The sequence below is a fragment of the Haemaphysalis longicornis genome, unplaced genomic scaffold (assembly GCF_048455015.1).
Source record: "Haemaphysalis longicornis isolate Haplotype H1 unplaced genomic scaffold, Haemaphysalis longicornis Haplotype H1 scaffold_6, whole genome shotgun sequence".
NCBI lineage: Eukaryota > Metazoa > Arthropoda > Arachnida > Ixodida > Ixodidae > Haemaphysalis > Haemaphysalis longicornis.
In genome coordinates this window covers 69,393,153-69,501,047 of record NW_027526407.1, presented here as the reverse complement: position 1 = coordinate 69,501,047, position 107,895 = coordinate 69,393,153, and the positions used below count along the sequence as shown (strand labels likewise).

The 107,895-nt window shown below is 45.1% G+C and overlaps 4 protein-coding genes across 6 annotated transcripts; 2 read left to right on the top strand and 2 right to left on the bottom strand.

Moving 5' to 3' along the window:
* Window positions 1-210: 210 nt before the first annotated feature.
* On the bottom strand, window positions 211-9,914 carry LOC144142880 (uncharacterized). Of its 2 annotated transcripts, none has more exons than XM_077674704.1 (5): window positions 9,863-9,914; window positions 5,075-5,166; window positions 3,529-3,706; window positions 1,629-1,770; window positions 211-584 (listed from the first exon to the last, which is right to left on the bottom strand). In XM_077674704.1, the coding sequence occupies exons 2-5, from the start codon at window positions 5,157-5,159 to the stop codon at window positions 483-485; spliced, it is 507 nt and encodes a 168-aa protein (XP_077530830.1). In that variant the 5' UTR covers window positions 5,160-5,166; window positions 9,863-9,914; the 3' UTR covers window positions 211-482. The 2 variants fall into 2 exon arrangements, with proteins under 2 accessions (XP_077530830.1, XP_077530829.1); XM_077674703.1 differs by lacking the exon at window positions 9,863-9,914 and adding an exon at window positions 7,022-7,310.
* A 7,252-nt stretch (window positions 9,915-17,166) lies between these two features.
* Window positions 17,167-27,096, bottom strand: LOC144141628 (uncharacterized). Its single transcript, XM_077673170.1, has 5 exons — window positions 26,881-27,096; window positions 25,320-25,412; window positions 23,938-24,115; window positions 22,612-22,753; window positions 17,167-17,472 (listed from the first exon to the last, which is right to left on the bottom strand). The coding sequence occupies exons 2-5, from the start codon at window positions 25,402-25,404 to the stop codon at window positions 17,371-17,373; spliced, it is 507 nt and encodes a 168-aa protein (XP_077529296.1). The 5' UTR covers window positions 25,405-25,412; window positions 26,881-27,096; the 3' UTR covers window positions 17,167-17,370.
* Window positions 27,097-33,501: 6,405 nt separating this feature from the next.
* On the top strand, window positions 33,502-73,025 carry LOC144142879 (venom metalloproteinase antarease-like TpachMP_B). Of its 2 annotated transcripts, none has more exons than XM_077674702.1 (10): window positions 33,502-33,607; window positions 34,193-34,350; window positions 37,967-38,038; window positions 42,522-42,646; window positions 45,485-45,534; window positions 47,015-47,120; window positions 53,130-53,213; window positions 60,137-60,287; window positions 68,078-68,191; window positions 72,895-73,025. In XM_077674702.1, exons 1-10 carry the CDS (start codon window positions 33,550-33,552, stop codon window positions 72,919-72,921), a joined length of 945 nt encoding a protein of 314 aa, XP_077530828.1. In that variant the 5' UTR covers window positions 33,502-33,549; the 3' UTR covers window positions 72,922-73,025. The 2 variants fall into 2 exon arrangements, with proteins under 2 accessions (XP_077530828.1, XP_077530827.1); XM_077674701.1 differs by lacking the exons at window positions 68,078-68,191; window positions 72,895-73,025 and adding exons at window positions 64,343-64,386; window positions 66,377-66,644.
* Window positions 73,026-86,479: 13,454 nt separating this feature from the next.
* LOC144141627 (uncharacterized) lies at window positions 86,480-105,513 on the top strand. The gene is made up of 5 exons (XM_077673169.1): window positions 86,480-86,605; window positions 91,893-92,020; window positions 92,091-92,182; window positions 100,997-101,101; window positions 105,260-105,513. Exons 1-5 carry the CDS (start codon window positions 86,498-86,500, stop codon window positions 105,430-105,432), a joined length of 606 nt encoding a protein of 201 aa, XP_077529295.1. The 5' UTR covers window positions 86,480-86,497; the 3' UTR covers window positions 105,433-105,513.
* Window positions 105,514-107,895: the final 2,382 nt, after the last annotated feature.

Sequence of the window (107,895 nt, the reverse complement as noted above, 5' to 3'; positions counted from 1 at the left end):
TCCCTTACCTTGTGCTTGTGTGATGCCCATTACAACACTCATTACCGATACTTTTTGGTTATGATTCTTAGATCGTAGCACGTAATCAGAATTGCGTTGCCCAAGATTTCACTTCCGCAAAATTATGGGAAAATACACCCCAGGTATAGATGAATACAGGAGCATGGGCTGGTGACTGGAGTGGGATGAGTAATGAAAAGAGAATGAGAATAAAAGAAAATGAAACACCAGTTTATTTTTGCACATTATCTTAAGCCATTCACTGGGATAAAAAACTGCAGAATAGATAATTCCTCCTGGAAATCTGCTCTTAAAGGTTTAGTTTGTGTCCAGCTTTCTGGGATGTTTATTTTTCACCGGTGAAGCAAGCAGCATCGAACCAAAATGTCTCCGCTGCGTAAATTGCATTATAAGTTATTTTCGGACTGCTTAAAGATACACCCTTGAACTTGTGTATTCAAGTAACAATATTGCTTCCGGTGTTAAGCTGTCAATAGGCGACGTGCGCTGAAAGAAAAACTCTGGCAACTTTCTTGCGTTCCTTCTTCGTGCACCGTAATTGTATAGATGAAGGTCTTGTCAATCTGTAAAAAGACAGCAAACGAAACAGATTTGAGAAAATGTTTTCTGATGTAAGGCGTCGTAAAAACTAGCACGATAAAACTTGACTTAAAGGAAATGTGCAACACTTCCAACAAACGCATTCACTCTTCCTTTAAGCTAATAGTTATCAAGAGCATGAAGCGACACTCTGCGAAAGAACTGAGCTGCTTTCAAAGCATCGGTTTTACAAATCTCATTGCACTCTAAGGAATGGACATTGCACGCATCTCGAAGCCAACAGGCTTGACATTTCGTATGAACTCCTGAAATCCGCTGAGAACAGTTCCACCAGTATTTAAGAAGGGCCCAGAAGCGGAATTTGATGAATGCTTTTAAAGGTAAAGCCTTCCGAGGTGGCCAAAGACAGCCGGAAGCCGATTTGGTAGAGCGCCAAGATACTGCAGAACAAAGATTAAAATTGGATCCCTTTGAAATACATATTTGAGCAACATGTAAGTGGTACTTTAGAGATTTCATTGCAGGATTGCTCGGTGTCTGCGCTTCGCATTACAAAGACTCGTCATAATCCACTGCGACACTGCGGAGCTAGGCTCGTGCACCGTGTTAGGCTTGATTCGGGACACGCTGGCTATCAGCCGAAATCCTTTCCGAGAAGGTTCTTCTACGATATCAAGTACGGTACCCCTCATCATCTATTTTTATGTGGGAAGTCGAGATATCGGGAGCTAAGGGGAATACGTTTCTGTGTTAAAGTCGCCCGAGACCTGCTCCTACCTGAATATATATGCACATGCACATAGTTCTGCAAAAAAGTAAGGTTTTAAAGACCACGGGAAAAAGCATCAGGATGAGGAAAGTAGTGCTAATGGTGAAACAACAAGGCAGTGTGCGCATCGGCCAGGGGATTGGAAAGGGGCTGTTCTCTCCTCTATCCGATAGGTGTTCCAACGTGGGTCCCACCTTTGCTCAGGCTTTATATATCCCAAGTAGGCAGTAAGCTAGGAAATTTTGCCATTGCAGGTCACGTGGCAAAGAAGTATCGAGGTTAGACGGTGGCCACTCACCCTTGTGTGTCTTTCAAAATTAGGCGGCACTGGCAAATCGACGCTCATTTCGTAATCACCGGCCTCTATAGGGCAGGCACCATTCCACGCGCTGGACAGCTGTGTTTCAGTCGCCGTTTCCGGGTCGCAAAGGTTGTACGCGCTGAAACGCGGGCACAGAGCAGCTTTGATGAAACTGGTAAATGTGAAACATTTCATTTACGTAGGGCGGTTTACGTCGGTAATTCACCCTATTAAATCACCCTTGTAAATCAACTCATGTAAATCATGTATTTACATAGGGTGGTTTACTACTGCGAAGCAGACTAGCAGCCTCATCACTCAATACTACCCTTTGTAAGGAAAAAATTTGGGCTCCAGCCAATCACTATGCTGCTGCATGTGCTTTCTCTGTTTACTTGCCATCATGCGTAAGTTAAAGCAGAGTCCTTCAAAGCATTGAAGGGCTCTGGTAAAGTAAGCACCGGACTGCTGCAGTTTCTTATATCTCTAGAAAGCCTGTGCGCAAATAGCATTGAATGCTTCGTGGTGTGATGGTAAGTAAGATAGGAAATACTTTAAATTAGTCTCGACTGCAAACAGATTACGGAAATTATGTAGTACGGGCGCAGTATTGATATGCCCATTGAACGATTGGATCCGCGTGCGTTTAACGTGTCGAGTGCTGGCTGTGTGTACATTATGGACAGGTCTACAAAAGATGTTGACATTCGGTTTTCGTACAACAAGCCTACAAAAAGGGCAGGTGTCAGGGAAGGGAGCAGAGAAGTGGCGTGGTCACATCCGGGTAAGAGTTGGAAAAGTTTCCGGAGCGACACCAATAAGCCTACGGAGGAAGCGGTTGGCCCCATGCGGTATAGGAACACGTGTGGTGAGGCATGTCTTTTTTTATCAGCGGAAGAAGAAGAAGACAGAATATGCTTTGTTGGGGGAAACCCATCTTTTAAAGCTATTGTCGACTCTACAGCAAATTCTCCGGGCGAAGCTTGCTACCACTGCCAGCGGTCTGCCGAAATAGGATGGCCACCCATTTCTCCACTTTTTGAACCAACTCACTGCTGCCCTTTTCTCAATAAAAGTTTTCGACAACAAAAACAATAAAAACGTGTCGCCGTTGTTTCGAAATTGAGCACCAGTATACAGACACGCGAAGAACCGACGGGACTAGCGCTATTCCTGACTGTTCTTGGTGTTTGTTGCGCTGAATTTTAAAAAATCAAATTAACTCGTCCACAATCAAATATTAATATGTCAGTGCTGGCTTTTGTAGAATTGGCGTGCTGTGGTCTGTTCATCCATAAGTATTTTATCTTTGCGACAAGGCATACTTTACAGTGCACGCTTAGATTGTTCGCAGCAGTGCCGACATTGAAGCAAAGGCGAACGCAAAGACTTCACACTGGCATTCCATAGTTTTCATGTTAGCAGCTGACCAAAGTCGGTTCGCGCACTTGCAAACTATGTTCATTTTTAGAAAAAAGCAACTTCGCAGTGCAAGCTAAGTTTACTTGAACTCCTTATATTAACGTCTTTCTGCTTGCCCATCGGGAACTTAAATGACCCTGTTGATCCGTAGCATTACTTTCAACAACACTGCTGGCCTGGGTTATGTACTTGGGTTTTGCCTGAAAGGCACACAAGGTCCCCTTGGCCGTAAAATATGTTCACCCTTTCGAACAGCGCTAGTGGTTGGAGAAGTTATTTGCTCATATATACTCATGTACCTCGTTTTACGTAGAGGTTGTTACAGATAAGTCCTTTGGCAACGTTACGCTCACCGTGTTACGCTCTCAAACATGACGCTCATGGTATGTCGATTTCTCATGAAAATGCGGGTACAAACACAGGTTGTGTTAATTAGTTATTAGTTAGCCATATGATGATGATAATGACATCTTACCACGGATCTCCACTTCGTATGCAAAGATCGCTAGATGTCGGGGGGCTCGTGATCTTCACTTTCAGCCACGGGTGCTTGTCGAGAGTCTGACTTATCGTGGCAGTGAAGTTCGTGGAAAGTCTTTTTTTGGGTTTGTCGTACGTTATTGAGAGTTGCGAGATGGTGAACACGCTTGAGTCTGGGAAAAAGGAGAGGAAATCAAATTGGAGTTTGGGTACCGGTGCCACGTCGCCGATGATCTAAAGTCAATGGGAAACGAAATGGCTTTATTGCAAATGTTTAGGTATTGCACTCGTTAAGTTTGTATCGTGGTCGGAATTTCGTTTCTTATTATTAGCGCACTCATCGCCCAGAACTCCAGACGTAGGAGGCATTTGTTGGAGAAGCCAACCGTGCAGCCCTTAAGGGTTCAAGCTGCAGTCCGAATGTTCTTGATACATAAGAAACAAAACTGTGGGGGTCGTGAAATTATGAGACTAAACTGTTTGTAGAGAGATTTCTGATTGAGGTAGGCAAATGAAGTGCTGGAGTAGTTAGAGTGAAGGGGAGCTGTTTCTCATACTGCTACGCTTGTGCTCACCCAGACAACAAGAGAGGGGCTCAACGTCACGTAGGGAACAAGCCATTAAGCGTTCAGTAAGCAGGCAGCAGAACCACCATGGGTTCCAAAACACGGTGGTATGACATCAAAGCAACGCCAGGCTAGAAAGGCATACCATTAGTAGCAGATAGCTTTTTGCCTTGCTAAAGTCACCCTTCGGAGCAATACGTTTTTGAGAACTGAATAGGCTTGCCAATGCGTCCAATACGACAGGTCGCTGAATATTTCCGTATTCACAAAAAAATAAACATTCTGTTGAGGTATGTCGTGATATTGATTGACTGTAGGGTTTAACGCGTAGGCGGTTCACCGGCGATGAGGCGGGGTGTAGTAAAGCGATCCAGATTAATTTTGACCACTTGGGGATCTTTGACGTGTGCCGAAATCTCGAACACACGGTCGTTTTTACTTACCGCTTAAGTTATAAAAGCGGCAGCCGTGGTCGGGAATAGAACCGGCCTTCTTAGATTCGGCAGCACAACGCTAGCCGCTGAGGCACTGCTGCAGGTATATTTCATAATATTCAGTTGTAATAAATTTCGTGACTTTTTAATTACCTACTGCCTATAAAGGTGGCACGGGAAACCCAGCCATAACACCGTTGGATCCGTCATGAAGTGGCGGGCGGTGTTATCGGCATCGCTCTGCGCTTAGAAAGCGGTGTTCAGATCCTGCCTTTAGAAATTCGTCAATTTCTTTTCAAGACGGTTGGGAGTATGTCCACGCACCCTAAAATATGTGAGTGTAGGTAATGTTCCGTAAAGAGAATTCCACTGCTATTACCAATAGTTTTGTGGTTGTCTCGCCCTTTTTGTTTCCGTTCTGTGTAGTTTGTTGCAGCCTTTTTTCATAAGCGATGCCTGGTGGCCTTACGTTCAAAAAACCTTGAAGTTCTTGCCAATTCGAAACGGCCGCTGCTCTCAAAGTTTAAGACGATAATCTTACCAGAACATGATGTCACCTCAGGTTCAAGGGTCACCGCCCACGAAGCGGACACCAGAGCAAGTATGATATACCCCGTCACGGCCATCTTTCACCTTACAAAAGAACAAGAAGAGCTACATTCATTGCGGGAAGTTACAAGCCAGGAACTGTACGTCGCATGTACTCTTTTTGCACGCGCAAGTTGGATTTTACAATGGCTGCGCAGAACAAGATATGTGCATGGTTAACCGGATGCTTTTCAGGAAGCATGAATGTAGTGTCACTGGATTAGGGTACAGAGTATCGGCACTCTTTTCTCTTAATGTTCCGTGCCGCCGCCATGATCATTGGTCAGGTCGGATCCTGTGACATTTGTTTATATTGCGACGCAGCAATGTTCTACGCAGTAGTATGACCACATTACCAAAAGCAGCGATAAGCTCCAACATGAACCAATGGTCTTTCACAAAAATAAGAACGCCGCCTTTCTTGCCGCAAGGACTAGTAAAAAAACTTCGTTAAATTAAAGAATATTATAACGCAAAACGAACGAAAAAGCAGCGTTAGTCTCAGTGACAACAAACGCAACAGAAAATGAAAGGACGGAGAGGGCAAAATTGAAAATTTCTTCCTGTGTTTTTCAATACTTCGAATACTAGAATGAGCGATTCTAAATAAGGCTTCTTCGTCGGTGGAAAGAAGCTTGCGTGTTCGAAAGTTCAGCGCTCAAAGGATGTGTGATTGATTGCTGAGCTAACCTGACTAGGTCAAGCGTTTTCCGGATGCGAATGGTAGGTGCTTAATCGAATTCCCTGTCCAGCACTATGCTGTTTCCGGCCGACATAAACATGAAATTACTCTCCGTGTCGTTTCGCATGCCATTCGTAAGCAGCCCGGGCAGGAGATTGCGTGCATTCAGCCCCTTCTTTTACCAGGCCAGTGAGCACATAGCCAAAGGTCAGAAGCTACATCAGCAGTATCATAATCAAGATTTTGAGGCATACGAACTAGATCCGTCAAAGAATTGAGAAAGTTTTTGACTGAATGCTATAGAAGGCAGGGAACCTCAAAGTTGCTAGATACGGCATACGGCATACGGCAACGGCATACGGCATACGGCAAAGTTGCTAGATACGGCATACGAGCTAGATCCGTCAAAGAATTGAGAAAGTTTTTGACTGAATGCTATAGAAGGCAGGGAACCTCAAAGTTGCTAGATACGGCATACGGCATACGGCATACGGCAATGGCATACGGCATACGGCAAAGTTGCTAGATACGGCATACGAGCTAGATCCTTCAAAGAATTGGGAAAGTTTTTGACTGAATGCTATAGAAAGCAGGGAACCTCAAAGTTGCAAATGATAATCTATTGTGTGAGGCCATTGTGGTGAAAATTCATCGCCTCAGCCAATTCCTTGTGTCCTGTTAAATGAATTGAAAGCGAGCGAACCTTGGTTTGGAGCTAAAAAAAATTGAGCGTCATCATCGTTAACAGTTGAGACTAAGGTATCGTATTGTGCTGAGAGATGGTAGGAAAACCTCATAACTTTTGACACAGATTGTGCTATCGCTTAAAATTCATCCTTAACTGTACTTGAATCTGCTACTCTTAATCCGAGTTCCTGAATGGCAGTCTGAAAGTGGTCAAAGTTTTCATTGACTCTTGAAAACATTTCCACGAATGAGCCCTACCTCGGATCAGAAAGCGTCCTTTCTAGCCTCCCGCTTCAAATTTGCACTGCTTGCAAAGCCATGCCTCTCGCTTCATTAGAGACATCTCGGCGAAACTGGTTTCCGTAACTGAGTATTAGCTGTTAAACGAGTGAGTCCTTGCAACAAGTACCAAAGGTGAAATTTTTCTTTCTGCAGGTGACAACTTTGTACCAGCAGCCAATATAACAGACGTGGTGGTGCAGCTAGTGGCAGATCAAACAACGCAGTCTGAAGAAAGGTGGAAAAACTCACCCTCTAGCAAAAAGACAGAGTTGAGTGTGTGCAAAGGACTGCAGCGGACTGCGAAAGTTTCTGTAGGTTTTGTGTAGAAGTCAGTCGACCCGAGACGGCACTCCGGCGATCTGGGGTCGTGGCTATCGCAGGCTTGTCGAACACGTCAGCGGAGATAGTCCCAAAACCGCTTGCAGGGCGAGAAATATACGTCTCCACGCCCAGAAGTGTGTCTGAGAGCAGCAGACGATAGTGTCCGAGCCGCAGAGGATTGGTTCGATAGAGTCCTGGTGTTGATTTCAACGGTAACCTACCAGTAAGAGGGAAGCGTTGAGCGGAGGCAAGGTACTGCAACGGAAATTTATTTAAGAAAGGAATTATTGGAAATTTATGCACGCAAATGAGCCAAACATAGAGTGTTCGCACGAATAGCGTGAACCTGCATCCATGGTATTATGCCGTATTTAACGCTTTCACGTGGAGTGTGTAACTGTCCAGAAAAACAAAGGAAAATTGGTCGAGTATCACTAGATGAGTGCAAATACATTTTGGGGGGAATAGGTCAAGAAATACGCGTTTTATTTTTACTGCTTTTTAAAATAATTACCTTGACATTACGGCGCCTCATAAAATTTTAATTCGGTGGTGTTATACTTCAACTGTAAAGTTTCAAAATTCTCCGGACGATTTTGGATTCCACGTAATACTTTCAATTCTTAGCTTAGTACGGAACACAAGCCTTTCCATAAAAAAAGTTTCACTAACTATTTCTGTTTTCCCTGAATGAGTAAGTGCATCGATTTGCCTCCAGGAATTTTGTTATTATTTAGAACTGTATAACTATGTCGAAACTTACTTGCTCTCTAGGAAAAGCGACCACACACGAGTGTGAGCAATTTTTGCCCCGAAGAAAATATTTCACCGAGATCTAAGCTCAGGCAAGGTATGCCGCCTGTCTCAGTGAGGCAGGCAGTTGTTAAGGTATAGTAAGTGAAGTTTTCGTCTGTTTAAAAGGATGCGTTCAGCGGAATTTGTCAGAGACATTTATTTTACACGTCTTGACTTTACTATTTTTTTCAACAAAAGGTGAAATAAGCTTTAAAAATCGCACTTTGCTGTTCAAAATTTTTTTACGTTACAGATAGTAGGGCGGTGAAAGGCGTGGGTGTGGAATTCCCGATTTCACTTTTCTGCCATTTTCTGCGCTATCAGGCAGCTGTTGCAGGCTCCAGCTGCACACTAATATGTAGCATTTTTAGGCTGGGCAGCCGGGGCTGTGGGTGCTCGGAACGAATTTTCAGAAGCTGTTTTTTCTGCTGCAAAAAACCAACAGCAGCATCTATGTGCATTCCATAATATGGAGTCTTATAATAAAATATATATAGGCCAAACCCTTCGAAACTACTACCCATGGCGGGGCGCTTCATTTAGGTGAACAGTGCTGAGCACACAGGTAGGCACTGAAACATTTAAGGATAACACTGGCACATAAAAAATTACAGGGATCTTTTAAATAAATATTTATGCTTCATTGCTCTTTCGAAGGCAATGAATAACCCGGTTTTCATGAATGCGTTGAAGAAAGTTAGGATAAAAGCTGATGAAAAACAAAACATATACAAACACTTCATCGCCCTGTTCAATTAAGCCAAACACGAGAGAAAAAAAAAATGCGGAGAAAAAATAAGCTGTTTGGCGTTGTTGGCTCTAGGAACGCCAACAAGTCCATTTGACTTGGATTAAACCGTCTATTCAGGATGGAACAAAAAAATACAAAAAAGAAACTGTCGTGGCCTTCCGCTGATTGTATGAGCCGCGCTACTGACGTAAGCGACGCTATGTGACGCGATCCACTGCTGCTAGTGACTTTGCACATTCCGTGCTTACGAAAAATTCATAATAGGGTGTAATATTATAGCAAAATTATATGGAAAATTTTTTAATAGGGAAACTACGAGACTCCGCCTGGTAAACTGGGGACGTTCAACTTGACCACTCCGGACGTTACCACAAAATGTTGCGCCTGTGTAATACAAAACTTCCACTACTTCTGTTTTCAGTATTTTGCAGCAGCTTAGCATTTCTCCGTCCAGTAGGATCGGTGGTGAGCAGCAAAACATCTCTGATGCAGGAAAGCCACAGTACATAATCACCTGCTTTAATGCAAGGAGTATTACTAGGGTACCTGAGAAATATATAATTTTTGCGTCTCCACCGCTTGTGCACTTGTGTCTGAATCGCCATACTGAATGAGCAACGGAATGAGCTAGTGCTGAGTTTCCAAAGAGGAAGTCCCTTCTACCACGCCTTTTTGCTTGGACAATGCGAGCTTCGAGGTTCTGCCTCAATTCAAGCCGATATGCACCGGTAACTATATGGAGAAACGCTTGTTATTGCCTGTTTGAATAAAAAATGATGGTGTTACAAACCTGCCTTGACACGATGGACGTCGGCACGGGAGCGCGTGTTTTATTGGCTCCTTATAGCTTTGTTGGAGGCGGACTTCGTTCATAAGTTTACTGTGTGTCACATGACTGCCGTGTGGGCTGTTTCTTAGCTATCACGAGCTGCGTGAGAAATGCGTCCAAGGAGAAGGAACATTTTTCTTCCGGTGTAGCAAGTGTTTAGAAGGTAACGAATGAACATACGGAACATTTCAAACAATGGCTTATAGTCCTGGTCGCCATCGGGCTGCATGATTGTCCGTGCAGATGTAACAAAGTGTGCAAGTTGATGTAATGGTTGAAGTTGCACGTTTGTACATTCTTTACAAGTGGTGATAGCTTTGTTTCTGGATTTTAATGCTCGCGGTGAATTTTGAAACACCACTCAGTGCATAAAACTAAGAAAGCACAAGCTTACCGTGTCACGATGAGCAGACAGCGTTCAGCCTCACAAGCGGCTACGAAGCGTCCGAGTGGCTTTTGCTAACAACGGCCTTGCTCTAAATACTGCCAATGTGCTGCCCGCAGCCGCTTGTCAGACAGGAAACAGCTTTTTTTCTTATGTTCATTTCTAGATAAAACTGTCGTACTCAGTGTCGCAGTGTGGTTGCACAGTTCAGTTCCTCTGAGCCTACACGTGCTGCAATGAGGTCATACTGTTCTGTGTGTGCCTAAAAGGAAGAAAAAAAGCAATTCGAGAGTGAATAAATGGCTGTTCTTCCCAACGGCCGTGTTCTGAGTGCTGCAAATATGACATCCACAGCCGCTTGTCGGACAGGAAACAGGGTTTATTTTTATGTTGTTTGCCAAAGGGAGATACTGAGTGCAGCACTGCTGTCACAGAGGTCGCCTGTTCACTTCATCTAACTCAGGGCGGGCTCCAATTAGGTCATGCTGTTGTGTCTCTCGTTAAAAGCACGAAAAAAATCAATTTGTCATTGTACAATGTCGCTGCAGGAATCTATTGTAGTGGGCACAAAGATACGGTGCTTTTATTGCGGCCTATACACTGTATCTCGTTCTGCTTGCAGCATGAATTAACATTTTTTGGGGTTTTAAAAATTTGCACAAGGAATCATCCCTTGTCAAGCTGAGGAGGCCTGACTTTCACATGCGGATAATTTTTTGGGATGGTTACAAGCCTTGAGCAATCAAACGAAACATTCCTAACAATTTTGACGAGTAGAACGAGTGTAGATTTGATGCACGGTTTCTTGCGGTTACACCTCTATAATATGTTTCGCCATGTGTATACAAGAGCATTAGGTACAGGCTGGCATATGTCTGGTAAGAATAAAGTTGTTTAAACCGTGCAACGCGTTTTCTTTCGCGCCATTTCTTGGCACGTATGTGGAATATGTATAACACTGTTCTCCTTTACAAAAAGCGTGTTGTTCGTTGTTTACTTACTGCTTGCTTTTAGGTGTCTGTCAAAAATATAACAAGGAAGTCATTTCCACCTGGCTATTCCCAGTCAAGGGTTGAACAGCACTGTAGCAAACGAGAAACACAACAGCTGATAAACACGGGGCTTGGGTTCGTTACGTTTTGTTAGTCGAGTTAGTTTTTTTTTATTTATAGACTTAAGGGACAGGCCTTTCTTGAGATTGTAACGGGCGTGGCCACCAGTGAAATGGGCGCTCAATACGTCGGCAGGTGGTATTGGGGCAGGGAATATGGGTGCCTTTGAGACGCTCGGTTGCTCCAATGGTTTTCTGCCGGTGTCAGAATGCTGCGCTCTTTTTGATATTGACCTTACTGGGCCATTTTCACATGCATGCTGAGCATAAATGATTGATCCTTCGAGTTTATGTCTAGTTTGTCGTGCTTGCAAGCGGCAAACCTTCTATAATGGACTCAACTTTTGCCTTATGAACTAAACGGGCATCGATAAGGTTTATCATAAATTTTTACGCTTTTTCTCGATTCAAGTGACTCCTATGAAGACACGGATGTGAGATACATCGCAATAAATAAGCCAAACTCTAATGAAAAGAGAGGCCATCACTTTCTGAAAATAAATTTATTTTATTCCAGTTTCATTTCAGCTCTGGTCCGAACGGAAGCCTTTGTTACGATTGCTGCGGTCACTTCCATTTATCCTCGGATGATACGTACTGCCACGCACGGTATATCTGAGAAGAAATAAGACAATTGAGGGCAGAGAAATTCCAATCGCTGTCTCAGAACGATCTCGGCAAAAGTAGCAAGGACCAGTTCCAAAATGTCTTTGAGATTTCAAACGTTTTCGGGCAAAGTGCGTTTATGGCGAATACGTTTTCTGGCGTGAAACCCATGTGCAGTAACTGCGCAGCCTTTTCACCGATGTTGATTACACCGATGTTGATTAAAGTATTTGTGTACGCCATATGGCATTATGAGCTGACAGTAAGATACTTCTTAATGCGGTTTAAAGCGGCGAACGTCTTGCCACATCTCACCAGAAAAGTGCGAATTGATTGTTTTAAAGGCTACATTAGGGCATTGGGGTGGACAATAGTGTTGTAGTTAGGTGCTTGAGATTTTTTGACCGCTGGTGGTTCTTGACCTGCACCAAGATCGCCCAGACAGCCACGTTTTGTTTTCGCTTTCCAGCTTCAGAAATAGAGACTTTACGCCGTGAAATGCAACTCTTGTGCCTTCCTTCATAATATCTTTGCTAGTACGCTTCGCATGATTTCGCATTTTGAAACAATTCATTACTCACTATCTGAGCAGTGATAGAAAATGGTCTTATTTAACACGTGTGGGACAAACTGATGGGAAGCAAGCTGAGTGCCTCGTCTAAATGCTTGCCCTTCATTTGTTTTTACGGTGTTAACGTTACAATGCAGATGAAATAATTACCCCATCGCCTGTAATACATACGCTCTTTGCGGGGCCGATGCGTGTCTGCAATGCATTTTGAACGCGCACTGGATTGTTCCGAACTAGTTTTTTGTGCGTTGAAAGCGTTTGCGGGGACCACTAAGTGGGCTAAGAGTACTATTTAGATGGGTTAAAATACTTATTTATAGCAGGAATAATTCTTACGGCACCTTAAGTAACTAGATAAATTTTGCTTGGTGTTTGCTAAGGAAACATTTAGATTCCCAGTATATCTTGTACTATATTTCAGCAAAAGGACAACGTATGACTATATTACATTGCATGTGTCAACCCACGAAGCGTCCCTTTATTCTTTTCATGAAAGCTAAACAAGGTGTACACGAGTGTGTTCAAAATCAAGCTTCGCTATCATCGTTGCCTGTTTCGCTGGAAGTGACACAGGGCGGGCCCCACATTTGCGGTTGTGCTAATTCTAGACTGGCACCACGTGTCGCGAAGAGCTGCACGTTAGAGTTTCAGACGTCGCACAATCCATGAACCTACCTTTTCACCACAGGACATCCCATCAAAAATGCCAAACTGCTTTCATTATATTTCAGCGACAGTTTATTATACATTGTTATATATTTATTATATATTTCATTATATTTAGCAACATTTCAATTTGCGCTCGCTGCTCAAGTCAGAAGTCTGCATCAAACGCACATTTTGTCATTTTCTTGCAAACAGAAGCGTTCTCAAATACGCGGCATACAATACTGATGATAGTAAATTTCTAATTAGTGTGAATAGGTATGCTCATTAAGGGGAGGGTGCGGAAACAAGGTTTACGACTGCCCCGATCAGACGCTTCCTCAGGTGAAACCCAGGTGAAAATAGAATTATGGTAAAAGAGCAAAGCTACAGAGAGTGAGGTGTGATGGTATTAGGTGAATTCAGTCCGCCAATACAAGTCTGTCGCGTGGCCGTGATTGTGGCGTTAGCGCATAACTTGCAACATCAACCGGAACGGTTGTCCACAAAATTTTGTATTCGTGCATCCATTGAGCTAGAATCAAAATCCATCATTGTCAACAGCCCACTAGGTCCACTGGGGGAGGAAAACCTCACTATCGACCTCCAACCGCTCCTTCCCCACGCCGCTCGAGTCCATTGTTTGCCTCTGAAATTCCAAGTTTCATCCCTCCATTGAGTTAATGGCCTTCCCCTTCTTGTCCCATCTCCCGATATGCACTCCGTCACCCTGGTGTTCCACCGGTTGTCATTTTGCCTACGTGTCCACCTCGAGTGCGTTTCTTTCGATATCTTCTACGTTGTCCTCTACTCTAGTTTATTCTCCCACCGTTGAGGCTAGTTTCCTCTCCCCTAACGTTATTCCTATCATTTTTCTTTCCGTGGTTCGCTGAGCCGACCGAAGTTTGCTTTCAAGCTGTTTAGTAGGGCGCCAAGTTTCAGCTGCAATATCATCTCCGGAAGGACGGATTGGCTGTGTATTCTCGTTTTTCAGTGATAGAGGTAGCTTACTTTTCATTATTTGGAAGTGTGTGCCGAGTGCACCCCAGCGCATACCGGTTCTGTGCCGGATTTCTTTCACGTGTTTGAAGTCAGCACACATGACGTGACCGAGGTAGTTATGATCTTCTACTTGATCTAGCGTTTCGCTACATACGCTGAACATGTAGCATGTTTATTCATGATTAATTTACAGTTATGTTTTTATATTTAGGCCACCAATGGCTTTACTTTCCGAATTGAGTTCATCAAGCATTTTTTATACGTTCTGCAGGCTCTCTTTGCAAGACTGTCATCTTTGTTCTTCTCCAGAGGTAGGACTGACGGTTGTGGTGTATTGCGCTTTGGGGTTATTTTAGACTTTTATACTTCGACACTTATGCTGACCGACAGCCAGAATAGCGGACATACGTAGGAAGGAAGCGAGTTAATTCTTGGAAACAAAACAGTACTGGACACCCTCCCTCGCCCCTACATCTAGTATGTGAATGCACAGACAGCTACTACTGCTAAGCGGACGATGAATAAAGTTAGGAGATATGCAAGGTAGCGTTGTCCCATGTAGTTCTCCTTGAGTCGCATCGATTCAACAGCGGACTAGTAACTACGTTTAAGTTCGCTTTAAAGAAACAAACTGAACTTGCCACTCTGACATTGTCTTTATCCCTCGTCTCGGTCACCTAGTTTTACAACGGTAGAAGTTTTGAGCAAACCATCCAACTTATATTGCCTTACACGGGGTTGGAAAAGCGCAATGTTCGCAAATATATTACTTAACTAGCTGAAATAGCCACTGAATAATCGTCAGGTGGGCATTGTAGCAGCATAAATGTTTAACGCACACTGATAGGACCATGTTGCTGAATCCCCAGGACAAGCAAGTGATTACATTTATTCATAAGGTCATGGCGGCTTTCGTGACCCCCTACACCAGATGGAGCCACCAGTGTAGAACCTCTGTAAAGATCCCATTCGCGCCTACCTGAACTGACCCACTATCTAAAAGGGAAGTGCTTTAAATTTAAATTATCTTGTTTGTAGATTAAGTAGTTCCTAAATGGAGAACGACGGGATTTCAGTTGAATCGTTGCAGAGTTTGTTCAATTTGTCCCGTACGTTCCCTTGGAATGTTCTCACCAAATATTACATGGCCGTGTCTGCTCTCACGGCCGTGGTTTCAACTTAGCGAGAAAATTCAGCAACTGAGCTGCCATAAAACATCACTCTCAGAATAAAAAAACGTGGTTCCATCTTAACCTTCGTATAAACTGAAAATAGAAACCGCCCACCTGACATTTTGTGTATATTCTACCTCCTCGCATTGTATTTCTTGCGCATTGACTAAAACAAGCTCAACAGCCGTTATTCATCTCTGTCTTTTGGCATGCATTGCATTAGTACTGGTAAATGTCTTATCTAGAGCGTGTAACGCCGGTGATAAGCACGCACACATCTCAAAACAAGCAGTCCGACAACCGACGTCTCGCGGGGCGAGATCGCCGTGACCAGTTTCGGAACGGTGGCGCCGCGGTGGCCGTGCTGGGCACTAGGCACCCTCACTGCCCTCATGCCACTTTAAAGGCATTCCGCCGGCCGCACGTAAGTGGGCCTTTCTTTCAGCGGACGTGCCTTCTGTATCTGAGAAACAGTCGGGTTCGGTGATACAAAGTGCAGGTTGACGACCTCATATAACAGCAGAAGCCAGGGACAGAAAATTTCAGCCTAAGATGAGTTGATGAGCGCACAGTACAGCGAACTTAATGTGGTGACTAATGCTGTTAATGAAGTAGCCAGATCGCAACTTTATTGGCGTCACGTAGAGCTGTGCCAGCAAAGCCCGTCTTCACTTTCCGCAGCCGCGAACGGAAATTTTCTTGGGCAACAGAGATATTGTCCCCAGTGTCCACAAGCGCTTCTAAACTGATCCCTCCAATTGGAACAGATAACATGTTGCATGACTGATGAGGAGGACCTGTGGTATTTGCGGGTGACGTAGTTCTATCTCCCAGAGCTGCGGCGCTTAGTTTTCCGGGCGGTGCTCAGCGGTCTGCGAGGAGGGGTGAAGTTGCGACGGGAAGGCGATAGCGAACGTCGTCTCAACGGAGGTGGGCATTGCCGGGGTTCAACATAGCCAGGACGTGAAGTGGGCTGCCCTGATGACGTAGTGCTTGGTGTTCGGTAGTCTATTGTGTGATACTAGTATGACCACGTCCCCTTGCGGAGGAATAAGCTTGCCCCTCATCCTGCGGCCAACTTCGGCAGAAATGATATATATGACGTCTGATTCTGCCATAGAAACATATCGGACGTGAAGAGTGCCAAGGGGGAGTAGTAGGCGTTGGGTGGACCAGACACTTACACTGGAGTTAAGTGCGTGTGAGGACGCTCTGGAGGCAACGACGGGAGGGTCACGTGGGCAACAGGGGCAGCACCAACCTGCTGAGGGAGCTTCGAAACATCAGCATGCGCAGGTCCCACATTGTGGTCGTGTTTAGGTGATGTGGCGGGCGTGGCAAATGCGAGTTCTTGCATAATCATTTCCCGGAGGCTGGAAACGCCTGCCTTGCGCTGCGTATCAAGAAATATCGGCGACATTTGTCAATGAATTTCTTCGCGTATCTACGCCGGTATCGTGTGACGGGCTCGACAATTACAGTTGTGTCTGCTCTTTCGACAGGTGAGTGACTCACTCAAGGTGCAGAACCTGGTACTCTACCTTACAAAGGTGGCCAAGACGTGGTTTTTTAATCACGAGGAAGAAATCAGCCCCCAGGGGCAATTCACCACGCATGGGGTCTTGCAGGACACAATAACGGGGGCGTTTATTCGGCAAACGGCCTACCAGCCAAGAAGACCCTATCACGATGTTGATGATTGTTCATGGCTGGGCACGAAGATGGTGATAATGAGTTCTGGCTGGAAGGCGATGATGATAAGTGTGCATAGTGTATGAATTAGGAGTCACTATTAGCAGTAGGAAAGGCATCAATATGAATAGCCAGGCGATGGCACACCTACCATCCATAAATCCTTACCTATTCTTTTTTTCCATAATTCATAATATGTAGCAGATAAAAAGCATTGTGTTACCAAGAAATCGTATTTAGCTTCCGGAAAAGCATGAAGAAATCCACGCCAGCTGTAGCTGATTATGGGAGGCGAAGCTGGTGACGAGTGCGCTTAATAATGAAAATAAATAAAACACAAAATAAAAGGGAGCACTATATGTCTCCTGAACCAACTATCTTTAGCCGTTCACCCGGAAAGACGGCAGAAGGAATACATGTTAGCTGAATTCTGCCCATTGTGCACTCAAATACTGTCGTAGAGGTTCGTTTTGTGTCCAACTTTCCGGGATGTTTATTTTTCAGTTCAGTTCAGTTCAGTTCAGTTTCAGTTTATTATTCGTAACAAAGTATACAATGTGTGAAAAAATATTATACAGAAAGGTATTATACACTGGTGAAGCCAGGAGCATCATGCCCAAATATCACCGCTGGGTAAGTTGCGTTATCAGTTATACGCGGACTGCTTAAACATACACTCTTAAAACTTTGCATTCTAGCAACAGCATTGATTCCGGTGTTAAGGTGTCAACAGGCGACGTGCGCTGAAAGAAAAACTCTGGCAACTTTCTTGCGTTCCTTCTTCGTGCACCGTTATGGTATAGGTGAAGGTCTTGTCAATCTGTAAACAAATAACAGATGAAACAAAATTGAGGACTTTTTTCCTGTGCAAAACGTCGTAAAAAACTAGAACGATAACACTTGACCTAAAGGGTTTCTGCAAAACTTCTGATACAGGAATTGACTATTTCCTTAAGCTATAGTTATCAACACTACGGAGCGGAACTGCGTGATTTGCTTGTCGCAGCAGATCTGTCCGCCTTCCGTTTTCGTTTTGCTGTTGTGGCTGTTTTCTAAAGTGGCAATCAAGTGAATTTATAGTTGCAACTGAAAGAAAGACGGCCAATAGCCTCTACATTGCTGTAATGACGTATTTCGAACGCTTAAAGAACGGCAAGTCTCGGGAAAGAGAGAAAAATCAATACAGCTGGTTTCCAAGTTATTTGACAAACATAGAACCGTAATTTTTGGGTTAGACACATTGTGACCGCCAATTCGAGGTACTGAATGTGTTTGTTGACTACGTTCTGAAAGCATTTACAATTGAGAAAAAAAAGCTGATAAACGTGTTGCAAGGTTCCTTCACATCGCTCATGTTCGGGGCAACTGAATGGAACATGGAACAAAAATCTACCAAGGGAACGCAGATACGTTCGTTCAGTAGGTTGGATGCTGCGCAATTCCATCCTGTTGTAAATGAGTATAGTTCACGGAATACAGAGTGCGCGTAACATCATACCCGCTGTCGGAAGCCTGCCAACATGCGAGACTCACAGGCAGCGTGCCGTTTAGAAAAAAACTGAAAAATGTGTTGCATTGTCTCTTTACATCGGTCATGTTCGGGGCCAACTGAATAGAGCGGGGCCCTCAACAAAAACCTACCAAGGGACCGCAGATACGTTCATTCCGTGGGTTGAGTGCTCCGCAATTCCATCGTTTTGTACATGAGTATAGTTCGCAGAATACGGAGTGCGCCTAACGTCATACCCTCCGTCGGAAGCCTGTCAACATCCGGTACTCACGGGCAGCGTGCCCCCTCAGTTGGACTAGTCTGTGACGGCTGAAAAGGAGTCGATGTCGAAGGGCCGCTGAGCAGTGGGCCAACGCACCAATTAGAAACAACTCAGCTGCTTCCAAAGCATCGGTTTTACCAAGCTCGTTACACCTTTAGGGCGGACATAGCACCCATCTCGGATTCAGGGGGCTTGAAATTACGTATCAACTCCTGAAATCCATTAAAGCCTCCTGACGGGCTATTTGGTCTGACATAATGGAAATAAACTTCGCGCTATCGTCCTTGTAGCGCGAAGTTATTTTCCATCCTGAAATCCGCTCGGAAAGTTCCCAGTAGTATTTATGGAAGCCTCGGAGGTTAAATAGCCAACTTAATACTACGGCGCAACAAAACAAGCACCAAAAAATGAGGCACGCAGGACAAACGCTCGTCCTGTGCCTCATTTGTAGTCCTTGTTTTTGTTGTGATGTAGTATTAAGATGAATTACCAACTCGCCAATACTGCACTGTGCTTAAAAAGCCGAATTTTATAAATGCTCCTTAAGGTCAAGCTTTCCGAGGTAGCAAAAAACAGCAGGGAACCATTTAGTTAGAACGACAAAATATTGCAGAACAAAAAAAAAATATGCGGAATTATTGTGAAAAGCACTATTGAGCAACGTCGGAGCGGGCTTAAGGGATTTCATTGTGGCATAACTCGGCGTCTGCGCCTTCGCACCACAAAAACTCTTTTCTTACTTGACTGCGCCACTGCGGAGCTAGGCTCTTGGTACCGTATTAGACGTGATTGGGAACACATGAGCTGAACGCATGAACACATGGGAACACATGAAATACCCATCAGAAGGTGCTTCTGACATTTTATTACGGCACTCCTCACAATTGGTTTTTAGTTTTTATGTCTGAAGAGGAGACACCAAAGGTAAGGGGTATACGTTTCTGTGGAAGAATCCTTCCTTGACCTTCTCCCACTTGCGTTTATATATGCCTAAAATTATTAATAGAAAACAAATTCCTATATACAGGGTGTCCCAGCTATCATGCACCAAGATTTAAAAAAAAGAGAAATAGCGTAACTCCAAGAAAACCTAGTGCATAATGTTCGCAGTACTGTGAAGAAGCGGAGAGTATTTTTTTCGTTAATGAGACTTAATTAACTAATTGTAATTAATTATCTAACTCGAGAAATACTGTCCCAATCACTAAAGTGTCAACGAGGCACTTGTAGGTAACCACGAGGGGCATCTAACTGCGGTATTTACAGCGATGAACTAATTGCGTACACATTTATTCTGACTGATAAAGGAAACCCGCGAAATATGAAAAATACCGCGTGACGGCGCCTCCGCGCGCACCGTAAAGCAACGCCCTCAAACAGGCTGCCTCTGAGTTAGCCAGAATGAAATAGACAAAAGAAAGAAAGAAGAAATCGCAAGCGAGTTTGTTCCTTATCTGCACACGCGTCCCGCGAATTTTGCTGCTGCTGCTCCTTCCATGCATGCTATTATCAAGGTGATACGCTGTCTCTTCGGGCGGATAACACGCGAAGCAGTTGCTTTCAATCAGCTTTGTTTGGGGACGCTGCTTTACAATGCGCGCGTAAGCGTCGTCACGTGGTATTTTTCATATTTCGCGGGTTTTCTTTATCAGTCAGAATAAATGTGTACGCAATTAGTTCATCGCTGAAAATACCGCAGTTAGATGCCCCTCGTGGTTACCTACAAGTGCCTCATTGACACTTTAGTGATTAGGACAGTATTTCTCGAGTTAGATAATTAATTACAAATAATTAATTAAGTCTCATTAACGAAAAAAATACTCTCCGCTTCTTCACAGTACTGCGAACATTATGCACTAGATTTTCTTCGAGTTACGCCATCTCTCTTTTTTTAAATCTTGGTGCATGATAGCTGGGACACCCTGTATATATATATATATATATATATATATATATATATATATATATATATATATATATATATATATATATATATATATATCACGGGACGTGGCGGCCAATCCCCGTGGCGCCATGGCCCACCACCAAGGATGGTGACGACGAAGAAGAGCTGTGTGCGCCGCGCTGCCAGGCCGGGCTCTGTTTTGGCATTATGTAAATAGTTCTTTAACCATTATGTAAATACATCGCTTCATCGCTACATGGTCCGTGTCATCTGCCGCCACGTAACATTTGGTGGAGCGTGCGGGTTCGTCATCCCCATCCTGTCCCAGCATCGCATCGCATCGGTATGGACATTGCCGCCAGGGATATCGAAGCCGCGCCGGGCAGCCCCAGCCCAGCAGAGACCACCACACGACGATGTCCCCCGCCTCGTGTCACCAGCCCGAAAGACCCAAGTGACGACAAGCCGAGATGAGCCGTGCCCATACAAGCCGAAGATGGATTCCCCCGCCCTTCCGTCCGACGTGGCCTTAGGACCTTTGGCGCTTCGTCGCGGCTGAAGCCATTGCTGTTGCTGGGCCAGACATCCATCAATACCATCATCGTCATTCGTGGCGGCAAGCCATTCGCCTGCATTTCTCATCGCACACTCATCGGCATTCATTCGCCAACGGGCGTCGGCGTCGACCGGGCCGGTCGTCTTCGACCGGCGGGGTAATGTCACGGGACGTGGCGGCCAATCCCCGTGTCGCCATGGCCCACCACCAAGGATGGTGACGACGAAGAACAGCTGTGTGCGCCGCGCTGCCAGGCCGGGCTCCGTTTTGGCATTATGTAAATAGTTCTTTAACCATTATGTAAATACATCGCTTCATCGCTACATGGTCCGTGTCATCTGCCGCCACGTAACAATATATATATATATAATATTTTGAAAAGTAAGCAATTAAGCTTGCCAAGAGGACGGAAAAGATGACGAAAAGTAGTGTTAACGTTTTAACAACACATTTTACCCGTCGGCCAGGGGACTGGAAAAGGGGTTGTCCTGTCCCCTAGCCGATAGGTGTTATAACATGGGTCGCCCCTTTTGCTCATGCCATATATATGACAATGGTAGGCTGCCATTCATTATTTGAGAATGCCTGCCGAATGCACTTAAACTCATTTTTATCCTTCTAATTATCTCTGCCTCATGGCTGGGATCGGGGGTCACAACTTGGCCTAAGTAGACATATTCACTTAGCACTTCCACTGCCTCACCACCTATCTCAAACCCTTGAACTCTCCCGAGGTTATTGATCATTACTTTAGTTTTCTGCATATTAATTTTCAGGCCCACAGTTCTACTCTGTCCAGTGTGGTAAGCATAATTTGAAATTCATCCCCTGAGTTGCTTAGCAAGGCAACGTCATCAGGAAATCGGAGGTTACTGAGGTATTCTTCAATAACCCTCACTCACAGCTGTTCCCAATCCAATGTTCTACTAATAACATTGGAGACATTGTGTCTCCTTGTCTGTCGCCACACGTTATAGGTATTTTACGGCTGTCCTCATGGAGGACGATGGTAGCTGTGGACCCATCGTAGATATCATCTAGTATTCTTAGATAATGCTGAAGAAGACAGGGTATGACAGCTGCATCTTACTGGTACTCACCTACGGCGCAGAAACTTGGAGGCTCACTAAGAGGGTTTAACTTAAATTGAGGACGACTCAGCGGGCAATGGAGCGGAAGACGATAGGTGTAACATTAAAGGACAAGACGAGAGCGGAGTGGGTAACGGAACAAACGCGTGGTAATGACATATTAGTAGAATTAAGTAGAAATGGTTGCGGGCAGGGCATGTAATGCGAAGGCAGGATAACCTTTGATCATTATGGATAACAGAGTGGATCACTAGAGAAAGCAAGCGGGGCAGGGGGCGGCAGACAGTTAGATGAGCTGATGAGGTCAAGAATGGCAGTAAAGAACACACAGGACGAGGGAGACAAGGACCAGCGCTACTTACAACTCTGCGCTTTACGAAGTAACAATGGAATACCGACTACCCCGTATACCCATACGTTGTTGAGAAGAGATCAAGTTTGCGGGGATAAATTGGTCGCAGCACAGGAGCGGGATAATTGAAGAGTAATGGGAGAAGCCATTGCCCTACAGTGGGCGTAGATAGGCTGGTGGTGATGATGATGATTATATATGGCAAGCAGGGCGTAAGCTAAGAACTTTTGGCATTGCGACTCATGTGGCGAAAAATGTCAGGGTTAAACTGCAGGCACTCACCCTCGTGTATCTTTCAAAAGAAGGTGGCACTGGCAAGTCGACGCTAATTCGGTAATCACCGGCATCTATAGGGCAGGAACCACTCCAAGGGCTGGACAGCTGCGTTTCAGTCGCCGTTTCCGGGTTGCAAAGGTTGTACGCGCTGAAACGCGGCGGGCAAAGAGTAGCTTTGGAGAAATTGGGCAATGCAAAACACTTCATTTATATAGGGCACTTTGCGTCGGTAATGCACCCTATTTAAATCAATCACCCTTGTAAAGCAAGGTATGTAAATCATCCATTTACATAGGGTTACCCACATAGGTAAATTATCCCGGGTATATCACCCTTGTAAAGCAAGATATGCAAATCACCTATTTTCATACGATGATGGACTAATGTGAATAATCCTGGCAGCCTCGTAGCTCGTAACTACCCTTTGTAAGGAGAAAACCTGGGGCGCCAGACAATCTCTATGCTGCTGTGCTTCCTCCATTTACTTGCCATCAAGCGCAAGTTAAGGCAAGCATTGGGTTTTGTTGATCTTGGAGATCTACGAAGACCTGCAAGACAATAGTATTGAAATATACTTTTACAGACGATACTTTTTCTTGGGCTACCTCAGAGTGTCATACTAACACTAGCTGTCGCTGCTGCCGCCCACCATCATGGGCGCCTTGATAGCAGCTATAAACGTGCCTCTCGTACTTGGTTTGGCTTGCAAATGGCCTTTTTGTGGTCACTGGGGACAAAGGCAACACCACACCATGGGCATCATTTTCTTTTTTGTTAAGGTTCCAAGAAGCTTTTAAAAATACCAGACAATGAAGTTTCTTGTCACCTATACTTTTGTAATATCCTACAAATATTTAAGTAGCCTTTTAGGAAACAAAAACTTTATTCTCCCTTTCGAATGAAAGTACAGAGAAGTGCGAAAGTTTTCTCACTTGGAAACTGCGTCAGAAGCTTCGCTTAAACTGCGTACAACCTTCAAAGGTCCAAATCGCGAACGAAGAAGGAACCCATGCAAAGATTTATCGCGCACTAAGTTCGATCTAAATGTAAATGTGTACCGATACGTGGTTTACGAGATTAATGCGGACATTGCACTCTTTCTTCATGATTGATGCGTGTATTGTCTCATCTAAAGATGTTCCTTTTTCGCGATCTTCAAGTAACCGTTTTGAAACAATGGCAGCCCGGTTTCACGCATGCGCCGTGTGTCCAGAGAGCTTATCGGAGCTTTTCAGTCAACAAACCGGTCTACGGGGAAATGCATAAGTTTTTGACAGAACGCCATTGGTCTCACGAAGAAAGCTTTAGCTTTAAGCTTAAATCATATCTTACCAGGGGTCTCCACTTTGTATGCAAACATCTGTAGATGCAGGGGGGCTCGTTATTTTCACTTTCAGCCACGGGCGTTTGTCCAGGGTCTGACTTATCGTGGCAGTAAAGTCAGTGCTAAGTCTCTTTTTCTGTTTGTCGTATGTTATCGACGGCTGCGAAATCGTGAACACGTTTGAGTCTAAAAGAAAGAGGAGGACACAGAACTTTAGTTTGTGTACTGGTACCAGGTATATGCAGGGAGCTATATTCCACTGACGGAGCAATATTTCGTTACTTGCAAAACTTTACGCAGTGTACTAGGTGTAAGGTTTGCATGCCGGTGGGAATTTCGAACGTTAGTGTAAGTTTAAGTGCTTAGTTGCCTAATACATTTATCAAGGAGGGTGTTGGGAAAGAACAGCGGTAACAGCGGATTTGCTGTAAAAGCAAACCGGGCAGCCTTCAGAGGCTTTAAGCTACAGTCCAAAGGAGAACGTTTCTTGATAGATACGAAGGAAGACTACGTGTGATATGTGAAATAACGTGAACGGGCTGCTTCCTTTTAACGTTTCTTCACTTAGGTAAAAATCAATTGGTCAAGTAGTTATACTGAAGGTGAGTTGTTAGTAAAATCGCTCCACTTTTGCGTTCACAGATAACCAAAGTGCGGCCCCCAACCGACCGATCAAGGAAGCCGTCGAGTAAGTGGCTGCTTGAGAAGTGCGTACCATATAGCAAAAAAAGGCACCGAGCGGTGAGCAAGCGGGAAGCTAAACCAGCATCTGTCCAAAATTTGGTGCTGTGCTATAAGACAATAATGCAACGCCAGGCCAGGGAGGCATATCAGTAGAGGATGAGCCGTTTGCGATGGTGTCGTTACCTGTCGTGCACACATCGTTTCATAGCACGCAGTGGCCTTACTAGTAGGCCGAATCAATTAGATCGTTTCATGTTTCTCGTTCATTCTGTTTTGATATGTCACGATATTCACTTAAAAAGTAATTACTGTGTTGCCTCGTTCGCTATCTGCAGCCTATAAAACTGGCGTGGAAAACACAAACGTAACCACACCGGGTCCTCCGTGGAGTCGCGGGGCAGTAGCCATGACTCAGTCGGTTAGAATGGTAGGGTTGAAAATTTGTGAATCTTGTTATGCCTTTGCTGAGTATGTCCACGTGCTCACAAAATGTGAATGCCGGTTAGGTTTGGTTAGAAACCTTCCATTAGAAAAACGCAATACGTCGTAGCTGCTTCGTATTCTTTGTTTTGGTTTGTGTAATTTGTAAGACCCGTTCTTTGCAAGCCCCTATAACGATGCCTGTTAACGTTCCTTTGCCAAAAGAACGAAGTGATTGCCAGTTTTAAATAGCCGGTGCTTACAACTTTTATAGCGACAGCCTTACCGGAACAGGATGTCACCTCGGGCTCAAGGGTAATCGCCCAGGAAACGGGCAGTAGAGCAAGCATGATGTATCCCGTCATGGCCATCTCTGAGCTAATAACAAAAAAACTACATTAATTGTGATTGGTTACACAACCAAAACTGTGCGTCGCACGTGATGGTGTTGCACTAGAAAGTTGAATTTTGGAATTGCTGCAGGGAACACGATCTGCAGCGGGGTCAACCGGATGCTTTGACAAAAACAAAAACAAAACAGGAGTGCATAATTTAAGCATGCAGTTGCAGTTGTTTTAAATCGGGATTTTAGCGCAAAATGTCAAGGCCAGTAGACCGCTGGAAATCTGTGCGCTTGCTCTGAAGGTTAGCACAGCATAGCGTACACAAATAGCAGAACACACCCGCAGAACTGCATTGGAGGACGCTTTATAAAACCACCAATTAACTCAATAATTTCACGCAGACAGCACGCCAAATCAATCAATCAATCAATCAATCAATCAATCAATCAATCAATCAATCAATCAATCAATCAATCAATCAATCAATCAATCAATCAATCAATCAATCAATCAATCAATCAATCAATCAATCAATCAATCAATCAATCAATCAATCAAATTTTCTCTTCTTATCAAGTAAGTGAAATTATTAATGAAACAATAAAATTTTGTAAAGATTCTAAATTCCAAGATTCTTAGCAATTTGTTTTGAAGCTCTTAGGGATACTGCGGGATACGCCCTCGTAGATTGCGAATATACAGCTTGAACACTACAGACGCTATTACAAAATGTCAGATTTTTGTAATGCAAAATTTCCCTTAGAAGAGCTCTCAATAGTTCCTCGGGAAATTTGCAATTCTTCATTCGATAGTATCGGTGAGCAGCTGTGAGAGAGCTGTCATGCATGAGGGGGTATCGCCACAGAATATAATCACTTACTTTAAAACTTAGAATCATTACTGGGGTTTGTGTCAAATTATTTCATCCACACGTCCCAGTCAGGATACCGAGTCTCAAAAGAGGCAGTCCCAGCTATTTGGAATTTTTTTTGCATGAAAAACGTGAGTTGCAACATTTTGGCTCAGTTTACGCTGGTCTCCGCTCAAAATCCTACAAGGAGCTGTGACAACGCTTGCTTAACACGACGTGCATTGTTACGGGCTCGCATTTTCGCGGCTAGCTTTGATGGAGGCTTACTTTGTTCGCAAGTTCACTACGGGTAACCTGACTGCCAGTGTGGGAGGTTTGACTGTTCATATGAGCTACGTAATAAATGCACCAAACAGGAATATTATTCCTCTCGTATAGTACGTGTTTATAAGGATAATCTATGAAAGGCTGGAAATTTTCAAACCATAGTTGTAGCCTGAGTTCGCACCCGGTGACATATGTTGGCTCGTGCAGAAGTAGCCAAGAGTGCAAGCTAAAAGGGATCGTTTACCTTTAAGTTTTCTACATAGCTCTAACGAGTGGTTATATTTTAGCTTCTAGAATTGAACGCTGATGGTGAGATAGAAACAGCAAATATAGCAGATAAAGCTTCTAGAAAATGCAAGCTCAACGGGTTCTGCAGATCAGATGGCGTTTAGCCTCACAAAATGATCTGAGGCGTCCAAATGGTCTTCACGAAGAGCTGCGTCGTTCTGATTGTTGCCAGTATGACGCCCACTTACGCTTGTCAGACAGGAAAGAGTATTTTTTGTCATGTTCATTGGCAGATAAAACCGGCGTCCTTAATGCTGCTTTGCTGCCACAGTTCACTTCCTGTTACCCTACACGTGCTCCAATCAGGTCGTCCTGTTTCTGTCTCGGGTTACAAGAAGGAAAAAACAATTTTAATTGGCGTGGTCTTTCCACGTGTTCGCTGCCAAGGACCTCTTCGCTGCAAGGTACGGCAGTTTTTTTTTGTCGTGGGCAAAGAAATGCGACTCCTTTATTATTCTGACCTGCGCAATTTATATGAATGGACTTGCGTTTCTGAATAAAAATTATTTCATGTTTAAAAAATTGGCATAAGGAATCATTTTCGGTAAGCTAAAGAGGCTTGATTGCAAGTGCCGGGCATTCTTTTTATGACTGTAGATTTTGTTCAAGCAGAAAAAAATCACTTAAAAATGTTGAGGGATGGAACGAGTGCGACGCGGACAGATGTTTTTTGTGTCAGTTTTCCGAGAACTCCGTTTGCAGGCAACGTACAGAAATCACTCTGGCTGACTTCCCTCTTACCTGCACTAGTTCTTGCTCATTACAGGAGATCACGTGTTGATTTCACTTCTGAATATTTTCATTTAACTGGAACGTGACAACCAGCAACCTCTGAACTGTGGTTGATTCTGCTGACCCTCTTAGAGTATTTAGAATGGGCTAAGGCATTGTGCTGCTGAGCAAGAGGACGCGGGTTCGATTTTCGGCCGCGGCGGCCGCTTTTCTGATGGAGGTGAAAAGCAAAAATAGCCGTGTGTTCGAGATTTCGGCGCACGTTAAGGATTTCCAGGTGGTCAAAATTAATCCAGAGCCTCGACGGCGTGCCTCATTGCTTGCGTTGCGTCGGCGCGTTAAACCCTACAATCAATCAGTCAGTATTCTGAATGAATTGTGAAGGGACGTCCTTAGGCTCCAGGCTGGGTGGCCGCATCCGGCTTGGCTGATATTTTATGCGAGCAGGTGCCGAGCGACCTCGTCAGCCTTGTAGTCTCAGGGGATTAGAAGAGATCTGATGAAACAGGTCATGGCCACCAGCAACGTGAGGGCTCAAAACGTTGGCAGGAGGTGTTGGAGCAGTGCCGATTGTATGTACGTATGTGTTTATGGCACGAAGGCATCGAAGCCAAAGAGCGCCATGTGAGAATGAGTGGTGTTTCATTCAGCAAAATACAATTATAAAGGACGTGGGGAAGCTAAAAAATAAATCATTACTATATATGGGGTTCTAAAAGGCCCTCAGTCTAAGCGGTTATAAAAAAATGTAAATATCCTAGGGTATACCAACTTGGATTTACGCGGAGTAATTATTGTTTTAAAAATCCCGCATCTTGAATGTAAGTTGAAAGACGATTGGTGGGAAGCATAGGCTCAGCTGCTAAAAATGGTGATGGGTTGTAGGGCTATAACACGTCTATAAATCTCGGGAAAGTGACGCCGTCCAGCGCCCTCTGACGGGCATCCGCCATATCTGTTGCTTTGTGGTAGTTGTGTGCTTTTTAATAAGTAAGAAGGAGTACCACACGCGCGGCCAATTCTCAGTCTGCACATATATATTTCAGTAAATCTGTCGTTTTTCTGGAGTATATTGACCCAATTGTGGTTTTAATAAATGTATTTGTTAAGGATTTTTTCCTTCCATTCATGTTGCCCTTGTTGCCGGAATTTTGTTTTGTAGAAATAGCTCCATGTCCTGGTAGGGGTCCTGCGATATGGCTATGCTACTTCGGAGTGCGGCCTTACCAGCCAATCTATCAGCAATTTCATTCCCCAAAATGTCACTGTGCCCAGGCACCCAGCAAACTATTATTTGGATGTTGTCAAAAGAGGCCAACAATATCAACTTGATGAGATTATTTAGAACCATATTTCTACTAGGTCTCCGTGTTCTAAACGCTGTGGCAACGCGCAAAAAAGTCTCTAAGAACAATTGATCGTTTTGCTTTGGCTTTTGTAATGTGGGTTGCTGCAAGTAAAATACCATGTTCTTGCGTCAATGTTCATTGCTTTTGTGCTATTAAAGTTCGGCACCTCAGCAGCGTATGACACAGCGGATGCAGGCTTCGTGGTACCTGTGGAAAAACAATTGTATGGGTAATTGTCCTGTAAATACCAACGAATGTTCTAAAATCACTTCTCGGAGCGGGTTGTTTTTGCTAAAATCATTAAAGGACACATCGCAAGCAATGGAGGGCAAATCCCAGAGGAAAACAATATCTCCAATACCGGTTTCGTAAGTTTCTTGGGGTGAGATCCGCAGTTGTTCAGCTGGCAGGCAGACTTGAAATGGGAAAGGTTTAGGAATTGACGGACGGTTTAAGAACAAGTTTTAAGCAGACAACTCATTTAAAACATTACCGCACGGGTGATTTTGAATCAGTACCTTTAGAACTCGCATTGACTGCAAACATTTTAGCTTAGTGTCAAAATGCTGCGCTTTTCTTTTGATTATATATAACCTCTTAAAGCGTATCCTGTCCACATGCATGCAGAGCCTGGAAGATCATTTATCGTTTGCGCTTGTGTCCCATTGTCATACTTGGAAACGTCGAGGCTTCCGCAAAGCTGTAAAGCCCTGCCACGAATCTTCACATAATGAGTTTTGGCGTTGATTGTAGAGATTTTCCGCCTCTTATTGCATATATAAGGTTCGAGCAATATTCCGTTCCATGTGCAGGCTAAGAGCCTCCGGTGCGATGCAAAACGTTAATTAAACATTTGCATATATGCCACGACCCACCCTTAAACCGACCAGTAAGATAATAAAAAAGAAATACTCTTATTTACGAAAACAATGCGTTGAATGAGGATAGAGAACATTTTACACTAAAAAAGCACGATTACTAGGAAAAATAAAGCCCTTCCACTCAATGTGAACGCTGTCGGAAGCGCAGAGCAGTGATTTGGCATAATGGGCTCTAGCGCCGTTATCCGCTCACTGCTACCACTCAACGCATTTCAAATTTCCCGCCTTCGCAAGGCTCGCGCGCCCCTTGCCCGAAGCTTAACTACGCCAGTGGGAGTTCTGTTATTTTTGTGCTTGCTTTTCCTCCCGCACGAGCCAACGTTGGTTGCACTGCCACTTTTTTTTTTTGCTTACTATCGTAAAAACCAACCCAACGAGCGTTCCTAGCTAAATGAACGCTTGCGCTGCAGGTTAATTACGTATATTTTGCCTCAAATGCACCTACAGTTTTCTTTGCGCTAAACAACGGGGAGATGTATGACAAGCGCCCGCGGTTCACGAGTTTCGAACGCTTATGGCTCTATAAACTTGGCTTTCGGAGGTTCTGGGTTACGCCGCTACGACGGAACGCCGTGTAAAATCCAAGTTGAACCTATGAACTCCCGTGGTTGGAGTCCTTGCAATGTTAGCGTTCAAAATTCGCGGAGCGAACACTTAGAGGATGCCAAGGTCTAAGTCATCTATCTAGCAACGAGGTCATATTTCCACGGCGGCAGTCTCCACACCTGCATCCGGGTTCCAAATTCCCACTCGGGAGAATTGATTGATGACATAGGTGCATCAACTTAGAAGGAAGGGCACTGCAGCTTTCGCTATTCGGTTATTACTTGGGTTTACAGCACGCGTGCATCTTGTCTGTTCTTTTGCTGTTTTTTCTGGTTGGCGTTGCTGAGTAATACGGCTAGTTTTTCATGTATATTCCAAAAACTGTAAAGCAAGGTGCTAGGGATTCCGCCGGCCAAAAATATGCCGCATGTTCCGCAAGATCATCTCGACGTTAGCGTGTAATAATTCGATTTTCGCAAAACTCCCTGTCAGAAATGCACCTCCTTCCCGTGATGCCACACTACCAGCTCTTTACCACATGAATCAGGGACACCTTAGAACAGTACAGGTTTGCCCGAAGAAAATACCTGCCCCCACAATCAACGATTACCAACGAGAAAGCGACGCAACTACTCTGACTTTAAAAACATTCATTTCCACATGCTACACAGTTGCACATGATATCCACTTAACTCTACAAAGCGACCTTCATCGCATTAATGACTGGTGTAACAAATGGTTAATGTCCCTGGACGCGGAAAAATGTAAAATGATCTCCTTTACGCACAAGCAAAGCATTTACACCTTCCGCTACACTATCAATAATTCCGCACTGTCACAGGCATCTTCCTAAAAGTAACTTGGAGTCCATCACACACCCAATCTCTCCTGGTCTCACCACATCACCACCATTAGCGTGAAAGCTTCCAAGTATTTAGGATATCTACGCCGTAATTTACATAGCTGTCGTGCTCACGTCCGTCAACTAGCCTATCAAACCTCTGTCCGCCCAGAGCTTGAATTTGCCGCTCCTATCTGGTCCCCTTATCACAACTACTTAGTTAACATGCTTGAAGCGATTCAGAACAGGGCGGCCCGTTTCATTTGATGCAATCATGACTATCACAGCGGCATAACGTAAATTAAATACAATCTTTCGCTTCAACCCCTGAGCACTCGTCGCGACATTTTCCTTCTTTGCCCCTTTCACAAATACGTGTAAACCAACAGACCCTTCCCACTTCACTTTGATGCTCCTTCCATTACTTCACGTAGGTTGCATAATCATCCCAGTTTCACGCGATTATACGGAGCAACTGATGCGTTCAACTCATCTGCTCTTCCTCGCGCCTTACGTTTGCGGAATGGTCTTCCAGCTAACATCGCATCTGTATCAGACAATAATTCTTTCCGTCAGTTGCTGCTTACTCGCTTTTCGCAATAAGGTCTTACCACTGTTTCGCACATTTTTTTTTAATTCTGCCATGTCCTGCATCCCTGATGTGTACCTCAAAAAATGTACTTGAAGACAACAGAACCTGTCGTTTCTCTGAACAGCAGGTGCTTTCTTGTCTTTTTTTTGTCAGTGTCCCATTTTGTGCCCGATTATGAATGTTGTATACTGGAAATGTTTTCTGCGTATGGGCGTAGGTTCTGCGTTTTTTCTGGTGCTTTTTGTATGGTGTGTTCTGCAAATTATAGCAACTCATTGGTGCAAGTCGGGTCGGTAAAGTCGGCTATCTTTGGCTGATATCGCCTTCATATACTATAATGATTGTATTCGGTTCACTTTGTCGTGTGTGCACTATGCAATCGCTTTTTCTTTTTTCTTGTTACCGTCTGCTAACTTAAACTTATATTGCAAACCTCGTCGCAATTCATTGTGCTGCTATGCTTTGTAACGCGTGAAATAATTTCGGATGATCTGTAACACTTTACCAATTACCCCCCTTACTCAGTCCTGTAAAGGGCCGGTAAGCAACTTTAAATAAATAAATAAATAAATAAATAAATAAATAAATAAATAAATAAATAAATAAATAAATAAATAAATAAATAAATAAATAAATAAATAAATAAATAAATAAATAAATAAATAAATAAATAAATAAATAAATAAATAAATAAATAAATAAATAAATAAATAAATAAATAAATAAATAAATAAATAAATAAATAAATAAATAAATAAATAAATAAATAAATAAATAAATAAATAAATAAATAAATAAATAAGTGCTGACCGGCACGTACCCGGAGAAGCAGCCTGGCCTGGTCACCCCGGCCGCTTGTGCGGCGGCAGGCCATGGCATTCCGGGGTAGGGCCGCGAAAAAGGCAGGATATTCACTTCTAGACCAACACAAAACATCATTCCATGCTCTACCCACGTGTGGCCAACAAACGTTTATGGTAAAAACTAAGTGGCGAATGAATTTTCATAAATTCGCCGAAGTTAAATTCATTATTTAACGTTTCGAAAATGAAACTCTGGCTCTTCAGGATTAAAAGAGCGCATATAAAGCTGGGGGCATAATTAAAGGCAGGAGAGGTTGCTGCTCACGTAATTATCTTTACAATTGATTTTACCAAGAATAATTTTACTGTACCCACTCTGCTCATTTTTTCTGTATTACAGTGTGAATTTTCTGTTGTCGATTGCCGCCTTCACTTTATGTTCACGTCTTAGATTAGTGAAGCCAGCTTACAAAATGAGACGAAAAAAGAAGCCGTCATTCGAAAATATTACTTCTGTGGAGTTTCAGCTCCTACATTTGCAATGGCCACAGGAGGACTGAACCTTAACCGATAAATGTTGCAAACGCCACTGGAATCGTAAAGTCTAAAATCGACATAATATGACCCGATTATAGTTTCAACAGTTAGGAAGCACGTCCTAGTACTAAAGAGGATTTTTGCTGATTTTTATTACACCAAAAAAATCATAGAAATGGCGCTCGTGCAGTACAAAACGGGAGAGTTTTACGTGCGTTTTGGGCTAGACGCGCGGCCGTGATTTGTTAATGTGTCAGGTCTGGGAGCGTCAGGGCAAAAAGCAAGTCCAACGTCGAAATCGTTTGTCAGAGGTGCCTGCCCACGCAGCGTTTTCTCCGCCGCCTTCAGCTCACGGGATGCATGCCTGCTTGCGCAGCATATTTTATGGATATAAGTAGAACACAAGACCGGAAGCATAGACCGTCCGAATAAGCGCGATCCCCGCGATCTTCGCTGGCAGTGAGAATGGGCGTTTTAAGTTTTGCCCTAATCCTGCATCTCGCAACACTCCCGTTGTTACATGGTATGTACTTAGGTTCTTTTATGTTAAAGTTCCTGGCTGTGAACTGTAATATTATGCTTGCCTGCTCTCGCTTGCAATCAAGTTAGCCCAGTGAAATACCAGCAAAGGAATGTGGATGGCTGATTACGCTATTATTTTAAAACGTGTAATAAAACCGGCTGTTGTGTGCGTAGAGAGTTACTAAAGACAACTTTGGGCATAAAACGGCGATACCATGCAAGTTCACAAACGCCATAAAGTGGAAGTGAATGTAAATCGGCCCTCAAGCAAGTAAACAGGATATGAAGAAATATAATGCGCAACTTGCAGCATTCCGTGTTGGGGCAACATCCCAAAGCTGATATATTAGAGCTTGAAACAACATTGCGATAATTTGCAGCGTCCGCTATCATTATCAACACCTAAGCGCTACGCAAAATCTAGAACCAATAGAAGCAGCTGAGCATTTCTACACTACCGTAAGTATTAGTGCTTTCGGCCCAGGCAGGCAAGTCCGAAGCATGAGCATAGGAATAAATCTAGCCCTCGGTGCGGCTACAATGCGCCTAGTGGCTTCTCTAATCTCCACCATCTATACATTTTCAGGACGTTCCTTTGAATTCCACTCAAAGGAAGCTCTTGTGCCGAGAAAAACGTTTGACAAATTCGTCGTGGAAGTTCATGCTATCGCCGATAAATCGTACCATGAGTACTTTGACTCCGAAAAAGATCTCGCCCATTACATAGCGGTGCTGTTAAACGGGGTAAGTTAGTTTCAGATTTCTAAGGTGGGTACATGTTTACGTTCTGAAAAATGAAGAATAATGCTGTTGGTGAAAAACGTTTAGCGGCGTGAGAAGTGCACTGACAGAAATTAATTTGAAATGCCCGGTGTTTCGAACGCATTCGGCATTGCACTGCGCGGTAGAGCTCGAATTGTATTTATAACTGTTGGGTTTTTTGACCACGGTGAGGTTGAATTATTTTTGGAATGCAAAGGGGCTGTAGGGAGCGTTTCGCGTCGGATCCTTATTTTTGGTGGAAGGTTGCACAATGATGAAAAGCGTCGAAATGCTATTTGTAAAGCTGGTCAGTTACATGGAAATATTTTGTTCAAAGCAATACCGGGTCAGCAGAACGTTGCAAACATTTTTTTCTGAACTCCGACGGCAGGAAGAGTAGAAGAAAAAAAAAACAGATGCAACGTTTTGAGGAAGGAGATGATTTGCGCAAGTTTCCGATTGGCTTGTTGGCTACGAGTTTCTAAAGATTTCTGTACGTGAAAGTCAACACCACTACGAAATAATATTGCCAATCAGAAAACCGGCATACTTCTAAAAGGTGTTTTTATAATTTTATTGTGATTCCGTCTGTTATATATGGCAATACGGTGGAGTTTTTTTTTGCAACTTCGATTCTTTTGTTGGAATGGTAGCAACATTAGTTGCATGAACAGGGGGGAGGGTGGCCAGGCACCCCACGGAGCGAAAATTGCTGAATGGTACCAAAGCAATGCTCTTTGGTGATCATCGTTAAGGTCAGCTCGGATGTAGAACGAAGCATCGTCAGAAGAATACAGGACAAAGTGCGGTTTGCGTCCTGTGTTCTGACAATACAGAGCCCTTGACGCCAGACATGGCAACCTGGCGATTTTTACCGTCAATTATTTCTCACTATCACGGCAATTAACAACCACGCATAGCAGGATGGCGGTGAAGGCGGACGCATATTGTGACAGTCGCACTGATGAGAGGGCCAAATAGCAGATATATAGCAACGGCGCATGGAGTTCACGTGGAGGTTGCTGATGCACGTGAGGACGCCAGGTCTAGGTATACTACAGCCGCTAGAATTCTGATCCTCTTATCACGGGAAAAAAATTAATTCCCTCATTTAAACCTGAAGATTTCCCCTTTTTTAAGACCTGTTCAGCTAGCACCAAGGATTTGAACTTGACCTGAACACGCGCTGCCCAGTCTGCCCCCTATTCTAAGCCCGTCGTCCTCGCGATGCTTGCATAGTGAGTTCAAGTTCTGCGCAATAGCAAACTGCTGTATCCCAACACATAGTCCCCGACATTTCGTTCCCATTACTTAGAGGGTTCTACCCTGTTACTTCGTAGGACCATTGCAAAGAAACATTCTGGGGTCATCGTATCATCTGTCGACACCACCGCTGCTCGCTGTGACAAAATTGTTTTTTGTGCACCGCCTTCACGCTGTTGAATCGCCGGTCATTCGAGCTGGAGCCATTACGAGCGCATTTGGTGTCAAAAAGGTGGTTCTGTCTAATAGCCTTCGAGCATGGTCAAGCCGCTTCGTCGCTCGAAAGCATGGTTGCCTGTTACATACGATATCGTAGTTGTCCGCAACTCACCCCTGGTAGGCGCAGTCTATAAGCGTCTCACGATACTATTTACATATGTCAGTGGCTTCACGTCTGCCTCCCCGTGCTTGTTACATTTAATGGCCACCTTCAGGGCATATTAACTCATGTTAATGGGGAATGGTAAAGAAATAAATGATGGTATGTGTACGGACGTGTGTTCTTCGAGGAGCACCCAGTGTCTTGCACCGAAACCTTTGCCATTGTCTGTCTGGCAGTTAGTAGCTCTAGTGGGAATAATACTACCTTGTATTTTCAACAGTGATTTTAGGCGTGAAAAGGTGCAATTAGAAAATGTCATAGTAAATATTTCGAAGGTGTGAAAACTAGTAGCACTGGTTGGTTCTCTGACAATTGTATGTATGCACAATTTGAATTTGGAATTTTCAATCCACAATGGTCTGCCAAAGAGTTTGACATGTCAACCTAAAGATGTGTGTTTGAGGAGGTGAAGGCATCGTTCTGGTAGAACTACGACACTTCTTCCTGTATTAATTTGGTGTTTTAGAATGTTTGGTCTCCGTACGCCAAAAACAAATCTTCGGACGAGATACCCTACGTGTTCTGTCTCCACGAGACAAGCGTTTTTGCTCGATTGTCTAACCACAACTCATTCAGTGGCCTAGAAGATTACGCCTCTGGTGTAATAGATAAACAAAGACCCACAGTCACCACGCTCATTAGGCGGAACCTCCAGGCCCGGCGGCGCGAGACTTGGCTAACTGCGCTTTCCACACCTCACGTTCTTGTAGAAATCACCACGAACTATAAACACGAGGCCCAGAGCGAGTTTATACTCAATGTGTATAGCTACCCAAGAAGTGCTTATAAAGTCGGCAAACCCTTCCCAAAAACTGGCGAGATAGCCAGAGAGAACATATTACTTTTTATCTGACATTTTAACACACGTCATACAGAATGAGGCTATAAGCGGGAAACAATAAAGGGGCGCAATCTCTGGCTTGATGAACAGAGAGGGTCTGAGTTTGCACAACGGTAAAATTATTACACAAATTAAAAGTAAAAGTTACAAAAAATTAAATTTAAAAATTCGGAAAATAAAATATTAAATTAAAAATTATACAAAATCATTCAACAAAATTATAAAAATGTTTAAAAATTAAACAAATTCATCTTAACCACTAGAAAAGTATAATAAATGTTTCAATAAAAGAACAAGTGCCTTTGTTACAACATTAATAGGAAAAAAGGTGGCGCTGGCGTCACTTATTAGTTTGTACGAGAAGGTAGCCTGTGTCGTGCTGATTTTGATGCCGTCTCCTCGAAGCAGTCTTCGTTGACTGCTTCGTTCGAATTGGAACGGGGCTTAACATGGCGCACTGTCTGCGAAGACGGCAACGAGAGAGAGAGAGAGAGAGAGTAAACTTTATTTGAAAATAGGAAGACGGGAATGTGGAAAGAGTTATGGGTGAAGTCCTATTTCCAGGACTCCAGTAGCAAAGGCTCCCAGCTTGGCTCTCTCTAGCAGCTCACGCAAGCGAGAAAGACCATGCCGGCAATGAAGCCGTCTAAGGGGGAAATTGGAACGCACCCATAGTAGTGGGCGGAAAGAAAGTATGCAAAAATGGTGATGATGGCGAAAGGATACGTATTTGTGCGTTGTGTTAGGCTCTTGTGCGAACCAGTATAGAGAAACAAGCAGGACATCTTTCGAACACGTTTGAAGAAAAAACTTCAAACGGCGCCAAAAGCAGCGATATCGGCGACAGAGGGAGCGGTACTCGACCGAAGAACGATACGTGTCCAAGCAGATGCCACGGCAGCTAGTCATGGCTTCGAAACATACCGAAGAAATTGCGGTGGGGAAATGTTCGTCTGGACGCTGTTAACATCAGTTTTTGCGGCTAAACCTTACAAAAACTTCTTTATAGCCCAGTCATTTTGCTTAGCAAAAGCGTCATCGAATATGTTCTATATTATTCGTTGAACAAAAGCCACATGTTTCACTTAAGTTGGCGTTAATGTTTTTTGCAGGTGAACGTGTACTACAGTAACTTTTCAAACCCACGAATAAGCTTTAAGCTCGTAGGGGTTACAAGAAAAAAGGTAAGGATGGATGAAAGAGGTGGGGAAGTAAGGCTTGCAAATTTTAACAAGAAATTAGGAGATGCCCGCTGCTTTCAAATACCCAATACCCAAAGGACATACGCAATACCGAAGCCCTTCATTCTACCACTTACAATTCGCAGTAATTATGGTAAACAAACCATTCCTAATCAAGCTACACAAATATTGAATAGCAGTGATATGAAAATAAATTTCCTAGGACCATTTTCATTATTCAGAAGGGGATGCAGAAATGTCTAGTCCGTAATGGTACATCATTCTCTACACTGTTAAGTGTTGTTTCTTGTGAAATATTGTTTCATTAATAATTTTTGATTGATTGTAGGGTTTAACGCGCCGACCCAACGTTGGCAATGAGGCGCGCCGTAGTGGAGGGCTCCGGATTAATTTTGACCACCTGGGGATTTTTAATGTGCGCCGAAATCTCGTACACACGGGCGTTTTTGCTTTTCGCTTCCATCAGAAAAGCGGCCGCCGCGGCGGGAAATCGAGCCTGCGACCTCGTGCTCAGCAGCGCAACGCCTTAGCCACTGAGCCACTGCCGCGGGTCACTAATACTTTTTAAACCACAAGAACGTTGCATTGTATGTTTGAATATATGCAGCTTATATTCATGATATATTACTCATGGTGTAAAAAAAGTCACTGGGCCCATTGTTAGAAATACATGTCTATTCCCTTCTGTACACTGTGCGCCCGATTACATTTTTATGCGATGTATGCTTACTTAATGTTTGTTATTATATGTTACAAGGATAGACGCACCCCTCAAACGCTTCATCTATGCACGTGGATATATTGTAGTAGTATTGTGCTTCTTTTTTTATACATAAACCCGTGTTATGTGTTTTACTGTTTTGTTACTTTGAATTTCTATTGTTATGTTTCCTATCTCGCTTTGCTGAGAGCCAACTGTCTCAATATAGATTGTTTGTGTGAAACTGTGAAACCTGTAAGGGGGCTAGGGCCCCGTCAGGCGATGCCTGCCTATAGCCTCGGATCCCTCTTAGAGCTGTATAAACAGAACAAAACAAAACAAAGGAAAATGTTTCTATCAGCTACGGTACAGTCCGTGAAGATGTTAATGAGTTCCTTTATCATGTTCTGGATGTGCCTCCGCAGATGTACCTGCGCGGAGTAGGAAAATGGTCAACATTTCTTTTGAAGCCGTAAGAGTGTTGCGCCAAAACTCGCATAAATAGCCGCTGACAATACTCTGCCTACCCGAAACCCATTCATCGTGAGAAGAAGGCATGCTTGGCAAGGTCTCACGTAAATAAAAAATTAAAGCCGTTCCACTCAATGTGAAAGCTGCCGGAAGTGCAGAGCAGTGATTCGCCACAATCGGATACAGCGCCGTTATCCGCTCACTGCTGCATTTCGAATTTCCCGCCTTCGCAGTGCTCGCGTGCCCCCTGGCTGAAACTGCGCCAGCAGGAGTTCTGTCCTTTTTGCGCTTGCTTTAATTTCGAATGCTGGAGCTATTTTGCCTCATTTCGAACGCGTAATTTTTTTTCTTGCGTCGGCGGAGCCTTTCTCCGTCATTTCGAACGCGCCATTTATTTGTTGCGCAACCGCTTTTTTCGCTTAGTATCGTAAAAAACCAACCCAACGAGCGTTTTTAACTAAATGAACGCGGCGGCTGCCGGTCATACACAGAGATTTTGCCTGAAATGTACCTGCCGTTTTCTTTGCGTCAAATAACGGGGAGATGTATGACAAGCGCCAGCGGTTCACGAGGCTTGAACGGTTATGACTACTTAAACTGCGTCGTGTTCGAAGCCTCGGGGCGACTCCCCGACTCCCTGGGTACAGAAGTCTCTACTTGGGTCCGTTATCTCACGGCGCCGCCTGATTCCGGAAGTCGCATCGACCGTTAGAGAGCTAAGACGACAAGTCGAGCCCATAAAGTGCTATGCACTTAAAAGAACCAATACAGTTCCACCCAGTGTGAAATCTGTAGGAACTGCGGTGTCTGTGGCGCTCTTGCCTCGCGGGAGTGTCTACGGGCGCTCTCCCGAAAACGGGAGCGTCGTCACTGCGCGAATTATATGGTTCACGCAAACGAATCAGCAGCTAAACGCCAGCGGCTGGAGGCTCCCTTCCCTCTGCTTCGTCTACCGTAAAAAAAGTAACCCGCCCCTGCGAGACCACTGCGCCTTCTATCGGTGCGTATAGGAAGCGGTTTCTGCGAGGCCGCCGGCGGATCCTCGCCAGTGCCTTACACCCCTGCGCGACTCTTGACATTCAGTGAACGGCCGAAAAGGCTTGAGCTAAAGTCCCTCCGCTGTTGAAAGTGACCATGATCGGGGCGGGGGGGGGGGGGGGGGGGGATTCATTCTAGGTGAAGCATCAATAATTTTGTTCGTTTTCGTGCAGAAGCGGTATTAAATTTTCCTTAAAGCGACCCTGAAACACTTTCGATAAACGCGTTCACTCTTTCTTTCGCGTATGGAAGCACTGCGAAAGCTACAATTATCGCCAGCACAGAGCGGCACTACGTGATTTGCTCGTCGCATCAGATACGCCTTTCGTTTCTGCTTTGTTTCTGTGGCTTTCTTTTTAAATTGCTATCAAAAAGCGTTCATCGCTGCAACTGAAGGAAAACCGGCCAACAACCGCTACATGGCCTCAGTGACGTAATTCGAGCCGTCGAAGAACGTCAAGACCTAGAAAGAGAGAAATATCTTTTGAGCGAGTTTACAAGTTATCTGATAGGCATAGAGCAGTAATCTTTGGCTGAGGTTCTTTGCGACCCCATCATCTAAGTACTGAGTGTGTTGGGTGACTACGTTCTGCAAGCATTTAATATTTCAAAAGAAGTTGAGAAAAGTATTGCAGGGTCCCTTTAAAGGTCGCGTTTCGCGCCTGGGCCCCACAGTCCGTATAAAATGTGGCTTTTCAGTCTTTTTTTTTGTGCCATTGAGGCTCGAAACCTGCTCACAGACATCTAGCGGAGACCATTGTAGTGCTTGACCAATAATATTGTATCCTGGCCGATCCGTATCGATGGGTACGAGCCAGTCTTCAGAGCACGCGCACATGCTTCAGTCGCTTCATGGGCCTTACATGCAAGCACGTTCTTTATAGTTCAGGGTGTTTCAAAAGAAGCATATGAAACACACGAGCCTAAGTTCACAACGCGAAAAAGGGAAATAACGTGAGCCAGTCAAGCTGTCCTCACTTAAAGGGGCCCTGCAAAATTTTCATCAACTTTTTTTTAATCTGTAATGCCTGCAGAACGTAGTCACCCGACATACCCAGTGCCTAGATTCGGGGGTCGCAAAGTACCGCAGCCAAAAATTACTACTTTATGGTCATCAGATAACCTGCAAACTCGCTCAAAAGATTTTTAAATGCAGAGCATTTCTTAGCCTCGCCTGTTCCTGCGTCGGACTGTGTCAACAGTTTCGCGTCCGCAGCAGGTGCGCCTCTCCTTCCATCCTCTCTCTCAACAGCAGCTGGCGCGCGCATGCGTCGTAGTCAGCGCGTTCGCTCCGTCGCGGTCTCGGCCTAACAGGTGCGTGATAGCAGCGCGGTGGGGCGTGGAAGGGCGCGCGCTGCTTGCGCATGCGCGCTCTGCCCCCCCCCCCCCCGTACTGCTCTCCCTCTACTGCGCGCGCTGCAAATATGGCGGCTAGCGGTCGCTCGTGTTTCAGTCACTGCGTTGCTCCTTCCTTCCTTGGTTGACGCTCGTGCCCACGTTTACTCGTTTCTTCTAGTCCAGCATCACGGAAGATGCGATGGAAGCAACACTGCCTTCAATCATTACTGAGGCCCCAATGCTCTGCATTTACTCGTGTTCCCCTCGCGGGAAGGCGCGGGAATTTTTTTTTGCTCTTTCCCGTTCTTTACAGTCTTCGACGGTCAAATTACGTCACTAATACCATGTAGCGGCGGTTGGCCTGTCTTCCTTCAGTTGCAGCAATGAACGCTTTTCGATAGCAACTTTAAATACAAAGCCACAGAAACAAAGCACAAACGGAATACGTATCTGCTGCGACGAGCAAATCACGCAAGGCCGCTCCGTGCTGGCGATAACTATAGATTTCGCAGTGTTTCCAGACGCGAAGGAAAGAGTGAAAGCGTTTATCGAAACTGTTGCAGGGTCCCTTTAACAACTAAAAAGGGATTCCGAGTTACTCACCTTCGTAGTGAGCGTACACACGTTTGCCTTTATGCTTCATTATTAGTGCCCTGACGGAAAGACTGCATTGACTTGTTACCTCATCCAGGAGGGCTCAATAAAGACAAAGTCCTACTGTATTCAAGCAAGTTTTGTAACGGCGTCATGCATACAAAGTGCCTTTGTGACGCGAGTGTAGACCACGTTAAAAGCGGTAGTGTGCAACTTTTGGTGTAGGCTGGCAAGCACCTCGGCCGATCACTGTGCAAAGACGCCAGAGATATCGCGCCGCTTCTTGCTGAACAGCTGTTCTTTGAAGGTTATTTGTCTCAACAGGAAGATGATTTACCCAAGACGGCTCAGGGAGAGGTAATTGGTAACTGGTGTTTCGGTTACATCAAGCGCTTTCACGAACAAGCAAATCTTTCATACAAGCCGGACGTGGTTCTTCTGCTGACCAGGTAAGTCTGCAGAGGCAGTTCTTTCAAAACATTTTTTTGGTCTAGAAGAAGTTAGAACAACGGAATGTCAGATATATGAAGGGTTTAGATTTTATAGTGAATCTCTGTATTGTTGGCTAGGATCCAGGAGATAGTATCCGGCAACACGCCGAGCGTATACCAACATTTTTAAGATGTGGAGATATGCATAGAAACTACAAAGGCCAACGGGTTACGTGTTTTAACAGAAGACGGCCTGTATTGACTGCGGAAAAAAAATTGCCAGTAACGCATTGGTGTTTAGAGGTCCCGCCAACTTGAAGGAGATCGGTGTAAGCTTGGTCTTTTTAAAAAGGGGCCATGAAGACAAAATGCACGTTTGGTTCTTTCAAAAGATTGCCTCGTTAGAATCATGCTGACACGACTTTTAACGTAAACTTCGCTCAAATAAGCTCTATAGTAAGCAAAAGGAGAATGAACATGCTACCCTTAAGCTCATTTCCCGCAACAGAACCTATGACGTCATACCAGCCAGCTCTGCGATTGGCGGAGGCCGGAAAAAGCAAACGCCAATTACGCACGGCTTATAAGCTTGCCGAACGAGCTGTTCTGCGCTTAAATTTAGGGCACATTCTTTTTATATCAGTAATAACGGTGTGACAAACAGTGGAAGTTACGAAAGCACACGTAAACATAGAAGTACCGATGCGGACTGCTGTTGGTACTGCGCGAACTATGCTTCGTTTAGATGCACAGCACTGCGGGGCTTTGGGGTTGTCTCAGACGACGCTGGCCGTTTGACGCACGCAATGGTGTCTTACGGGACCGTATTTGTCGGCGAGCACCATGTTTCACGAAACGAATATTTTCTCCATTAGCATAAGCAAGCCAGGTTTAAATACGGTCACAGACAAACCAAAGGCAGAAAACGGCTTGCGCGGTGTGGTGGCGCCATCTAGGTTGACTAACAGTAAGCAAGTCTCCGCTCCACACAAAGTTTAGCTGAAAGACCTGTTCTTATGATGTCATTGGAAACGTCCTTCACCCACACGTTTTGGGGCAAAAATCAAACTTTTATCTTAAATTGGTTAATTTCGCAGTGAATAAAGCATCGTTTGCTTCCGGACAAGCGGTGCGGACACTATAGAACACGAAATCTTTCGAATGTAACAAACTCGTATTTTGTCTGCGTGGCCCCTTTAAGCTGTCTTTCCCACGTTGTGTGCTGCACAGCGAACCTGGCCATCTGCGGAGCGAGTATGGTTACAACTTCACCTTGTACTCCTCTTCAACGCCGCGGCCCCTTTCGTGGGTCGTGTATACTTCTCGCCACGCGCTACATTGCGCAACACCCCCCCGACATTGTGCAATGGTGCGCGCTCTTCCGCGGCCACCTGTGCAGCATGCGCCGTGTTTAGCGTAGCAGAGCCACAAGAAAACGTCATTGCCTGTACCCACGAATTGTGTGCGTCTTAAGTATGTGACATAGAGACCACGCCACTGCCTTTTAATTCAACAGATACGCAGTAGAATCTCGATAAAGGAAATCCCTTAAACGGAATTGCCGCTTAAACGGAACAGCAGCCTGTAAGCTGGCCGGCTTTGTATTCAGATACCGTAAAAAAAAAACTTTCGGTAATCGGAACTAAAATTTCCGCGTCGTCGCGAAACGGAACCGAAAATGGAACTTCTTGTCAGGCTCATTGCCATTAGCATCAGCTGCTGAAGATCCTGATCTTCAAGATGCAGTTGCAAGGTCTCAAACAAAACAAATGGATGCATTTTTAGTGAAAAGTGACTAATAGATGCCAAATAAACTTTGTGAATGCTATGCCGAAATCTCAAGTTTTTTTTTGCTTTCTGCAATATATCTGCTACACTATTCTTCTAGTGCTTAGAGTTCTATGAAATGGTATTAAGAGCGTGTGCGCACATAAATTTGCACTTTTGTACATCCCTCACGGTAAGCGGAACTTCTGTTAAATGGAACTAGTTTTTTCGGTCCCTTGAAGTTCCGTTTATCGAGAGTTTACTGTACTGAATTCGCAATATATATAAGTATAAACCCCAAAATCGCAAATACCAGCCGAGCGCCAGCTACGCTTGATATGCTTCATGGCAGGATCTTTTTTTGATTATTTATTGCACTCTAAATGAAAGAAACACTCACCAAAGACATGGCGGTGCTTTTTCACACCTTTATGAATACTACTGTTTGACACTTTTATGAATGCTACCTGTGTGAAAGTACGTTCGCGAGATAAATTCGGTTTTCATCATCACATTGTGATTGTCATAATTACTGCAGGGGACGGAGCCTATATAATACAGGGTAGAAGATTTTTTCCCAAATGGGTCCAGCGAAATACAGCGCTGGAGCGTAACGAGACCCTCAATGGCGTGAACGGTTTTGTATCAGCTCCAAGATGCAAATAGGCTGCATCGGTGGCAGCTTGTAAAAATGATCTATGAGGGGTTGAGAACAAAAAGGACAACGGCGTCCTACCAGAGCACCCCCATCGATACAGAACTCCGACGGTACAAAAAAAGCGGGTAGAAGGAACACCTGTGTGCTCAATATTGCAGCGCAGGTTATAGGAACACAGATGATGTCAGCAAATAGGGAGCCCTCAATTATAACAATGCCCGTCTCATGTTACACGCGCTGCTCGAGGGTTAGAAATACAAACGCATCGATATTTGCAGCTTTATCGCGAGCCCGTGCAATAAAGATGGCTTGACGTGTAAAGAGTTTTTATCATTCTTTAATTTAGTTTATTGTTTATCTAACTGAAATGCCTTGTTCCATTCCTATGGGAGTGACTTTGTTCCGCCGATTCTTCTCGTTTTTCTCTTCAGCAAAAGCTTGGTGTCACTGCAGAAGGGTAATATAACCGGCCCGATAGGAGGTGAGAAAGAAATGTTTGAAATATTTTCGTCTTATTACTGATATTGTACGTGCGCAAAACACCAACAAGGGCTCTGCGTGGCGTAAAAAGGACCATAACGTTTAATATTCTGAACAACGCAAGCAAAAGGTGGCCCGCAGTACGAGCTCTGTTATGGATGTAGCTGCACACACGCAGAAAACATTGCAATTGTAATCGGGTTTGTTTGCTAAGGTTATTAGGGTGCATACACAACAGTGGCAGCTGCAAGTACGAGGTGTTTTTGTTTACCCGATATGGGCCCTGCAGGCGCCAATTTTATGGTACTTTGCAAAATTGCCGGTAAACCCTTAGTGGCTCCGAGCCCTTAAAAGGCTATAGTTATCTTGGGCTGGTCCCAGAGCATACCTCTTCTAGTTTCAACTTTCGTTTCGTCACGATTATACCGAAACTGGCTCAAGAATGTGATTATCGATGGAACTGCAAGGACCTATGTATGAATAGAGTGACGTCACTCGAAGCTCCTAAGCAATGCAGAAGACTAGAATGAAAGGAAGATGTTTAGGGAGATTTTTAATGTTATCGGATTAGGTAATCTGGCAGCAATATTTGGCTGCAGCGGTTCGTGTTCAGGACAGGTCTGAGAAAGGTCGGTGGAGCGCACGCCGGGAAAAGGGAACAGCAACTCCGGGGGAGGTCATGCCGCTGCCGCGCTTGCAATACCAGTTTAATTGAAAGGTGAAGGTACCGGGGGGCAAACAGGAGGCTCCTGGCGGTGGTGAGGGAGCGGATCCACCTTTGGTGGTGGAGCCATGCGTGGGAGTGGGGCACGGTACTAGACCCCGACAAAATTGTCTATCTTCGCATCACCAAACAACGGACTCCGCGTCCATAGGGGGCTTGTAAACTGGCGACGGCGGCAGCGGCGAAGCTCAACAGCATGTCAATAGACGGTCCAACTAGGCCATCGCAGTCTTAATAATTGTAAGCATCCCTCACAATGATGATGAGCTTTGTGAAGGTATTTAGCCAGTTAAACGAATATTGGACTTGTCGCAGTAAAAATAAGAACCGCATGAGGGAAGCACGTAAGGCGGAATGGCAAGTTTACTACCCAGAAAAAGTCTGGCGAGAAAAAAATGACACGCACGTTTTCTGGTTGGGATGGTAGCGTGGCTTTAAAATATCTTGCAAACAACCGCAAGTGGCAAGTACATGTTGCAGTGGCCACTGCGTCTCAGATACTCTCAAACACGCGTCTTGGTAACACGACAAAAAGTACAAGTAAAGGGCAATATTCCTGCCCTGGGAAACACTGCACTGCTTTCCAGTGGAACTGAACTAAATTGTAACGTCACTGCATGGACATTGGAAACGGATGGGAGCCGGCCTGTGTAGTTCTGCATGTTACATTTTTGACACCTCTCTGATGTACGCAAGAGGTGAGGTAGTAGGTACGTAAATCAAGGGTTGTGTGATCCTTGCGACACCGTGCATACAGGTATGGCAACGCGACCTTCCACCTGCCGAAAAGGAGCTGCCGTCGCTGCAGACAACCCCGGAAGCTTCAGTGGCGTCCGCTACGTAGCTCATGAGCTGGCACACACGTGAGTCCTCATGGGAACTCTGATTACTGTTAGATATCCTTAAGTACACAAAAAGGCGGTATTTTCGGAGAGAACGTGCTATTCCTCCATGGCATCCTCTCCGGGAACCATGAGTGGGAGTGGGGCACGGTACTAGACTCCGATAAAATTGTCTATCTTCGCATCACCAAACAACGGACTCCGCGTCCATTTTGTACTCTTTCGCAGGAAAACTTTTAATCACAGTACCGGAATAAAAATATTCGGGCGTTGCTTTAACTGATAACCTAAACTGAAAATCGTACGTTGCTAATGTTTGTTCATCTGCCTGTCGTAAATTGTTTACTTCTGCATAAGCTCCGAGACACCATACCTAAAGTTAAATTACAGTCATACACTACACTAATTAGGCCTAAACTGGAATATGCTTGCGCTGCTTGGACCCCTGCACAGCAATGAATATAGACTTGCTAGAAAAGATTCACAGTGTTGTTCTGTTTGTTGATGATGATTTGTGTTTATTGGCGTAAGAGCCGTTCAGTTTGTTTATTCTAAATATCGTCGCACAGATTCCGTTTCTGTGCTGATGCGAAACAAAAACATTCAAACTCTGGATTCCGGGGGAAAGTTTTCCCGCTTTAAATGCCTGTACTTACAGCATTTACTCGATCACAGGCACCCCGGTTTTTTTGTGTGTGTTCGCTATGCCCAAAGTTCATAGATTCGAGGTGCTTAGATTTAAAAAAAAACTAAATTACCGTCCCCGCAAATTTTGTCGTGGCCGTATCTCGAAAAGACGAGCGCAAAGAATAATGTTGGATTTGGCAAGCATTCAAAATAAAAATAGGTGCAGACAGTGAACCCATCGCTTACGTCTGATACGCAGTCACCCTGAGTCCGTTGTGCCGTTTGGACCGCCGCTCTCAGCATCCCCCAGCAGGTCGTCGTGTGTTCCGTTGCAATGGTTCCTAATTGAAAACTTCATAAGTGACTGGGCCACAGCGCCAACTCGGGCCCGCTTCCACGCGTGTGAAATCCACATTGCTATGGTTGAAAAAAAAATAACTATGGATGTGAGGACCTAGTAGTGTAAGCGACTGCCACCACATGCAAACTTTTTTTCGCATTTTTTTTCGCAAGAAGGGGAGGGTGCTCAGAAACGGGGAGTTTCTAGAATCACAAAAATGCGAGTATTATATGACCGGAAACTTGCTTTCGACTCCAGTCCTTTCCTGAAACCCCTTGCTACTCGTGGTACTCACCATTCCCGTGGTACCCGCGATCCCACCCGGCGGGAAGTTTTTCTCTACCTTCTTTCTTTCTTTCTTTCTTTCTTTCTTTCTTTCTTTCTTTCTTTCTTTCTTTCTTTCTTCTATCTTTCTATCTCTCTTTCTTTAAAAAAATATATCAGACCTACCACATTTTCCTTTTGGGTTTCCTTGGTTTTCTTCACTGCCTACCCTCATTTTTTGTCTTCATTCTTACGAGCCCCTCATTTCCCTATGTAATTCTCTATATGCATAGCGAGGGTCTTTGTTCTGGCAGTCTTGGTGCCATACGTAGCTTAAGAGGGTTGAACGCTGGTCGACAGCTCCCGACATGTCGTAGTCGCTCGGGTCACGACCCGGGGGTTAATAAAAAGAAGGTCCCCTTCACTCCGGGCAGTCGGAGTGGCGCTGGCTACCACCCCCAAGCAAAGGAAAAAAATTACCTTGAGATAAATACCCAAGAAAGTGGAGGAGATAATAGCCCCGCCGGTAGCGTAGTGGTCATCGCACCAGACGCGTATTCTGGAGGTCGTGGGTTCCAATCTACCCCGGCGGGCATCTTTTCTCCACTTTCTTAAAAAGATATATCTGAACTATCACATTTGCCCCGTTGGTTTCCTTGGCTTTCGTGACTGCCTGCCCTTAGTTTCTGTTATATATATATATATATATATATAGCGAATGGCTCGTAGAAATAACACAGAAATAAGGGTTGGCAGTCAAGAAAACCTCGGAAAGCAAAGGGGAGGTTGTGGTTGGTCATTGAAACCGATAAAGAATTTGGAAAGAAAGAAAGAAAGAAAGAAAGAAAGAAAGAAAGAAAGAAAGAAAGAAAGAAAGAAAGAAAGAAAGCGAAGAAAAAATGCCCGCCAGGTGGGATCCGAACCCACGACCTCCACGACCCACGACACTCGAGTCAAGGCCCGGGGGTTAAAAAGAAGGTCCCCTTCACCACGAGAAGTCGGAGTGGCGCTGGCTACCACCCCCAAGCACAGGAAAAAATTACATTGACATAAATACCCCAGAAAGCGGGGGGCGGGGGAAATCGCCCCGCCGGTAGCGTAGTGGTTATCACACCAGACCGGTATTCTGGAGGTCGTGGGTTCGGATCCCACCTGGCGGGCATTTTTTCTCCACTTTCTTATTTTCCAAATTCTTTATCTGTTTTAATGACCAACCACAACCTCCCCTTTGCTTTCCGAGGTTTTCTTGACTGCCAACCATTATTTCTGTGTTATATATATATATATATATATATACATATCAAGGTTGCAGTCGTCATTGCCAGTGCTATTCGGCTTTTTTTCGAAATATATAATAGGGCCGAATGACGTGTGCTTGTCACGTTTCTTTGATTCATTGATAAATAAGCGAAAATATAAGTCGAGAAAAAATCCGCCGTTTTCCGGGAGCGGGACTCGAACCCACATCTCCGCATAACCGGTGCGGTGCGTTAACCAATTACGCTATCCCCACAGCGGCTTCTCTCTCGACTTTAAAGCGGGGGTTTATATTTACAAGAGCTCTGAGGCCGGTCAACTAGCGCCGCCCCTCGACTACCGCGGGAGACGTAGAACGTCTTCTTTCCCAGCGGCCGCCACGTAGAACGTGGTCGGAGGTCGGGGTTAGCAATTGGCATATCCGAACTGCTGGAGCCAGTGCCTCGTAATGCATGTAGCAGAACAGAGAGATACGGGACGAGGGACTCGGTAAAGATACATATCAAGGTTGCAGTCGTCATTGCCAGTGCTATTCGGCTTTTTTTCGAAATATATAATAGGGCCGAATGACGTGTGCTTGTCACGTTTCTTTGATTCATTGATAAATAAGCGAAAATATAAGTCGAGAAAAAATCCGCCGTTTTCCGGGAGCGGGACTCGAACCCACATCTCCGCATAACCGGTGCGGTGCGTTAACCAATTACGCTATCCCCACAGCGGCTTCTCTCTCGACTTTAAAGCGGGGGTTTATATTTACAAGAGCTCTGAGGCCGGTCAACTAGCGCCGCCCCTCGACTACCGCGGGAGACGTAGAACGTCTTCTTTCCCAGCGGCCGCCACGTAGAACGTGGTCGGAGGTCGGGGTTAGCAATTGGCATATCCGAACTGCTGGAGCCAGTGCCTCGTAATGCATGTAGCAGAACAGAGAGATACGGGACGAGGGACTCGGTAAAGATACATATCAAGGTTGCAGTCGTCATTGCCAGTGCTATTCGGCTTTTTTTCGAAATATATAATAGGGCCGAATGACGTGTGCTTGTCACGTTTCTTTGATTCATTGATAAATAAGCGAAAATATAAGTCGAGAAAAAATCCGCCGTTTTCCGGGAGCGGGACTCGAACCCACATCTCGAGTCCCGCTCCCGGAAAACGGCGGATTTTTTCTCGACTTATATTTTCGCTTATTTATCACGGCGAGTGTGGGTTCGAGTCCCGCTCCCGGAAAACGGCGGATTTTTTCTCGACTTATATTTTCGCTTATTTATCAATGAATCAAAGAAACGTGACAAGCACACGTCATTCGGCCCTATTATATATTTCGAAAAAAAGCCGAATAGCACTGGCAATGACGACTGCAACCTTGATATGTATCTTTACCGAGTCCCTCGTCCCGTATCTCTCTGTTCTGCTACATGCATTACGAGGCACTGGCTCCAGCAGTTCGGATATGCCAATTGCTAACCCCGACCTCCGACCACGTTCTACGTGGCGGCCGCTGGGAAAGAAGACGTTCTACGTCTCCCGCGGTAGTCGAGGGGCGGCGCTAGTTGACCGGCCTCAGAGCTCTTGTAAATATAAACCCCCGCTTTAAAGTCGAGAGAGAAGCCGCTGTGGGGATAGCGTAATTGGTTAACGCACCGCACCGGTTATGCGGAGATGTGGGTTCGAGTCCCGCTCCCGGAAAACGGCGGATTTTTTCTCGACTTATATTTTCGCTTATTTATCAATGAATCAAAGAAACGTGACAAGCACACGTCATTCGGCCCTATTATATATTTCGAAAAAAAGCCGAATAGCACTGGCAATGACGACTGCAACCTTGATATGTATCTTTACCGAGTCCCTCGTCCCGTATCTCTCTGTTCTGCTACATGCATTACGAGGCACTGGCTCCAGCAGTTCGGATATGCCAATTGCTAACCCCGACCTCCGACCACGTTCTACGTGGCGGCCGCTGGGAAAGAAGACGTTCTACGTCTCCCGCGGTAGTCGAGGGGCGGCGCTAGTTGACCGGCCTCAGAGCTCTTGTAAATATAAACCCCCGCTTTAAAGTCGAGAGAGAAGCCGCTGTGGGGATAGCGTAATTGGTTAACGCACCGCACCGGTTATGCGGAGATGTGGGTTCGAGTCCCGCTCCCGGAAAACGGCGGATTTTTTCTCGACTTATATTTTCGCTTATTTATCAATGAATCAAAGAAACGTGACAAGCACACGTCATTCGGCCCTATTATATATTTCGAAAAAAAGCCGAATAGCACTGGCAATGACGACTGCAACCTTGATATGTATCTTTACCGAGTCCCTCGTCCCGTATCTCTCTGTTCTGCTATATATATATATATATATATATATACATATATGAATAATGAAGAGAAAGTAGGGTAGGCAGTCATGAATGCCAAGGAGGGCAAAGGGGAAAATCTGTCGTCATTTATTTTTTTTTGAAACAGGTATAATCTGTCAAAATGTTTGCAAGATAGACAGAAAGTGGAGACAAACAGGCCCGCGGCCGAGATTTGAACTCAAGACCTGCAGAATAGACATCTGGTGCGGCCCCCCCCCCCCCTACCACACCTACCTCCAAGCTACTAGTCTAATCTTGGCGGTAGCACCGTCAAGCACAGAAAAATACCGAAGTTAGCGGAGGAGAGCACAGCCCCGCGCGTGGCGTACTTACGCTACGCTACGCTACGCTATGTAGCGTAGCGTAGCGCTTGGCGTACTGTCTGGAGTGCCTGCGCTTATGTCCCTTATCGCCACAGCAATTTTGCGTTTTCTGTAGTGTATTTGAGATGCCGAATGAGGTACGATTGCCCTTTTTGCGATACAGAGATAAATAACGGGAAATAACAGCCGAGAAAAAATCCGGCGTTTTTTCTGGAACCGGGAATAAAACCCACAACTCCCGCGTAACGCATGCTGCGCACTACCAACTCTGCTATTCTGCGACGGCTCCCTTCTCGACTTTCGAGCAGTGGTTTATATTCAACTGGCGCCGCCCCTCGACCACCACAGGAGACGTAGAACGTGCTTTCCCAGCGGCTACTACCGAAGACGTGGTCGAAGTCGGGGATAGCCAATCGCATTTGCCGGAAAGGTGGCTTACGCTTCGGCGGAGGCCGGCAGCTTACGCAAGCGGCAAGATATATCCTGTGACTCCCTGTTGTCCTTCTTGATTTATTGATTGTAGGTTTAACGCGCCGACTCAGTGCACGCTATGAGACGCGCCGTAGTGGAGGGCCCCGCCTTAATTTCGACCACCTGGGGATCTTTGACGTGCGCCGAAATCTCGCATACGTGCGCCGAAATCTCCCGAAGTCTCCTAGTGAGAAGCTTTTGCTTTTCGCCTCCATCAGAAAAGCGGCCGCTGCGGTCGGGAGTCGAACCCGCTACCTCGTGCACAGCAGCGTAACGCCTTAGCCACTGAGCCACCACGGCGGGTCTGTTGTTCTGCCTTCCGGTTGAATGCCTTATGATGGTTGCTTTACTATACGGGCTTGCACCGGTTCAATTGACCTGAATCACATGTTTACGGCCGCCAGGTTGGGAGCCCCTGATTGCGACCGGAAAGGCTACGGCGTCGACATCCCCATGTGCAAGAAAAAGGTCATAGAGAATTATGCTTCGTAAGTCTTTTCCCACTTATAGAATGTGTTGACGGCTCAAACGTTAGTGGTTCTTTGCTTAAAGAAACTTGATTTTTTTTTCTTCCCACGTGGCAGAAGCTAACGTGACTGAAATCTCCGGTTGACTTGCCATTGGAGCCAAAAAAATGTTTTAATTTTTGTAATAAGGTGGTATATTTGTGATGAAGGTGCGAACTTTTGAACAAGAAACGCATAATAGTGTTTTTTATCGCTTGGGGAAAAAGACGTATTTGGCTTTAGCTTCTTTTGCTGTAACTTGGAATTTGAATTGGATCTCATGCCATGTCCAGCGCTCACTACGGTCACCAATTTAGGTTAAATTCTAAATGGATAAATAAGTAAACGCCCTGCAGCGCTTCGCATTAGTATGCGCGAATGTTATTGCATGCAAAGTCTTGTAGCTGACACGACATTAAAAAAAATTCTCGTCGGGCTGATATGCTCATACATGCATGTGCTCTTGTGTCAACCATTTTCAGCAGTATGCTTATTTATTGCTTGAGAATGGTCTGTGCGTGCTGCTTATGGCGCTTTTGTTATTCGAATTTACAAATGCTTAAGTTTTGTTTTTTGAGGATTGCTTGTTTCGGTTTAAAATGCTTCTACGTACCAATAGATTCTATGTTCTCTATAGGGGTGGCAGTGTATCAAGGTGAAATAATTTAAGAATTGAGTATGGTTATTAGCGACATCTGAAAAAAAGTTTTTAATGCGTATGTTTATTTAAAACCTTCAGCTACGCCCGAAAGCCGGCAGAGAGCGCGAGAAGCATTTGTTCCAAATATCGAAACTCGCAACGGAGGGCAACATTGATGGTCTTTTCTGGGTTATGTTTCTGCTGTAGGCGGACGAAATGATTTGGAAAGTTATGATTCCTTGATAATGATTTTTCAAATTCTTTTTCTGCCAATGCTTCTGTTACGTAAACTCAAGCAATTTTGCACCTACGGACGTCCTCTCTTGAAGACAGAAGGGAAAAAGAAAATGAGGGGAGTAAAATATTGCCACGAAGCCAAAGACGACGCAAATATCTTCAAGCAAAACAAGTTTATTGGAGCGAGCTTGCGCTCCCCTAACAACTCAAAGAATGCACAGGCGGTGAAGCAGCAGTCAGCAAAGTGACGTGCGCAAGCCAGCGTCGGGAAGTCGAATGGCGCAGCGTCTGCTCTGCGGGTATTTATATTCCGGTGCGGGCGTTTCTCTAACCGTCGAATTACATCGAGAACACTGTATATAAAGGAAGACGGTTCTATGCCAGTGGAGTTAGGGCGACACATTCACCCTATCAAATGAGATAATCCGAGCAGCGTAAGAAAGAAAGAATGGAACATGCGCTTCACTCGGGGCACAGATAACACAGCCTCGGCGCAGCCCGGCTATAAAAGCAAAAACATAAATAAACAAATCTAGTGCATGGTTCGCGGCAATATTCTTTTGAGTAAACCGGGAATTTTCATGCATGAAACCTGTTTGTCTTGAAATATATTGTACCGGGGCTGTTAGGCCTAACAGATATTTGCTCAAATGTGTGAAGCTGAACACCGGGAAGATGAACATATGGACACTTAAGCTGACTATAGCTTCTGGTGCTTCGAGAAGCTGGAGGTAGAAGAGTATGATGACGATTGCGACTCAGCTAGGCTAGCGTGAGCTCTTGGACATTCTGCCAAGCAGTTTTTCCTGTAAATAGCATTGTAAATAGGTCATTTCTCAATGTAGCAACATATACTATTCTCGTTTCACATAGCAGCCCGAAAATGCTAGACTTGAAAAAAATACCCCTTTTTAAAACGTTAACAACCACTCCCCGAAAGAGAATAGGGGTGCGCGCGAAGCTTATGACCAGCCAGTATAAGCCAAACCAAACCTAAACTCGAAACGCGTAACCAAACCCTTAACCAAACCCAAAGCCACGCCTGATCAACCTAAACACATACCCAATCAACCCCAACCCAACCCTTACTCAACCCAAGCCAAGCCACACTACCCCACTGGCTGAGCTTGATTAGATTTAAAAAATAACCATACCACACACACAACAGATCATACCACACACACACACACACACGCACACACACACACACACACACACACACACACACACACACACACACACACACACACACACACACACACACACACACACACACACACACACACACACACACACACACACACACACACACACACACACAACAGAACCATATCACACACACATACAACAAATCACCTCTTATCACATAAGGAATCATCCCATAACCTCATTCAAGACCGCTGGCGTGCCCTCTGTCACGCTATGCCGCCCAATCTCCCGGCATGCAACGCGGCCCATCAACGGCAGCGTTAGTGCCAATGGCGCTCCGGTAAACGGGGACGTGAGTCTGTAGCGCACCCATTCAAATTAATCCCTCATCTCCCGGCGTGCAGTGCGGCCTAGCAATGGCGACGCCCGTGGCAACGACGTAGCGCAAGGACCACCTCCAACACTTTACATATGAATACAGTGTGTGAATAGCGCAATCGCGTAGACGTCAACTTCACAACGCGATGGAGCCAGATTGGATTCTGACCACGGGAATCGTTTTGAAGCAAGGCTTTACTACTTTCGTCCAGTGGTATCGTGGAGGATGCGCAAGTTAACCTTTTGACCGGAAACACACAACCAGCGACACACCCCTCGAAGCGCATCGCGTGATTCGCCGGGCCCGCTTTGGGCGATGTGCAGAAGGTTCCGTTTTCAGTCGTTCTGGTCAGCACGAGCGGTGGCCGCCGTCACCGCTGTGGGCGATCAGCTGATCGGCAGCCGACAACCTCCCCGCAGCCTCCCACGCATGCGCCGCTGTGTCGTCTCGGGCTACGTAACTTGTCTCGCAACCGGCGAAGAGGAACGGCGCGTTTTCCGCGTTCGCCGGGCCTCCTCCTGTGTGCATTGCACGGGACCAAACGGCGTTGAGCCGTCGTCGGCAATGCAGCTACATCCAAGGTTAACCAAGCGAAACATACTCAACCAGACTAAGCCAAGCTTGTGCTTTCAATATCTGAGCTTAGCTGAGCTAAGCCGCAGCCATTTTTTTTACTTGATGCGCTTGGTTTTTTGCAAAACCATCGCAGTGCTTCCACGATAAAAGTTAGGCGATACAAGCTTCGCTTGAAAATTCGAAGTACACCCAATATTCTGCCTTCTAATGCCTTGCGGTGAAGAATGTAGTTCTGTCTGTGTTGCTTGGCTGGGGGTACAATTCGTGCTACTTTGACTTTGTAAAATAATTTTAAAGTACAGTGAACGCCATGAGCGCACTCACGCAGATACAAAAATATGCAAAGCACGCATGAACAAGACACACACAGGCACCCAAGCACAAGACTGTCCTTACTGGCATGCAACAGAAGAAACAAAAAAGAGTACGCTTGAAGCACAGGATAACATAACCGGGCATGTTCACGTGTCTGACTTACACATTTTAATACCTACCTTTTTGTTTGCTGCTCTTTGCCCTAACAAGTATCGCGCCAAGAAACATCTAACAATGATCATCATCATCGTCATCATCATTAGTGTTCGCGTGCTGGTAAAAAAAAGAAAGAGAATCCTGAAGTGTAATATGTGGCAACACCGAAGATGTCTGCGCACTTTGGCGCCGAACCTACAAAGACATGTCTAAAACAGACAAAACTTTGTCCGCATTCCGATTTTGTGCATTCCTAACCAGTTTCAGGACTTCACTTTTTGGAGGGTACTCGGGCCGACCAAAATGCCTCGCCAGGTTACCTCTGTTCTTCAAAAGCATTCAAGTTGTAGAGTTAGTTGGCACTGGAGCAAGTATTCGAGTGATTCTAGCTAATCTGTTATCCCGTCTGCGGTAGATGGAGTGTTTTTACTAGCAGTTGCTTACACAGCGCCAGTAAGCAAAGCAAAGCCCTCTGCTGTCAATTCTCCCGCGCTTGTTTATAAAAGTCCCATGTGGGCTAAATATGTGTCTGTTTATGCTTTGAAGAAATATTCCCTGGCAGCTCTCTCAACGCTATACCGGACCCGAAACACATTGTTTTCACAAAAAGTCATTGTAACTACTGGAAACAAGTTAAGTTTACTCAAGACAACGTCGTTGGTGAAATAATAGGGGTATGGTAAAGCGTACTGGTCAACTCGTTAACACAATGCTAGCACTGAATTCGAAAGATGAAATGCAAGTGGAGGCAGCACTACAACAGCACAGTCATGCTCCTTACGGTGGCTGTATTCAGCGGCCGCTCACAAGTATCGCACGAACAAGCCCCTCAGATGTCATTAGGACCTGGCTGAAAAGTTTAGCGAGCTGCCAATGCTTCATTTGTTTTTGTTGTTACCCATCATGCTGCTGAAGTTGGGATTACGATTGGGATCAGTGCTTTTCGGGCAAGCCGGGTTTTTAATAAACCAGACTCACATTTTAACATGACAGTGTTTTATTCCGGGATTCACTAAGATTTCACTTACGTCATATGCGTCACGGAAAAGACGCCAGTACAACGAAGCATGATGATGATGGTGATTGCTATTTGTTTCCCTATTTTAGCGGGGTGCTGACATGTCATTTTACCAAAAAGGACTAATATACCTATGTTTTATACTCTAGGTTTAATACTAGCGCTGCTTAGGGCAGGCAAAAAAAGCTTATTAGGCAGTGCCATACCTCGGCAAAGTTGGCGCGGCTCACTCCAACTCACTTAGGTGACTATTTGTTGTATTGCGCTCGTGAAGTAAGCGTACCCCGAGTTTCCACAATAGGTCAGGTCTAGCAATTGCATTTCGTAGACGGAAAAGCGTTCGCAGATGCGTAGTCGTGCTGCTGACCGCTGTGGTTGTTCGCCCAGCGCAAAAAAGTGCTTCCCGCACCCTAGTTTTACGCTGTACGGTAAAAATATCAGTTGATTTTATTTCCTTAGTACCTATATTGACTTCGCTGACTCTTCTCCCGCCTTCAAGAGGCCTTATATTTTCCTACTGGCGTACCAGTAAGCAAAGCGTCGCATGTGCGCTTGTGCAGCGCTTGTGTGAAGCGACCTTCACTTGGAGCTAGATACAGTGTACAAACTAACCAAGTAAAGAAAGGCACATTCTTCCATTCACAAACGTGTCCTGGCTTCGTTTCAACTGAGCGAACGAATTGCGACGACCCGTCGGCGGCCGGCGGACGAAACGCTGGGCCGACTGACTCTGTCTGAAGGCCAGGGAGCCGTGCAGTAGCGCAGCCAATTGCGAACTCGGCACCTCCTGACGTCACACGAAAACGCCACAGAAAATGGGCGAGCGTAAAGAGAGGAGGACAGCATTTAATTTTTCTACTAAATAAAATCGCGTAAACGCGCCCAGAGTGGTCGAAACATGGCCTGGGGACTCCGGGCTACAATTTGCGCTAGTAATCCCGCAATGTTTACATATAACTTCAGTGTCCCTTTAAATCCTAGGGCTCCTGGAAGCCGAATATTTCCCTCGTGTAAATTTGGATGGATACCCTCACATTCTAACACTATGTGCCGCATAGTTTCTGTTTCTTTTCCGCAGACCACGCATACCCCATCATTTTGTGAATACTTCCCCACAAAGCTCTTAGTTCGCAAGCAACCTGCTCTAGCCTCAAAAAGCAAAGCACTGCCCAGGGAATTATTGTGGAAATTTTCCTTTCTGATGTTCAATTTATCAGCCCTGTACATCTCTAACGACGTTTTAGCTTCCATTTTTTCTCTCCGTTTATTCGTTTCGATCCTCCTTGCCTCCTTTTTGGTTACCTTGGCTGTATTGGATTCTCCACTGTTTCTTCTGTATTTCATCATTAGCCATCTAGTCTTCCTTAAGCACTGCGTGTCCACGCTTTTCAAGTATAGGTACCTAAAAACCTTAGCTGCCCACCACCTTCGTTGATCCATTGCTTTCAACCTCATCTCAGAACGTATTTTACTCTGTGCTTCTCGAACATCAAATGACGCCCAGCCCATATCTCCATGTAATGCTTCGTCAGTTGCTTTACCATGCGCGCCTAAGGCCAAACGTCCTACCGTTGTCTAGTTCATTTCAACGCCCGATAGAACGTCTGATTTGAAGCAGAGTACAGCATTCGCAAATGTGAGACCCGGAATCATTACTCCTTTCAAGCGGCCTGTAAAGGGTGCATCCCTGCATGCATGGTCTTTTTGCGGGGAAGCAACCTTTAGTACTAAAGAGTACGTTATACTTAGGGTAGTTCGTTTTCGGGTTTTATATTTTAACAGGAGCATGTTTTATGCCGGGATACACCAAAAGATCACTGACGTCATATCCGTCACGTAAATGACGCCAGTACACCTTTGCCGAAGCGACCCGCCAGCAGGACGTCACTCGCCAAGCTCACCCACAAGACAGCCGCTGACCCGCAAATCATGTTCAGCTGCAGATTTCGCTGCACATTTCCCTTTCGTGTTTTACCGACCCCTATGAAAGAGGAATCAACGACACTTTTTGTCTTCATTGCGCGTGGAAACGTCAGAATGACTCTGCCATCATATCCGCTGTGCAGTTTTTTGTTGTGTGCCGATAGGCTTATGCTCGGATGGTAGTTTCTTTTGCCTCAGCCATTATTTTCTGCCTAGAATGACGGTCGGGGCGCAAATCGGATGTCACTCGGGGCGTAACTGGGATGTCATTTCGAGTCCCCGTACTCCGCACCCCTCGCCATCATCCACGGAGTGGAGATGCTGCCATTTATTTGTACTGCAGAGTCACATGTTGAACAATACCGGGAGGCCTGATGAATTTCCTGATCGGGTTGCGTACGGTATTTATAAAGGACAATTGCAATTTATTTGGTGAAGGGCAGACCGAACGTTGTTTTGAACAATGAAAAAGGAGTCATCGCATTGTGAATGCTACTGCTTCTGATTTGCAGGACCCTAAAAGACTATTGCATAAGAGAAACAGCTGCTCCATTATTTAAAGAATACCCAAGAGATTTGCCCGGAGAGGCAATCACCGAAGAGGAGTATTGCAAGAAGCGGCTCGGGAAGATAGCATACGGATCTGCCATTACTATAAAACGGGTAAGTTACGCCCATATGCGATTTTCTGGAGAGCCGTACTTTTATATTAAAACAAGACAAAGAAAGTAACCGAAACGTGGTGCGCCTGGTTTAGATTTTCAGCTTAAATTAGTATACAAACATACGTCCCGGACAATGACGTTTTTATTGAGGATCAGGTACTCAAATTTCGCAGTAAGTTCAGCCCACTGCCATCAGAGGGAAGATGATCACCCAATAGTCGCTGAAAAATACATTCGAAGGGAAATGTGTGTAACATATAAAACGCACTTCGTAACAAGTCAATGGAAAATCTAACTTCCTTCGTTACAGTATTAGAACATTATTCAAATAATTTTTTTTCTGGCATTTGGGTCAAATTCATAACGAAGTGAATATAGACCGAGACTATACATTCTGTGCAGGGCTTTGACAAGCGACAGCCTCGTGTGAATGAAGTTTTGCTGCAGCCTAAGTAGATTTCTGTTTGTAGTGTCTTTACATATTTCACAGTTTTGAATGTTCAACATGATTGTGGTTGGGGACTTGGTTTACTGTATTTGTACGGCCGTAAAGTGTTGTCGAAACCTAGCTGAGTGGCTAGTCCGGGTCCTCGTGACGTGTTACCGGCGCCACGGCATCCGTACCGACGACGTGGCCATTATGAACTCCTGATTCCTACTGTCTCGAGAAGCACAATACGAGCAAGAAAATGATTACGCCGTTGGGAGCGGACACGGGCGCGTGACTATGCTGATCACGTTAACGACTATCAGGAAGGGCAGTAGAACAAAAGGGTAGTCAGTTGTCCCTATCGAATTGTGTCATGCATCAATCGCATTGAGAGGAACTGAATATCCACACCTGCAGAGTGTGCCATCCGCATTTCCCGCGAGTGAGGGCAAGATATAAAGGCGTACTGATACAAAAATTTTATGTTACATTTTTGTTGCTTTTGTCGATGCCTAAAAGAACCATGAAGACAAAATACAAGTTTGGTTTATTCGAAAGATTTCGTGCTTTAAGTGTCCCCAGAGGTTGTCCGGATGCAAACAATGCTTGATTCACTGAGAAATTAATCAATTTACGTTAAAATTTTCATTTTTCCTCTAAATCGTGTCTTTTCGTGGTCTGCAATGACATCACAGGAAGAGACCGCGCTGCAGCCAGTTGGAAAGCCTTGTTTACCGTTATACCGTTAGTGAACCTAGATGGCGCCACCATACCATGGCAAGCCGTTTTCAGCCTCTGGTTTGTTTTTGACCGTGTTTGAACCAGGCGTGCTTTTGTTCAGAGAGGAGGAGGAGGAGGAGGAAGTGATTGTTGGGGGGGGGGGGGAGGGGGGAAAGAGGCCGGTAACTGTTTGGCGTTACGCCGACACCTCAGAGAGAAAATCGTTTCGTGAAACAGAGTGCTCGCTCGTCAAATATGGTCACAAGACACCGTTGCTTGCGTCAATCGGCTAGTGTCGTCTAAAACTACCCCAAATCCCCGCAGTCTTGTGCAGCTAAAGCAAGCATAATTCGCGCAGTACCAACAGCAGTGCGCATCGTTACTTCTATGTTTACGTGTGCTTTCGTAACTTCCACTGTTTGTCCCACCATTCTGACTGATATAAAAAGAATGTGTCCTAAATTTAAGCGCAAATGGCTCGTTCGGCAAGCTTATAAGTTCTGCCTTATTTGCGTTTGCTTTTGCCGGGTTCCGCCGATCGCAGAGCTGGCTGGAATGACATCATAGGTTCTGTTGCGGGGAATGAGCGAGTGGGTCGCATGGCCATTCCCGTTTTTCCTAATTATACAGCTTATTTGAGCCAAGTTTACAATAAAAGTGGTGCCAGTATGATTCTAACCAGGCAATCTTTTGAATGAACCATACTTGTCTTTTGTCTTCACCCGAAACATCACTTTAAGTACCTCAGCGCGCAATAATTAATTACATTGAACGGCTTTAAAATCGTTCGTTTCAAATTCCCGCACTTTCATCCCGAAAGGCGCATATGATGGAATCCCGGCATGACCTCACCGCTTTTTGCGGAGGTCAAAACACTGCGGAGGCCGGTGGGGGCGTTGTTTCGACCGCGCCGCCACCGCACTCTTAACCAAAATGGGAGAAAATGAGACGAACTGCAGCATTTACGCCTAGCAAAGGACTGAAGAGAGCAGCGCAGAGCCGCTAGCACGCGCGTCGCGCACTGTTTGCGTTGAGAAGGAGGGAAACGTTTGAGCGAAAAAAGGAGTGGTTGAGTTTCAGTTTCAATCACGAGCTGTTTACAGCTCAGAGCTGCATAAATACGATTAACTAAACTTATTTTAGAGAGGAGGAAAAAAAACCGATGCGTGATTTGCTAGCTCGCGACCAGCAAGAGAAGGTTAATGTGAAAATCTAAAAAAAAAAGGAGAAAGAGTCCTAATGCGGGCTTGTTGGTACATACTTAAATATCGAAAACAGCGTGCGGTCTCGTCTCACCTTTCTTTGTCCCGTCGTACCGCTGTTTTGGATATTTCAGGAAGAGTGTATTACACCGGGATGCATAGCAGAATTTTCAGACGCTGGCTGCGTTGGCATTCACGAAAAGGCATGGTGTTAACGCAAGCAGATGGGGGCAGCGAACACGAACGACTCGGAACGCGGATTTTCAACGTAGTCCTTCTCGCGACCGGCCTATGGTCGGTGGCCACACACATAACAATTAAAAAAACATACGAACAAGCAAAAACATACGTTGGGGACACACGCAATAAATTACGGCAACTTCACAATGTCTTTGTCATTCTGATCGCGTCAGCGTTCGCCAGCACCGCATATCTTTAACAGAAGAAAAGATTGTGTTCGTGTTAGTGCTTTGGCGAACCTAACACGCAGCAAATATTTTCCAATACAGCTTTTACCGCGCGGAATCGCAAGGCCAGAAGAAATACATAGCACAGGAATCCACGTACGCACAATGTTCACTGGAGTGCACATGAGCTTTTTATTTCATAGAACACCAGTCATATTTACAGATCAGACAAGCAGAAGCAGTGGTATAGCAGCGGACTCTACTTGACCCGCCTTAACTTTAAATGCTTCTGGCGCTCCCTTTGAAGAGCCTTGTTCTTGTTCAGTATTTGTAAAGAAATGCAGCCTAGTTACCACCACAAACTGGACAATTTTCGCAGTAAGTTCTTGGCGATGAAGCTCGCCCCCCTACTTGGCGGAGTGTTACACTGCTCAAAAACTGCATAAAGTCGTGCACACTGAAAGCGTGAAGTTTCTCTGTTGAGAAGAACAACGCAAATGCATCTTCTATAAAAAAAATTCCAACTATTACAATTGTGGCCAACGCATCGCCAGGGTTCAAAAGGCCTCGCCTCTCAAACTGTTGCGTGCACACACTATCCGCAAAGGGTTCAGCTGCTGCTGCGGTGGCTGTCAGGCCAGAAGCCCACTGCTGGCAAGAAATTTTGCCATAGAACTTTCTGGTTACATATCCTGCACGTTCGGTAACCGCTTCGGCACCCAGGCACAAAACATTTTCGCGCTTTCGACGCCATCAGTGCACCCAGTGTTACCTATTACATCGCACATGAATTGCACGATATCACGCACTACACACCCTTGGCACAGTGGCACATGAGCTACGCTTCCGAGCTTCGACGCGACGGCGATCGCCGTATACAGCGGGATTTACTACGCGGGCGAGTGGGCGGGCGCGCCGGCGGGCTCGCCGGCGACTACACCAGCTAGGGTGCCTGGATGTTCCTCCTCGCCCGCCCCTCCGACGGGGCGGGCGAGGAGGAACATCCAGGCACCCTAACACCAGCGGTGTTTCAGCTCCCCTAGCGGCGCCGGAAAATTTCATCGCACATCGCGCTTCTCCTTTCCACGGCGCGGATACGTCGCCCGTCACACTTCCCCCCTCTAGCCACCATACCTAAAGACCAAACACGCCAAGATTAGGGCTGTGTGCAAAATGAAGGGACCAAACGTTGGACCCCCGACGCGAATGGGACCAACGGAAAGACTAACAACGCCCTTTGGTCCCTCAACGTTGCTGTTGCTCGCCCTGACGGGGGCCCTCCGACTTGTTTCAGTGTTTCTACTTGTTCGGCGGCCAGCGGGGACGGACGTGCGAAAGGTGAGCTGCGGCGGCGGCGGCTTTTCCCGATTCGCCCTTTTTTTTTTGAAGTTCGTGAGCTTGCACGTTAGCGTCAGTGTGAGTTTTTTTTTTAACCAACGCCAGTCGATTCGCTTGCCGTTACTGCCGACAACGACCTAATTTTTATTTATTGCGGTCAATATTTACCTAACTTTTTACTTAACCCTAAAATAGTAAAAACGCAATTTTTCTTCAAATGAGCGGCCCAACCGCATTGATAACCACCCCAGCAGAAGCAGCGTACAAAAAGCAACCTAACCGCTAACTTTTCTTTCTTTTGAAATAGCAGTTTTAATAAATTTGTAGCCAGAAATGTGAAAGCGTGGTTAACACGTGGTCGAGACTCTAGAAGGGCTCTAACTTTTTAGGCGAACACACGAACACTAATATAACAATATGGTGCTGTTAGGATACAAGAATTACTCGCAGACATATTTAATTTTAAACGAAAACGTGATATTTTAAGCAGAAAAATTACACAACGTTTGGCAAAACGCCGAATCTGCAAGGGACGCGATACACTCTCAGGCTGCGTAGGGCAAAAATAGTTGCACCCTCGTAACCGCAACTACGTCCAGAATAAAACTAGATAATAACGGTTAGAATCTGATGTCAATTGGCTGAATACGGCATTTTTCTCCATATTTTGCGGAACCCTAACTTGTAATCTGCCGGACCACAGCAGAAGATCAACATGAAGTTTTCTTCGAAGGCGCGGTCTGACCGCCGTAATAAAAAGCCCTCTAACAGAACCGTAGTATGTTTCTGTACCTCACGGCGAGTTTTTTTTAGAATAGTGCTTTCTGATGGCCCCTTTTCCCTCCAACTGACCGCCACGGCGAACCTAAAATTGCACTAAGGCGCCCCCCCTCCCCCTCTCCCCCCCACTTCCCCCCCACCAAAAAAATGTTTGGATTTCGGGGAACTCGTGCACAAAACATACTCGTCCTGCAGTCCTTCCCGCACCCACCCGTCACCCGCACCTTTCACATGAATCTCACAGTAGCAGGCGCACGCTCGCGTGACTAATCAACATGGCCGAAAGCTTCCTTTACTTTTTTTTTAAATTTTCGTTGCTCCCTCACTGGCAGCCAAGCGCTCGCGGCGTGGTCAGCCTCAAACATTTTTGCCCCTTTCCTTTGGACGCCTTTTTTGTGTGCACATCCGAACTCAGTGTGAACTGTCTGCAGAGAGGAAATAAAAACGTGCAGCCATAGCCACTCCCCATGCAGCAAGCTGAGGGGACGCTCTTTTGTTTGTTTCGCCTGAGTTGAACATTGCTAAATTTGTTAAAAATTAAGAAAATTTGGGTCTTATTACACTTTTGAAATAAAAACGCACTGTTCGACACCACAGCCAGAAATAAATAATGACCTTGTTCTACAAACCCGCACCATAAGCGCAGGAAAGCAGGTTTCCTCCAATAATTGAATATTTCTTCTTGTTTTTTTATTTTTAATTGCAGTCAAACCATTTTGATTTAGAGCTGGTGCTGACAGGAAGTGTCTCTTTCCTTACATGGCTCGTGAAAGCGAGGGAAGAGGCCCTTGTTTCGTGCTACGTAAGCCTCTGAGCATGATAGAGAACCTGTATGCGAATAATGAGCAATCTTTATATTTTCTGTTGCCCTGATTCAGTGGTCCAACGCGTTGAGTTAGGGAGCATGAGTCCCCAGGTCCTATTGCTGGTTTGAGCGGCGTCTTTTCTGCTGGAGTCAGAAAAACAACACAGTCTGAGTTTCGCATGTTAACGACCGTGGCCATGGTCTTAATTAATCCGTAGTCTTGTACTGAGTTCACTTAACAGGCCACGTTTGGCTGCACTGCATAAAGCGTTGATTTTGCTTCTATCTTTTTGCTTTTTGGGTTTTTTTTATGGATGCTTGTTAGGGCTGCTGGAAACTGTTTTTCTCGGTTTTGCGTCCTACCACGAATAACACTTGTTTTGTTGCCCAATTTCTTTCCTGAAGGAGCGGGACGACATTCGCCCATTGCCGACAGCGGCATGGAGGACGGTTGTCTCCTCTCAACGGACAAGTACCTCGTAGAAGTGCTGTGCGCTTGCGCCACGTACAGCAGCCATGAACACCCGGAACAGCCCAATGCTGGGCGCATCGCCTTGACAAGGTGTGCCTAACGGGCCTTTAAATAGCGACTCCAACATTAAGAGTAGAGTACGGTTTACTTGTGTTGTGTATGTTGCTGATACAGTGTTGCAATAAAAGCTTGAAAGTGACATTTTCTTTGTCGTGAATATTTCAAGTGGCCAAGAAACACTGTTTCTGGCCTCTTGTGTTTACTCGTGCCTTCTGAATTGTCGGTCTAATGGAACGACAGTCACTCATGGAGTATTTGCACGAGCCAGCACTACGTCTTTTAGTATGCACGGTTAATCCAGAGGGGAGCATTTGCAGGAATGAACTCTTGAAAGCATCAGTTGGTCTAGGGGGGAGTAATGGGAAAGATTAACGAGTGATACTCAGAAGACCAACGGTTGGTCTCTAGTGGACTAACAGGGTAGACTAACAGTTGATCTGCAATGGGCCAACAGTTGAACCATCAAGGGACTGAGCGTAGAAGGACTAACAGTTTGTACCCTCGCCGTTAGTCCCAAAAAGGACTAATTCTAGTGGCAACGCATTTAGTCCCCACAAGGACTAACACCGATGCCCCGTTAGGCATTTTTGGCTAAGAGTGCGGAGCTGAACAGCTGAGCTGCCTAAAGGTGCTGGGCCTACTATTGCGGCGTAAATTCAATGACCGCTTTCCATAAAAATCCTCATGGCGACTACTATTACGATTCCGGGATATATTATAGCTTCCTTTCCCGTGTGTGGAACTTATTTTTGCCTGCAGTGCCTTTCTGGGCAGCGGTTACGCGTGTAATTCGGGCTACGTGAACCCGTTTGCGAATACGCCGGCGCCTAGTACCCGCTCGTGGGGCCAGCACGAAAAGTGACGTCACGAGATTTTGACGAGCGCTGTCCGCGTCACTTCTTTCGGATACCACGTCATGAGGTTATGCTGATGTCCATTTGCCGAGTGCCGCTCCGCATGCTCTTACGTCGGCGCGATAAATGAGATCAAATTAAAGTATGTTCTTCGCGTTGCAGGCCGCTCATATTTTAGCCAGGGTATTCTGTTGAGTAAAGGAAGCGAACTGTGCAATAATATGAACGCCGAAATTTGGTGTCAGTAACCCTTTAATGGAGGTCATGTGTTTGCGTGCTTGTGAATCCACCCTTATGCCACCACCCCGCCCCGTCATGTTTCATCCAGTAATGTGTTATGTACCATCATGAATCATGACTCTGCTTCACAGGGTGCGTGCGTGTGTCATCCGTAGTTCCAATGGGTGAGGTGCACATTTGAGGGACTCCATGACTGGTGGGATCGGGAAGCAATGAGATCGGTGTCCCGCACTTTAATTCGCAGGTTTTTATTGTTTTCTCATTTCATCCTGCTTCGGCACTTCTGTTTCAGCCTTAGAGTCACCGTGGAGTCAATTCCGGCTTTCTCACAGGAGAGTCAATTTTTGGGATGTGTAAAACCCTTTACCCGCACTACTCCTATTACCCGCTGTGGGGTACGCTAATTTAAAAAAAAATATTGGTGCCATCATTGCAGGAATATTATGCGTGCTTGATTCACATTATTCTCTATTTTCACAGACTCCCAAACTGAACAGCAAGTGCCAAATGTATTGTTGCTATCAAAAACACAGAGGCCCAAAGGTATGCCAGACGGTGGACAATTTGGATGGCATGTCCTGTGGCGAATACAAGGCAAGTTCATTTACTTGTTTGCTTGTTTGTTTATTTAATATAGATTTGTATACACCAGCGTCGCGCATGCCGGCAACCACGTGTGTACGCCGCCATTCCGGTGCTTGCGCGTCCTCGCTGCTATGGCGACGTCGTATGCACGGACAATGAGCAGCGTTTGTTCGGGCAGCAGCAGTAGCAGTATTGTGTCTCACCGAGCTCAAAAGCTTTATCTCGACGTCAAGTACTTACTTTTTGGGGAACATCATACAGTCTACCTGCCGCAAGACACGAGTGAAGTCGTCGCATCAGCCATCATCACGGACTGCCAAGCGGCATACAGAAATTATGCGGCAGGAAGAATTTCCACGAGTGCTCTCGGCATCATCGTTCAACGTCCATCTCGGATAAACATAAGAATAATCTGAACCCCAGCTCACTCTTCTCTCTGCGGAAACCAGGTGACGCACGTCTTCGCTCGAGATTTGGTCAGCCGAGCACCGTTAGAAGAGGAAAGAACAGTATACCCTTTCCTCACGCTATCCTAAACCTCTCCAGAGATCAGTGGGAGAGAGAACTCGCTAGCTCTTCCCCAGCAGACACCTGCAGCTGGTCGAATGGGCGAGACGGCGGGTTGCTCCAATGGCGCCCTGATATGAGGGCTCCACCCACAAGAGTTTTCGAAACAATAAAAGTTGTAACCCTCCTCCTTCGTCGGCGCAGACCAGCTGATTGCCAGCTGCCGTGTTTTGATATCGGCTAGATTTCTGAGCTATCTGGGAGCGCCTTCTCCTTCGCCCACTTGCTGATAGATGTCACTTCTCTCCCAGCTAACAATACACTCACTGCTGTGCTGCCGTTTCATCTCAACCAGTGGGTGCGTGACAGGTCACAATTTCTTCAGGAGTTCACGAGGGTGGATGGATTGCTGGGCTAGTTGGTAGGGCATCATGAAAGGGTTAGCAGTGCACAAAGATGACGACGCACAAGGAAGAGAAGACAGGACAAGCACTGACACAGAAAAGGACAAGCATACGCGAGAGGTTATCGAAGCACTTGAGATAGACCATCGTGATGAAAACTGCGTCAGCATGCTATCTGTTGCGCTATGAGAAAAGGAAAAACAGTATCTGGAGCAACGAGCGTAGAAAAGACGCGAGATAAGTGTTTACGTTATATATGTTGGGCCTTGTCATTGGATGTGTCTTTGTTTGCCTTTCATAGCGGAATCAGCGCTTATGCTGCCTTCTCTTTCTTGTGTGTTGTCGTCTTTGTGCGCGGTTAACGCCTTCATGATTCTCCAGAAGCTTTACTCTGATTTTACTGAATAATTCTGCGGTGGCCAAGGTGCGCGAGCAACGGGGCCGATATCCGTGTTCGCGGGCGACCGCTGTGCAGCGTAGGCATTTCGTGGGATGTGCCGGCATCTTCTGCAACCTCCGCTCCATTCTCCGGCGCTGATGCGGAGCTCTCAAGGGAAAGTAGAGCATCACCAGACGATGCCACGGCGATTATTCAAATCGGTGGACGCCGCGAACGAGAATCTGTTGTTAACCGGGCAAACGACGGACGCCGGGGCCTGTACTTATCCTGCGAGATGTGGACAGGTGCGCAGACATGGCGGGCACAATCTTGGCGTTTTTCAGTTTTGCAAGAGTAATAATCGCGCGCCAAACGTTTATGTGAATACCATCTATATCTCAAGGGCCCTTTCGGGGCATTACAAGTGGGTCAGTAAAGAGTGTTGTTCGGCTAGTTGATCCTCCATAGTTAGATGTAAAACTGCGTGCACGAAAGGAACAGTAAAATAGAAGCGACAGGACGAGGGTAGACTAAGAAATAGTTTATTGAGAAATTGAATATGTCTATATACCCGCCCTAGGACAGGCGGACGAACGTAATTATCTTTATTACTAGATAGACCAGTGTAAAAATCTGCAGAAATGCAGAGAATTGTCTAGTATTGCGTACCATTCTTAGGCCGCTTAGAGTGTGAGTTCTTCACAGCCAAATATGGGTATGAGTAGGGAAAGACGTTGTATTATTCCATTCTTTTTAAGCTTTATTTTGTTTCTTTTCTCAATTATTTAAATGTATGTTATCATAGCGACGAAGCGCCTTTACTTGGATAATTACGTTTTTTTGCCCAAGAGACAAGGCGTACTGCAGATTTGGTCCGTTTAAGCTATTTTTTATTCGTATTTCGAAAGTTCTTCTGCGGACATTTTTCTTCATTCTTCGGTTTTTGGTGAAGGTGCATAAGATACATACTTTTGCTTTTGTCAGATCATTTGCATTAAAATTCAATTTCTTTTCTATTTTTTGTTTCTCAATGTTCTGTCCGACCAATTATCTCCATTTGCGCTATTATAACGATTAAAGGTGGAACTTCCGCCAAATCTTCCTTTTTGTCGAAAATCCGTTACACGGTTTTTCGCCTTTCTTGTTATTTTGTTATTTCATATTTTTAAGGTTCCTTTGGGGACTTCGTTTACTCTTCGGTTTTTGGGGTATACGTTGAAAGATGCCCTTTCGTTGAAACGGGTTCGTGAGCCTCAAGGGACTTGGTGAAGAAGCACCACAGCAGTCTTCAGGAAACGCAGCAATGGCTCTATTGCACTAACTTAAAGGGACCCTGCAACTCTTTTTCCAACTTTTTTTTTTGAAATCCTAAATGCTTGCAGAACGTACTCACACAACCAGCCCAGTATTTAGATTGTGGAGTCGCAAAGTACCTCAGCCAAAAATTTCTGCTTTATGCCCGTCAGATAACTTGGATACTCGCTCAAAAGATTTTTCTCTCTTTCCCGGTTTTGGCGTTCTTTGACGGCCCGAATTACGTCACTGAGGCCATGTAGCGGCTGTTGGCCGGTTTTCCTTCAGTTGCAGCAATGAACGCTTTTCGATAGCAACTTAAAAAACCCACAAAAACAAAGCAGACATGGAAGGCGTGTCTGGTGCGACGAGCAAATCACGCAGTGCCGCTCTGTGGTGGCGATAACTGCAGCGTTCGAAGGAAAGAGTGAAAGCGCTTATCAAAAGTGTTGCAGGGTCCCTTTAACAAAACTGAATCGTCTAAATTACATTTACGTCTAAATGTAATACAGTTTCACGTTTAGAGTACATGATGTTTTTGGCAGATAAAAATGGCAGGCGAAAGACTGGGTAAAGGTGCAAACAAGTAAGCAGCACAAAATTCTTCTATCGCAGATCCAAAATGACTGCATTGATTATACGACTAAAACTCTCACCTATAGTTCTGCGTCATTTGGTGCCAACAGAAAAATCAGACATATTAAAATTGGGCCTGTCCTGTATCACTTCCGCCGGGATAATAGTTAGGCTTTACATCGAACGAATTTTATAGCCTTTCTTTAGCCTTCCTGAAGCGAACAAAACCACGCCTAATGGGTCCACACATAAAAATTAATGTAGTGAGGCTGTTTTTTTGATTGAATTTAGTTTCAGGTAGCGTTTCTGATTTCCAACCTAAATTGTTATTATGGGAATTAAAACACGTTCGGTTTAAACGCTTTCTAACCAATGTGAATTATCTGTTAATATAGGCAGCACCCAAAATGAAACATACTAAGGACTGGAGTCTTTCCGTAATATTTTTTTGCATTTCGAAGAACTAGAAACCAAAAGCATAGGGTGACATTTATATCCTTGTTGTTATTGTAAGTTTACGAAATCTACTGTAGAGCGCTTATAGCTTGCAAACTAATATCTCTGACCATCTGGATAGTCTACGCGGACGCCTAGGTGCAATGTAGAAAAAACTGTTTTGTTAAGAACGCGACTACAAGATGTATCCCAGACGGATATGGGCTGGTTTGTTCAGCGTATGCAATACGTGCGATGTGGTGAGTATTCCATCCGAATTGAAACTTATACACTGAATAGAAAGGCCAATGAGAGGCAATTATTTTGGCCAGGCACGAAGATCGCACCCCGCTCCCCTCGTCATTTTGGTCTCGGCGTGATTGATAACAATTCATTGTCCCGCTCTGTGGAGAGGGGGTGCATTGAAATGTATGAACATGCGTTATACTCCGCAGCGTAGTAGCCAACACATTGCTAACAAAGGCACAAAGCCGGTGTGGTTTTTCCTGCGGAGAGGCTGTATTTCTCATGGAGGTAAGAGTCAAAAACTTCAATGTGTGCGGGATTTTGGTAAAGGTTAACACCCACTGTTGGTGAAATAAACCTCTTACCTGCGACTGCTGCCCCCGTGAAAGCCCAATTGTAACCTTTCAATCAATCAATCAATCAATCAATCAATCAATCAATCAATCAATCAATCAATCAATCAATCAATCAATCAATCAATCAATCAATCAATCAATCAATCAATCAATCAATCAATCAATCAATCAATCACACTAAAACAATCAATCAATCAATCAATCACTTTGCATTTTGTTTGGGGAGTATGACAAGTCGTTCTCTCTTAAACCGCATTGAAAAAGATGTGCCCCAATGGAAGTTGCAGCTGCAGTGGGTTGCACTGCAACTTTTATTCTCACTCGTGTGAATAATAAAATGAAGGTTGCGTAGAAACTGCAGATAAGAAAATGTGTTCGCCCTGAAGGCGCTTTGCTCGACGGAACTAGTGAAGTCTTTTCTAAACATTTCCAAGCTCGCCTTCGCTACTTTTGTCGACGTCATTATTTGGCAGTGATTGACAGTTCCCTGCCCTGTACTCTTCTATTTCTTTTTAGACATGTCGGGCCTGGAAGTGTGCGTGATCCGAGGCGGAATGGAACTGACCGCACCCATCGTGACAAGGCGGGTGTTCTGGAGGGTGTCTGGGAATCGGAACCGAATAAAGTCGAAATTAATGAATGTTTAACATGCTGTCATTCGTGTCTGTTTCCTTTCGAGTTTTGCTCATTTCTAGTAAGCTTTGCAGCTCACGCCTCGGTTTTGAGTCCAGCCGTTTTACGTCACCTAAAGGGAGGGTAAAACGTCCCGGCAAACGTCAGCAATGTGTACATATATCGGCGTCAAATGAAACGCGAACATGAAAATATGAACCTTAACGCACAAATAACGCAATTTCTTTCCATGCAAGCCAAACTGACGCGTGGCTTAGTTACAAAAACGAAGTGGGGAAAAGTTGATTGCCACATATACCAACATAGCGTGCCATTATGTGAACTCTACGAACAGTATTTTTGAATTTTGCACGTTCTGGCTCCTATTTTCGTGTTCGCGTTTCATTTGACGCCGATAGTACATTAGATAACAAGAGTGCTGCGAATATGCATATATCAGGCGTTCTAGAAACCTAGCCGTCTGAAGTTCTGAGTTATAAAAATGGGCCCGAAAGCTCTCATATGCATGAGATTCTGGGAGACGGTTTGTTATTTCATCGTGTTGGGGCGGCACAATCACGCCAAGAATGCTGTAAGCGGACACCCAAGTTTGGTAATCACGCGGGGAACATTAATTTTACGTTCGTCAAATCTCACACAAGTGATTTCGCACAAGTTAACTCATTAGTTACCACGGAAAAATGGCTGATTTTGAGGGCTTCCAGAAATCCTTTTTTTTTCTCTTGAGCTACTCGACAGATTTAGCATTTCTACGTATGCAATTGTAGCTTATAGATTGCTCTTTGAAAGAAACCCATAACAGCAGTTTCGTGAACGGTACAATTATTTACTGTTTATTGGTCAAATAAACAAACAAAAAATGCACAAAAAATATCCACACAGTACCTAAGGCGATTGTACTCAGTCTAAATAAATATTTTAAGAATTCTAAGATATAAAAGTTGTTTCTACGTTCCTAGGCTATCGTTAAATATATACGTCAACGATGTACAGGCGGGGGTTTAATTTTGCAGACCATGCGAGCACGTGGCAAAAGCCACCGATGCGCGCTGGGGAGGCCCTGCGCCTGTTGTCGAGACCAGCGCGGCGCGCATGCGCGTCCCGTTTTACTCGCAGGCACGCCGATTTCCTCGCTCCCTGCACCGGTGCTGAGATGGTAACTGAAGCACCGCAGAGGGACGCGTTTGTAGCATTCCTTTCTTTCCGATGACCCATTTGGGGCCTAATGTGACGATTGCGCGGACTTTGGCGCAAGTGCTCCCCGTGTCCTGATAAACACTTGCGTGGAATGTTTTGTTTCTTTGTTTTGGGCTTTATCGTTTATCGACGATGAGACAAGCGGCTAGCGAACGGCGTAGCCAAGTCAAGCGCGTACGAAGCACAGTCACACGGTACCGCGCTACGAACAACGAAATGTTAGCTATACGAAAAGCGAACCTTCATTCATCTTGTTTATGTTGTAAACTATCTGGCCACTGAACATATGCTGATAAAGTAGTTGATTTGCAAGTTTTAAAAAAGAAATTTTTTCGGTTTGTTTGCTGCCTACTTCCTTACTTAAAATTATTCAGACATACCCATATAAATTGTCTGTTCGTTCTGAGCGTCAGCATTCGTCAAAATAGCACTTCGGGTTTCCATCGAAGAACGCCATAACATTATTCGCTACTTTTAGCCGTAATATTAATCGCTACTTAGGAACTTCTGAATGTTTTAGTCACTAATGAACGGGTGTTCAGCCACTGCAAAACAATCAGCTTGTCCTCCTGTTTCGTTGTTGACCTTGTCCTTCCGCTCCGCTGGGCATCTGCAGTGTTTATCAGGACGCGGGGAGCACTTGCGGCAAAGCCCGCGAAATCGTCACATGAGGCCCCAAATGTGCCATCGGAAAGAAAGGAATGCTACAAACGCGTCGCTCTGCGGTTCTTCAGTGACCACCTCAGCACCGCTGCAGGTAGCGAGGAAATCGGCGTGCCTGCGAGTAAAACAGGACTCGCATGCGCGCCGCGCCGGTCTCGACAGCAGGCGCCGGAACTCCAGAGCGCGCATCGGTGGCTTTTGCCACGCGCTCGCGTGGTCTGTAAAATTAAGTCCCCCCTGCACACGAAGTTCTGGTTTTTTGTGGGCTCACCAACCTAGCGGCCTTGATGGCTGTGCCACTTCGCGAAGCAACTCTAGAGCAAATCGGTCTCTCTAAAATATGCATTCAAGCATGCCTGACAGCGTTCGGACACAAAATCATCATCCCTTCAGTGGTAAAAAGCAAGAAAACAAAAATTCAGCGCTCTTGAGAAGCGGCGTGCGTCGCTCCACAGAGCTAATCTAACACGATTGAAAGGCTATCTTAAAGGTGATAACGCTGTACGGTGCTGTGCATTTGGCAAAATATCCCCGCCACACGTTGTCCAGACCCTACACGTGAAAGTAAAACCGCAGTAATCATACAGAAAGCTGGTTTTATTTATAAATACAGCGCGAACTAAAAGACGAACCTTACCTGCCAGCACCTGTCGAAGTCTGAAGCCGTTGAATGGAAGCGTCTTCATCAGAACTAAAATCTGATTAATCCGCATCGTACTGGAGTTATCACTGCTGCTGGGGGGAAACAAATCAGCAGCAGCCGCGGCCAAAGTCCTTGAAAGAGCTGTCCACTTTTGCGGAGCGCGCATTGAAACGGGACGCCATTTTTGCCCAACTCGCCGATACCTTGAGTTCAAATTTCACTCCCGACGCCCTTCTCCGATCGGGAACTGGAAACAAATAATAATCAAATGAAAAAATGAGTTTCCAATAAATACGCCAGATGGTGTTAGTTGTCCACAAAGCGCCCATCTTTCGCGGGAGGTTTTAACCTCACCGTTTTCCCGTGGCATGGCCTACGGCGCGGTCTTGAAAGGTCCACTGCTGGTCATTGATAGCTTGATTGTAGGGCTTAACGCGCCGACGCAACGCAGGCGATGAGGCGCGCCGTAGTGGAGGGCTCCGGATTAATTTCGACCACCTGGGGATCTTTAACGTGCGCTGAAATCTCGTACACACGGGCGTTTTTCCTTTTCGCCTCCATCAGAAAAGCGGCCGCCGTGGCCGGGAATCGAACCCGCGACCTCGTGCTCAGCAGCGCAACGCCACTGCTGGTCATATAAATTTGTAGCCCACGAATGTTGCACCATGAAAGCCCCGCTGTAGCTGTTCAATCAATCAATCAATCAATCAATCAATCAATCAATCAATCAATCAATCAATCAATCAATCAATCAATCAATCAATCAATCAATCAATCAATCAATCAATCAATCAATCAATCAATCAATCAATCAATCAATCAATCAATCAATCAATCAATCAATCAATCAATCAATTTGAATTTTGCTTGTGTAGTATGGCGGGACAATCTCCGCTTTAAAAGGGATTGAAAAAGACGTGGTTTAATAGCAGTTCCTAATACAAATGGAGTGCAGGGCAACTTTTAGTAGCATTAGTAGATATAATAAAAGAAGGTTGCGTAGTTACCGCAAATGAGTTTTACGTAAGAAAATGTGTTCGCTCTGACCGCGCTTTGCTCGACAGAACTAGTGAACTCTGAGAAACGTCCAAGCTCGCCCTCGTTACTTTTGTCGACGTCATTCTGTGACAGTGGTTGACATTTCACTGGCCTGTGCTCTTCTATTTCTTTTTAGACATGTCGTGCGTGGCAGTGTAGGTCATCCGGGGCGGAATGGGATTGACCGCAGCTATCGTAACGAGGCGAGTGTCCTGCAGGTTGTTTGGAAATGGGCGCCGAATAAAGACAAAATGGACGTTTAACATGCTGCCCCTCGTGTTTCTTTTAATGACTCTCGCTCATTTCTGATAAGCATTGTCGGTCACATCTCTGCTTCCAGGACAGCCGCTTGATGTGACCGGAGGGGTTGGTAAAAATTCCCGATAAACTTTGGTGACACAAACCTTAGATAACAAGGAGCGTTCCGGAGAGTACATACCAGGCATGCTAGCACTCGTGCCCTTATATACGCATATGCAAGAACTTCCAGGAAGTTTTATTTATTAGGAAGTTGCCTTTTATTATTTCCTGCTGGCAGTGCGGCATACTAACGCCAGAACGGCTGCAAACGAGTAACTAAGTTTGGTAATCACGCGTCGAAGCTAACTATTACTTACATTACCTGTGCCTTAAGCATTTTACAGCAGGGCTTCAACGAAAACAAAAAAAGAACGACATAGCTGGCGCAGGTGGAAACGTGTTTACGGGAAAGTTTTCTACAGAGCGTTACCATCTTCAAGAATTAGCGCTACCTAGCTGTTCGACGATTTTCTGGCCACCTCATCTGTTGCAGCAGGTTCCAAATATTTTTCTTGGCATGCGTATTTGTCTATCGCGCTACAGATATGCACGCTGCGCATGCGCGCTCATTATTCGCGGCAACTGCAAGCTCAAGAAAAGGAAAGCATTCCTCCTTTCTGGTATGTACAGCGTGCTATACGTAAGGAAATTCGCTGGGGTCGAAGCTAAACGAGAAAATGGTCTATAGGTCACATTTTTTAGCATCTAGCAATTCAGCTGGCATAAAAGATATGGTGAATTAGAAATATTAGGAAGGAATTAATCCAAAGCGGGAATTTTTTTGGTTAGTTGTTGGCTGTGACAGACTCTTAAAGTACGTTTTTAGCCATTTTATGGGTGACCAGTTTCAGTAGAAAGCAGTTCGATATTTCAAAGGGCTTAGACGCCATCAGGAGTTAGCGGGAAAAAAATCCAATTATGGACTTTCTTTTGTACGATTTAGAAAAAAAATCATGTTATTAGGCATTTGCGCCAGGCAAGTAATGTAGTCCAGAAATTTTAAGTATCTAGTTGGGTGTTGATAAGTGAGTAAGGAAGCAAGCGACTGAGCAAGCCAGCCAGCCAGCCAGCCAACCAGCCAGTTATCTGCATAGATATAAAAACCAGTATGGAGTGATAAGGAGCCCGAACAGAAGAATCAGTGTTGCATTGGGCTTAAATATAGGCAATGAAAACATATTTAGGCCTAAATTGAAGAAGAAGAATATTACGAAGAAATTACAGAAAGCATCTAATCACGAGACATTCTTGGAGGGAACCTGCTGCGACAGGGTATCGAAAGTTATTAACTGACGGTAAATCCTCATGGCTCGTCGTGTACGTGTTGCGCGGTGACGTCACGGCTTGACGTGCGCCGGTGAGGCTCGGCGGAACCGTGCCTAGGCTAGCAAAGCGAGCGCGAGGCTCCACACAGCTGCGCCAAGGGCTGCTAAACAACTAGAGGTGACATGGGAGTAGACGTTATATACTTTATAGGCCTCTGAGCCAGCCCTTTTTCTAACAAAGTTACATTTATCTATATACTTTGTACTCGCCGGAAAACAGTGATGCCCTTCTCTTGTGAGAGGCGCTGGTGGAGCGGTGGACAGCGACTGTGTTTATTTCTGCAATGTGGAAATGCTGCAGTGTATGTTTCTAGTGAAATGCACTTGACAAAGGTTGAGCTGAAGAGTTTTCCCCCTCGTAAGGAACGGCCCAGTGTGAGAGCCGCCTCGTTCCCCTCTAGGGATTCGTGCCCGGGAAGGAAGGGGGCGCGGAGTTGGAATAATTACTTAGGTTGTCTGAGGATATTCAATGCTGCTAGGGAGATAGTGGTCGTGAGGAAGTCGTCGCCTGTCGTGGCAGCGGAAGCGATGCCTATTTCTTCAGCCGCGTCGATGGCGATAGATAGGGGTACAAAAGAACGACATAAAAATTTTGACCCCCTTGACGATGTTGACAAAGATCACAGAGAGCCAAGAGGTCTCGTATACAGCCAGCAGCCAGAGTGAAAAAAAGTCACTCCTCCTTAGGCGATCAGCTAGTTAATTGATGTCAGATAGTATACTGCCATTTACTGTTAGAATAAACAACATCATTATTAACGTGGTAAGAGTAGCGTTAAAAACTTTGTCATTAACATTTTAAACTACGGCATTTCGACGGGCGCCTGGTAAGCAGAAGCAGCAGTGCACTAAGCAAAAACTAAAGAGATGGAGGTCTGCGATTAGAAAGGGTTGGGAGAAAGAGTACATAGTGTTTGTCAAAGAAAGAGCACACTTCTTTTTTGAAAGGCGTGTAGACAACTGCGCAAGAAAAGAACTTTTCTAAAATGAATATCCCTTAGAAAATGGCGTGACTGTGCTTCGCATGGGCAATGAAGAAAGCTGTGACACACGACAGCGAGGAGTACATCACAGAGCTACACAACAAAGGACAAAAACAAAACAGAAACAAATTAAAAATATGAAATAAACAAAATTCATTTTTTCAGTGTCACGTCAAACATTGAGTTCTGAAATAAAAAAGAACAGCTGTAGAAGAGTTCTACAAAAGGCGGAGTTGTGCTAAAAAATTGTCGTCCAAAAAACAGTGTAATTACCACCTTTCTTGGTTCTGACAAAACATAGCATTGACAACCATTAATAATTGACCTCGGCCATGAAAGGCTCTTGTACGAGAGCCTAAACGTCGTAGGGTTAATACTTTTTATGGCCGTGGTCAGTTTTAAATGCAGTCATTTGTTTCTCCGACCAGAAAGATTTCCGTCTAACTCTCGATATAAAAAAGCATTGGTTGAACGCCTTCACTGTGCGATACTTGGCGCTGAGAGCAATGGGTGATAATGACAGAAGTTATACGTGTTCTAACTGCTGGGATGTATTTGCTGCAACGGAGATCAGAGATTTCATCCCAGTTAGGTGAAATCCGACCATACACAAAATAATAAAGCGGAGTACTTGGAAACGCAACTGGCGTCTTGGTGTGCCGGTTTGCTAATGAATATATGTTTATCGACAGACACATATTGCCATCAACCATTTTGAGGGACAGCGCGGGAGACAATTACAAGTAACCGCGGCGGTGGCTAAGCGGCTAAAGCGTCGTACTGCTTAGCTGAAGGTCGTGGATTTGATACCCCGTTGCGGTGGCTGTTTTTGAGATAGAAGTGCAAAGCGGGAACTCCCGTATGTCGAGATGTCGGCGCCGGTTACGGATCTCCAGCTAATCCGGAGCCCTCCACTACGGCGCGCCGGATAGCTCGCATAGAGCTTGGGCTCGTTAAACGCCAGAAATTGAACGATTACAAATATATGTTTATGTTTATGCAATGTTTATGTTCTGAGTATTACAGCGTCGGTGGGCAATTCCAGGGGTGTTGGTCATGGTACTTGTCTACGTGTTTTCCTTAAGATAAAATTAGGTTCGAGTTCAGCGCCGTCCGATGCGCTTCCTTCCTCGTGTATTTTCCGCCTCATCGTTCTTAGTGTTCAGAGCAGTGAGTCCTGATTTGATGACATATCGTGTGTAAAACTTGTAACAAATGTTCCGCTTTCCTGTTATTTATGGCTGTTTTTTATTTGCCGCCTGGACAAGAGTCATTGATTGGTTTGTTGTTCCTTCTGCATTATCCTGCCTAGTTGGTTGAACTAGCTTTTACCTTTTTTGGGTAGATTGCTGTTGTTCCCTTCGGAGAAGGGCTTCATAACTGGATCCGCCGCGGTGGCTCAGTGGTTAAAGGCGTTGTGCTGCTGAACCCAAGGACGCGGGTTTGATTACCGGCCGCGGCGGCCGCTTTTCTGATTTAGGCGAAAAGAGAAAACGTCCGTGTGTTCGAGATTTCGGCGCACGCTGAAGACCCCCAAAGTGTCGAAATTAATCCGGAGCCCTCCACTACGACGCGCCTCATCGCTTGTGTAGCGTCGACACATCAAACCTCTCAATCAATCAATCAATCAATCAATCAATCAATCAATCAATCAATCAATCAATCAATCAATCAATCAATCAATCAATCAATCAATCAATCAATCAATCAATCAATCAATCAATCAATCAATCAATCAATCAATCAATCAATCAATCAATCAATCAAATCTGCCTAACTGGAGCTGGCAGTATTGTATAAATAAATAAATAAATGAATGAATGAAACTTTATTGACACAAGGATGGCGACTCGGCCTATGTGGGGGCGGGTGGGGAGGGTGGTGTCAGTACGGGAAAACTTTACATTCTCAGATGAACGCCAGTAGCGAGAGCGAAGTCCCACAAGGAGGCAAACACCTGCTTGGATGTGGCTGCGGGTGGGTAGAGCCAGTCCGTCAAACACGTAACGCTGCTGTGTTTGCAAGACCGGCGCTCCGCGTGCAGACCCGGACCCGTCCAAAGGATATGTTCAATGGTCGGTGTGGCTCCTAAAGAGCACGTGACGCACGTGGGTGGTGTCATGGCCGGCGGAGGTGAATTGCTTGCGGTAGCGCCGGGGAGAACGGGTGGCCGCCCTTTTTTTGGTATGTAAGAACGCCACTTGAAAAGGATGTCCTCTGTAAGCGCCGCCCTAGCACGAGCCTTGTGGATCAGAACCTGAAGGCCACGAGGCAGTCCTGTAGGTAACGGGTAGTCATTGGCAGGGATGTGGCTGCGGAGTCGAGCTCTAGCACATCGCTGGTAGGTGGCACGGGCTTCAAAGGGGTCCAAGTTGGGGTCGTGATGAGGCAAAACTGGGTGGGAGCGGGTGGAAAGAAGATCGCTCGCCAGGGCGCGCGTGGCTTCCTTGGTGGAGTTAACGCAGTGCCCTGGCACCCAGTCTACCCGAATTTGTAGTCCTGTTGTACAATGTAGCCTTCGGGCAAGCATCTTGATGGACGCACAGATAGAATTCTGATATGGCACCCGGCGCAATGCGCGGAATGCCTCCTGGCTGGCTGTGAAGATAGTTGCATGAGGCTGATTGGTAGGCCAGTGAGAAATTTGAAGTTGTCGGACAGCCAGTAGTATCGCTTCGAGTTGGAGGTGGGTAGACGATGGCGCTGTTGGATATTCTTGTTGACAGGCGGCTTGAAATATTGAGTGAATGGCCGCTAATCCGGCAGTATTCGTGGTGGGGTCCCAAGTGGCGTCGGTATAAACAGCGCCGTGTGGAAACCGCTCGGTCATTTCAGATGTGCGTCTGTGTTTGTTGGAGTGGCGAAGCGTAGGACCGGTGACTGGGAGTGGCTTTGGGTTAACGACGATGAAGTCGTCCCATGGTGGAAGCGGCAAAGGGATGGGATGTTGTGGTGCCGCGCATTGTGGCAGTAGCGCGAGTAGCGCACGGCCGGCGAGAGTGGATGCTCGTCGGAAGTCGTGGCCTTCCTGGCGGGTTCGGATGATTTCTGTGAGAGGGGGGAGTTGAGCGTGCTTGTAGAGCTCCTATAGTTTGGCATGTTTGGGAAGGCCAGTGATGACTCGAAGGCTCTCCCGATGTAGCACCTCCAGCTGCTGCAACTGAGCCTTAGTGAAGTCGAAGCATACTGCCCCATATGTCACTTTGCTCGTGAGGACAGCCTGGGTCAACAGTTTGAGTGTCTCTGTTGTAGCCCCTCCTAACCGGTTGCTTACGCGTTTGATTATGTGAAGCTGTTGGTGCCATGTTTTCTTGATTTGTTCAAGCCACACACTGCAGCCGCCATCCTCAGGGACAGGGATGCCAAGAACTTTAAGCCACTTTTCGGGGGACGGCTTAAGGAGCGATCGTACAAACTGAAAAGTATAGGCGTCCTTCTGTTGCGGTGTGCCACCCAACACCACGTATGTGCTTTTGTCAGGTGAAGGCTGCATCCCAGTGGGTTGGAGGGCATCGGTGAGAGTGTCGAGTGCAGTTTGAATATGTACCTGCACTTGCTGTTGGGTCAGGTCTGTCTTACGGGGGTCAATCCAAATCGTAATGTCGTCGGCATATGTTGTACTTTGAATGTTGGGAATTTGTCGGAGTTGCCTGGAAATTTTTGACATAACGAGATTGAATAGAGTCGGAGATAAAATAGCGCCCTGCGGTACACCTCGGTGGTTGTGGAAGATGTGGGAATGCTCTTTACCCGTATGTATTTCAAACGTTCGGTTGCAGAGAAAGTTCTTGACAAAATTGGTGAGTCTGTGACCGATGTTAAGTTCTCCCATAATCGAAATGATGTAGGCGTGGGAAACTGTGTCGAATGCTTTCTTGAGGTCAATAGTAACAAAGACTCCTGGAGCTGTGTTAACATTCTTTCTCCATTTTTTCTCTATCATTGGTCGTAATAAGAGCAGGCTGTCATGAGTGGTCAGACCGGGCCGGAACCCGGTTTGTGCAGGGTCGTAAATGGCGTCGTTCGCTGTCTCGAGCAGGTATGTGAGACGAGTAAGGATCATGCGCTCCATCAGTTTGCAAAGAGTGGATGTAAGTGAAATGGGACGAAGGTTGGAAATGGAAGATGGAAGCAGGGGTTTTTTTAGGCTTTGGTATTGGGTGCACAACGGAGTGCTTCCATTCAACAGGGAGTATCCCAGATTCCCATATTGTGTTAATTTCCGCCAACAACTGTTCTTTAGATTTCTCATCAAGGTTACGGAGCATTTGCCAAGTAATTTTGTCCTTTCCAGGAGCGCCCTTTACATTAACAGCCTCAAGGGCTATGTGCAGTTATTCAATGGTGAATAATGTGTCCTCAGGCTTCAGGTGATCACCGTACGTTGGGGCGTAGATAGTCGAGTCGTATACATTATCTTGGGGGAAGAATGTCTGGGCTGCAACTCGTTCCACTTCGTCTTCGTCTATAGACTGAGCAAGTAGGATGTTTGGCGTGGTGTTAAGGGATTTTGTCGTACCAAAGAGAGCTTTGTAAGTGCGCCACAGCTTATAGGAACCGGTTCGTTCATTTAGGCTTGCGCAGTGGTCAAGCCAACGGGTTCTTCTGAGGTGCTTGGTGTGCCGTCTAGCTTGTGCTGTTTTGTTCCGAACTTTGAGTAAGTCGTTGAATTGTTTTCCATTGCTGAGATATTGAAGGTGGAGGATCTCGCGGATCGACCAAAGGTTGATCAAGTGTTTTTCAGGTGTCGGAGTGTCGTCCCGGACGTCAAAATTTCTGGTGGCATGCTTAATAGCCCGAGCTATTTTAGTGGCTAACGGTAAAGTGTGCTCGTAGTCCGGAATGAGGGAGCGAAAGTGTTCCCAGTCTACCACTGTGCGACGCAATTTGTAACGAGAAGTTGACTCTGCCAATGTTATCCATATGGGGTAGTGATCGGAACCCATAGGGTCTGTACCACAGCGCCATTCGCGAACTACACTGGTTGAGGCCCACGTGAGGTCGAGGGTAGTGTCCGTCTGATTTGCGTGAAGCCCGTGACGGGTGGGGTAGTCGAGGTCGTTCTGAAGTTCCAGCCCTGCTCTGGTAGCGTTATCGACAAGTGCTTGGCCGCGAAGGTCCGTTGTATTGTGGTGCCATGCTAGGTGTTTAGCGTTGAAATCTCCAACGAAGAGGAGTTTGTCATGCGGATATTGCTGGCGTAAATTAGGCAGCCAAGAATAATCAATACCAGGAGTAGCTCGATAATTTGTTGTAGGGCGGGCGTAATGAGATGCTAAGAGATATCTGGTCTTGTTAATAGTGCAGCGAACAGCAACTGTTTCCTGTATTTCCGTACAATAAGAAGAGGTATCAACTTGGGTGTGAGGTATGTCCTTCTTGATGAATATGGCGGCTTGTGCTTCTGTTTTGAATTGTCCCCCGCGTTGTTTGTGATGTATGGACGGCACAAAGTAGCCCTGATAACCTGCTAGACTCAGAAGACTCCACAACGTATTGCCATGCAGTTAGACGTGACTACTGGTCACAACCCTGAAACCACAGCTCATGGCTTTGTCTAAGCCTTATTCCCACCCTGACGTTCTTCAATGGAACTGCCGTTCTCTCAAGTACATTGCCGCAGAGCTTGGGGAACTTTTCCGGACAACAGGTCAGCCCCTCGCACTCCTGCTTCAGGAAACGAGAGGTACGACCCCAGAAATAAATAAATAAATAAATAAATAAACAAATAAATAAATAAAAAGTAAATAAATAAATAAATAAATAAATAAATAAATAAATAAATAAATAAATAAATAAATCTTCTTCACTGTCCCTAACCATGTTCAACCAGTACGAAACCGCTCAAATGTAGTCTTCTACATACTCTCATGGTACAACAGCATGGTGCGCACACAGATACGGCAGTTTGTACTTTGCTTGCGTGTTCTACGCAGCTCTTTGGATAACTGAAGATTCTAATAACATAGTAAAAAATATATGAAAACAGATATGTTTGTAAGGAAAACAGCACTAGTCAACAAAACACGAGTAGAATAATCAGGAGTAGAACACATCGCTGAGTCTTTCCGTGATTTTTTTAGCTGAAATACGTAGTCGAGTATGCAAGGTTTATAATAAGCGCTTACACCAATGAACAAAATTTTATTTTTGCCACGCTTGCATGAATAGTGCCGCGAACCATGTGTCCTTGGCTTCGTGACAATAGCAAAGATAAATTTGGATGCAGGAGCTGCTGAATGAAGAGATCCGCATGAAACATTTTGGAGAAAAATGAGATGTCATCTGCTGATACCCTTCCTAACAACTGAAAATTGTGTTTTTCCGCCAACTTAATTACAATAAACATGCTTTAGATTAAAAACAAAAATAAAACCTAAATTCGCACGCTCTGTAATGACGATCGTTTAGGGAATTTTCATGATTTTAATTGAAATTACTGATGGCGACTATCAACGCTGTAGCATCAAGTTCAGCAGCTTAGCATGACATAAACACTTTTGACTACACTTAACTTTGTAATTCTCCTTCGTTTGTTTGTGCACTTCTCTACTTGTATTTAATTTTTGTCAAACTAGCTGCTCTGATCTTTTTGCAATTTCTGTATGTACTTGCTCACCCGAGGTACCCTTAGAGCCTCGTTGTATGGGGCCTCCTTCTGTGTATTCATCTATGTATGCCGTTTATGGACACGCAATAAACGTTATTGTTATTCTCATTCTAGTAGTGTCATAAAAAATAGCGTTTACTGGAAAATCGTGCCTGATTAAGCTATCAAAAGGAAATTTTTCTTATACGTAATGCCTTATTCCTCAAATTTTACGTTTATTTTTACCGGAATTGATGTGTACACGAACAAGCGACATTTGGGGGCTTGAACCAAAAGTGTCGTGTAGCAACAAGACAAAGAAACAGCCTCACTGATAATATTTTCTGGCCTGTTTGTTTGTCAGCAGAAATTTAAAAAGTGCATAGAAACGCAAACCGAAAGGCGTCAGACCGGACAGCTCCGTATCTTTCACTTGCGATCTGTACTTCTGAATGACGTCATTTTGTGTGAATACAAAGGGGCAATTTCGATTTTCAAAAATAAAACCACTTTTTGTGAATCCTCAAACCATGGACATGGTCATTATAAACGAACAATTCATCTAATTCTAAAAGGGCTGTCAAGATGTCCTGCGCCGTGTTGTGTGAATTTACGGTACAGGATTTGTTAGATATAGAACACTGGCCTTTGCCATTATTTCGTTCCCGCTAAAAATATCAGTTTGACTTTGATGTGGCTGAATTCGAGCTATAAGTCCCAATGTTTAGTAACTGCTCATACTACCAATATGTGGTCTGCGTACTTGCCAGCTCTCGGACTTCTAATTGTTCCTGTTGCAAGCGGAGAAACTTCTAAAGAGCCACTGCTTTACTTTCCCTTGGTAGATCTGCGGCAGGTTCGCATGAGACGCATGCTTTTTACCTAATTGCCATAAGTAGTGGTTTGTTGAGAATATTTTTATGTTTACGCGTAGTATCATTGCAAGTAGTGAGAAGTTGTTCTGCCTGATAAGTGTAGAAAATAATGGGAGGGATCAATTTACTCCAACTTACAGAAACATCAAAACTCTAGTGATGATAATGTGTCGGTAACAAGTTACAAGAAAAAAAAAAAAAACGGGCCAATTGGGAAATATGTAGTGATTAGACCTGGATGAGAGGTCGTACGTTCTGGAAAAATGACTTCTATATTAAGCCTCGTGCTTTTCACCATTCGAACCTGTTTCTTTCTGTTTTTTGAATTTAAAGTCAATTGTCTAATTGCACCAAGCTCAGGGGGTGTATGGGGGGTGGGGGGGCGCTGAGTTCCTTATTTTAAACAGGGGCGCCTTGAACCCTCCCTTCACGCCCTCTTCCGGAGCACCTGGTGCATTTTCGCAGTGCCTGCTATCGGAGTTTTGCTAGTCTTGTCCACTCAGATGTCAGTGCATTCAGGAGTGGATGTTTCGAAATGCCGGGATTGGTTAATCATATTCGCCGTGCCAGGGTTAAAAAAATTGAGCTCAACCGTGCCATATGATAAAAAGAGATCGTGACTGGTTTGAGTAATCCGGTATTGTGTGCCGAACCGGCGTCAGTCTTCAACCCATAGCAATGCGGTTACAGTTCTGACTGCCATCTTGGGAGGCAATGTTGGAAGTTTGCTGATTTTTACGATTGGCAGATAAACCGAAATGGTAAATATTTGTAGAAGTTCTGAATATTATCTGTACTACTCATAGTATTTTGCTAAAAAAGCTCAGCGGAGATAAAATTAAAGGAAGACAGAACTCAGCGATAAATTTTAAGCTGCTATTATACAGGGTGTCTCAGCTATCATTCGCCAGGATTTTAAAACGAGCAATGGCGTTACTCGAATAAAGCCGAGTGAATAATGCTTTCTGTGCAGTGGAGTAGCGCCAAGTGATTTTCTCGCTTATGAGATTTCATTAATTAATGGTAATTACCTATATATCTCAAGAAGTAGTGTCCTAATCATTAACGTGTCAATGACGCACTTGTAGGTACCTGAGGGAAGCATATAACTGCGGTATTTTAAGCAACGAACTCATTGAGTTTAGTCTCTTTGATGAGGAAACCCCGCGAAATATAAAAAACACGACGTGACGACGCTCCCGCCTTCATCGCCAAGCAGCGCCCTCAAATAAGCTAATTAAAACCAACTGCTACGATTGCCACACGCCAGAGGAGCGGGGTTTCTTTTTTACTCAGAATAAATGACAAGCAGTCAGTTCGTTCTTGAAAATACTGCAGTTAGGTGCCCCTCGTGACTACCTACAAGTGCCTCATTGACACTTTGATAATTAGGACAGTAGTTTCTGAGTTAGATAATTACTTACTGTTAATTATGTGAATCTCATTAACGATTAAATTAGTGGTGGCTGCGCCATTGTACTCGAAACATTATGCCCTAGGGTTTCATCGTGTAACACCATTTCTGTTTTTTAAAGTTTCGGTGCATGATAGCTGAGACACCCTGTATAGAGAAGATGAAATATAGAGCTATCCCGGCTTGAGAATTATGCTGACCAGCGAAGATGCAGTCATCGCACTTAGTACCGATGGCGTAATCATCTTTCCGCTATGATATATACTGATCGGCATATTCGCAACTGTATACGCGTTCATACGTAATGTAAATTGACGCACGCACGGAGCTCGGTGATCAGTTGACCAGATAGGTGTGACATCCCAAGCCGGATTCCATTAATACGAGACGCGTAAACTACTCATTTTTAAAGTGCAGAACACTTTAGTGGCTCGCGTTGTCGTCGTAGCTCTTCGCTGGACCAAAGTAGAGCCACGCGGCGTTCTGTAGCGGCTGTCGTCGCGGAGTAACACAGAGGCTTTGAAAGACAATCGGTTTATATAATCATAAGCGTTCAAAACTCGTGAACCGCTGGTGTTTGTTATACATCTCCCCGTGGTTTAGCGTAAAGAAAACTATAGGCACATTTGAGGCAAAAATACGTAATTAACCGGCCGCGCCCTCCTTCATTTAGTTTGGAGCACTCGTTGGCTTGGTTTTTACTATAGTAAGCCAAAAAAAGTGGCAGTGCAACACCGACACGTGCGAAAGGAAAAGCAAGGACAAAAAAAAAAAAAAACAGAACTACCGCTGGTGCAGTTTCAGACAGAGGGCGCGCGAGCCCTGCGGAGGCGGCAAATTTGAATTGCATTGGGTGGTAGCAGTGAGCGGATAACGGCGCTACGGCCCATTATGGCTAATCACTGCTCTGCACTTCCGACAGCTTTCGCATTGAGTGGAACGGTTTTAATGTTTTTGTCTTGACACGTCGTCGTTGTAATCACTGACTGGACCGCAGGGGTATAGTTTCGTGGCAACTAACCCATAGTCCGAGAACAGTTGGAGGACAGTTGGGCTCATCTTAAGGGTTGTGAATACGAAATCACCAGTGTCGAACTGAACACCAGAGACGCCTCCACCCCGCCTTCCGGAAGGGTTTCGTCCTCTTGCGCTTGGCACGATTTGCATGGAGATCCGCATCCGCCTCACGCTTTCGAATTGCTCCGATGCGCTTTCAACGCGTTGCGGCGCTACTTATTTCCTTTCGCTACTGCCATTGTTTGTGGTTTATTGATTAGAAAGGAAATGAGCAAAGAAGGGAGGAACACGGGTATTATTCTACTCAGTCATAGGGTACACTCAATTTCAAAGCACTGTGGGTGGATAGGAGCATTGACGATTAGGATAGAGCCAACTAGGAACGACCATATAGAGGATTGATTGTTTGTAGGGTTTAACGTGCCGACGCAACGCAGGCGATGAGGTGCGCCATAGTGGAGGGCTCCGGGTTAATTTTGACCACCAGCGTATCTTTAACGTGCCCCGAAATCTCGTACACACGGGCGTTTTTGCTTTCCGCCTCCATCAGACGAGCATATAGGGGATGTGGATCGTTCGTCGAGCCGCTGCGGGACGTGTCATCACTGCCGAGTTAAGTGGCGTGCTATAAAATGCCTTGCACTACAAAGACCCGCTAATCCAGAGGCCGAAATTTTATTATTACTCAAGGTTCCTGACTGGATTGGAAAGACCCGCCGAACTCAAGCAACCGGCTTTCGCAGCGCATATTTCAACCGTTGCGCGGTTAAGCACGATGTCTTGTAGGAATGTTTCATGTAGTTGTTTTAGCAAAGACATTTTCCGCGCTGGCAAGGCGGGTTCTGAAATATTAGTTTTGCGATACTCAGCGTTTATTCGGGAATCCTTTTTAATGCTTTATGACAGAAGCAGACTTGCGAAAGATGATTAGCACTCCGTGTATTGAAGTGAACAGTTGTAAAACTTTGACGGTAAAATGTTCATTCGCTGCATGCCTGTCCGGGATGATCACAACAGGGTGAGCACATTACCACAGCTTTGTAAATACTTTGTTTCCGCGGAGCACCCAAAAATATTTGGTCCAAAAATTGTTGCAATCTGGATAGACAATAAACCATTTTGAGGCTGCTCGTGAACTGGACGAAACATAACTATACGCTCCAGCTGACCAGCAAGTGGTTCAAACGTTCTAAGGACCGGCGTTTTTACGAAACTTTTTGCGGACTCTCCAGCACACAAATAGGGAACTTGAAGGATTTTCCTGGTTAAACTGTGAAACAGCGCTTTAAACGAGGACAGCGAGAGAAGAAGACACAGACATGAGCGCTGTTTCTCGCTGTCCTCGTTTAAAGCGCTGTTTCGCAGTTTAAATATGAACCAACTAGCCCAAACCCAGGTTGTCTGGGTACAGTATAGTTACGAATAATTGCTTTCACGTACATTTAAGGCAAGACGGGGTAATAAAGTGCTGATGCTAGTCATGCCCAGAAGTGCAGCTTCAAATATGCAAAAATGATAGGCTATTTTGAAAATCTTAACTACGTACAGGATTCGGTTTGCATATAAAAATGGGGTCAGTTTAGTGTTCTAAACATCTACGTGCTAAGGAGCAGAACAATTCAACGCATTAAGTGTTTGAGACAACGAAAGTCCCGAAATTCTCAAGTACCAAAGCGATGCGCAAGCTGCACTGCTTTCTAAGTCTTTTAAATTTGGCTTCACAGCTATACATAATAGCTTTGCCGGAAATACGTTTTTAAGAAGCAGTATAACGAGTTGGACATCGGCATATGAAGACCCTAGCGCACCCAATTCAATACATCTATGCAGCTGCCGGTATCCCTTGGTAGAATTATACAGTACGCCCCTTTAAAGGCGGCTGTCTTACTTTATACGCAGAAACTTTCCTTGGGAGAGCTTTCTTGATGCGCAGTATAAGCGAGCATATATGAAAATATAAATAACCTAGGGCCATTTATTAACAGAATTTTCTGATGCGCCGAAGGTGTGACGTATCGAGAATTACAGGGGGACGCACGGCATTCCTGGTTTAGTCTCTTCAAAAAGGCTTAGGCATTCAAAAAGCAGAAATTTCAGTCACTTCACAAAAGAGTAACCATTCAAAGCAAAAATTTCATGCAAAATGACAATGATGCCCTCCTTTTCTGAATTGAGGCCAGTGATTCCACTTAGACGTGTAAATTCCCCGCGTAGTTACACCAGATACCGCAATGCTGTTTCATGTGGGTGACGCAGCTTCGGTAGAGAAAACAAATCCGGCCATAACTGCTCGTGAAATATTCATTTTATTTCAATAATGTGTGAATATTTAATAAGAAATAATGTGTATTATTAGGTATATTATGTAATGATGTATTGTATAATAATGTCTGAATATATATTAATGTGTGAAACTATATTAATCCGAAATTGTACCACGCTACATTGTGCTACGTAACACGCATATTGGATACATTCACCGTTTGTGAATTTATTCCTCGGTGAAGATTATTTATAACGCAGTGTTTACATAACCGCTGTGAACGTTTGACAGCTTCGAGGCTATGTATTCCAACGAATGATATTAGTTTGTTGCACAGATATCCGGGCTTTGAAGCGGAGAACCATATTTGTGGGTGACAAACCAAGTCAAATGAGCCGGTTAGGATTGCGGCGAATTATTGTTTTTGTTGAACCTAAACGTGGGTACACAAAATAAAATATTGCAAGAAATATATTGAAGTATTGGTAGCATGTATTTGTACCATACCATTACACACAGCGAAACGTAATTAGTTTTGCAGAAACTGACGCATTGTTTTTGTATACCCCACCAGTTTTACAATACGACGCGGTATATTTGGACGGTATCAACGACAGTGAAAGACGTTTGCTGCAAGGTTGACAACCCTATGTATGAGACGCACAAAGAAGTTTACTTCTTGAGAAATAGGTCTGACACCAGGTACGCCCCGTCACACTTTACGGTAAGGTGCACAGTGAATGCCTTTGAAAACACCTGTTTCGCCTTTCAGGCTTCACCACCAAAAAAGTGAGCCGCTTAGGGGATCTTATTATGACCTGAACCCTTGGTACGGGCCTACCATGATGCAAGTTAGTGATGCAGGTAACACGAAGATTTTTTCACATTTGCATTTGGCAGTTCCGCACTAGTGTTATATGCCTTTTCGCTTGTTCATCAAAATGGCACCCTTTACCCTGATTTTGGGCTCCCATTTTAACTGCGTCCCGTGCAGGAGATATAAGAACTACATAGTGAGGTACAGCCTTTCTTTTATTCAAGTAACCCCAGGAAATAGAACGTTAGTTAATAATATACGCAAAAAACAGTTTTTGCAGCTATCAGTAAGTGACGAAATTTCTGTTTTTGAGGACTAAAACACGCGGAATAAAACAGTGGCTTACAAACAAGAGGATTTGAAGCAACTATAGCAAACAAGATTATCCCTTTGTCAGTTCAGTCGGCTTAACATGAGAGTGATGCGCGCATTTAAAAAGCATTCGCCTATTTGCAAATGCGGTCCTGTAAAATGGTGGCGTTCTCGGCCGAAGTTGGGCCCGTAAATTTGCCAAAAGTCCTGAGTTTACAAGGGTGCGCCGGCAAGGGGTTTCGCCCAACATCCTTACAAACTCGGCAAGTTCTGCAGGGGCGACCAGCAGTATTGTACGTGTTTACAAAGCTTTCCCCAACGGGAAGTCTTGGGAAAATTTTCGAAGCCAGACGGCTGAAATTCGTCAATCATACGCCAGTCGTACCAGCGAAATGCTAGTTCACGGAACAATTTACACGCAACCCGTTTGTATAGGTGGGCACGCTCTGTGAATGACTCTGGATGCTAGCCAATCGGCGCGTCTCTCGTTGTTTGGACGTGGACTGTCGGTTAAGGTTTATTAGTCGACGTCGCTGCCTTTTACAGTGCTTAAGGTGGTGACATTGCCAGTGGCACTGCCACGCGATAGTGTGGGACGCTGAAAAAACGCGTATGCAGGCTGGCACTGTAAATGCGAGCTTGCGCTATCTCGCGGATATGCTTCTAAATGGCACAGGGAGCTTTCATTTGCGCCACTTGGCTGTTAAAAGTCACCAAACGAAGCCTGGTGCATAGCACTTCCGTGTTACTATATCGCCCAAACCAACCAACCACATACCGCAGAACAGTGGTTTAAGTTAACGCTGAACAAGCAGCATATGTTGAATATTAAATAAAAGTCTGGCGATTGCTGTGTGTCGAATATTTATTCTCCGTGTAGTTGATATATAAACATGAGATTTATAAGAAAACATTTTAGCACGAGCCAGACATGAGAGACAGAGAGGTCCCAAGAATGACCAAAGCTAATCGGGGCAATTCAAGTCAACTCCGTCGCTCCAGCCGATGGCAATATGGCTTTCAGATTCCTTTTGTCCTCATGATGATTTATTCTCACTGGTGAGCATGTAGCAAAATGGATTGATGATAATCGTGATGATGATGTTTCTGTTCAACATGGCCAATTTCATACAGTGTGCACAGTGCGCTTTACAGATGTAGATATAGATGCAGTATTAAAAGATATATACAGAAGCCGCCGTTTCAGCTACAGGGGCTTTGCACCTTTTCACGTTGTGTTGTCCTTATATGTGTGCAAGTGTATCGTGCTCGTACGAGGTGTTAGCAGCGTCGCTCCGGCAGTTGGGTGTGAGGGGAATTTTTTTGCATACCCCGGGGCTTTGACTTAAGCGTGTACTACTTATGAGTAGCTGTAAGCAAGCGTTATATAATTTATGCTACCGACATCACTGATACACGTAAAACCTAGGACCTCGATTGTGCGTTGTTCTGAATGTCTTACTACCGGTATAGACGACCAACAGTTAAGAATGCAAAGAAGGTAAAGGTCGAATATTTTCGTGTGCAAGTAGTAATTTAAAGATTCTAGGAATACAAATTCTGAGCCATCTCCACTCACGTGAAACCTGGGGAGGGCGAAGCATGCAATGTATAAGTGTATTCAAAGATTGTAAATCACCCTCTTTCCACTCGGCGGGCTCTGAATGGGCGCCGGAGAAGCGCCGGTAGGAGAAGCAATCGTGCGCTGGCTGAGGTGGTGGCGCCCTCCCTTGCGTTGAACCGGATTTAAGCAATTTCGACGCCCTATCTGCCCCCGTTTGGGGTGGCAGGGGTAAAGGCGGGCGCAGTGCAATGCCCCGCCCTGTCGTCTCGTCTTCGGTGATCAACGAGGCCCCAGCATCAGGTAAGTATGCCTCTTCTTGCTTCGACCAACCACCCGGCTCGATCACGCCTAGCGTCAAGAGCCGGTAGGCATTTGAGTGTGACAAAAATTATAACTCGTCTACAAACAGGTTCTGCTTGTGCAAGACGATTGCTGAAGCGGACATACGGTGTTTCAGAAATATTCATATTATGATAGTTTATTTAGCACTGGTTTCAGCCATTGCACACTTTTGTCTTAGCACGCCTGCGTGGGAAAATGAGTGTCCCGGTGTTTTACTACCGTGACCACATCAGACGCAGACGACAGGAGACGCCGCAGCCCGAGCCCCTAAGGGGCTTTGCCGCTGAAATTAGCCCAGCTTCACTGACTTGAAGTCGCGGGGGCTGATGTAAACAGCGTTGATGCCTGGCGTTCCCTAATCCATAAAAACAAGCAGATCGGTTCCCGTTTGCGGCCGACCCTTCCTGCCAGCCCCGTCAGGCGGCTCTTTCAGGATAGCGCACGACTCTACCTATTTTTCGAAAATTCGAGAAACGACCCGTAAGCGCACTTGTCTATTTACGCGCGCTCCTCCAAATTTTTGTTGCGAGCATAGTTTCATTCCAATGAACCCTACAGGGAAATCTGGCGCCACTGTCTAGGGGAGCCGCGCTTCAGGGAGCGTTCCGTCATGTACCGGGAAGGCACGCTCCTCCATTTGTGCTTGGCATGGCTCATGAACAAGCTGAAAAGTTGGGTGCGGCTGCAAAAAAACCAACAATATTACTGTACAAGGTTCATCAAATTTGTTTTGTTATTATAAAATTGAACATGCAAAAAATTAATTTGTCAGTTATTATGTAGAAGTTTCAGGAACGACGGACAAGAAAATAATGTCACCCTTTTTTGTTGATTTTTGCTTCGAGACAAAAAAGAAGCCATATGGCTAGCTAGGCCAAGCAGGTGTGGGGCTAGCGGCAATGGCACCTCCCACGCCAGCCCTATCTCTATTCACTGGCTAGTCGCGCATGCAGGAAACCGATTGAGTGCACCGTCACTGCCTCGGGCTCTGCGGGATGGCGGTACTTTTCCGTGCTAAGCACATGACTGTGTTGCACGTTACAGACTCTACCTCACCGAACGCAAATTATTGCCTCCAGTCCAATGTGAGTGCGATTAATAACATCTCTGTTGACGCCACTGTTGAGAATCGGGTTAAAACGGACCAGACGACGCATGACGGTGTTTTTTTTCTTCGGCGTACGGCCGCAGTGGCCCAAGCCGCGCCATGTCCATCGCGCATCGGCCATGTCTGCTGCCGTTTCCAGTGTTGCGAAGCGGCGAAATTGCCAGCTAAACTTTTCAACGGAAACCACCTATATATTAGTAATAAACTCTATGGTTGGGAGTGCCCTCTCCAATCGGCCGACTACCCTCCTTCTCTCCTTGACTTCGGCCGCCTGCGTTCGGCGCATGGCTGGGCGCGTGCTCTCACCCGTGCCTTGGCTGCGCCCATCTGCGCTTGGTGCCCACTCCCCCTCTCGGCACTACGCTGCATCCGTGCTTGGGCAAAGCCTCCAAGAAAACTAAGGCTACATCCCCATTCAGCTCCGACGCTCTGCCACCCCACTTTGACCGACGGGTGGTTTAGTGGTCGGGCCACTAGAGGGCGCTAGCGGGGCGCGCTTGACCTGTTTGAGCGCGGGTACGCAATGACTTTTTAAGTGCGAAGCACTTCTTAGTCGGACCTACTCCTTCCACCGCCGTCCGTCGCCCGCAGGTGTTATCGCGCCCTCCTCTCCTTAGCAACGGCGCGGTAGCGGAGGGAAGGCGTCCATAGCAACGGCGCAGTGACGTCACTACACCATGTGATGGCGCGCGCTCTCGCCGTGACGTCACGCGCTCGCGCCTCCTCTCCCCTCGCTCGGCTGCCGCTGCGCCGTTGCGCGCGTTCGCTGCCCTCTCCCCTTCGCTCGCCGCGCTCGCCCCGCGCCTACTCTCTCTCAGTCGCCTGGCTCGGCGCGGCACACTTCCCTATATATGCAGCAATAAACGGCCAGACCTCCGTGGGTCGGCTCGCGCGTGCTCTCTCGCTCGGCTCCTGTAGTCGCGCGCGCGTCTTCGTCGTGCGTGTGTGTGTGCGTGATTACATTCCCTCTCGAACATCTCTCGAACATACACGTTAATTCACCAAGATTTCCGCAGAGGGACAAACGAGGCATGTTAAGCCGAACGTGATCACGAGGGGGTGTTAATGTAACTAACGGGCAAAATGCCAGCAAACTTCAACAAACTCCCCCTCATAGCATCACCCCGTGCTTCGCACTTCCTCATACTCCCCTTCGGGGAAATGCGGGGGAATTTTTTGTATTTGGCGGGACTGTTCATGTGCACGCTGTTGCTTTTTTCACAAAATGATCGCGGGCGCTGTTTTATGCCGTGGTGGTAGTGTGTTTTGGATCAAGTTCTCGTATGTGCGGTGACTAGGCTTGAACGTCGTGCAACTGTACGGGACGCGGCGATGGGCCGATGTTGTGTTCCGAACTGCCGCGGAAACTATGGCGGTGGGCTGAAGGTCTGTGCGTACTCGATCCGGAAGGACGACCGTACAGCAAAAAAGGACACAGGCCATTCGTCATGATGACGTTGGTATCGAGACTTTGCGCGACCCCAAGGTAAGATACCGTGCTTCACCACCATTCCCACGAGCCTGCTTGCTGCTTAAAATTTGAATAACATGATGGCGCTCTCAGAAGTTAAAACAAAGCGCCTGCTTTTCCTATACGGATATAGAACCTATGCTCTGTGCTGTTAGAAACTGAATAGCGAAACTATAATTTAGGCCTATTGGAACGTGCTGAAAACGCCAACTAGCCAGAGTGGTGCTGCACAAACTACTTCATATCGCAAGGAGGGTGTAGAGGTAGAAATAGAAAAGGTCTGGTAATTTTAACTACACTGTTTTCTATCGCCTTTCTCGCAGGTGTGCGAGCTGTTCTTCAAACCGGAGTATCGGCGGACAACTACCTCGTACACAGCTCAGAATAACAAGACAATAGAAGGAGCCATGAACCTTACGAGACACACTCAAGACGCAACACCAACGCTGTTTGCGAATTGCCCTTCTTATTTGACAGATGCGCACCCATCCGTGAGGAGTTAGAGTCAAAGAGAACTCGCCTTGAAGATAAACAGCTCCAGGAAGTCATTGAGCTGTAACTTGAGTCATACGAGGATGAAGAGCGGCAGAACAGGGTTTAATCATTTGAAGAATTGGTGTCATTACTGCCAGGCTTTCCAGTTTCCGATTTCTGGGTCGTTAAGTGGCAAATTGCCTTTTTGCTCTTGAAGTGCAATGATAAGTGCCGGCACCCATAGGTTGAGCACTCGGCAACAGTCAGCAGGACATGGAAGTCTTGGCGTTTCGTAAAAAAGTGAAGCTTTGCGGATGTGGTGTCAGCACTGCGGACTTCAAGTTTTTTGGACAGGGTGGATCAATGTAAAGCCCCAGATACCTGAGAAAAAGATGAAAAACGGGAAGCCTGTTTTCAATTCGTTTTGTGACTTTTCGATGACATTTCAAATAAGGACCTTTTGCCACAAGAAAAAGTGGACGCAGTTTCATTATTGATAGAGCAGTTGTACCTGCTCCTTAAAGAAGGAGGTGCCTTAAGGTATTCAGCAGACGTTAAATATTGCCAGCTTGTTTTGCATCATTTCTCCTCATGCCTACAAGTTTGTACGAAGGACTGGAACAGAGATTTTGCCTCATCAGCCTACAATAATGAGGCTTTGCAGTAAGTACAATGTGAGTACTGCACAGGAAAAAATTAAGAAGGCTTTTAAAGATATGTGAAGAAACTAGCAAAACTTTTGAAGCCACACAAAAGATGTGTTACAGTCATTATGGATGAAATCCACATCCAGCAGTACTTTGAGTACACAGGTGGTCACTCAATATCCCAGCCTCTAACTCTTCAAAGTCAGTCAGAACTGCACAGGTGTTTACGACCCAATGCCTGCTTTCATTACAATAAGATGTAGCCCACATTCTTCCTGTATTTAGTAATGAAGCCTCCCAGTTGCATGAAGTGCTGTAAAAAGTTCCAGGATCATGGTGGTTGCAGTTGTGACTGAGAATAATTCTGTGAAGAGCAAGGTAATTTCCATGTTTTCGAAAGCAACAGCTGTAAATATAGTACACCTACATCGGGCAGACTGTTCACGGCCCCTGTTATACGTTGTAGATTCAGTGCTATTGTTGAAATGCATGAGGAACAATTGGCTTTACCATAAAGAATCGAGGGACCTGCTTCTTCTACCCTCAGCTAAACAGCACCAGTTCATCAGTGGCCATCAACGGAGCTTTATTCAAGACGCTTCGAGATCTGCACACGTCAGAACAAAACAGCGTTTCAGTTTGGCACTAGATTAACGTTCAAGGCTTTGCGTACCTCAAACCTTAGGTGACATAACGTAAAGCTGGCACTTACGGTGGTGAGGCCATTTGGTGAAGAAGCACTGAAAATGCTTGGAACAGAGCCTAACATGCCTTGCGCTACGGAGACAGAAGCATTCATCGACGTAATTCACAAAAAATGAGGGCGTATTGTCGACGTGAAAACTCGATCAAACGGACGGCGACATAACGATACAATGCAAGAGTTAGTCCGAGATATGGCTGATATGCAAATTCAGTTTCTCATCGATTTTGTTGACTGGATGAACACCTGGAAAAACATGATAATATAGGAAATATCAAGTCAGAAACACACTCGGCGCTCCGAGTCACTCACATCGTACTCTCCGATTGAAGTAAGTCGGTACTACCTTGAAGAGGCGCACTTGGAATACGTGTCGCTTGGTAAATTCCAACAGATGGTCAGTCTCAATGATAGGCTTGGCAGTTAACGTCGACTGTCGGGATCTAATTACCACATTTCGGTACAGCAGATCCAGTCTGAAACAAAACTAGGCTTCAGACTCCATAGCGGTTTTAGGTATGCAAGAGCTGTGTAAACCTTGCCGCACAACTCTGGATTCAGCCAAACTTGCTGAAGAACACGGTATCAAAATCACAGCTGGCCACATCAAAAGGAAAGAGCCCAACATGCAAGCAATGATGTGCACTGCTACATTTTGAGCCTACGCTGCCCTCAAGAAACTGCTTTGTGAATCATGCGCATTGAACGTTACAACTTGAGAAAGCGAGCTACAACTAGATAGGAAGATCCTTATTGAAAATCTCTCCACAGGTTCCCTGACGTTTCTGCAGCCAGTGGTAGTGAATGCTTCGCAGAAACAGCTCGTCTCGAAAGAGCTGCCTGAAAAATAAAATTCCACCGGAATTTTGCTGCAGTAAACGAACGAGAATTGCTCCTCGAAGCACACTTTTTTCTGGCAATTAGGATTTCGATGTTTCCTTCAAAAGATACCACCCGAACACGGTGCTACACAACGTCTTGCACACAGCCGTGAGCACTCCGCCGAACATCAACGTGAATATTAAAACAGCCAAATTGAGGACAAAAAAAGGCGGAGGAGCAACATTGAGAACTGAGGACACTGAAGTAATGTAACATGAATGAAGGGAAAAGAGGCAGTAAATAAACGTGTGGTTAGAGGCACATGGTGTTGGAGACGATCAAAATGAATTCGTGGAATACCTGTGTATGATTTTTTTTATTTTCTATAGAAAACAAGCCGAGTAAGCTAGGAGTAAGCAGACATGATACAGTCTGTTGCCCCTCGCATCAATCGTGTGTAAAAATTTAGAAAGGTCTTTGCTGACAGTGACCAAATGTTAACTGAGTATTGCTGTTTCGTTAAAATGGTCATAAATGTTAACAAAGCGAACCAGCCAATGGTAACAAAGGGTGCAGTCCGAGTAAACATATGTAGGCGGTTTACCGCACGACTCGGTCAAGGAGTGTCATGTTACCAGCATAATGCAGAGGCCTTGAAATCTAGATGGGGTCGGCGCTTGTTCCCCCTCGCTAGGCTGTTCCCTCTCCCCATCACTGTGGCCGTGTTACTACGACTCGACCTATGAAAGCCTCAAATTAGAACAGCTTCTCCCATACTAAAATTTACAAAGAACCCCTTTCCTGACGGTTACCTAATACCAGAACTTCCTCATAGTATATATATATATATATATATATATATATATATATATATATATATATATATATATAGGATAGAGAAGTCAAACTGAAAAACATAACAACATTTATTCTAACGTTTCGACCGGGGGCCGGTCTTTTTCAAAGATACCGTCGAAAAAGACCGTTCAAAGTGTCGTATCTTTGAAAAAGACCGGCCCCCGGTCGAAACATTAGAATAAATGTTGTTATGTTCTTCAGTTTGACTTTTGTATCGTACAGCTAACCTCATAGCCAGGAACCTTTTCTCGTAACTGTATATATATATATATATATATATATATATATATACATAAATAGCACAAAAAGTTCAGTCGAGCGAAATTCTTAGGTGGGACACGTTTCTCGCACTGATCACTCAGGAAATTTACGAGTAAGTATTTTTAAGGATCAGTGCCACTGATAAGGGTCGATGAGTAAAACTGTGAGAAAATTAGGGGTTTTAACATAATTCTGTGCGCTGCTTGGACATAGAGAGAAAGTGGGGTTTATGAAATAAATATTGGTGAGTTGTGCTCTTTCAGCGTGCTGTTAACAAATATGATTTTTAACTTTTACAGATCGGCAGGATCACACGGAACAATTGGTTTACAGAGACGAAAGCAACAAGTGCGGCGTTTTTTTGACCCTTGACATCACCCCAATAGGAGATCAGCATTTCCGCAGTAAGACCGCTCTTTAATAGTTTTGGTGTGAAAGAAGAAACAAAATGCTTCGAGCGAGCAATTTATGTGCATGGATACCTTTTTTGTGCGTATGGAACAAAGTGAGGGACATGTTTAGGCCGAGTTGTTGCTTGACAATTTCAGTGCACAGCATAACTTGTTCCCCTAGAGGGACCACAGCGCCAAGCTGGTTAGCTTTGGGAAAAATCGGGATATAAATTGCCATTTGAGCCTACTTGTGTGGACTGACGTTACAGAATGATCTCCCATATTCTTTGAATATGGAAAAAACGTAAAACAATATGTTGTGTTTTCTGTCATGTCAACGTTCCCGCCAAGCTTTGTTCACCGCTACGTGTCCAGCCGTACCATGAGCTCTGTTTCCTGGTTTCCTTTAGGATATTTTACGATGGCGAGAAGGGTGTTGTCGTGACTTATAGAAGTCCGAAGAAAGTAAACATCAATATCATCATTATTAGCCATCTCGGTTACGCTGCAGAACGAATGCCTTTCCCACTGACTCGAGTCCACAGTTTACACCCAATTTTCCATATTTCGTCCCTTCATAATGTTATTGGCCTCCCACTTCTTCTAGATCCATCTCTTGGTATCCACTCTGCTACTCTACTTGACCACCGGCTGTCGCTTCATCACACTAAATGGCTAGCCAAAGTTTATTTTTTCCTTTATTTGAACTATGATATCGTCTACTCTAATTTCTTCTCTAATCCAGGTAGCCTGTTTTCAGTCCCTGAGTGTTATTCCTAACTTTATTTGTTCATTGGCCCGTTGAGGACCGACGCTTTTGTTTAGTAAGGCGCCAAGTTTCAGCTCCGTATGTCATCACCGGCGGTATTCGTTGATTGTAGATTTTTCTTTTGAGTGGCAGATGTAGTTTACTTTCATTATTTGCGAGTGCTTACCGAGTGCTCCCCAACTCATATCTATTCTGCGCGGGAGATCTCTATCGAGGTTGGGGTGAGCACTAACCATCCCTCCGAGGTAGCTATTTCTTTTGAATCTTTCAGCGTTTCGTTCACTAAGCTAAGTGGTCGTTTTCGGCCTCCTTATTTCTTATCACTTTAAATTTATTCATATTTATTTTTATACCCACAGCCGCGATTCCTGATTGTAGTTTTTCAAGCATTTTTTGCATGCGTTCTGCAGTCTCCCTCAGCAAGACTACGTCATCCGCAAATTTCAAATGGCTCAAGTGTTGCTCGTGTATCTTTGATCCAAGGTTTCCCAGTCAAGTTTTCTAAATACCCCCTCCAGACATGGTGTGAATAGTTTCAGTGAGAAATCTTCAGTGAGAACTGTCTTACTCCCTCTTAAATCATAAATTAATCGTTTTTCTTGTGGAGGGTTATCCTTCCGGTGCATTCCTTGTATATGTCTTGTATATTATTATGTAAATTTCCTCTATTCCCTGCTGATTTAGTTGTTCTAAACGCCTGCGGTGAGTACGGAATCAAACGCTTTCTTATCATCTCTAAATGCCATTTAAAGGGGTTTAGTATGATCTGCGGATTTTTCTATCACTTGATTGACGACATGGACGTGATCCATGGTTGACAACTTGTAAACCGAGCCTGCTCTTTGGGTTTTTGGGAATTCAGGTTGTCATCTATACGGCTGACTATAACTGGGGTCAAAATCTTGTAAACAGCTGAGAGGTGGTTGATAGGTCTGTAATTCTTGAGGTCCTTGGGATCTCCCTTCTTATAAATCAAAATGATGGCGTTTTTCTATGCTATGGGGACTTTTTGAGTCATCAAGCATTTAGAAAATAGTAGAGGACGCTTTTACAGTACCACATCTTGCCCCTTATTCAAAAGATCCACGGTTATGCCGTTGTCACCTGGAGCTTTTCCTCTTTTCATGTCTTTGAGAGGAGAAGATCTGCGTCGTGGCGGACGTGTTTAGACGAAGCTGCGCGAATTTTCAAATGTTTGCAGAGAATTTGTGATGTGTGTTCTAATCCATTCGCACTCCTCTTTCGCAAAGTTCTAGAGCACCTTTGTACCAAATTTGAACCTCTTAGCATCAATAGTTACACAGATATAAACGTTCTCTTTTTTTTCGGGGCAGGGGAGGCCGCGATGAGTCACACCTGGTGTCAAAGCAAGTAAATGAAACCTAGCTAAGTTCCGCGACAGGGTGCCCCCTTAAAGGTCATACTCGCTTTATCACGGGGCTTTTCCGGTAGTTTGACGAGATAAATCAGCTTCCTAGGTGCTCCTGTGGTAAAGTTATCGCCAAAAGCCCAAATGTAAACGGAAGTCGCCGTAGCACATTCTGGCCAAGCCGCCTGTGCAAAATCGCATGATAAGCAAGTAATTCACCGCGCGGGACCTTTAAACAGTTCAAATAGGTAAAAAAACCTCCCGGCGCATCGCTCAGGCACTTAACAAGGCAAGACCGTATAATAATAGCGCTCGTTGAAACGCGATATAAACAACCCCAAGTAATCGCAAACCTAATCGGCCCAGCCAGGGGGGAAAACGTGAACAAAAAGGCAAAAATTCGCAAGGCAGAGGTCAAAATTGTTGTCAAAGCTGAAGACGACATTCCGCAGCACATGACACTAAGTTAAGAAGGGGAAGGAAACTAAGTTCTGCGCTACGTCAGAAACGCCGTGTCCATACCGGGATATGAATAGGACCACGGTCGAGGGTTACATAAGCAGCAGCGCTAAAATTTGAAGAACTCGACAACGCCTAGGCGCAAAGAAATGTACAACCACTTGCTGCGATCGCCCGAGCAAGGGTACTTAGACATGTAACCAGTCTTTACGTGAAAAATACGAAAATAGTCTTCGGACCCCTGTCCTGGTCGCACTCCAAGGCTTTAGAGAGCACAAGATTGCATAACTTTTGCGCATGTGGGCCACCGCAACCACGCGGGCAACTGCATGCACGTGAGGCCCGCGAGGTTCGCCGATGCACGAACACAGTAGACAGTAGTGCCGAGGCACAGGTGTTTATTTGGGGTATCCGAAAGCATGCGAGCACGAAGCTTCACGGTATCCACGAAATACGCCATCCAGCCGCAATCGTGAACAGGAGGGACTCAAGGCTAGCGACAATACCAGTCCCAACCTGAGATACGTGGTCTGCCGCGGCCTCCCTGTTCCGCTGATATTATCCAGACGGGGTATCTGACTGCCCTTCGCCCAGTGCACCCACCTTAGCGGATACCCGTCTAACGTGCGAGCTCGCGGAGCGGTGGTGCCATCTTTTGGGGCACTGCGAAACTAGCGAGGCACCCGACGAGTTTTCTGCGCATCACTTCTCTCCTCGAAACGTGCGCTGGCTGGGGTAGCAGTTCCCCAAACTAAAATACATACTGTCATTAAACATCGATTAAATGACATATATGCCTAAAAGTACTTAACTATGCCCCAATGCTAGATCATATGAACCGTAAAAAGTAAAACTAGGTTCATTGTAGATGAAGCTTTTCAGAGGGAAGCTTTCTATGCCTTACTGATGGCGCCAGTCTTCCGGGAAAAACGCAGTGGAGGAAGGCCAAGCTTACACTACAAGTTTTGCAACATGATGAGTATAATAAGTGAAGGCACATTACTCACCTCAACAAAAAACATTTTCCGTAATCAGAATCGAACCTGTGATCCTCGCGTTTTAAAGCCGACGTCTATCTGATTTAAATAATCCTACACCGTCGAAGGAGTTTGGGTTTTAGTGGTTAGTCTCTGTCTTTGGCTCAGGTTCTATGAAAGGAGGCTTGACGTTTTAACCCTTTCTGTCAAAAAAGGGGGCTTCAGCTTTGTTTTTGCTGACAGATTGCTGGACACTGCCTGTTTTTAATTATTTAAAGAATGAATGTTACGAATAGAACAGTGTAATGTTTGTGAGAAATAAATTTGAAAGCATTATTCCAGAAAAGGGTGCTGTCTGCTTGCCGTAATTTGTGCCTACTTAAAGTAATACCATGTTATTTTGCGCGGAGAATGTTGTACTGGGAGCGTTTTGTGATTGCGAAGCCGGTATATCAGAATAACAAGACTGGTTTGCGGGCCCTTTTACCAGCCAGTGAGCATTTTCTTGATAACCAATAGCAAAACCCTTTCTTTTGGTTTAGGACCTGTTCCTGCATAATTTTAATAAAACTAATTCACTTATTTTTTCGTTTCAGATACATACTACAGTTATACAGCCTGTGAGCTCCGTGTGAAAGGTACAAGATGCGGCCCCAAAAAGAACATAACTGCTTGCGACGCAGCGTTTCAAGATCTTTGTGGACGCAATCACACGTATAAAGCCTACAAAGACTCATGTTCAGTTTACAAGAAGGCGGAGAGCGATTAGCGTTAATATATCATTCAGCCAACGGCGTGCAAACGACGCTGGTTGTAAGGAAAAACGCAATAAAGTGCGTAAATTAATGAAGGAATGGTAATTATTTTCGCCTTCAAAAACATTGTAAACGGTACAGAAACTCTAAAGATAATGTTAAGCATGTACGTTTCGTAAATGGCACCATGAATAGCGACCTCGTATTTGCTAGAAGACGTCGTGTGAAAAGAAAAATTATGTTAAATGACAGGGCTATGGTGGGCATAATTTGCACCACAATGATAGCACAAAAGAAAAAACTCATGTTGATATAGTAATGAGCGGTACCCTGATCCGGCTTCTTGACAGCCTAACTTCGACAATTTCGCATGCTAAAAAATGCTGGTTGGAGGTTCTTTTACGAAACATGCGGAACAGTTTGTACAACGCGCGTTGCTAGATCTGTAGTTCTCATGAATTATTCCTGAAGTGTGGTTTTTGTCTCCATCCCGCTCAAAAGTGGGGATTTAGTCGATGGTTTCCTATTTCTCTTTCGTCGTGATGCGTTTTGTATCGCAAAGGGTACGGCTTCATGAAGGAAGGTCTGATATGCAAAATTTACGTAATTTAAACAGCAAATGTCCTCCGAAATATTCGTTATTCCCTGCGGAAGGAGAACTATATCAAGTCCTTCTTGCAAGTTAAGGCACAACCTTGGGCAAGTGCAAAACGTTGGAGAGGGCAAATTGCCGCTTATTTGTTGAGTAAACGAACACTTCAATTTACCCTTCTTACCTGCGTTTGCCCCCTTTTTAAGCTTTAATTCACATGGCTGCAAAAAGAGAGCGACGATAATAAGAGGCGGCTGGGTTCTAGTGGCTTAACTCTTGGAGGGGCTCTCCCTCTACTCTTTACTCGCCGCTTGTTCTTGCCTTGAAGAAACCGCGGAGCCTATTAAAAGTTCCGTTATCCTGGTTTCTCCCAACATTGGTATCCGGGAGTTCTGTGCTAGCGAAGGGCGCTGCACGGCTTTACAATTGAGGCAGCATGTGGCTGTGAAAGTAAAATTTATGTGAAAAACCCGCGATATTGCCGTTGCCTGCCTCAGCATCATCCGTGGAAGTCACTAAATTTGGGGAATTGCCTAATAATGCGTACGCCGTCTCTTGCCAATTCTTTGTTTTGTCCGCCCCAAGTTTCCTTGTTGATATCGAATGAACACGTTCTCTTTGAGAGAGCAACTGTTTTTTCGTTCATTTCTTATGTTAGTTGCATGAGCGCGCTGAATTCTATGGACCTTTGTGACCTCACGAACTCATTTTCGCTTTTTAGTTTAAGATTGCCAAGACACTAAAGGCTGACTAACTCACTGTTTTGACGCAGTACGCTTTATAACACTTACGCCCGTTGTTAGATGTCCAACGATGCCTTGTTTGAAGATGTTAAGTTCTATACTCAGGAAAGGGTTGGGAGAAAAACTTCGCAGTGTTTCACAAATACAGCTAACATATCTTTTTGAACGGTGTAGAGTAGCTGCGCAGAAAAAAGACCTTTGCTAGAAGTAAACGTTCCTTGAAAAAAAAAAGGGCTGACAGAGAGCTCCAACATATATGACTTCACGATAAATGTCACCGAGAGATGCAACGACGAAGAAAAAAAGAACAAATCTCAGAAAAGAACAAACTATGTTTTCAATGTTGCGTCAAAACACGCCAGAAAATGAAGTTTGAAATAAAAGACAGGGTGATACTAGAGTTTTAGGAGATAACGCTGGGGTTTGTAAAGTGGTTTAATTGGCAGTTTTTTTGTATCTAACTGAGACATTTGGTCGTAGGCTTCCATACTGCCCTGCTTTACGTCAAAACGGCGGATAAAATAGCGGTAGTGATAAGTTTGGCAACTTCTCAGATCTGTCTGGTTTAGCAAACATCGGTCACTGCAACGTAGTTAAGAGACATTCGACTATCTGGATAAACTGTAGCCTAGATAGGGAACTGAAGTAAAACAATTACACCTTTATTTAAAAATGCGTTAAGGGGTGCATGATGAAACCGCAATGTGCGCCCACAGCCATCGTAATTTGCTTTCGCAAACACGTGCTAGGTACTTTTTTCTACAATATTTCATTATCATAACAAGGTACGTAGTTCATGAAGGATTACATATTCTCTGAAATAAATCAATTACAGGCCACAACCACAGTGCACATAAAATCATGAGGTTTAGAATACATCACCAGGTAAGTCTTTCTGTATTTATTACCGAAACTCTTTGTGGATGTTGTAAGTTTTAAAATAAACTTTTATACTCGTGGCCAGCATGTTCGGCTCAATATTTTAGGATGTTATATAAAAGAGAAATTTATTTGCGGGCCTTGCTGAACGAAGATTCCTGCACTACACATTTTGGAGAAAAGATGTGTGAGATACACTATGGTTGACAACGAAATATTCATATTTCTCCACCTTGTCTATTCGCAACGCCCATGCATTACAA

What these genes read in the sequence shown, in the direction of transcription:
- LOC144141627 (XM_077673169.1), top strand. Translation starts at nt 86,498, where the DNA reads ATGTGGTCTGCGTACTTGCCAGCTCTCGGACTTCTAATTGTTCCTGTT. An exon ending in AGAAATAGGTCTGACACCAG is followed by an intron (nt 92,021 to 92,090) that starts GTACGCCCCGTC and finishes TTCGCCTTTCAG; the next exon opens with GCTTCACCACCAAAAAAGTG. An exon ending in GATGCAAGTTAGTGATGCAG is followed by an intron (nt 92,183 to 100,996) that starts GTAACACGAAGA and finishes TAACTTTTACAG; the next exon opens with ATCGGCAGGATCACACGGAA.
- LOC144142879 (XM_077674701.1), top strand. Translation starts at nt 33,550, where the DNA reads ATGGGCGTTTTAAGTTTTGCCCTAATCCTGCATCTCGCAACACTCCCG. An exon ending in TAGGGGTTACAAGAAAAAAG is followed by an intron (nt 38,039 to 42,521) that starts GTAAGGATGGAT and finishes TTGTCTCAACAG; the next exon opens with GAAGATGATTTACCCAAGAC. An exon ending in GTCATAGAGAATTATGCTTC is followed by an intron (nt 53,214 to 60,136) that starts GTAAGTCTTTTC and finishes TCTGATTTGCAG; the next exon opens with GACCCTAAAAGACTATTGCA.
- LOC144141628 (XM_077673170.1), bottom strand. Translation starts at nt 25,404, where the DNA reads ATGGCCATGACGGGATACATCATGCTTGCTCTACTGCCCGTTTCCTGG. An exon ending in CGAGGTGACATCCTGTTCCG is followed by an intron (nt 24,116 to 25,319) that starts GTAAGGCTGTCG and finishes TCTTTCTTTTAG; the next exon opens with ACTCAAACGTGTTCACGATT. An exon ending in ATACAAAGTGGAGACCCCTG is followed by an intron (nt 22,754 to 23,937) that starts GTAAGATATGAT and finishes GCCGCGTTTCAG; the next exon opens with CGCGTACAACCTTTGCAACC.
- LOC144142880 (XM_077674704.1), bottom strand. Translation starts at nt 5,159, where the DNA reads ATGGCCGTGACGGGGTATATCATACTTGCTCTGGTGTCCGCTTCGTGG. An exon ending in TGAGGTGACATCATGTTCTG is followed by an intron (nt 3,707 to 5,074) that starts GTAAGATTATCG and finishes CCTTTTTCCCAG; the next exon opens with ACTCAAGCGTGTTCACCATC. An exon ending in ATACGAAGTGGAGATCCGTG is followed by an intron (nt 1,771 to 3,528) that starts GTAAGATGTCAT and finishes CCCGCGTTTCAG; the next exon opens with CGCGTACAACCTTTGCGACC.